This window comes from Micropterus salmoides, unplaced genomic scaffold (assembly GCF_014851395.1).
Source record: "Micropterus salmoides isolate LMB-PRFRI ecotype aquatic unplaced genomic scaffold, ASM1485139v1 Ms_hic_scaffold_6, whole genome shotgun sequence".
NCBI lineage: Eukaryota > Metazoa > Chordata > Actinopteri > Centrarchiformes > Centrarchidae > Micropterus > Micropterus salmoides.
The window spans coordinates 34964591-35108769 of NW_024044348.1; the positions used below are offsets into that span (position 1 = coordinate 34964591).

Below are 144179 nucleotides of genomic sequence, written 5' to 3' on the forward strand. Positions count from 1 at the left end.
TGATGGCTGCTCAATCTCTGCATCCCCTCAAGTACGCAACTTGGGCGTGATCATGGGCACCCTCTCCTTCCAACAGCACATCAAAAACTACTAAAACTGCCTTTTACCTTCTTAAGAACATCACCAGACTCCGACGGTGCCTGTCCAACTCTGTAGCTGAGACCCTCATCCAATCCTTCATCACCTCCCGACTTGACTACTGTAACGGTATCCTGTTCGGTCTGCCCAGCAAGGCTACTGACAGACTCCAGTATGTCCAGAACTCTGCGGCTAGGATGCTCACCCACACAAAACTTGTACTGCACATCACTCCCATCCTGAAGAAGCTTTACTTGCGGCCAGTTAAGTCCCGGATCAAATATAAAATCCTCCTCCTGACATACAAATCTCTCCATGGACTTACACCTCAGTACCTCACAGATCTACTCCATCCCTACACTCAGTCACGGTCCCTCCGGTCCTCTGACAAGGACCTGCTCGCTGTCCCTAATTCCAGGCTCCGGACATGTAGCGAAAGAGCCTTCTGTGTCGATGCATCACTCTGGTACAAGCTTCCTCTTGCCATCCGCTCTGCCTCCTCTCTAATAACCTTCAAAAACCATCTTAAAACATACCTCTTACACCTCTTATATAAAGTCTATGGTCAGGGCACCAGACCATATGTTGTTTAAGTCAGCTGTTAGCCAAAAAGCATTTCTTTACACAGCTGTAAGCAGCTACTGCCATTATTGTGTAACTGTCTAAGATGCATTGAACACTGTCCATTGTCATTGTGCGACCAGACTACTTTGTATGGGCAGTGTGGGGGAGGTTGTCCTCATTTTAAAGGTTTTGGCACATTATAAATTAATTTCCCCATCAATGGTTGTGCCTGGGTTTATAGCCTATGTAAAGGCATTTTCAGACAGCTTGGATCCGCGGGGTCGCTCTGCGCTCCTCATAACTCAACAGACAGGCAGACAAGCGCTCCACGAGTCAACTGCAGGCGCTCGGGTAACAGGGGGTAACGGCTATGTGTACTACTTTGCACGATCCCGTGAAACTGTTGCAGTCGTTCTCTGTCGATCTGCGTTTCCTGAATAATGCAACTGTTTCTTTAACAATTAGGCCACCAGGTCTTAAACAGGCAATGACCTTTGCTGCTGTCTCTTATTCATTAAAAATAATTATTAACTTGAACTGAACTAACTTGAAAGTTATGTTATTTAGTTCTAGACTCAATTATTACATGTTGCATGTTGCACATTTAGCAGTTGAAGTTTGGGGGGGAAATATATATATATATATACACACTTTATTGTCTCAGGTCCTGCTTTACCATCTATATGCTGTACTAGAGCCGCCGCCAGTTTGATCGTGGTGTGTGGGGGATCTCAGTATATTTTCCTGCTTTTTTGTCCAATCACATGTCTGAACATAATGGCACAGAACAACAACACAGAGGAAGAGCCATCCACTACAGAAAAGCTAACTTACTGCAGTCTAACTGTTATAAACTGTAGCAACAATCTCATTATATTCTGTCTAGCTCACTAACCGTTTCATTATCATCAAATACATTTAGCTGTGCTCACATTACTGAGCTTCCGGTCAAAGATACACAAATAGTAATATTAGTTACTGAAAAGCAGCAGGGGAGCTAACGCTGATGTATCACGTCGGCTAAATGCAGTAAATGTAACGGTAACAAGCATGAATTAGTCAGTGGCGTTTTCTGCCAGAAGCCAAGGGAAGCCAGGCTTCCCCTGTTTTTATCAGACTCTATTTATCATTTCAATAAATACGCAATGTTTATAGTTTTGATAAATCTTATAAGCTGTTGCGGTCATCTCTTCCCAATTTCTGACTATCTTACAATAAGTGAAACAGCACCCCTCTAAATGCTATGTGTTGGATGTGTGGTGAAACACTATATTGCACCACCGTAGACTGGCTGCTGCTGCTGTAAACTGGGACGCTCACACACTTTGGAATCCGGCTCGAGACAACCACTTTTCTTTTGAGATAATTACGGTAACATAAGCTAAGGTTTTGAGTGTTTCCTCTGTCACTCATTTGTGAGAATGCGAACAAGCTAGCCACTAAATTTGGAGTGCACACGTATTAGAGCCTTTATGGTAAATGCAGTTAAAAGGAGGCTATTAACTCTTAATTGTATGCAATAAGAACACAGCATACAAAGTAATTTATGAAATTACATCAGACTTGTTGAATGTAGTGCGAGGATGGAGGATACACATGTGACAATGTACGGTTTTCTAAAAAAGGTGTTACCACAACATATACAGTTTGGAAATAAGATTTATTGGATTATATTCACATGAAGTATAAAACATGTTACATGTGTCCAAAAGTAAAATAAAATGTTTTATTATTGCTGGACTTTTTTGCTGTTTCATCACGATTTATATCTGCACTGTCTTTGTTTACTAGGCCACAAAATTGTTAACAAGAGTGCAAAGTTCTTCATAGATTTAGCCTCTTTATTTTTCTTTTAAAGTGCATAAAATTAATGCACTTCACTTTAAAATGCACAAATTTTCCTCCTGGCTCCTAGAGGGTCGACACTGTGTCCATGGTCAGCCCACACTCCAGACAAAGCATTTGTCGCATGCTCTGGGTCTTTAGAGACCTTTACTTCTACGTTCTTAAGAATTTTATGCAACATCATGAATATTTTCAAAACTAACAGCTATCTAGCTCTCCTCAAGTAATCACCTCAGCTGAGCCCTTGAGTACAATAACTATTATAGTGTACATTAAAGGTCTAGTGGCTATCTTGACCATGTATCTGTGATTTAAATGTTAATAGATCATTGATCATAGATCGTGGATTGACTAAACTTTGAATCGACCAATTTGCTGGAGCAAGGCCAGACACAAGGAATAAAACGATGCGAATAATTTCTTTCTGCACCAAAAAATAGGTGAAATGACCAATACACAAACACTCAAGCTTGTAACTTGTTCATTTCTTTATTTATCGCTGCAGAAACTCACTGACTCACTGACTCACTTCACTTTGCTGATACAAGATGAATATAAAATGTATGGCACAACAGTAAACAGTAGTATGCACTGCTTTTAAAAGGAGGACACTTAGTATTATGATTAGGATACTATGTTAGTATACCAATAAAACACAACACTATTAGTAAAATATTAAAATGGTAGTATTTAATTAGTGCATATAACTGGGATGTTAATATACCTTTATTAGTATACTAACCATTAGGCAATGTAGGCAGCAGTCGTAACAGAATAATTGCAACTAGACAGTAGCTACAGCAGATTAAGAATTTATCATTTTAGAAGTTTTTGTTTCTTTAACCCAGAAAAAGATCTGGCATGTGGTTAGTCTTTATCTAATAAAAAAAGGTATCATATTAATGTCTCATTGATACCTGTGTAATTGTTAGCTACCTCATCTGCGACTGATACAATATTAGCTAGCCAAATAAGCCATCAATCTTGCCATATCACTGGTGCTTTGCCTCGGCTCTGAGGCCTGTGCTGGCTTTAACTCTGAATGCCCATCATTTTTTCATTTAGTAATTTATCTTTACAGATCATGTTGGATTTGCACACAAAAAACACAGATGTATACATTTGCCAATTAGCATTATATGTTTCTGTATTTTGTCTTTAACTGTGTTCTGCACAATATGCAACACTGAGTGTGTGATCATGTGGAAATTGGGTAGTAGAGTAGTAGACAGTAACGTGGTTGTTGTCTCAATAGACAGGGAATCATTAAAGTTATACAGTGACATTTTAATACTCTGAAAATGTACACCCACACACACTACAGTGCTCTCCATTCTCCATCCCCCTCTTCATCCTTCACCTCCCTCCATTTGATTTTGTCTGGGGTCAGCAAAGCTTCCTTTGCTCTCTTTCTCATGGATGCATTCCAAGCTGAGTTTTCACATATGCTAGGTGGTAGGGAAAGTTGCTGACGCTGGTGTAACAATGTGGAGCCCTGTAGAGCACATCTGTGATTTCAGCCCTCACTGAGACCATGCAGCGCAGCAGAAATTACCTCCTCTTGTACACACTGGTGGAAGAGTAAGAAGTCAATTTTTCAGAAATACCTCCAAGTTTTTAAGCTGCTTTTGTATGTAAGTCTTGTCTCATCATCCCTTCCTCCATAAAACTGCATGTGTGCAGTGCATAACTACGGTAAGTACAGGTCAAAACTGAGCCAAGCAGCAATGCACAATCATATAAAAATTCAAAGTGGACAGTGTGTTAACTTTAAATAATGCACAATATACACCAGTGATTGTGGAACGTTTGAAGCATCCCAAATCAATATTTTATTTAAAAAGTAATCAAATGACTGAGAGAGGGATCACTTGCAGTGATGAACCAACAGATTATTACCACCTGACTTTCCAGTTCCCCTCAGCTCTATAGCATGGGGCATCAGAGGCCGGCTTACGGGTACAAGCCCCTGATCTTAACTGTTCATCATTTCATTCAGCATGTTGTTCGTACTAAACCCATATCATAGCTGTTTTAAATGGAATATTTGGCGCAAAGCACAGATGCCATGGAAAATGGAAAAAATTGTTCAGAACTAGATGGAGCGGAAACATTTGGCAGATGGTAATTATGGTATTATTGTAGCGTGCACCTTGGTGGCTTTTTTAATTATATTGATTTTTCTCATTGAATTTATTCCATAAGAGATGAGGCATCCTGAAGTATTTGACTGAAGGAAAATTACAATTGACAATGACAATTCAGTCATATTACATGAGTTTCTTGTACATTGTTTAAAATATAGCTTTGTTTTTATTATACGTCATATACACACCTTATTAAGTTCAACATTTCAGTATAACACAGTCCAGTACAACACCACCACAATAATAAACATAATTTAATTAACACATCTCTGACAGCATCAGAACATTATAAGCGTCCTAAAGAATTTGTGGCAGATCTGTTATTTTGGATTGTATAGGTCTACCAAATAAATGGCCAGGGATGTTAGAGGAGACACAAGCTGTTTTTTGACAGTTAACAGTGTGTTTGAAGTAATACTACTACTACTACTACTACTACTACTACTACTACTACTACTACTAATAATAATAATAATAATAATAATAATACATTAACAATAAAACAACAAATTATTGTTAATTTAGAAACATTTATATTGCATGACCCAAAGCAAACCAGAGCTAAGTGTTTGTTTGCCAAAATCAAAGTAATTAATTAACAAGATGATAACATGTCAATTTTTACTTGTTGTTCTGATTCCCCCAAGAGGCCAAAAATATCAGTCAATATTTCTTTAGACTGATTAGTCTGATTGTTGTAAAACTGTGTCCAGTACAGTTGCATCATCCTCACGTGTAAGCAGTTAAGCAAACAGCTTTTCCAACTGTTAGGGCTATGATTCATGTCCACTTGATGACATGAAGTCCAATTTTCATTGTATTTTAGCTCTGTTGATGGTCTCATCTGCTTCTTCTTCCAGGGAAAATATCTGGCAATTCTGCTTACTGTGTTCAGGTAGTCACTAACTGTGTCTGTCTGCCGTTTGGTGCTGGGCAGGCAGTGTACATTGATTTATCAGTGCTTTTTTCTAAAAACTGCTTCTTGCTGAGACTAGAAACAGGGTCAATTAGAGCTGAGTTTGCAGGCCAAAAAATGTCCTAAATGTGCTAAAAGAAGCTAAAGTGCTTCATAGAGCTGTGAAAAGCATCAAAGTCAAACACATACATACACATACTCATCATTGATAGTCCAAAATATCGATTCATGCAGCTTTAAGAACAATTAGTAAAATAACAGACTAAATTAATTTGACATCGAGCACCTGTACACATGTGTTTCAGACTGGAAGTAAAAACAGCACCACACTATCTTTTCACCTGTGCCTCCTAACAGCAGCTTTGTGGCCACACATATTCAGATCAATAAGACAAATAGGGATGGTCGGTCTGAAAACAAAGAGTGTGCCGCCCAAGAACTCCATGAACCTATTTATAACTGAGGCTTTGTCCATCGGAATAATGATCCCACAGCAAGGCTGAGACATCTCCCCAGGCCGGGATCCATATCCCTGTTAAGGCTGCCACCTCTACAGCCAAACACATGCCAGGAGCAAGCAAAATAACCCCTGGCAGTGGCCTCTGTCATGTCTTACACATTATTCAAACATGCACTGTGGGCTTCATCAATCTTCTGAGTGATGGAAAGCTTGTTTGTTAGGTTGGAACCATCAAAACTTGACTTCTGTTAGGCCTGTTAACTTTGGGTAGAAACAACGAGATGTTGAGTAGAGACAGAAATTTGGTTATTATGGAAATAAATTCCAAATATCTAATTCATGCAGGACTAGTAAAGCAAAAAGGAAATACATTTTAGAGGAATGGCTCAATGCAAATGTTTCATTTATGCACAGAGTAATGTGGTTTTCAGGGAAGATGAGGCACTTAAATATTAGTAACTTCGATAGATGGTCTAATCCACTGTGGTCTCTATGAGAAACCAAACACAGAAAATGTAATTATATACTGTAGGTTTTTGTCTTTATTTCCTTAGTGTGGACCTTTAATGGAATTACTTCACTAAGAGCAAGATTTTCATTTATCATTTGAAATTCAGATGGTGCATTATGGGGAAACTTGCTGACAAAATTGAAACACATAAAAGTGAAACACAAGGCTGTTTCACCCCATTTAATTAGAGACAGCAGAGGAGAGCAGAAAGAGAGAGAAAGCATAAATACATTCAGAGTTTTCTTACAAAGAAATATTAATAATCACTGGGGTTTTTTTTAACCGTGCTGTGGAAAATTAAGACTAAATACTCTGCTTGATATCTGTCATGTCACATTTATGTTATGGCAAATACAAACTGCCAGACAAACCTATTGAAGTTGTAGTGTATCAAGCTAGCACAATGTAATTATTGAACATACAAAAACTATTCAGGGTTAATGTGTCAATTTTCCATCCATATATATACATATAGCTTATATAGATTTTTTTTAAATATAAATCTTTCCCCAGATTTGATTTTATATTTTTCTTGCAATATTTACAGAAAAAAAGTGTCATATGTACACTAGTGACATGTAAAATGGCTTTTGTGTGTGCCATGGACCATTAAGGTGCATTCTGACAAATAGAAAACAATCAATACAAAAAACAATAAACTATATAGTAATAGTATATTTGGATTTTTCTTTCTAAGTCAAAGCAAATATTATTAGCCCTGGGTAGGGTCTGGCTTTTTCCCCTTAAAGTCTTTATAAGGCAAAATAATAAATCCTAGAAAGAGAAGTGAGAATGTTGCATTTTTTCTTTGATCACCTGTGATGAAGTAATGACTACTGCTGATGCAAACTCATTAGAAACATGCTCCAAACTATCACTTTATGCCAATTCTAATAATAGTACTTGACAAAAAAAATCACACTAGACCTTTGAAATACATATATAAATTCTGCACAGGACAACATGAAAACTGATTCTGTTCTAAAAAGTAGTGTGGATAGAGAGTAGCACACTGCAGAGACAGAAGCACTTTGCACACTTAGCCAATCAGTGGTCGCTCACTTCAGTTCTGCTCTGCCGCCTGGCGCACACATTCATGGGACATTCTGCAGTCATCTAAGTAATCAGTTAGTACTTCCACCCGCCACATACTCCCAGAGCTGCATTTAGAGAGACTGTACCATTTAGACCTTGAAGAACACAATTAAAATTTAAATGTGAAGCTAAACTCGTTGTGCTTTCTTATGTGTCACTTACCCTTGTGCAGTGATCACAGTGATGAACATTGTAATTCAGTCTGAAATCAGCATTTGCTGGAGTTTGTCTTTTCTTCTCCAGCTTTGGACAAATCAAGGGATTCATCAGATTTCTTCTAAAGAGCAATTAAACTGCAATCATTACAGTTTTATGTCATGCTATTGGTGTCAGGGCACTGAAAGGTGCTAAAATCCACATCACTACAAACATGTTTATGTCTAAACGCTAGCTTCTAAATGTTGGGGAAATGTAAGGAAACATCCTGAACATTGAGGTAACAATTCCATCAACTAGTTTTATGCAAATGTTCTTTTAATGATATAATATACACAAAGAAACTTGGTACCTTTGTAGCATCGGTACCTGGTAATTAACAGTTTCTTCTATATTAGATGGCATTTATTTATTTCATCTGTCTACACACACTATGTGGTGTTTTTGTTGGCCGCCTTCTTATTCTTTATGTTTTTGTCTTTCTGGTGGAGCAAAGGAATGTAACGGCAGGGTGCAGTAGAAGAAACTGAAGCCGGCCCAGCAACATCATTGTTTATCTGGAAAAAAAAAGTTTTAATCAGCATTCACATTTTTACTGATTTTCTTTTCATTAGGTTATTTCTGCAATATCCCCACTGTACCCAACTAAACTAATGATTGCATTGTTAAAGTTATACTTCTTCTTAGTCACAAATGAACTGAATAAATGTAGTCATAAAGGAAGTTCTTTTGAGCTTCTGATGACACCGGAAGTCCGTATAGATACAAACCCATGGCTATTGCTGAAAATATTTTGAGATATAATGTTATAATTAAAATTGTAAGAATTAAAACCTGAAGGTGTACTCAAACCATAATGTGAGGTATAAGGTACAAAATGGTCATGAATAAATAATTAATAATCCTGACCAATACGATATTAATATAATAGTACAACATAAGATAGACCCCGCGACCCTGTACGCAGGATAAGCGGTTGACGATGGATGGATGGATGGAACATAAGATAGAATAGTAAAGCAAAGGATGCTGGTACTGAAGTTGACAAAACAGAAACCACACCGGAAAACATCTACTGTAGTCACCTATGAAGTTCACACAAATTTTTTGCATTGGCAATGAATGTTTGGCTGGCTGTTGGCCCAAAGCATAATCGCTGATGCAGAAGAGATGTGAATGTGACTTCTAAAAGATGAAGTGTTTTCTGAATGAGGCCACAGAAGCAGCTATCAAAAGCTGCATTTTGCTGTGGCATCATGTTAAGTGTTACATTTAATTAGGGCCCAAGCGTCAAACATGCAAGAACCCTTCAGAAATGCAAGAAGTTATTTTTCTCTCAAAGAAATCAGATTGTTTGGCGGCTGAAAGGTGCTGAAAAACTCACATGTCAGAACTAGCAAAAATGTCACGTGTCAAATGGGTCTTGCACATGGGCATAGCGAGTGCTTGAAGTGGGGCGGTACGCTCCGGTACGCAGTACCGGCACCTCAACATTTTACTCTTTAGCATACCGGGACATTTTCTTGTGTACCCGGACTTCTCCTAAGCTGCCGGTCCTCTCCTCTGCCCTCTCCATATCAGGTTCTCTGGACGCTATGTGACGCTCATCTGCCTGCTAATCTCTGTCGGCGGGGAGAGACGAGGGAGAAAAGAAGCTCGGGTACCTTTCAAGCAGCCGTGTGCTGAAAGTAGCTTGTCAATGTCATGTCGTGAACCAACCAATCACAGTCTGGACTGGGGACGCTGGGGACAGGTCAGAATTAGAATATCTCCATCGCTTTTTGAAAGCTTTTGTTAAAAATGTTCTGAAAAACAGCAACAAGAAATGTTAAATAAATGACACAATGCACAATAAGAAAACATGCAATGCAATTGAAATATAGAAGAAACAAATGTGCATGGTCCAAAAGTTGGTTAAAGCTGATTACTGCAATATATTCCATTATATTTTTATATTTTGAATTGTCACCTGTCACCTTAATTTTGTTTCCCTTTATAGAAATAAAGACATTTCCACCATAAATTGGTGCAGAGAATGTATCCAGAATGCAGGAAATGTAAGTGTTTAATGCTCAAAGTCGTTACTTGGGGGGGAGGGGTGGGGGGTCGTTAATTGTCATCGCAAGACACACAAAAAAGCCAAACCCTAAACCCAACATGAAGTGAGCCATTTTGATTTGAATCATATACAGGCTCCATTCTTTCCATGACTCACCATGAAAGAGGAAATTGTTGTAACTACCCCAAACTTCACATGCTTAATAACACTCCCGGCCTGAGGACATCTACATGCCAATTAGGAGGCATGGTCGTTGTGTCACCTACTGGCAACATGAAGTAAACCCTGTGGGACAATCTTTATTTCATTTACATGAAATTTTTATTTTCCACACTTGATGTATTGGGACATAACGTATATATAGTGGGAATGACACAGGAAGTAATGTTTAATTGCTTCTTTCAGCGCCCAAAGCATGTGAAAATTCAGAGCCACGTCAGCCAACCTCCAGCAGCCCGTTCAACGCTGCTTGCAGCTTTAATGTTAGATTTGTTTTCAAATAGTTTTTTAAAGCTGCTTCTTTTAAAGATTTTAAATCTGATGTCAAAAAACCTGGATGAGTCTTTTCAACTTTCAGAAACCAAGTTTATCACCAAAGAGGTGTCATGTTTATACTCCATGATCACTACCACACTTCTGTTACTCATAACAGCATGCCAAATAGGCATCTGTTGAGTGGGAACCCCACTTCTAGACGTTTAGAGGGGCCTGTGTGGCTTTATTGCAGCCTTGAACTGTAAAGCAGAGAGCATGTTTTATTCAGATTTCAGACTGAGGTGGAATCGGGTTCCCTTTATTTCCATCTGCAGCTGAGAGATAGCCAGGGATTGCTGCACAATCAAGGGAGGAGGGTTTCAATGTAGTGGAAATCATTTCTTTCTCTCTTCATGTCAACCTTTTCGTCTTTCTTTTTTCCTTTTCTTGTTTGCATATCCTTACCGCTCTTTTACTCTCTCTCACACACACAACACTGTGGACAGTTCAGAGTGACTCGGGTTACTTGTGGAAAAAGGTCTGTGAATGCTTGCTGCTCATGTTGAAAGAAAAGGGAATCTAGTGTCGATTACCTGAGAGAGAGAGAGAGAGAGAAAGAAAGATCCTGGAGGTGGGGGGATAGAGTAAGAAAGGAGGAGGAAAGGCACAGGAACAGAAATGAGACGAAAGAGTAGAGAAGAAGAACCGGTTTTGAACAAAGAGGAGGAGGAGTGTCGTTGTCCGCAGGGACATAATTAGGTCTAAGAAGGCTAATCATTGGACATAAAATACAACCTCTCTTCCTGTATTAACACATAACCTCTTCCCTTCACTGCCGGAGGGGATGGAGGACACCATAATCATTTATCCTGTGTCACATCACTTCCAAAGAGCCTGTGCGGAGGTGCTGGGACAAGACGCTTTGAGGCGAAAATCATCTGCATCAAAAGCTTCCAAGAATCAAACACTTTTCCATGGGAATGCGTAACTGAAGTGCTTTTTTTTTTTCTTTCTGGGTTCTAGCTGTTGGGGGGTGGGGGGGGGGACAAGAGGGGTGGAAGGAAACATGGAGAAAGTCTGAGAAAGAAAGGGAAGGAAGGAGAAAAAAAGGAAACCTATATGTCTGGTAAATTAGTATGGCTCATATGTTCTCTCTCCCTATGAATGAGTTATATATCTGGCTGCCATTTCAGTTCCTGTGCTCCCCTGCTGTTCTGTTGCTTGGTAGGTATCAACCATTTGCAGGCTCACCAGGGTGTCTTTAGATCTCTCTACCAATGGCCATATTGGAAAATAAATGATCCCGGGGTGAGAACATATTTGTAATGATTAAAACATGCAGTGGTTATAAAAGATTCAAGTAAAAATTTTGAACTTTCAATCTGTTTCATCAATTCAAGGATGTTTGAGGAAATTAACTGATTTTAATGATGCATGGCTCTGCTGGTGACCTGAATACTGTATCCTGTCAGGGTCAACATAGCAAGGAAAGATTTGAAAGACATTCAGCTCAACTAGCATTCAATGTCTCTGGACAGCTATTTGGCCTGAAAAACCTTTACCCCTATTCCTTTATATCCCCCTGCTATCCCTATGTGTTTCATTCATTCTATCCTTCTCTAAATACTGTACTTCTCTTTCTAGCTATCCTTCATGGTATCTCACCTCCGACTGACTCCACATCCCTCTGCCCTGTCGTGTCTTTCTCTCGCCTTCTCGTAAAATACAATATTTATCTCAGTCTGTTTGAGTTCACTCACCCTTATCATTGGGTGAGCTCCCCCTGACTCCGAGGTGGATTAGTCTAGGACTCATTGACATTACATTGGTCATGAAATATGTATATCACGATCAAAGGTGATGGCAGGAGAGATGGCATCTCTACAAGAGCTCGCAACCAGGAGTTGATCTGCTCCTTGAAACCATACAAACGTGGATTACATTACAAGCTGCAATGTTACAAGTAAATTACTTAAATAAAACATAATTTTAGTGGATGGATCTGTGATGGCTTTGTGTATGTGAAGGTGAACGACTGAAACAGAGAAAGAAACAATGAATTTATCATCTGCCCGTACACATGTGCATAGCCCTTTGGATTTGGAGACTTTGATTTGAATTTAATAGTATTGATTATTTTTAACATAACCCAGCTGGAGTTTATTTCCAGTCATCTCTTTTTTTCCCGAGGCTTTGGACAAAGAGGCCTGCCAACTCTTTCATTTCCCACATCAAAACATCTCACAGGATGAATAATACATTTGGGGGGAAAGACTATTAGGTTTAACCAACAGGATTACAACAGAGGGAAAGTCAATATATACATAAAGCCTGTGAAAATAGCTTCTACAATTTAGTATGTAAGATTTGACATGTAAAGAAAGATTTACTATGATAGTTCATAGTCCTTCTTAAACATTGTATGCATACAAAGAACATTTAGGTAAGAGTTTATTTATTAAAGAACAACACAAGTCAACTGTGGTTGTACTGAGGTACACTGGTGCTTTGAGCTTAATGCTTTGATCCCCAAAGTCATCCTCTAGGCACCAGGGATATCTGTACTACATTTCATGGCAATCCATCCAAAAGTTGTTGTCATTTCAATAAAAATGCAAAAATGTCAAAACAATGGTGGAGCTGGAGGAAAAGTCAGTAGAATTCATCCTCTGGTGACCACAATTACAAGATAATTCTTCTGGCAGCTGAGATATTTTGGTCTGGACCAAAGTGCTAAACCAGACCAACATCTCTAACATGAGGATGGATTGACTTGCTTTGGAGGCAGCCTCAAGTGTCCATTCGATGAACTGCTGTATTTGGAGCTTCCATGTTGGATTCATTTTTCAGCCCCAGAGTTTGGCGCATGATATTGACACTTTGTTGCATACACACATTAATGTAGATTGTATTTTTTTGTTCTTATTGTTCTGTAACTCTTGTTTAAATTCAATAAGTTCTCAATACTTCCTTATTAACCTATGTACAGGTGGGTCCCCTTAAAGTGGTGCATCATACTGTGCTATAGTGGAAAGCCTCACTACTTTATAAACATAGGTGTCATTTAGACTGGGGACGCTGGGGACATGTCCCCACCACTTTTTGAAATGGCTGATTTTGTGCCAACCAATTTTTGAAAGCATTTGCTAAAGGTTTTCTGAAAAGCTTGCAACAAAAATATAAATAGTTAAATAACAAATAAAGATTCTATGAGAAAGGTTTACTTGCACAACAAGAACACATGAAATGCAATGACAGAAGAAACAAATCTGCCTTGTCCAAAAAACATGCTGCTTATTATTGCATTCCATTCGACAAAATTTTTATATTCTGATTTGTCACCGGCCACACGAATGTTGTTACCCTTCATATAAACAAAGACATTTCCACCATAAATTGGTGCCGAAAATGTCTCTAGAATGCGGGAAATTACGAGTTTAATGCTCAAAATCTTCTGGGGCGGACCCCCAAACCCCCCAATTGAGTAGCCTATGTCATAAATGAGTATTTCTTCTAAATAGGATAGAAGTTTCTTGTTGTTTTGCTCTCGTGACTCCAATATTGTGCAAGTGTTTCATCTCACACCTAATCTGAGCCCTTAAATGCCCCAACCACTTTTCGACACAAAGTTGCTTTATAATTACCTTGTCAGTACTTAACGTTTTTACTTCCCGTCATGTAGAATGTCACCCACACTCGTTCCTTGTTAACTTAAGCTCTCTTTTCAGGAAAATAACATACCTAAAATGAATCAGGAATCTCCTCAACCATTAGGCCTAGATGCATTATTCTGGTCTCATTTGATAGGTCAGAAGCTAAGGAGCATAAATCAACTGTAAATGAACCTATTTATTTTGCTATTAAAGAGAAAATAGAGATACAATAAAGGAAAATGTGATATTTTCATCCTTGCCTGGTATAAAATCAATATTTTAATTGCAATATCACCATCAAATCCATCATCCTGTAGATTATAATGCAACTGAATATCTTCTAATGCACCCGGAATACAACTGTAACTGTAAATTTGATGAAAAGAAACTAATATACAACAGTTAATACACATTTTTTCAAAAACATGGCAAATGTCCATGTTTTTGCCATACTTACACATTCACTTTTATATCTATTTCTGTCCACACAACCATGTTCCGAATAACATAAAGCTTCCAAAACATTGAAATATTGATAAAAACAGTCAATATTGATCAAAATACTGAATAATAGGCTACCGTTCTTATAAATACATATGCAGAAAAAATGTAGCCTTGTTCAAAAGTAGGGATTTACTTGCTTTACTATATTTTTATTAAGAAACGTTATATGTTTTGTAAAAATCACACTCCTTGCTGCTGTTATGAAGATGATAAAGTCGGGAGAGACTGAAAGTAATATAGTAACGTAACGAGTAACGTAACTAGTGTCTTTTATCACCCAGTAATAACTAAAGTAATATTATTACTTTTTTAAGGAGAAATAAGTAACTAGTAATATATTACATTATATTACTAACTATGCAGGGGATATATATATATATATATATATATATATTACTAACTATGCAGGGGATATATATATATATATATATATATATATTATAATATATATATATATATATATATATATTACTAACTACGCAGGGGTAAATCTGAGTAAATGACCCAATGGAGGATCATGCATACCAAGCTGATGCTTCATCTTACAATGTCCGGCTTTTTTGTTAAAGCCTGTTGTGATGCAATCCCTGCCTCTATTAAACAGGTCAAATTGGATTCTCATTTCATAAGTAGCATACAGTGGGTTTTCACAGCATTTTGGCTAAAAACAATACCAGGAGAGCAGAGAGTGAACCAAAACAGTAAAGGTAACCGTGTCAAGTTCTTGTCAGTTTTTACAGAGGAGCAATAGAAAGCATCCTGTGACTGGAATCACAAACTGGCATGGGATGTTCATGGCCCAGGATTGGAGGGCTCTGCAGCGGGTGATTGAAACTGCTCACAAGATCATTGGTATCCATCTCTCGAGCATCAGTGATATCGGTGACGTGAGGTGCCTACGCAGAGCCCGAAGGATACTAAAGGACAGTACCCACCCAGCCACTGCCTGTTCACCCTGCTGCCTTCTGGGAAGAGATATAGCCGCGCCACCAGACTGCCAAGGTTATTCTCGTAAGATGAACAAAACGAAAACTAGACGTGAAAACATTGTTGTTAACTGAAATAAAAAATGAAAACGAGGCTTAACAAAAAAAACGATAACTAACTAAAACTTTATTTTAGGTTTGCAAAACTAACTAAAATAAACTAAAATGAAAGAGTAAATGTCCTTAGTTTTTGATTATTTATTTATTTATTTCATATACATGAAAAAGAGCAATATACATGAAAAACGCAAAGAGCTGGGACGCAGTGTGTTGTGTGGCTGTCCTGCCATGATTGCTTTATCCAAAAAAGCCTAGGGTCAGGGCGGCGTTTGGCCGCAGCGTAGCAGGAGAGCCTCATGTAAGGAGTAGGCTAGGAGACCCAGGTAGAGATCGGCTGCGTAGTTGGTGGGTTGGTGTTTGTTGGTGGGGATCTTTTATACATAACGTTACATGTGTACAAAATAATATGAATGCAACACCTGTAGTGAGTTGTGTTTGGTTTGGTTTGGGCTGCAGGTAGTGAGTCACTGTCTTGGTGGTTTTCTTTTCCTTATTTTGTTCTGTTCTGTTCTGATGGTCTGGCTTAGTGCTCATCCTGCGTGTGGGATAAACTTGCCCCTTGCCCACTGACTGTGAGCTCCCCTTGCGCTGGGTTAACCTGTCTGCTGGTCATTATATTTACTGCATGTCAGCTAGTGTGTGTTTTATGGGCTCACTGATATCTCAGCCAACCTGTCTCTTTGTGCTTCATATTGTTTTAATACCTATTTTTTTGATTACTAAAGGTTTAGATTTGAATATAACTGCTTTCCAGTAAATAAAAACTAAAACTAAACTAAACTTGCAAACCCATGTTAAAGACTAATTAAAACTAAACTGACATTGAAAGCAAATAGTTGAAACGAAATAAAAATTAAAACACTAATGAAAAATCCAAAACTATAAAACCTTGAAAAATGCAGAACAGCTTTTTCCCCCTAGCTATGAGGCTCTTAAACTCAAATTCATCCTCAGCACTGCTCCATTGATCATTGAATACTGTTTATTGCGGTTTACCTTTTTTATAATTGCTTCTGTATTAATGTATATTGTCTGCTATGTAGCAGAAGGGAGTTACAAAGCTGAATTCCATTATATAACCTGTTATATTGTGACAATAAATGTACTGCTACCTACCTATCTATCTAAATACCTACCTACCTAAAGTTGTGGGCTGGAACCCGAACACTGAGCTGTAATAAACTAAAAAGATTTTTTTAAGCATAGAGGTGTCAAGTGATAATTTTCATCACCATGAAAGACCCCTGTATGACATTAGACCCATTGTTAAAGTAAAAATTATTGATTATATCTGCTTTAAGGAGGTTTCTGGCCTCTATTGAACCAGACTTATGTATATACCATTAGACTGCAGTGTCTAGTCTTGTAAGATATTGGTGTCCATTGATAGAATTCTGGACATTTTTGTGCGTACAAAACAATTCAAGTAGAAATAACACAATGTAATCACATTACTGTATAAAGCATAATTTTCTCAGGGTGTTTCTATGAAAAAATAAATAAATATACCTCATAATATTGCTGTAAAGTAACCAGCTTTAATAATTTCCAACAGAGTAGTGTCAAACAAAGATTATCCAAACACAGTACCATGCATTTGCTCGTGAGAGTCGCTCTGTTGTCCAGCAGGGCCAAGCTTCCTTCATCCCATGAGCAGCTGTGAGGGTACCGGCTGGTTTAGGAGCTGATTAAGGTCCCAGCAGTTGTTTGGCTGATGCAGAGACAGCGGTGCACCGTAGAAACGGCAGGACAGTTATGGTGCAATTCTGCTGGCTGTGCTATCTACCAACAGAGGTGCTAATTAATGCTAATTGCTAGAGGGGGTCAATTATGCACTCCATGGTGCATGATTAGGACCACCGTGCTACCGCGACCAATGAATCAAAACAACAGCTATCCTCTCCTCCGCTGAAACTAGAACGCATAAACATATCTGTGGTGTTGCATTAAATGTAAAATCAGAGGGATTCTCTTCCCCTCTGAACAAAATGACCATAATATGTCTCCCAGTCTTAGGATAGAGTTGTAAAGCCAACAGTGAAGTTCCTATTTGCCCCACTTGCAATTCCACCTTCTTGGCAGGTGAGGATGCCGGGACAAAGATTCAGATTTTACTACTATTACTAGGCACTTCTTTTGGATTTCTGGTGTAGCTGGCTTATTTCCTCTTCTACATTATGAAAACATGACTTTATGTTGTTTTAACCCCAGGTTGCCATAGATCAAGCGAGGGATGTGAGAGAAGGACATTTCTAACTTTAGCTCAACTGGATGGCAAAGTTTGCTGAATTAGCTTTGGCCATGTAGTCCTTCATGTCAACCAAACTTTGAAAACTGCTAGCAGAAGGAATTAGACCAGCAGCTGCGACCATATGGTGTTTATGTGGTTTGGCGGTTCAGTGACCAATGGTAAAAACACAAGATTGGTTAGACCATTAGTGTGATTCTTTTCCAGTACAGACCAGTTAATGGGCCCCAAAATTCTTTGTCCACTTTGCAAACAAACTTTAAGACAGGCTGCCTTTAATCTTTGATGATTTTCATTATCCTTTGTTTAGACAAGTCCACTTACTCCACTACATATAGCTGCACCTGATCACTGTGTTTACTTTGATTTTCTTTTGTAGTGATGTTGTCGGACATTTTTTCGCAGCAAACTCACAAGATGAAAGTGGACTAAATTAGACATGTAAACACTGTTCGATGGGACTTAATTAAAAAGTTACAGTTAAGGTTATACTGCCTGAATAAGTTCAAACATAATGAGGGAATAAATTCATATAATAAAGAAATAAAAAGGTTTATTTGTGAATTCTGTTGGGACTTTGTTATTGAGATAGGGAAGGTAAGTAAACTATTTGTCTAAGAGAAATTGCACAGGGCTTTTTAATATAGTTATATGTACATGTTTGTTGAGGCTAATGAAATAGTTTTAACTGAAAACCTTTTTGAGAAGTGCTATGACTTTTATTAGACACACAAATATATGGGATATGTTGTAATATATTTCCCTATAGGCAAAAGAAGGACCCTAGACCCCCAGGGGTCCCAAGGACCCTAGACCCCCAGGGGTCCCAAGGTAGTATGTATGTATGTATGTTTATGTGTTCACTTGGTCATTGTTAGTGTTAGTGCAAAGTAGTTTGGGAATATGTATCGTGTATTCACAATTGCAACTAAAATGATAAGGGCCTTAGAGGGACAGTTAACACAAATCACAAAAGTGTATATTGTTCCACTCACCCAGCTTGAACTTCATTTATTGAGGTTTTGCGATTTTTACCATTGAGGTATTAAAAAAATTACACTGCTAACAATTTAAGTATTACTTTGGGAAGAAATATGTTGATTATTTTTACCACAGCCATTCTGGAAACATAACAACATTTTTCAGATACTTTATTCAGAGTCATATCTCATTCTTTGCAGTCATGTCAGGATCGCCACTGACCATCGAGGATAGAAATTATAAAAAGGGGCACCGTCATTAGATCTTCTGTCTTCGTCTGTGCACGGCAAATGATCCAGGTGCCAGAGCTCATTGGATGGATAATTTAAGTTCAATACTCAGACATTCAGCCACACACCTCCTCAGTAACCTCCTAAAGTGCATGCTAATGGCAAGTCAGATTTTTGCTTGCTTTCTCTTTTTTTTCATAGACATTTTAAAAAAAAACTTTATTTTCACTGCATGCACCTACTCCTTTTTCAAACATTATACAATGGGCCCCATGAGTTCTTATGGCCTGTTTTATGTCAATAAAAATTACTTTATCAACTGTACTGTACCATAACAATTAAGAAGGAGGTTGGTGAATTGTCCTGAGTAACTGCCACCTTGTTTCTGGATCAGACTTGCTATAGGTTAATTTAATGCTTTTATTAACAAATAAAATGAAAATGAAAAAACGAAAAATTAGAAAAATGGAACTGCTGGATACCATTGAAGGTAAGAACAAATTATACAAATACTGCAATATTACTAAACTCTGGGCTCTTACTTGTAGTTCAACATGTATTTTGAACAATGTACTTTCATGGTGCAATGAATTCTGTTTGATCAAATCTCCACAAACTAATTAGAACAAAGAAAACCTGAATCCAGGTAGATTTCCAGTACAGGAGAACTGATTTCTGGAGCTTTAGGCAGAATGTACTTAATCTGTCATGTCTGCTGTGTGCTTGATAGGAACTTAAGGGGTCTGGGTATACATAGAAGAGGTCCACTGCCTAATTTTGCCCAAGGGCCAAGGAAAGATGTTAAGGGGCCAAGGAAAGTGCAATGGTCAATATGAAAAAACAAGCAAACATGGGGTGCTGGATAGCAATCGAACCATATCTCAAAATCCAGAACAGAAAAAGACTTTAATTTGTATGCATCAAAGTTTGTTTGTAATTGAGGGCATCTCTGCCAGACAACAGTAATTACAGTTTCTACGCCACACGAGCCAGAGGCTGTCCTTATAAAATCTGGCTCATATCAGCTGGGAACAACAAGTGCAAGGTTGTCACCCGAGGGACACTCCCATTACGTGACAAAAGTAGGAAGATAATTTGATTTACCATTTAGTTAGGCAACCTCTGTCAGTCCTGCAGCCATACACAGTAGTGGGGGTGCATGAAGATTGACTACAAATGAGTCTGCTGACCTGCCGGGGTCGCACATTCCGGAAAACAATTTGTGCTATCATTTAGTGGGAGATATCAGTTGGTAAAATGTGTTCCATGGCTGATTTTGACTAATGGATCAGGCGCATAAAGATAGCAGCATCCAGGTTTAACATCACTTCCAATCCCAGAGGGCAAAGACATCTGAAACACCAACACCACTTTGGCAAGTTTGGAAAAGGCACGTGCAATGTGGAATCAGATGATAAGACATCTGATATTTCTGATTTCTGTTTCTATTTTTGACATCAATTATATCTAATCTTTGCGACCTCTACCCATATTGTTTTCATAACAAGAACATGATCAAGTAGAGCAGTTCCCTGTCTTAATTGTTTGTGTGTCTGTGTGTGTGTGTGTGTGTACTACAAGCTCTATATATAGGCATGTGTGCAAGTGGATTTGTGTGATTTTGTGCTTTTCAGTTCAGTGAGGCACAGCCGCTAATTGATACGATCAAAAACTTTTGTTATTTATGAGAAACCTCAATATCAGATAAAGCTGAACAAAAGTCTAATCTTTCAGCAAGATTAACAAAGAGGAGACAATGTTCAGAAAAAAAGAGATAAAAGGCAAGAAAACGGGCAAATGCATTGTATCTAATCTCCTTTGCTCATAAAAAAAATAAAATAAATTACAGGAACAGATGAGTATTACTGTAATACAACATCACCATTACACCACCATACATCCCAGACTAATTAATATAATGAATATGACGTGCAAAACTTTTATCTCCCTGGGTACATACCCTCTGAGCTGGGAATAACAATTCAGATCTTTATTTCTTTCCCTTTGATAAGACATTAATAATGATAGACAGCAGATTAGTTTGTATTATTCTAATTACACAGTATGTAAAAATACTGTTTAGAATGATATATACCGTCTTAGATGGTGACAAACTAAGTGAGAAGAATACACACCACATTCACAGTGCTTGTTGATTTTATCATTGATTTCCTTCATTGTGAACATATCTCAAAAGCGTTTAAATCAGTCTGACAGAGCCACGCATCGTTCAATCCTGCAAGTTATTTGAACAGCACTGTCATCTATATCATTCTAAAAGTTGAATTGTCCCAACTTCATAATGTCAAACTGATAAAGCACATTCTTAAGACAGTATATTTTCTGAACAAGCAAAATGGCAACTTTTAGGGATGAAAGGTTGCCTTTAACATCAGAGACATTTTCAAGCCAAGGGAAAGCTGCTGGAAGGGGGAAATGATAAGCATTTGACATTTTTCCCCTCCCTGTTGATGTGTTTTCCTATCTTGTTGCTGTTTTGGGGGAGCAGGTTCAGTCTAAAGCTGTAATAATAGAATGTTGAGTCAAGTGGGTTAAAAGTCCATTTTTGCTTTCCACAGCATTAGGAAAGATATTGAAACAGACTTTTATAGCATTCAAGTAGTGCAGGGCCAGAATATTCTAGGTGACTAAGTGAATAGCAGTTGGGGAAATATAATGCTACAGAGCTGCTCTTGTCTTTATCACACTGTTTGATGACATAAGTGCCAGAAGCATTTTGAAAGGTTCAGCACAGCCGTCCTGTTGTTTTGAGGATGGGTCCAGTTGTGCTTCCTGTTTTTTATTTTCTTTTGCTGATATTATTCATTGTTGTTCAAGGCTTTCCAGGAGCTATTTTGTGATAAAATGTTGCAAATTATTTGGCATAGCTACGTTCAGTACTTCTTTCTCTTTTCTAGACATAGAAACAGAAAATCAAACACCCAGATACACCTACAAATTAATTGCGTGGCACAGATAAAAAAGGTATTCAATATACAGTAACTTTTTACTTCCTTAAAGTTGAGGGAACCACAAGACACAATAAAAAAAATAGAATGGTTAATGGTATCATGACATTTTGTCCACAGTATGGGTCAAGCTCCAAAACACTCGATTCTTACATTTCCCATAATGTCAGAGAAATAGCATCATTTGTTTGTCCCTCTATGACTGTCTAATTCCACACCTTATGTTTGTAACACAGCCTTTCAGTTGTACATTTGTAGTCCAGAGAACCCTGACAACATCACCATGACATCATCTGAGTTATTTTCTCAAACTTTAGATCTCAAACTCCATTGACATTGTACAACCATTTTCTCAGGCTGAGAATAATGAGCAAAGTCTCTCATATGTAAAAATTTGTGGAGTGTGTGCCCCAGTGTTAATATTCTATGTCTGACTGTTGATTGTCAGTGACCGCTCATCTGCATAAGAAAATCACACCAATTCAGCAATATTTATAAAAATATATTTCACAAAGTAGGAAACAATACAGGGTATCTTAGATTACAGTACAGGGAGTAAATAATTGAACATACACATTTATAAGCATTAAAGCACAGTAGAAAATATGATCTGCATGTAGGACTATTCCATATATATTGTTTAGTCTACCGAGAACTGCCATAATACTGTATCAGTACAAACTGATGCACGCAGCTGTAGTGCCATTGAAATTCTCATTATGTGCAAGAGCTAACGTGCAGAGACAAAACCTACCACCTCATTGAAAGCTAATGACGTTAGCAGTAACTCTATGTACAGTACAAGTCTTTTTTATTGATATCATACAGTGTAAGCACAATATGCAATACGCACATGGTCTGGATTTGTGTCTTCATTTTTTCTTGGGCTAATGCAATCTGTGTTTCCTAAATGAGATCTGATGTTTGGGGGGAGTCACTTACTCAGGTATCAATTGGACTATTGTGCTCAGACGCTCACTGGCTGTACCTCAGAATATATTATGAGATATATTTTACATAGAATTAGCATGTGTCAGAAAGGTCCCATTCCTGCAGTCCCAATTAATTAGATCATCTATACTGTTAAAGTAACTTAGAGCTCTTGTTTGCCTGCTTACATCTAGTCTATATCATCAACGGCAATAAATTCATTTTATGGTTTGGCTGTGATGAAACAGTGTTCAGGTGGTTGAAAAAACAGCTGAATGTGAAATAATCTAAACACACTTCAAATTGTCAGCACAGAAAAAAATTATTTAGGAACAGAAATACAAAAACTCATAGAACAATAATGAATCAACACATCTCTTGTCAAAAAACAGTAGATTACAATTGTATTTAATGTTGCTTCTGTAAAAAGAAGGCCTCAGAGTTTCTACATTTCTCTTTTTTGTCTTCACTTCAGTCTTTTATAGGCTAGTAACACTTGCGACCCACACCTGTAGCGTGTAAATACAAAGAGTTGTATAAAGCAAGCCTTTCAGGGCTTTAGATAGTTTATAAATGTGGCCACCAGAGAAGATATCAAATGATAACAAATTCACCTTAAAGCCAATACTGGGTTGTATTTTTGCTTTTTTCAAATCATACATACATTCATCATTGTAATGTAGACCATATATTGCTTTTTCATTGTCATTTTCTTTCAGATCACCAATCAGCTTAGGGTGGCTTAAAACAAGAGTCCCTCTGCAGCTTGTGAGGTCCAGCTTGCTGTCCATGCGGCATGTAGAATGGTGTCCGCTCAAGCTTCAAAAAACCCAACGATATTCATTATTTCCTTTCATTGGGCAACTACCAGCAAATCCCAGGGTTTTTCTGCTACTGGCAGTCACAGCAAATGACTAACACCCAAAATACTGCTAGACACTCCACAACGGAATCTAAGTTATACTCCACAAGAATCATAGATCTCCTAATAAAGACATTGTTTGGCTCAACAATTACAATGCGCTTGACATAGTGGATGACGACTGCTATACCTCACTCTAAGAAGAATACAAAAAGGTGGCCTCTCTTGTTATTAACAGTTTTTTTTTTCTTTTTAAACACCTGTTTCTAAAAGCCAGCAAACCCCCTAGTGTTTGATACACAAGTATGTGGACAGAAAAGAAAATCAGAAAGGTCTTCTAACAAACCAAAGGTCAGGTCTCACGGTCGCTCTCACCCACAGAGTAGAGCTCCCCAAGTCTTCTGAAGCGTGGGCCCCACTCTCTGAGATAGTCATAGTTCTGGTCCGAGTCTGAGGACGCCGTCTCCAGTGAGCTGAGGGAGCCGGCGATGGATCCCCGACCCTCGTACCCATAGATCTGGATGGAGTCGTAAGGCGGCGCTGTGGGATCATTGTCTGCCTCATGGAGCCTTACGTTGATGAATTCGTCCACATCCACACCGTTTGGGCCAGAGTGCTGTCCCGCCCGGGGCATAAACTGCAGGTCAGGCTTGATGTCCTTGCGTGGCAGGTAACCATTGATGCCGTCCGGGTTCTGCAGTGTTGCGATGTCGAAAGCCTCCGTGTCCTCCTCGCCGCCGCCTTCATCATCGTAACGGATAATATTCTCCCTCACATCTTCGTCATCCTTTATAATCAGGGGCTCATTCTTGTGTCGCCTCAGGGTCACAAATAGTACTACTATTACTGTCAGAAAGAAAGACAGAAAGAAAGGAAGAAAGAAAGAAGAAGTCTAGGTCAAGCTTTGACAAGTGGATTTTCTGTCAGTGCAAGCAAATATTTTTTTGTGTTTTCAAGTTTGTGAAACAACTTTTTTAAATGAATGTCACTATGCGAAAAAGAAACACCTCACCTAACAGCAGTATAATGCACGCAAGGATGGCAATGAGAGCTCCCATGCTAAGGCCAATAGGTAAGACATAGGCCTCCACGTTGCAGGACTGGACAATGCCGTCTTTACTGCACCCACAGACTCGGATGGTCAGGGTGTTGGTGCTGCTCATCGGTGGATTCCCATTGTCCGTCACAATGATTGGCAGGAAGTACATCTCCTGTTTCTGTCGTCGGAAGGTATCATGCTTGGCTAGAACGCTGATTGAATTGTCTGTCAGAGAGAGGTAAAGCCAGAGATGAATTTTTGCAACGATGTGTGAAAAAGCCATTATTATTCATGGTGGCAACAGACTGAAGTTCTATTATTAAATTGTGTGAAGATCAGTACAGCATGAGGGTAAACTAATTCCACATCAATCGTCACTAGGCTTTCTAGCAACCTCACAATCCATTGCTGTAGATGAATTTTAGCCACCTTCCTTTTTCTGACAATTTGGGAATTCTAAAGGAAGGCAAGCCCGGGTGTGCAGTCCCCCTTTGAAAGCTGAAGAAATGAAGGGACCACGGTAGGCGACACTGACTTAGAAGATGGCACATGTCGACCCAGAAAGGTGCCAGCTGCTCTTTGATGACACTTCTGTGAAGCTGTCGGCTCATTAGCTGGCTCTCCTTACCCTGCTCACATTATCAAACACTTGCATTCCCATAAGAATCTACTCCTGCTGATCTTATGGAAAACATACAAGATTTCTGATAGTCTAACCTTTGCCTCTCTGCTTTAGAGTGCACTGAAGAGAGGGGCAAAATAGATCTGGTGATATGAGCTATAGAGAGACGGGCCATGTTGAAACATTCATGTTGACAGAGCAAACTTAATCAAAAGATGGAATGCTTCATGATAGAATTATTTGCTTTGCACAATCTGTAATTGATGTGAACATATGCTCAGATTTATTTTCTTATGAGTTCTGCCACAAAGTGGTACACTGTGCTTTGTGAGCACCAACATGTCCTATTTCATTTGGATCATTCAGCAGTGCATAGTGAGTATGCAAGTATCTAATATACTGTAGTAAACCATCAGGGCTTGTTCTCGTATACAGGTCATTTTCATTTTCTTGGCAACTATTGATGGTAAAAATAGAATTAAACATTTCCTGCCCGTCAGCCCATCCACAGAAAAAGTCTGCAACTCAAAGAGAAAGACAGCTGTGCAGATAACCATCAAACTGATTGAACTAGCTGGAGTTGCAAGCATATTTTTTTCCTTTTAGGGCACATTAAAGTATTGCAACTACCGTCTGTTAAAAAAAGGTGTACATTGAAATATTAATTGTCATTATTAATAATTAATATGGGAGGTTCCAGATGGCATCAGCGACAGCACAAGTGACACTAAAAGTCGGAAAACTTTCTGATCTTCTGAAGTCTCTTAAGATTATATTAGCAACTACACATGGCACATTCATGAATAATGGTAATGTTCTGTGTACACAGAAGTACTTGCTATTGTTAAGGTGACAGTTTGTATCATGCCTGTCCTACTGTTGGAGGAACTTTCCCACTACTTCCCACATTAAGTTTGTTTGATTTCTTCACACTACGTACTGAAAGTCAACAATCAAACAATAACGCACTTAAGTTACGTCTTAGGAAGTGTTTTTTGTGCATAAACCTAACCAAATCACGACAATTTCCATCATTAAACCAAGTAAAAGATTAATTTCTGCCTTTTTGATACAAAACATAAACCTATAGGATGTAACAGAAAAAATTAGTTTCAGTTAAAAATGAGCCTGTGAAACTTTTATTAAATAGCAACCACTGTGGCAATTATGGGAAAATGCTAAAGGCTAAATTATGGTGTAACATTAAGATCAGCAGAGAGGAGGCATAAAGTCACTGAACTGAGTCAGTAATGTCTGTTATAAAGCATTATTTATCAAAAGTTTGCTAACAGTAGCCACAACAAGGCACTGGTCAGACTGACACAGAGTGCTCTATATATTGTATACAGCTGGTCAGAACCTTAGACATTTTCCACAATGTGGACAACCCATAACCTCTTCACTGTTCAATCCCAACAATGAGACTCATCATCGCCAACAAAAGCAGCACACAGAGGCTCACGCCTGACACTCTTGACTGAAGTGTCTCCCACAGTTGGCGATTCAGATAGAAATAGTCACTGAAGTGCTGGGGGATATGGTGCAATGGGCTTCTTCTTCGCTGTTTGGAATTAGCAATATCACAGATAAGTGGCTAGTGTGGTGTGTACTATATAGAGCGGAGCCACAACACGCATTTACTTTGGTTGAAGACAAGTGAGAGAAATGCAGGCCATTGTGTTCTAAGGACTAACACACAGCTGTGCTTATAGAGGTGAAACATTTCCATTGGGGGTTTTATCTGTTGCATCATCTTAAGAAAGTATTAAATCTCCTCTTAACAAAAGGGCAAGGTTCAGGAACCTGCATGTTTCATACACTTTGAGGTTGATCCACAGTTAAGACTCAGTATTTTGCAGCGAGTCTGTGCCTGCCATTCATTTTTGACTTCCAATTTTTCTGCCAGGATTTTTGCACATATGTGACAGAAAATAATGTTTTTTTCCCCCTTTAGTTGTTGTTTAATGTGTCAAAAGAGGAATGAATATAGTCAGCCAAGGCTATTTTTCCATTGCTTGTGATTATTACACTGGCATATCCTGTCTCTGCCTGCTAATGTACCTGTTTCAAAAGTAAAAGGGTTTTATTTTTGTCAAAAGATGGCTAGTGCATTTGATGACCTGATTTTTATGGACTCTTTCCTCAGTCAGAAAGAGGTGGCAGTAAGTTAGCCTGCAGCCTCTGCACTGAAACAGAAGGCCAGTACCATATGAAGATTTTTTGCCCAAAGCTGAAAACATTACACAATGCCATCATGAACACAGCATGTTCAGAGCCAGTTATGGGATGAAGGCAGGAGAAGAGGAAGGAATAAAGACAGAGAAAAACAGAAAATTAACCAATCAGAGTATTTAGCAAATGAATTTAGTACCATCTGCCATGCGGCAACAGCTCCTAAGAAGTCACCCTACATTGAGCTGCAAGACTACTAGGAAAAGCCATTTGGATCCCATTCATTTAGTTTCTCTCAAAACGCACTGGGGAGTAAAAAGAAGCTGGTGTCCAGACAATTTCACATCTGCTAATTGTGAGCTACACTGATCCACAAGATTTCATCTCGAGTATGGCTAACATGCCGCGGGTTAGAGATTAGACGGGAAAGCCATTGGGGAAATTTACAGAAACTTCAGTCATTCTGCCACAAAAGAGTTACTCCTCTGTGATTTCTTTTGTTACTCACCTTGGTTGTTTTTAATGGTAAAATTGGGGTTGTTGAGCATCTCCGGGACGAGACGATAGTCAAAGTAGTGGCCCTGGATTGGGTCATCTTTGTCCACCGCGCTGACAGTCTGAATCACCTGTGTTGAGAACAGAGAGACAAGAAGATAAACAGAGGAGGTCTCAAAGCCATTAGAAGAGGCAGCCTATTCATTACTCTGTTTTTGCCACCACAGATTGCCTCAGTCTAATACTGGCTGGATCACACCTGATGAAATATAGGCCCTATTCATTCCTGGAGTTTGAGATTATTATCAATGAGGTCCTGTCTAGTCTGGCACACTTTCAGGCTCCTGGCTCTATCTGTTAATCTGTCATCATAGGTCTTATCATGCTGTATGTCTTTATGATTGATTGGAAATTAGAATTCAGGCCTTGCAGGACAGTTTCCCTTTTTTCAGTTCACCCTTTTTTTCTCTTCCTTTCAATAAAGCTCCCTATTGTATGTACGTAGGTCCCCTGAATGAGGTCGATTGATGAGAAGGAGAATACTAAGTACTTGTCCAGAATTTTTGGCTGGGAGAAGCATTGTGCCATCTGGAGGAGGACATGAAAGACAGTCTTGAATTATGATCCACTCTGATCAATCCTGACTGCTCTCATTTCCCCTTTGCTCCGCTCACACTGTTTCAAGGGAGGACAGAGGGAGAAGGGACCGCACTCCCACCTCTGTAGTTTCCCAGTGAAATAAATAGGCTATAATTCACTGTGGCCAATCATTACAGGGGAGGAGGGGGAGAGAGAGAGAGGGAGAGAGGGAGAGAGGGAGAGAGAGAGAGAGAGAGAGAGAGAGAGAGAGAAAGATAGATCACTGGTTTGATGAATGAGCCACTTCTTTCCTTACCTGTCCAGGTTTTCCATTTTCACACAGAAAGGCCTCGTATTCTGTGGCAAATTCAGGGGCATTGTCATTAATGTCCATAACTCTGATGGCCACAATTGCCCTCGATATCTGACTGTGGTTTCCTAATATACAGTGTGAAATAAGGATAGATAGATAGATAGATAGATAGATAGAGAGAGAGAGAGAGAGAGAGAGAGAGAGAGAGAGAGAGAGAGAGAGAGAAATAAGAAAGGACAATGAGCAAAAATTAAAACTGGGGTACAAAAAACAAGGTTACGTGTGAAATCCCAGGTAAATTCTGTGACCTAGTTTTAATTTCCTTTATTTTCCATCTTTATTTCTCCCTTCATTTCCTGAGCTGATGGGAGGACAGATGATAAGCCACATCAATCTACATTTCAGCTGGTATCAGCGATGCAAAACAGGATTCTAGGCAAAAGAAAAGAAAAAAAAACCATTCAACGTGCTTTTGAAAATCCCCTGTACACTGTAATGTTTAAAACATGAGGGTTAAAACATGCATATTAATGAGTCACTAGTAACTGAAGTCTAAGAAGACAATAAAAGGCAGTCTAATTAGATTAGATTTTGATTGGAATTATTCATCCCCAGTAATTGACAGCCCCTTTTGAGAGTCCCCGCAAATGGTTCTATTTATTAATCAGTAGTGCAAATGCCAACTTTTAAAGCAATTTTCTTTTAATGTGGGCCCAAGAGGGCTGTGACAGTGTGACCAGTGACGCTGGTGTGTTTATTTTTTTGATTAATTTATTTATTTGGAGCCATAATGTTCACCTTATAAGAATAATGATGCCATGTGAAGGACAACAAATGCATTGTCTTGATGTTTTGGATATAAACCTAAATTTCCTCAGCAGTGAGATTGTCTCTTTTGGCAGCCAATAGAAGTGAAGACTCTTAAATGTTCAGTGTATGTAAGTTTAAGTGGCATCTAGTGGTGGTGGTTACAAAGTGCAACCAGCGGCTCATGGCGCATACACATGCTCCTGGGATGCTCACATTTCCCGAGTTGCGAAGTCGCTCTTCCAACTTCAGTGTGTGTTCATTATGCTCGTAAGTCAGAATATGGAATCAACATGGACGCTACTACAAAGGTTTGTTGGATTAGCATTATCAGAGCATATAAACAACACGCAGACATCTAGTTCACACAGCAAATAAACCGTATTTTTTGCAAAATATATATAGGCAATACGTAATTTTGCATAAATAGAAGTTATGTCCCATTTACACTTTATATCTCTTTTTGCAATAAAGATTTAAAGAAGAAAAAAAAAGATTCTGATCATTCCGACACCACATAAGTGCAACATAAGTTACCGTTCACCCCTCCCTTCCAAGCGCACCGAAGAAGGCACGGTGGCCTACACTCTAATAAGCCAGTTGACTACTACTACAAACATTACTTTTTCTTTTTCATATGTATTCAACATTGTGATAAAATGTGCTCTGTAGAGCATTTGACCGTTTGGGCTACTGTAGAAACATGGTGGCGCAACATGGTGACATCCATGTAAGAGGACCTGTGGTCTATGTAGAAATGGCTCATTATGTAAGTTCTTTATACACCACTGAAAACATAGTTTTATTGTGGATATTATATTGCATTTCTGTCAAATATTACACACTGAAACTTAAAAGATGTATATTTTTCAAATATATTTTTCAAAGATGTTTCCAATCATATTCATCTGGAAATTGTGAACTGTTGAAATGTTTGTTTTAAAACCAAGGTTTAAAGTGAGACTAAGTAACTTTTGCTGAACAGTGGCCACTATAATTACAAAGTCATGGCAAATCAAATCTATTTCCCAAGAGTCTCTTGAGCCAGCTGCTTTAAAGACATCATCATGTTTATTTATGACATGGTAAAATGTAGTGTAGTAGGAACACAAGCAGATAAAGTCACTAAATGTACTCATTAGTCATGTCAGTTAGAAAGTGTAAATCTAAAGTTGGCAACAAACATTAGCTACCATAAGCTACTGGTGATACCACACCATATCAGCCTGTGGCAGCAAATTCTGAGTGCAATGAAGCTTGGCTGGATTTTATTGCTTATGAATTAAACTTTTCATTTGTAGAGGAAGGAAGATTGTTGTACTGTGTGTCTTCTTTAAGAGTTACTTAGTCTGACTTTAACTGGTATTATGAAATTGATCAATTGCCCGAGAAGAGTAACTAAAAATAAATGTATTTGGATGAAAATGTCATAGCACTTTCCCAGACAAATACTTTTATAAATTTATTTTAAATTATTTCAAAGAAAACCTAAACGTAGAGCAGTGAACAGGATGCTCCAGAAATTTAAGGCCACCAGACGGGCAAGGAGATGAGTTGAGAAAGAGGTAAGCAGTGAGGAGAGTGGAATTGACAGTCTGATAGACAGTGATAGATGGATTAGGGCAGAGGGAGAGAGGGAGACAGAGCCCACCACCCTACAAAAGTGACTTTCCTCCAGCAGCAGACAGGGAATAGAATCTGATTAGTCAGATGTCAACCGGTGCGAGGCGGCAGAACGCGCCTCCGTTTGGGTGGCAAATGGCATCAGTATAGGACTGGGAACACATCTATTCTTCTTCACGCCAGAGAAGACACCGGCTTCCCCTCCCCATCCGTGAAGACTAGCAAAACTGCCATATTTATTTTGGCAAATTCCTATTAGGTGTTTTCAGAGATGCCACTATCTCGAGCCACAGTTACTTTGCCAAGAGGCATGAAAGCGCACTTTAAATATATGGGTGCAAGAAAATGACAAGGCAACCAGCTTATCAAATGAGACACATTCAATTCCTCCAACGGGCTGTTAAGATGGTGGGATTTGTCTGTGCCGCGCGGCCAAAACATTATGACAGCGTTTGGGCTTTCATTTATTCTGACAATTAATGCGTGTTTCTTTTGATTAAAGAAAGAAAGGGCCAGATAGAGGATGAGACCGAGAGAGAAGAGAAGAGAGACAGAGTGGAAGACGACAGGAAAAAAAGTTACAAGCTGTGTAAATTTCTATTCCAATAGCTTTAAGGGGTACATTAAGCTTTATCACAACATACAGCCCCCCTGAAACAATCAGTATGCAAATAAAGCCTTACATATGGTTTGAGCTGTTTGCAGCTCTGCCGGCAAGATTTTCTACCTAGTCAGTGAGTTTTGCGGTTCGCAGATGTTCTTTAATCTGTAATGGATGCTGGCGTTGGAGCAATCCACTCTGGAGCATGTCTTTAAAACTGTTTATTTGATACGTCTTAATGTTCTTGCACTTCCACAAATTGACTAGTGAGCTGTTTAATTCAATCAAAACTCAGCAAATCAACGTATTTAATGCCTCTGTGGATTCAAATGCTAATTGTTTGTGCCATACTCTCAGAGCAATTAAAATTTCTGGTTTACAAATCACTATACTGTTGAACAGAGGATTGTGTGTAGCAGGTCAGTGATTCCTTTGACTGAGACCATGAAGTCGCTCAGAAGGAGACGATAGTGTACGTGTCTCCCTGCAATTCTCAGTTTGTAAAACTGCCACTGGAAGTCTAATGATATGGTGATTTTGAAAATAGAAAATTACAATTCACAAGGATCAATGATCATGGCAGGGGAGTCAGGAGAGGTTACTTACTGACTTCTGTGGCGGTTACTGTAATGTTGTGCCACATATCTGTCTCTCGGTCCAATGGTTTAGCCAGTGTGATCTTCCCATCGTCCACGTTGATGTTGAACTGCCTCTCCAGGTCAGTGTGCCGATCGATGAAGTACCTGCAAAGACAATCGATCATCAGAAATTTAGGCCAAAACTCTTTAACGACCCACCACTGCAGCATCTTTCGTAATCTATTGGGTGTTGTGGCTAACAGGGCCTTATACATCAAGAGAAACTTTTAGATTAATGCCCATTATAAACAGTAGGAAATCAATAATTATCTGAGGAATAATTATAGCCTTCACATGAGCAGCAGGGGGCATTAAAGCTCAATAAGGTCTGAGAAGCCCTCCTCCCAATCGCAGCCCACCCTCCTTCAAAAAAGACCATTAGTACATGTTATGTCAGGGTAAGAGATGGGGTGTTGTTAACCCCTGTTTGGGATCTGTCAACACTCAATGGCTCCCAAAGGCTTTGCATTAATGAGTTAGGACAGCATTGTGTCACACATGAGCTCTAACAGCAGAAGGGTGGGGGTGGGAGGGGATAATGGATGTAATGGAGATGAACCAACGACCGGCCTGTTGTGTGTGACCTTGTCTGATCTTCAGCAAAATTATGTTGTTTTCTTTTTAAACCACTAGCCACTTTTAGGTCCTTGCCAAAAAAAGCAGCACACTTTACACACTAAAACGACTCAGTTTCAAACGATACATTTTGTAAAACGTTCCTTTTCCTGATTCTGTTTCTCTGTGACCCTGCCTGTGACACACTGACTTTTTGAGACTTGTACAGTTTTAAAAATACAGTGGCAATACATTAAACTCCCCAGGAAAAAAATCTCCAGCAGCGGGTATGAAATTGGAATGCACATAAAAGAGAATTTTCCGATGCCACTTGAAGCTGTGAAATTGCTCTTTCAAGTAGCAACGCACGCGGTGCCAATTCTTAGGACGAGCCCACACAAAACTGACTGAAAAAGAATCATTATGGGTCATCTTTGGTTTCATGTGTTTCATTTCCCATTATGTGTGACTGTCATAAACATCCTGCTCACCCAAAACACAGGTCCGCAGTGATTCACGTGAGCTAATTACATCGTGTACTGCACTAGTGTTTCTATACCTCGAGGACAAAGGTCTGCCTTTCTCTCTCTGTCTCACAATCTCTCCCCCCTCTTACTCACTATTCTCAGTATTTTTATTTTCCATCAAGCTGGGTCTCGAAGGTTTTCCTAATCCAATCCCCCTATCCAATTCTTTGCAGACCCCTTCACCATACAGACATCCCTTGGCCACCAGGCTCACCCTCCCTTCCTTCCTAACCCTCGGTCTTGTACCATCTCGCAGTGGAACCGCTCATCCCTATCAGTCCAGACCTGTTGGCTGGAACCCTACAGTGTTTGTATGAGAGAGAGAGAAGAGAGAGGGAGGAAGGAAGGCATACAGAGGGATGGAAAGAGAAATAGAGAAAGTGCACCAGAAAAAGACAAAGACAAAGTCACAACAACAATTTATATGAAGGAGGATGCTGCTTATACAAGAATGGTGGGAAATGAAATAAATAAACCACTGGCCCAGATTCCAATTGTTGGGGAGATGTACCGAGCCGTGACATTTCCATTTTTGAGATGAAATGGTATAAAATCCTCTAGACGCCGGGCTGGGAGAGGTCCATGAGGACCCCCACCCCCCCACCCCTGTTTCTCTTTCTCTCTTGCCCTGCAGACGCAGAGCACTTTCAAGACAGGCAGACAGCAGCAAGCCACCTGGGAGCAGCCTCTCTCCTGCAGACTGAGTGGATCCCAGTCAAACTCTGACAGCCTCACGTGGAAGCGAGGAGACAGACCCTGAAATGTTCTGCCACCTGTCACTCAAACTGACAACGTGATGTGAAAAGAATTAAAAGCAAATAAAAAATGATATCCAGCGTTATGTGTCCGTGGTTTTCCTGAGTGTGATGTGAGAATGAGTGCAAACGCGTCGCGTGTGTCTGTGTATCCTCTGGTTTCAGCTTTGCTTTACTTTTCGCAGGCCTTTAAATGGCATTGGGCAGATCTGAGTCTAAAAGTTAAACATCACATAGAGGCAGTTTAAGCCAAATATTTTAAAGCTTTGAAGCATTCGTACAACTGACGCAACAGAGATCCAGATATAGTCATCCTAAATAAATAACATAATACACTTCTCACAATACGTCAGAGCGACAGAAGCTGCTCTATGTAGAAAAAAAAAACATAAGCTGTAATCAGTGAAAGCATTATTCTTTTTTTAAAAATTCCTTTAAGGTCCTTTGATGCATTGACGTTGTGTCTGCATTGCATTTGTCACAGATCACCTGTCTTCTCAGTCAGAGCTTCTGTTGGTGTCTGTCGTCTCTTCAGCCACCATTGCTCATTTTAACTACACAGTGCTTCTTTGCACTGTGCTGCATAAGCACAAGAGCTTTAACAACACAATTTCTTTTTAGGCGAATATTGATATTTGAGAGAATCAAATACTGCTATTTAAGACAATGATATAACAGCGAAATGTTTGTTTTTTAAAACAAACAATTACCCTCAAATGTGACACTGCAGTATGTACTTTGTGATCATTTTGAACATCAGCCACTGTGGCCACAAGTGGCAGTTAAATAAAATTAATGAATACTAAACATTGTGCAGAAGAGTTATGAAGCCAGGAAGTTGTATTCAATGTTTACTACAATACCTGACATTAGTCACCATAAGCTACTGGTCATACCAGAAATTATTAATTCAGAATTAATTAATTAATTTAATTGCTTATGATTTCAAAAAAAGTTACAAAGTTTTACTTAAAATTGGTTAATAAAGTATTGTGATCATCTGAGTTTATAGTATATTACAGTTGTAATGACACCACTGCATCTGAATGACCTCAAAAGTAGTTTTGGAACTTATGTACTATCTTGTTACAATTTACAATTCTACAAACCTTGTTATGTATCACCCAATACTAATATACAATATATGGCAAAAGTTAAATGACAGATATACTATACAGTATTGACCATGCCAATGTATCAGTCAGGCTCCAGTTAGCACTACTGCAAAGTCTGCATCATCACAAAATTAGAGGGCTAAAAGTGAAGCAGCCAAGGAAATGTTTCTGCGTATGTGTGTGTGTTGGTGCTTTTTCACACCTGTGTGTGCACAGTAGGTGCTGGGTTTTAACTGCTTTGGAGTCTGAGTGTGCGCATCTGAGTGACTGAGTGCCTCCAAGTTGGAAAGAGAAGGGGTTTCCGCAGAGAACAAAATGCAAAATGTAATATTCCTGCGTGTTATTAGGTCAGTAATTCAACTGGGAGGATCACAGATGTAGAGCAAATTTTTTGCTGTCCCCTGAATGCTGACCAGTTATGTTTTAACACTACATTTTATTCAGGATGAATCCCAGGCCCTTTTAACAGGAAGGTGATCCATGAGAGTCTAAAAATAAATCATAAATAAAAAAATATCAAAAGCAAAAATATCCGTACTGCAGAATGGGCCTTCCTGACATTAGATTTCCATTCATTTTAAAATCAACTCTACTTTACACAACTGCTTGTATTACCATATGCAGCATGTCAGCTGTCAGCTGTGCTAAAACAACATAAGGAAGCATGCAGTAGGAAACAAGCATTACAGAATTCCATTATGTTCCTGCAATCTCCCTCAACAGTAAAAGAAAAAAGAAAAGGGGAATGAAGACAAAAATGTTAATAAAACTTACTTAAAATCCAAAGCAGGTTTTGGCAATGCTTGTCACACTATCAGTACTTTGGAATAAAATTGAGGCACAGCCATTCTATGAAATCCAGCAGTTCGTGTCAGACAGCCATAGTGACTGCCAGATGTCACATTGCTTTTTATTTGTGATCAGTCAGGTAGAAAACAACAGAGCACAGGCTCCAGAGTGAAGCAATACTGAGGATTTTTTTCATGGAGTGCACCTGAAATGTTGTTGCTTGGATGCATTAAGTACAGCTAAGGGGTTGTTTGTCTCCTGAGTGCAGAGGACATGGCAGCCCACCAGAGCACTCGCCCCAAGTGGGTTAGATTCAGACTGGTTTAGTCTGGTCTGGCTGGAGGGGGGATTGAGACGGAGAGCGATTTTAATCAGAGGGGTTGACTTGAGAGCTCATTCAGATGGTGGTCCGCACGCCACACTTGTGCTGCTTTTACTGCTGCCACTTCTCCACTGATAGATCCACCTTCACTTACTACACCTTTCTTCTAGAGAGCTCCCTCTCACCAATTTTTGAAATAGAAAGTAGACAATGAATAAGAGACAAAGAGGGAGAGAAGAAGAGACAGGAGCGAGGAAGGAGGAAAACTGTGAATGTTATTTATTCGGGTAATTCTAGTGTAAAGACCAAAAATGGCATGTGCAATAGCCCTAGCCTCTGTTTCCTTCACCATTACGATTAGTTGATAAATCGATTAGTCAGTTGACAGAAAAATATTAAAAGCTATTTTGACAATTGATTAACCATTTAATTATATAATATTTAAATCTAAAAATCAAACAAATCTCTGCTTCTTGCTTCTCCAGAGTGAGGAATTACTGTTCAGGGCTGGTTGAAACCAAATTATTAATTGATTAATCAAAGCATTTACTGCCAAATTGATCAATAATGAAAACGATTGTTACAGGAAGCCCTGTGTGAAACAAACTAAGTTTCAAAGTCAAATTATTTGACTTATTGCATGGTGAGCCTTTCTCCAGATTTCCCATTATTAAGAACATACTTCTGATCTTGTAAGAGGCACTGTTGAGACTACAGACTTCTGTGAGCCAGTATATCTGGAAGGATTAAAATCATCCACACTGTAAGCATTCGATCAGCCCAAAGCTCAGAGTTACAGGCTAATACAAACCCTGGCTGGAAGGAAAATCAAATGGTCTTTGGTGAGGGTGGTGCATCATATTAAGTCCTCCATGACAATATAGTTTCTTTAATCTCATCTAAAAAAAAAACACATCTGTAACATCTGTGATAGACCATGCTCGTCTTGAAGATTTCCGGGGGGAAAAATATACATTTGGACATCAAAGAAAATCACATGTATAGGTAGGGCAATTTGTTGCAACAAAATACAAACTTGCAAGAAGAAGCATGGTCGTGTGTGTAATCTTTGAGCTATCCCCCCCTCCGGATGATCAGTGGCTTTACGGGAGTTGGCAGATGATTAATGCAGTATTCTATTAGCCACTTACTGCTTATTCTTCTTTCTCTCAGACAATAAAATTAAAAAAGTTTGAGAACGAGCCTTATTCAAAAATCTAACAGCTCTTGAGGACATTTTTTAAAAGGCTCGATTATGTTTCTCTGACTGCAGTGGATTTTTCTTTTTTTTTTTGGCCTGACAGTCGCACAAAGCCCTTGAGCAACAATCCATTCCGAAAATAACAACTTCTGCACGAAATTGTAAAATTGGTGATTAAAAGCATAATGAACACTGTGAGTGCAAGTGAATGACCTCAGGACAAATAAAAAAGAAAGACAGGGAGAAATAGACTGCAAAAAGACAAATGACCTGGTGCATAAAAATCGCAGCCTGTGACTCTGTTCTCACTACATCATGCTCAAAACATTTAACAAGTGCCAAGACAGGATGTTAATATCTGGACAGTACAGCAAATGTGTGAAGAGATAATGTCAGCAGGGTGCTGCCATTGGCATGCACACTCACTGATTATTTAGTCACTTTTTCTTTCAATAATGACTGAAGGGGGTGAATAACAGGAAAGTTGGATATCATAACTAGCTAATCATAATTCAGAAGAAAATACTATTTTGAGATTATTAAATTCAATGATACACTAGACTTCCATACACTTAAGATGTAAAATAAATCCCTAATTCACTAAACTGATCCTGTCTTTGTCCCTACCTCTAACAAACATAAAACACAAACTTGCTCAATGAACAGCACCATGACACAAAATTGGGACAGAGAGAGGCAGAAGATGTCATTATACATGAAAAATACTTCTCTTTTTACCAGGGGAGGGACATCATGCAACCTCAGGGCTCAATTCCTCCTGGCAATCTCATCACTAAACATGAGGATGCCACCAGAAAAGAAAAAGTAAAATGAACTGGCCCTGCTCTATAGCCTCAGCCAATCTATGAAACCCAGCCTGCTCATGCAATTACACACAACCTGTTGAGTGTTGTCCCGGGAATGCGGTCAGCAAGTCGCTGGAGAATTAATGAAATGCCAAGATGGAGGGAGAGAAATTGCGTGTATAACCTATCCTCAAGGTGCCCTTGTGGTATTTCCAAGAATAAGTCACACAAGAGGAGAATATAGCAAGGCTGGTCACACATTGAAAGAGAAAGTTGGGCTGTCTTCAACTCACAATCTACCTTTTTTTTGTCCATATGTGAAAATGAATCGCTTCCTCACTGCCAATGATGCTACCACAGCCTCCAAAGGTCACAGACATGAAAAGATTTAATTGCATGCCTCAGTGTCAACCCTTTTATTAAAACAACTCATTATAGCCAGAAAAGACTCATTTGTTAACCTGTACTCTTCACCACTTCTTGACATTACACTAAAAAGCTTTTTCGTTTTCAAGTTATGGTACTGTATTGCACTGGTCAGTCAATAGCAAATGGTGAAGCAGTAAAGGTTATGGTTTTCCCAGGAGCTCACTGATCACTGCATCCACTTTCTTACCTGACCAGGCTCCCAGTGACATCTGGATCCCTGGCGGTGACTGTCCCTATGACTGTGTTGATGGGGGCGTTCTCATTCACTTCCAGTAAGTACACTGGCTTGGAGAAAACGGGAGGTTCATCAGAGTCTTCAACCACAATCTTAACTGTAGCTGTATCCTTGAAGGGCCCACCACTGGTGGGCTCAGAGCGGATGTTGGTGGCTTCAACTTTCAGGCTGTAGGCTCGCTTGCTCTCGTGGTCTAAAGGCTGAAGGTGGACAAAGACAGACATGGTCAGGGACTGCTTCACTGCCAAGATAACAGAGGTGCTTTCCTGCTCTGTTACCTGTCCAAAACAGACATGAATAATCAGTGTTGGATAATATAGTTTCTCAAGCATTGTACTTTTTTTGCTACTTTATACTGTCTAATGCTACATTTCAGAGGGAAGTAATGCACTTGTGCTCAAAAAGCTCTTGACTGACAACTCCTTTTAGATTCAAATTTACATACAATGATGCATTGTTATAGATTAAAGGCACACACCACGAATTTTACACATCACATCCAGTTTACCCGTCACGAAAAGTCTGTCAAAACAGTCGTATAATGTATTCTGTGGCTCTGAAAGTGTGAAGTGTGAAAAAAAACCCTGATCCTGTCATGGCTGTTACCTCGACTTGGCTTAGAGAGTACAAAGCAGAAAGCCCGTGTTACAAATTGGTGTTTGAAAGACTCTAACATTGTGGGGAATGTACGATCCAGTGTTTTTGGAGCTTGCACCAAACGCGGGACTAAAGTAGAGATCTTAGCTTTCTGCTGCTTGCTGCTTAGATTTTGACCATTCTGTTTATAATCTGTGTATTTTTAGTCCTCTGACTTTATTAAAAAAATGCAATACTTTGCTGGAGTACCATCTACCCAACCATATAAAACAGTTACCACCACTTCATGGGGCGCAACATTACAATCAATACAGCAATCTTAAAATGGCCAATCCGATAATGAGTATAAATTTGCTTTCGGTACTTTGGTATATACTGCTGAAAATGCTTCTTTACTTTTATTTAAACTGATTGGGAACAGAGAACTTTACTTCAGAATTCTTTTTTTTCCCAAAGTCATGAAAGTATCTGAGTATTACTTTTACTACTATTAAAATCTTATTTCCTTTTTCTTAATTTAAACATTGAGCTCTGAGTGGAGGGAGCATCAGTACTGTTGAATGTTTTGTCATTGTTCTACTAAAAAGATTCATGTCATCATAATAATTTAAAAAAAGCTGTGATCACGAAATTACACACACAGGAGGCTTCAATCTGAAGAGCTGGAGTGAGTGGCTATGATAATGCCTATGGTATCTATGTATTGCACAAAAATCATTTTGATTTAAATCAATAGAAATGTAATTTTCAGGGTTCTACATCCTGAAGATATTTTCCAACCTTTAACAGCATGAAAGAACAAACATTTCCATGCTAATGCTCTCAGTGACTATTATTAGAGCTTACGTACTGCTATCCCAACCAGATCACATGAAATAAATGCTTATGGTGCTTATTCAAGACCATCTGGAAAAGGTGTAATTCCCCTAAAAGGAATAAAAACATTTTGTACAGGACATGTCATCATACAATTGACATTGACATGGGTTTTTTTTTTTCAATTGCTATACACTATTTCCTTTGCAGATGGCTCTTCATCAATATTTAAAAGAAAGAGGAGAGTCACAATTTTTACTCTCTTGGCATCTCTGAGGACACCCCAGACTGTCACAATTTCATTCTGAATCACCTCTGGTCGAATAATGGGATCAAGTCACTTCCACGCTCCATAACCAGGATTTATAGGGAAATAAAAACTAGGCCTTGCCGCTTGAGGGGATAGGAGCTGGCTTGGGGAGAGAGGAGGACTAAGAAGAGGGAAAGGAACAAATCGAGAAATGTATTCAGTTAGAGTAAGAGGGAGAGAGTTAGACGAACTGTCCCTGAGGTCAGACAGGGCCAGTGTTATAGAGCTCTGGGGGGAGGTGGGTGGTGGGGTGTCCGGGGGCCCAGCTGTGAGACAGTAACAGCAGCCGGGTGGACGGGGGAGGCGACCCTGGGCTTTGACTTCCACACTCCTACACTCCTGGCATCAGGGCACTAGTAGACAGACCGCAGCCCCTGTAGCCTCTCCAAGCCCCACTTCATGGGCAGAGAAGCTATTTGGAACACTTCCATTATTAACCTCCGCTTCTTTCTCCTCCACCTCACTCCTGATGCCCAAACCTGAAGCGAAATCTGTGTGGGTTGGTCACAGTAATATGATCACTTCTTAATATAAGAGTATATAGAATAATGCAGATTTAAGAGTACAAGCATATGGTGAGCTGCTCATCACCTTAAATAAGTAAGCATATGTGGTACACATTAAATTCACCCAGAAAATAGGCTCGTGTTTGCTTCTCCTTTATCAAAATATTTCAGTATTATTTCCACTTGACAGCATGTAGAAACAACTTATTGTATTTGTTTTCAGGTTCCTAACAAATAGGGGAAATGAGAGAGGGGGCTCTCACTGTTACTGGCATATTTAATTACACCAAATCCACTTTGAGTAAAACATAGTGGTAAACAGCCACACTTATTAGCCTAGTTAGCTTTGATTCAATATTTTCAATATCAATTACAAAATCAAAAAAAGCATTTATGCAAGCCGCTCTTTTAAATACTGTATAATATCATGCCCATACCTGAATCAGAATACAAATAATATTTTGACCCGTTCAAATTATTAATTCAATAAACGCACAGAGCGCTTTGACTGAGTAATCCAGGGAGAGCCACTGATTTTTATTAGTATGCATGGTGGTACTGTTGTACAGCTACTGTTGATTATTAAGAGATGTGTGAGTGCAAAAGGAAAACAGTAGAGCTAAGTACCAGACATTTTCGAGGTTGCATGGCCAGTTTACCTTCTTACATGGCTTACCTCAAAAAGGCTAAATTTTTAAATGGGGGACAGCAGACTTACCCTCAGCAACAAAGAAACACACTCGTTTCTCCTGTGTTAACACCCCCCTCACTGTCCCACCCCACAACCCTGCTGTGTCATTTTTTGGGTCTCTCTCAAGCGTTAGCATCAAATCAGTATGTACACACAGGCCATTTAGAGACTTCAAAGTTCAGCGTTGGCTGCAGGGGTGAAAGCTCAGCATCCCACTAACATCCCTCGACAGGCCTGGGGGCTGTTAGATAAAAAGCTTAAAACCCAAACAGCAAAGGATCTCTCCCCTGGTTTGTGCCTCTCCAGCCTCAGTTAGATCAATGTATTTTAACCTTGCCGCAAAGAATCTTAAAAAATTTGACTTCCACGTTAGATGTCAGTTTATAGACCCACACGTGTTGACGGGGACAGGGTGTGTTGGGGAAAGAGTTGCACTGAATCTTTTATTCGGTCACCCCGGTTGCAGGATAACACTGGAACAAAAGCGCAAAAGCATAACAATTGTTTCTTTTATCTCATCTCATCTTGAGACGCTGCCATCCAGAGGGAAGCAAAAACAGTAAGTGTGCAAATGCCTTGCTACTTTCTCAACACATTATCATCTATCTTGCTTCATTGATGAAGGCAACCAACTCAGGACCACAGAGAGAACGCTAAGCAGACATGGAAAGAGTGAAGCTCTCCGCGGGACACGGAGGTGGAGGTTGCCTAAAAGACTAACACATTTGACATTTGCTTTGTAAACAGTTGGAGATTTTACGACTTTTTGTCGAGTTTGTTCTCCAGCATTGATGTTTTCTTTAGTGGCAGTGAATTGTAGTCCCGGCAGATTGCCTTAGCTCTTATACATTCCACCCTACATGCAGTTCATTGTTCACACATGACAAAGTCACACCACGTGTCCTTGGGGTAATGCCATTTTACATCACAACACAATGGCATTCCACATTTGAGTGACCAACCACTACTCAAGACATAAGAACACCCATCCATCAATCATGTGAACAATTCAATATATGCAAACATCCTCTACCAAGCAGATCATCTAAAGACTTAAGACTGTAGAATATATACATATATAAATAGCATGTGCCTTGGTATCTTTGATAGCATGTGTTCAAATCTCTGTTAGATTTTCGACAGATGTCCTTGAGATACGACTGCTTCTAAACTTGCTTGCAGGTCACGGTGTTAATAAAATGCATTTTCAAGTGAAAATTTCACACATTCCATATCGAGCAAAAAAGGGGATTGGGTGCTCTAAATATCTACAGGCAAGAAATGATATCCAGGGTCAAACCTCTATCAGCTTCTATCCTGGAGGAAATATCCATACTGCATTTGTACTGAATATCAAGAAATGTATTACATTGTGTGAAAATCACTGACATCCTAGGATACCATCAGCAGCAAAGCATGTGTCAGTCTCTGCCATACTTCCAAGTTAGTTGATGATTACAATGCTATTGAGGAAAACACTTGCTTCACCAACATCACATTGTACCATGCCATGGAATACCAGAGTGTTTGCCAGCAACTGCTTCACTGAAATTGCTTTGGGGCCAGCAGTAGTAGGCTGCATGTGTGGATGTGTTAGCATTGCAAGCAACTTCATGTTTAGTTCATCTGCTCTTATGCTGATGAATGGTGATTTTTTAATAAATTAAAGAAAAAATGGGTTTTAGCAATAAAGTATGTACCAAAAAATCAAATGCTCCTTTAGCCTCTAAGACACAGAGAAGGCAGGCCCCAGTGTTAATATTCAAAGTCATGCTTGCGTGAAGCCTTCTCTTAAAACACCAAACGTTAAAAATAAATGCGGTATTTGCCCATATAGTTTGCATTCAATTGCAAAATAAATATATAAAATGTATTTTTGCTTTTGTCTGAATTTTAATTTAACATGTTGTGTGTGTTATAGGTTTGTTATTGTTATTAATATGATTGTGAAAAAGTCACACATTATTAAAATATTATTATCATATATATATATTGTAAGTGTAACTTTAGGTGTAACTCGCGATTGAGTTGCATTGCTTTCAGAGTGGTAATTCTGCAACAGCATACTGGCATGGCTGATGATGATCATGTGCAATCACAGTATACAGCTGTAATATATTGTGAAAATGGCACAGTAAGTTGTTGTGAAAGTAAAGCAACTAGTAATTTTCTGTAAACTTACAGTCAAATATTTGACAGTATAAGACACACGATTTTAACAGAAGTGGTAAGAAAGAAGCAGAGCAATATGGCCTTATTTTAGCATGCCATTAAGAATTAGTACTTTTTATACAGTTTCTTGCTTATGTCCTAGGATCAGTGGATCAGAATTCTTTAAATGATTCCAGGGTTGTATGTGATATGAGATATTGCAATATAAATAATAAATTATTAATTCAAACACACTGTTAACTGTTATAAAACACCCCATGACATTTGTTTGGAACACCTACAATTAAATGCAATGCAATATAACAGATCTGCCACAAATTCTTGTGAAGATTACAATGTTCTGATGCTGTCAGAGGGGTGTTAATTCAATTCTATGTTTATTATTGAGGTTGTTGTTAGTGGTGGTGATGTACTGGTCTGCGTTATACAGAAATGTGTTTCATACCTTCAATCAAAACTGAACATTTTCTCTGTAAAGGTAGAATTTATGGCTGGTTTCTAAATGCTCCATCCTGGTTTAAACAAATGTTTGAAATAACATGTGATTGAAATAAAAGGTAATAACTGAAAAGTTATTAATTCTTCTTCTTATTATTATTATTATTATTATTATCATTATTATTATTAGTAGTAGTAGTAGTAGATGTAGTAGCAGTGGTAGTGGTGTTAGTATTATAATTGTAGCATGGGGCAATTTCAACATCTTCAGGATCATCATCATTACCAGGGACAAAGCAGTGTCTGTTATGTCGTTCAGAGACATATTAAAGTTGAGGGCTTGCTTTCATATTATAATCAGTCTTCTATGCTCTCATGTAGACACACAATGTGCGCGCACACATTCACTGCCAGCTGAAACACTATGGTGAAGTCGACCAGGGGCGGATATTTCATGTCACTGCAGGTGAGGACAATAAAAATATTGCCTAGACTAGAGCAGGGGTCGGGGTCGAAACTATCTAGTGTCTAATTACTACTAAGTCTGCTGCTTATCTACCACCCCACCTTGTTCTCCTCCTCTGTTGTCCCAAAGTTTCACAGCGTCCCTGTAACCATGGTAACTTACTCTCACTCCTGCCTGCGAGAAGAGATGGAGAGACCCTGTGCGGCAGAAGAGCCACTGACTGAGATTACTCTGAGCAGCATGCAGGAGAATAAATTAGCCTACACTATAAGCAGACTTTTGTATATTTCTCACTTCCCCCCCGATGGTCTGAAAACTCTCTAAATTTGTCGCTAGTCGCTTTTTAGAAATAAAGTCGCAGAGGGTCTGAAAAAGGTAGGCAGTGGACCAATCTACTGTGGGGGAGGACATAATCTTTCAAAACTTAAAAACGCATTAGAGTTGAAGCAGAGAACCAGAGCTGGTAACCGTTTGTGTACCAAATACATTGACTCGACACTGATTGACCAGTTATATTTGAATTTTTGGATCAAAATAATTTCTAGGGACAATTAAGTAGTCGCTGGATATTGGTAGGGGCATGTCCCCTAAATTCTATGTCCTTAGAAGTTGTCAAATTGAGGGAAGGTTTTGTGTATACTTGACTTGCTTAATTTAGTGGCCTGATAGTCAGAGCATAAGAGCAGCAAGAAGACTACATATCATATACATGTTTAAGACATTAATTACATTGCAAAGGCAGTTGAAGCATCTTGTCTCATTGTGGAGGACGGAAGAACATTTCCAGATGTGTTGACAGCAGTGATGTTGACTTCAACAGAATGTTAACAAAAAGGTGTCAGACTCAGGACACGTTAGCTAACACTAGCTGTAGTGTGCAGTCCATGGCCCTGTTGTGTATGACTGTCAGTCAGAGACAGAAAGAGCATGAGGAACTGAAATTTGCCATTTCCAGTGGTTTTCTAGGTCTTACCCTTTTCAGTCGAAGAATCCCTTCTTGTGTCTGTGTGTCCGTAATAATCTCAAACATGCCATGGTCATCTCCCTCCACAATGTTATATGTTGACTTGGAATTCTCGCCGATGTCTCTATCATTTGCTTTCACCTTGCCACCCATTTTTCCCAACGGGAGGTCTTCAGGGATCACAAACTCATACAAACCTGGGGAGGGACAGACAGCTCTTTGGTTTCCAGAAATGTTGATCAAATGAAACAGAATTATGGAAGTATATTACAGCACTGCATCATCATTAGATATTACTGCAGTTGGAGAAATTAGTTTCTGAGCAGCCTGTTTGATGAAATCTACGAAATAACATTTATTTTTCCCAATTATGACCTATCAGAGAAATACAGCAGTAATTTGTTTCTCCTTGCAATTCGATTTCATGGTTGTAAAGTTACTCACTTTTAGAGAACTTTGGTGGATTGTCGTTGATGTCCGTTAGCGTGACGGTGACAGTCGTAGTTCCAGATAAGCCCCCCATGTGACCTCCCATGTCCTTAGCCTGAATGACCACCAGATACTCCTCTCTCATCTCCCGATCCATCCCATGGAGAGCAACTTTTATGGTCGCTGGAGGTGGAAACAGTTCATAACACATTAATGCAATTATAAACATGACTGATACTCTGCACATCATTTTAATGATGCTCATGCGAATATGCACCAGCAAGCACAAGAAAAAGCAAGGCATACTGTAACCTTCACGCCCACCTTACTCCCCAATTCGTAACGTGCATTATTTTAGACCATGACTTTACAAAACAAGGACTCCATACCAAGCAGAGGTAAAGAATTCCCTGCAGCTTTATTCTCTGAAAAAAAGCTGTGTGAGCATGGCAAGGTAGTCATGACTGAATCCAGCCCCAGCACTGTTTGTTTTTGAATGTGCTGTTCCGCCGTCTGCAGTCATTTGTATTCTGATTGAGTGTGAATTATGCTGTCTGTCTTGTATAATCTTGAATATTGTATGCAGAATGGACCTTATTGACTCTGCCACGGCGCTGAATATAAAAAGGGCTCAGCACCGGCATATAGGGATAATCCACTCAGGAAACAGAGGCCCGCAGGATCATCAAATGAATATAAAACCCCTCATAAAAGCCAGGCTTTGGCATGACACCCTGCCTTGGTCCTGAGCTGCCTCAGACAATGAGAATATGCTTTGCTATGATGAAAAATGTGGGAGGGGTTAGGATGTTGTCTGTGCCTGCATTTTCTATTCTTCAGATAGATTTTCCTTAGAGATGTAACACAATTTCAGGGTCAGTTTTGCTTTTGGAGGTCACCCTCAACACAAATGATCTAAAGATCTAGGGCATGTGAAGGAGAAAAGTTGGATGTTTTAAACAAAATAGCTACCTAACCTCATCATCAAAACTGCAGTTAACAAAGATACAATAACCTATTTGTTCAGATAATTTAATAAATAGGTATTATATTAAATACAACATGTTTTTTACACCTCCGCTTTAAGCATCGGGCTTTTTGTTGCTATTGTTTGGGGTCCCACAGGTCACACTGCTATATGTGTAAAAATAACAGGAATAATCGCAATATTAACCTTTTTTGTCCTTTATTTTTTGGTTTTCTACTTCAAATTATTAGAAACCAATATGTAGACACTTGTTGAAGTGGTAACCTTTTCATTTCCCTTCTTGGGCTTGTACTGAGTATAGAAAAAGTGAAGTTGTTTATGTGTGGGGTAAATTAGACAACAAAGAAACTGATCTAAATCTCCAATAACAGCAATCCAAATAGACTTGTTTTGGATTAGATAAGGGTAGTGCTGTGTAAAAGGTAATGTCATCACCAATAACAGCACAGTAGAAGAACATCCACTGTATTTAACCATAGTTTACAGGTCTCTGATACCCTAACAGAGCTAATGCGCTATTTTCTGCAATAGATTTGTCATTAGTTTGATATCAGGTATTTTAAGCAACTGTCACACATTTACAAAAGTAATTTAATACCAAGGTGATAAAATGTATGTTTTTTGACTGTCAATCTTTTCTTTGAAAATTATATACATGCATAGATGCTGTGAACACTGTAATATTGTGAATGCAGTCTTCGGTAAGTGATCCCACAACACATTGACCCATTTTAAATATTAAAAAATTAAAAGAATGCCCCTCGTTTAAAAAGTTGTTTTAAAGGGCAATGGAATGTTAACACAAGGACAGTTCAGTATATTTATATTTTATCTATTTTACTACTGATCCGACAGATAATAATAATATCATGGTAATGTTACTTAATAGAGCACTGCACCACAGAGCACCACTTGTCCTTGTAAATGTGCACGGGACACAGAAAAAGATGTCTGAAGGACAGAGTGAGCGCACATAAATATCATCACAACAAGAAAGAGGTCACCATTTAACATTAACCAAACAATTAACATGTCCAGGTAAATTAAGTATTTGAATATGACTATTCTCTTTCTTATTCAAATGTCTGCTCTGCTTACAAAAATAATCAAATTTATAGTGTGCATAAGAAACATACTCCTCTTGCTGTATTATGTCACAGGTCTAAGCAATAAAAATGCCTGATTTTAGTGCGAGCGCTGACTGTCATCAAAAAGGTAGGCCTACCTCTAGTCACGCTAACAAATGAATCAATAAATAAAAAGGGAAACACAAACAAGACACGCGTACTTCCTATTCCAAGCACACACACACCCACAAACATACTTCAGTCATCCTGCTAGAAGCAACACTCTCATCTCTGTTGATCATCGTTAATTATTCAAATTAATTCCTAATCACTGAAAAGGGAGGATAGACAAACACTCATTTCCATAGATATTTGCCTCAACTTTTTTTTTTTCACCAACCATTAACCAAGTGATGAATTGGGGCATGATGTTTATTTATTTACTGAATGCTTTTCATTTCCAATGTGGCGTTGCAAGTGTCAAACGCATTCTAATGGTTGTTTTCCCCTCACCTTTTATTTTTCATTAACATTCATTAAAACATCTGGCTCACTTGAATGAGCCATCTGCAGTCACAGAAAGCATGAATGCTAATCCTTAAATTGTCCGTTCAGTGCGTTTTCGTTTTCTATAGCCACGTTCCGCTGCAGATGCTTCGAGATGGTGACGCCTATAGCAGTGGGGACGAGCCCAATTTCTATGTGTTGAACTGAGTGTTCATCCTAATTATGTACATAAATTTTTGAGGCTCCCTTTCTTGAAGCTTGTTTATTGTGTGCTGTTTTCCAAATTGTGAGCAGTCGATTTCCATCTCATTTCTTATTAATGTAATTTCACCATTATTTAATCATATTGCTTACAGACACATGTTAAAAAGTCAGCTGAAAAAGCAATTAAAGATCCAATCTGGAATCTGTTTTGAGATAACTTTATGCATGATGACGCTGTCGAAGAGTTTGCCTTGTGAAAGGAAGAACTCATTATTATTATTATTATTATTGTTATTATTTTGAATTCATAATGCAATGATGTTACACAGCAGCATATGAGTACTGGCCCATTTAGCATTTAGGACGACCAACCAGCTAATGGAAACACACCACTCATTGATGCCCAGCTCTGCTCATATGAATCTTATAATTTTGTAGTTTTAATAATGCATTTCATGCAGCCCATTGTTGAACCACATAGTATAGCACTGACACCAGTTCAGCTAAACCAGGACAAACAGAGAAACTATTGCATTTGTCTTGATGCATTCCACTGACAGAGGAATACTTTTGTCCTCAATATAAGGGCCAGGGTGAAGTTATTTTGCAGACTGTAATCAGCTGTGAGTAATATTGTGTGTGCATATAACAATTTACATTTGAGAGGCCATTAACTGTTCTGATCTGACCGGCCCATTAAAGATCTCATCAAAAGATCTACCTTATTAAATGAGTCACTGTTACAGTGAGCGGACCTTATTTCTGTTTTACTCAGCAAATCAATGTGTGGGTGCTTTTTTTTTTTCTTATTTAACACACACACAAAACATACTTTCTTACCATGTTGCTGCATTATTTTGTGTTTTAATTAAAGCTATACACTCCTCACTTTAGTTCTGGTGCCCTCCCTAATACACATTTTGGCCCCAGCGTACTGTTCATGTTTTCAAACATAAGTGTGAAGCATGAGTGTGCAGCTGCAGAGGAAAGCGGTAGAGGATAGGAGGGAGCCTGGAGCCTGAGTGAACAGCAGCCTCATGTAGCGATACTCTACAAGCATTTCAAATAACAGATGGGCTGAGTTACCTGCAGTCCATTTTGTTGTTTTTAACAACTTTTTAAGCAATAACCAACATTGTCAGTTCCCTTTTAGCGTGCATTTGCTAATGTTGTCCCTTACAGGCTTGCTGAAAAGAGGTGAGGTTACATAATGATGTAGACATTTACACAGTGGTGAACACAACAACACACTCGTTAAAAAAGTTGCCATGCCAACTATAAATCGCTTTTTTGTCCTTTCAGAAACTGTATGCATTTTTAGCCTAGCACACAGCAGCAGAGTGAGATTACCTCAGGTGCGCCAGCAGGTGGGGAAGCTGTTGCATGTCCACCTGCTGGAACCTGTGCAACCTGTAGCACCTGCGGGCTGTGCACACGTACATGCCTTTCTTTTTCATTTAAATCCACAGTGTCGGCAGCACAGAGAGCCCAGCTGCCAAAACTCAGTCAAAATTATGACTGCTGATAATCTGATTTAAAACTAAACTATAAATATTAATTAATTATAATAGATATGTTGGCTGAATTCCTTAAAACAGATACTGCAAGAGGGGTGACCCTCCAGTCTAAATGCATGCTTAGAGGAGCTTCTGTAGATATACAGCAGAATGTGCATGTATATTCATACAGTCAGGATAGAGATGTACTGTTGATGTTTCATTTCATTTTTAGATGTCAGAGCTTGCTTACCAAGTAGCCTAGACTACACAGCCAAAAAGTGAAACTGATTTAAATATTCAAATATTTCTGTTATTCAGTGATCTCTACTAAATGTATTTATTGGTATTCATCTAATCCTTCATCATCTACACAACTGTCGATCACTCTGTTGCTTTTTTCATTCAGTTGGCATATTTCACTGGTAAAATGGAAACACGTAATATATGTGATAAAATTTGTGTGTTGTGTGTTGTCAGGATTATTTCTCCTCTTATGGAGAGTGATGCCGCCAAACCAAGGGGAGGGCACTGCTCACAACACCTATTGTGTTGCCAGTGACAGGCTACATTTTTGTGTTCCCTCTGTCCAATCTAGTCTTCCTCTCATGAAATATTTTTTAAAAAGTAGGCTGCAAATTGGGCGTCTAAAGCCTATCATTTCACGCTGACCATGGGTTTTTGACTGATGAATAAGTTTTTCACACGACTGAGGCTGCCATTGCATTCCATTCAATTTAATATCGTGTAAAATTACAAAAGTTATTTTTGAATCGTTGACCACTTAAGTGCAGATACATTTTATAAAACCGTGTTGCCTTCAGGTGAACGTGAAAATTTGGTCAGCACCTGTCAACATTTGTAATACTAGTATAATAACTACTGTGATATGGTTGTACTAATATAAGATATTGTTCGAGTGACTCTGAAAATATTTCATCTAAGTAATGCAAAACTTGTATTATAATTTTCCACTGCATACTGCTTGCTCTAAACTTGCTCAGTCTAAACACTTTTGTTTGTTAGGGTTTGATTCACAGTTGGGCTTAAAATAAGCCTCACAGTTGAGGCCTATCAATTAGACCTTTCTAGTACTTACTGTACCTAGAGCCTCGGTCAAATAGTGATAGCCCACTGATTGGCCTGAGGTGACTTTGTAAGCTCATTTATCTAAGTTGAAGCAGGTCCTGAAAAAGGACAATATTTAAATACTAAAGGGTTCTGACCTGGTGTGATTGGCCCTGTCTAGAAGAAAACGACTATTGGAATAATTCTTAGATGTAATCACTGTCTCACTATAAAGCCTAGTTCTTTCCTTTTTGTCCCTTTATGGGTGTGGCAGTCATTCATTACATTTTGTAATGCATTATGCTCTCCATTGGTTAGAAACAGACAAAGGATTTGCACACTGTATTAATAGCTCCCATTAAAATTAATGAAGCAACGTTTCGATCTCAGAGAGATCTTCGTCAGGCTTTGTCAGGCAAACAATGAATAACAGGACAAAGAGCTTTGCCTGCCTCACTGAGGTGTCCTCCATTTGTGTCTCCCCTTTTTAAAGACATAGTGATCACAACTGGACCTCTTTATTAATGCGTGTGTGTAGAATTTAGCAAGCTGGTTGTGGTAAGCAACTTGACATGGCCAACCTGCCAAGGTGAATCCAGTGTGCCAAACATGCTCAGAAATGGCCTCTAGTGTGTGCTGCTTTGTCTCCTAATTAAATGTCTGGTGGAAGAACACAACGCGTACAGCGCTTGTGCCCACAGAATAAAGATGCAGCTTAAAATTCTAAAACACCAACAAGCACAGAACTGCATTTACCTGAGTTGGGGTCTATGGAGAAATATGGTTGTCCCTCCAGTATGCTGTAGACTAGTTTTGCGCTGTTCCCGTACACTGGATCATCGGCATCGGTAGCTGTTACCCGGGTAACTGGGGTACCTGTGGGGCAGAAAGACAGAGTTATGAACTAGAACTCTAGGCAATCATCTCTACATAGCTCTGCACTGAAATGGTGAAGTGCTGAGCCAATCAGGATGAGACTATTCAACCCTATGTGTGGTTGATTTGTTCAAAAACCCAGTTCCATCTGTATCAGTCATGCTTGAACCTCCCTTGCAGGTTTGCACTATCCTCCCTTCAGCAAGCAGAAAAAAATACCCAACCCTTTACCCTTTATGACCCCCCCTGCACCCAATTATTTTCGTGCATTTCCTTGCCTCAGTGAAATAATAAACGAATTTAGTGTTTGAGTATTGTTTGGTCTGAACTGAAAACAACATGGCATTTGAACAAGCACGTGTACCCACAACCTCTTTTTTTTGTCTATTGCAACACAGCTTCCAATCATGTGTGTACAGTGCTGCCATCAAAGTGTCAATTACTTTCAGCAAATGTGACATGACTTCAGATGATATGTTATAATGGGTATTTGGCCTAACTGAGCAAACCTGAGCAAACCAGTCCTGTCAGTGTGGATTACTCATTTAGCCTCTTGTAATGCTAGCTGTTGCTGGATATGTTAGCTAGTGTGCAAATTAACATGCCAGTGATGGATGTGTCACATACTTATTGTAACAGCAGGGAATGTAACCGTGTACTTTTACATGCTTTTAACAGCTATTGGTCCTCAAGAACTGCAGCCCCCTAATACACAAGCCAAAAGGAGTGTTACCGCACCTGGAAACACTCTGGTGAAGGTTATAAGATAATCAAATGTATGTCTTTGAGCCTTATCACTTAAAGCAAACTTGTAGCCAAATAAACAGAGAAAACAGTTAACCTTGTCAGAAGAGTTTTTTCTATTAAAAGTTTGGCTATGTTACTATTGCTGTTGCCACATGTATTCTTAAAATGCTAAATGGATATCACTATTCCTTTTTCACTTGAACAATTAGCCATTACCTTCACACCAACAATGCTCAATGTAGCAAAAATTAGGTTTTCTTTTTTTAAATGAGGTTTGTAGAAAATGTACGCAAGGACTTTTATCAATGCACTCCGCTAAATGCTCAAGGCAAATCAGAAAATATATTAATGACAATCCACCATTCACAGCTCTATTACTAGGTATCAGTAAAAATGCACTGAAAATTAGAATATAAAGAGACTATTGACGCAATTAAACTCATCCAATTTAATTCACAGTGACCTAGCTCCTCATCAGTCTCGGTGTGAGGGAGAGTGTGTGTGAGCGGGCGAGGGAAGAGAGAATAGCGAGAAAAGAAGCTGACATGCTGACAGTGAGCAACATGCTGGCAGGAAGCTACAGATGGTATGGTAATTGTTTCTGTGAAAGATGTTTAGAGGTATTCTGACAACAAAGGGAGGCATCCCGCCACAGGCACCTAAGTTTGTCCACAGTGGACGAAAAGGCTTATAGGAAAGACTTGCACTAAGCACGAGGGGTTGGCTCCGACATTGTGATTCAGAGGTTTCACTCATGAATTAAAACACAGAAATAAAAAAAACAAAAGAAAAACAGATGTGTGGGAAACTCAGTCCCTGCAAAGTCTTCGGTATGTAACCCACAAATCAGACATCTGTATTCTGGTGGCATATTGTCTTTTGTTGGCACTACAAGCATAGCAAGAACCCTCAACTGACCTACTGACCAATGTGCAGCACAGTGATGACTTAACATCTAACCTACAAGAAGTTCAATACAAACTCAGCGAATATATATTTTTTCTCCACTGCAAAATAGAACTGGCCTTCGTAAATAGCTCTACACCAAAGATGTAACTGGTACAGTATTTGAACTTATTTTCTTCTTTATGACGTCAGCTACACGTGTCAACCATTGATTAATAGTCACCGCGGAGTCTGTGGTCTTGTAACAGCAAAACAAAGCAAAAGCCACCTTTGCACTCAGACTGGAGTAGGAGTTTCACTGTTGCAACCCAATTATTTTACAGTGAGAGAGCCTCAAGTGGTCCTCTGAGACAGAGGTGTTCTAGTAATTCATAGTCTTATGATGACCCATGCTGTTGTGTTGCCAAAGCTTGCCTTGTAAATTTCATACCGCTTGTTAGACCTTATGCCTTTTGCAGTGTTCAGATCGTAGCAGATCAATGAGCTCGATTTTTTCTGTGTTTCTGCTTGCTGCTATGGCACAAAACTGCACATTATAACTTGATGTCAGCTACTGATAGACTTGGGATTGTCTCTACTTGAATCCACTGAACTGGCGCTCCATTCTCTTTCTCCAAATTTCTTTACATGGAATTAACAGTGAGCGTGATATTCCACTTATCACATTTCGGTAGTTAATAACACTGATATATGATTATAACACTCATATGATTGCATTAACTATCTACAAGCTGCATGTGTGATGAAAATCTCAAGTAACTACAAATCTACACATCATGAAAGTTATTCACAGTTCTGCTTAAGGACCTGGCATTATGTTGAAATTTCCCACAGACATGTTAGATAAATAAATAAAACATCAAATAAATTAGTTGACAGAATGTAAGGAAACATTATTATATGAATTATATGTCACAGATGTGTGCAATAATCCAAATTGGTGCACTCACACAGTATTGCTGGGAAACAAATTATATCCTGTGTGTCATAGGTGTTTGCCAAATTGTCAAATGAATAAAATGAGAGACAGCTAAGGAAATTGCACCTCTTTTTTTCAGAGATACAGAGCCTTATCTGCCTTAAAGTTAAATTACTACTACTATAGAGGGAGAAGGCAGCCATCTCCGCATCCCTAATTATGAAAAGTACCTTCGCACGTCTAAAAGGTGTCTGACTATTGCAAACAGGTTTTATAAATTCAGTTACACTATGGATTGAAGTGGGGGAAGTGGAGGGTAGGAAAAAAAGAATCTTCATAAAAACAGTGGAACCGGTGAAGCATGAAATAGCTCCCTCTTTCTTTCCCTCCCACAGGGTAAAATGCTCCTCAACACCCCTGATAAAAAAATGAGGGATTAGGAAAGCCAGTGTTTTGGTCCTGTTTCAAATCAGTGCAGATTAGCTCGTCCTTCCCCTTGATAATGCACAGAAATTTCAGGGACATTGCAGAAAAGGATGCAGCAAGACCATTCAATGGGCACAGAAACTCATTTGTAGGAGGAATATTGTCTCTGGCTTTTATTTAAAGCCTGTAGCAATGTGGCGATTACAATAATAGCAACACAACACCTCTAAACTTCCAGGGATGAAAAAGCTGAATGGCTACTAAAAACAAAAACCATGCAGGGAGGAATCAGGTATGTAAAAAAGCCTACAATGGAAATGTTCACCCAGAATGCAACTGATGTCCTGTGCACTCTACTGCTGTGGCAACTTTTCTACCTAAAAATGTCACTTACACACGATTCTTTGTCAAACCTGTTAGAAATGTGCAAGTGGGTGCAATCATGCTATTTCCTGTCTAAATGGATTAGTCTCACTTTTCTCCTGCTGCCTAGCAGATGCCCAGACACTGAAAGATTGCATATAACCTTTTCCTGGGAAAGCAAATCTCCCTCTGTTGGTTTGGGCAGTAGCCCACAGAGTGACACGCATTAAGCATGTGTGAAAATACAGTCTGCATTAACAGTTGTTTTCCCACGCTAAGTGTAATCTCATTAATCACATCCTGAAGTTCACAGGATTTAATACAACACCAATACTTTAAACACACATCACTTCAAAGGATGCCATTACTGTTGTTTTTTTGGTTGATGGGCGTGCAGCTTCTAAAGGGGCCTCAGAATGAAGACATGGGGGTCTAGCCTCCTGTTTTATCAACAGACAGAAATAATAGGGCACCCACTTCCTATTTACTCTGTACACTGGCTCAGTGATAGGAAATCAATAGGAATCTTCCTTGAACCAGAGAGAGGATAAATTGGGGGATGCAGCCTGATGTGACACACAATGCCTGTGGAAGGACATTGCAGCTTATTTATGTAATACATTATCCCACAACACGGCTTCATCTGTATAGTTTGCTTATTTCCTTTAGAAGTATTGCAAAGATAATCAGACAGTGGAGGGTCATAAAGATGTAGCTTTGAGCCATCACAAGATGCTCATTTGCAGACACTTACTGTAGGCTGCAGGGTGGAAGGGACAGGAAATGAATTTTGAAAATTAAACACTACACATGTCTACAGCTTTATCTGCAAAACAGGATTTTCACAAATATTTTTTGACATACAGGTGAACATACAGTTAAAATATAAGATGCTCATTTACCCCAGCTAGGGTCAACAAAAAAGGCTGATGGAAGATGAAATAAAAATACAGAATATAGCGTTTGTCAAATTAACTCCATTGTTCTACCCTGTTTGATCAGGTCCTTCACAATTAGGTGTCTTGAAAAACTGGATGAAATAAAACATCAAATCATTGTAAAAAAATTTTTTTTAAAAATGCAAAAGTTACAGCTTACTTTATGAAGAACACTACATTACACAAACCGATTACCAGAACTAATGTTTATATGCACATAGGCTCTATTTTCCAGTTGATCTCACAAGAACATGAGTTGCTTTTTCCCCCCATTGCCCAGAATTCACCCTCAGCATGCTTAGTACAACTCAGCAAACCGCACCACAGGGAAGCACTCTGAGCTCAAGTACCATCATACCTATAATCACTCAAAAGAATGTGTCATTACAGTTCATTTACTATTGCTGGAATGCTAGACTTCTCCCCCATATTCCTCCATCCAACAAGCATGACAACTGTGTAACATCTCAGCTCTGCTCAGCTTGGACCAGCTCAGAAGCGTGAAGGGTAGAAGACAGGGGGCATTCATATGTATGCAGGCACTGAGCCATAGAGAAGGGATATCACTGAGGCATGGGGAGAGCTGCGGGCTGCATGAGGCGTGGGGCTAACAGTGCCCTGCTGTGAGCCCTACCCGGGTAAAACAATACTGTTTATGTTTGACTGGCTTTACACTGCAGGGGTCGAAAGAGAGAGGGAGAAACACAGGGATAAATAGAGAGAGGGGCAGCAGTGTGCAGAACACATGCACAAATCTAATATTAGATATTATAAAGTTTTCTTTAAAGATAAAGGCAGAGTTTTCAGCTAACACACAACTCCCTTTTATGAAAGCCATTTTAGAGGGCTATAGCTCTTAGTCAACACCAAGTGGGATGCTGAAAAAGTAAAATGCTGCTGTCTCAGAAGAACAGGACATGGCTGTTTGTTGATAATTTCTTTACAGACATGACTTATTTTGGTTTTATGTAACGTCAACTTGTTAGCTAAAAGCTACTTGCTGTGGACAAAATTACAAAAATGTTTGGGTTTTTATCCAGAAGTAAGAAAAGCTGATACAAATACCATTGACATTTGTAACAACACTTGCAACAACCTTGGAGTTGAGCCTTTCTCAACTGTATGTTGTGTGGTTTGGTTATTTCATGTCTGTAACAACAGCAAGACAGAGAGGACTGAACACTGAATATGTGTTTAGACAGCAGAAATTGCAGCCAAAAATGAATGGAAAATTGACTTTAGAGGAGAGTCTCAAAAATAAAAATCACAAAGGTTTCAATTTCTTGTAACAACTGCTGTAGTGGATGCCGATTTGTCTTATGGAAAGCAAACCCCAGGGACAGACAAACCATGCGTGATGCACCATACCTGTGTCCAATGTGATGTTAATGCTGCTGGGTTATTGGTATTGTTCATAAATGATATCTACTTACATATTCTAACATAGTCTAAAAGTCTGTTTATTTCACAGCATTCTGTTATGCTGTGTTGGCCCTCTACCCAACATTTCAAAACAGCTGAAAGACTGCTGAGCCTCTAACTGGCATTACAATGTTTCATGTACTCAGGTAAATTTAACAACACTCGAAAAAACCCAGTCGATTACATTTCTTTCCCCCACTTGCTGTCTGCCATAAATTGATGACTATCATCAAAAATAGACTTCTTGAGTGTAACAAAATCATTGTGAAATGTGAAAAAGTGGGTTGTTATTCAGAACTTGCAAACCTCAGAATACATTAATTGGCCAATTAGACAATTGTTCAACAAAGCCATGTAATAAATGATGTTATGTGCATGCTTACTGTAGCTGCTTCCCTTTCATTTAGATTTAGACAGTAGTCAGTCTATCGGTTGGCCAGTAGAAATGTTTCTAGTCTCCTAACTGTCACTTTTCTTACAACAGCGCTTTGCAGACTAATGTAATGAACCCAAGCATAGTGGAAATGTAATAATGCATCCCATGGCAATGACTGTTTAAATGAGTCCAACCTTCACTTAGCCACTGCTCATCCTCCCTCTTGCTTTTCTAGGTCAGAAAGATGGCGTGCCAAACCCTTTTTCTAAAATGGCTGGTCTGTCCCCTGATAGCGCCATTGCAGTGACAGGAAAGTGATTATGTATTGATCATGATCACATAGACACTGGTGTAGCTCTCTCTCCTGTCTGTGGGCAGAGAGGATAATAGCTCATGATCAGACAGGGAGACTGACAGCCCATCCCTCCCGGCAGTGCCACCAGCACTATTTTTGGACAGTACCACCTTTTTGATTGAAATGCATGTGCACGGATGGGATATAACGCAAGAATTAAGAGGCGATTAGCGCTGTGAGGCAGAGTATTGTCAAATACAAAGTGTAGCGCTGTGCTGTAGTGTGGCAGGCCAAAGCTCTTGATAACACAGAAACGGTTGTAACGAGGTGGAGAAAACAAGCGTGTCGAGGCATCCTTTCATCCATCCATCCATCCATCCCCGTCCGTTTATTCTCTCAGAGGAGAAGATGACATACTTGGAGCACCGCCAGTGGATTTTTCTACAGTAGTCAAAGCCAGTTTTAGATTCCCGGGCTGCAGATGGGCATTTATGGCAACATTGCAGATGGGCATTGAGGGAAACCCTTATAACAAATAAGCATGCTCATAAACAACTGGCATGTGTGAACTTTTTGTCATTTGCCAATACAACCTCAAACCTCCCACCCCTTCATTTGTCACCATTTCCACCAAACACTATGATCTACAGCCTGGGCTGTGACTAAAAGTGGTGGCTGTCCTCAACCATGATGTCTTATATTTATATCAGGAAGATATAAGTATTTCAGATTACAGGGAGGCACAGTAAATAATTTCCTGCAAGGCAGGATAAAACATGGTCTCCCCCTGCCCATCAGTCTTCATAACAGGACTAATGCATACTCATAGTAAACTGCATGTTTCAGCAGGGCTGCAGAATGCAGCTGAGGAACAGGGCAAATGAATGAGGAACACCCTGCGGAGGCTAAAAAGATCAGGATATATGTGTTTATTTCCAGCTGTAACACACTTTTCAAAATTGGACTTCGCCAAATACAACATGGGCCAGAGGAGGGCTTACAACAGGAAAAAATATCAAGATATGGTTGTCAGCATCCAAGAAATTGTTCCCTAGAGCCAATGATGGATAAGGGACACTGCACTTTTGAGGAGTAAGGGACCGTCACACTTAAGCACTTACATTGTCATTGTTGTACTACAATTACTAGTCTTTTATAAGACAGAGAGGGAGCCGTCACAGAGAAACTGGGGACAGTGTTTGTGTGTGTGTGTTCATGTGCTTGTCTATGTGTACAATATGTGTCTGTGTGTGTACATGACATCCCTATTTCAAGGAGTCGGCTACTGAGTCTGCTGCCTTGACAAGTCGCTTACAAGAACGGTAGGAACAAAATAATTAAGAGGGTCCTTTGTTCTCCACTGATGGCCGTGACATATGCCGCCATTTTAAAGGGTTGTGTCATTGATTCACTTTAATTAGTTCATAGGAAATGTGTGTAACATGCAGATAGAGTTCAGGACTGGAAGTTGAGGACGGAAAATTGGGCACTTCACATGTTTAATTGCTCCCAAGGCATTTACAATGGCAAGGTAATAACAAAGAATAAGGCAAAGTATATTGTCTAATGAACAACTTTATCATGGGTAAATGAACAAAATGTTGCTTAATTTAAGAACTCTGCCACAGGGCAAGGGTGTTTAATGTGAATTATGCCTCCTCAATGAAAAAAGGAAAAAATGAGGAATAAAAAAAATAACAAGTTTCAGCATAATGCAAAACTGTGGTGGGAAATGAACTTGCGGTTAATATTTTTGCCGCACAACATCAGCATTAGCTCCTGAGAGTGGTAAACCAGAGATCAAAGTTATTACTTAATACCAGAAATGAATTACTTATGTATACACTGTTGCGAAATGCCCTTAACGAGGCGTGTAGCGCAATATGGTTCCAGCTGAGCTGCTCAGTGGCCAAAAGTAGGCAACTCCCTGTGTGTGTGCTTAGATACAGTATTTCTGTGTGAATGGAGAGCTACTTTACACCATAGAATAAAACAACCAACAATAAAATAACATAAGGGAATCAGGAATGTATGTACTGATACCTGATGAAAAAAATACCATGCCATGCCCACTTAAATTTCCTATGTGATAATTCTTGTTTAACTACATGCTGTGCTGTTTTCCTGCTGGTCTATCAAGTTCAAGCTTCTCACAGCAAGATAGCAGCAAACATCCTCAGTGTCAAATCTTCCTGCAGACCATTAGGCCACATCAGTAGTGAGAAAAAAGCACACACGATATCTCAGCAAACTTCACTTGAAACACAGACAAGAAAAATAGACAGCGCTGTGCAGACAGGGAAGAAGCCTTGCTGATTCTAGATGGGGAGAGAACACCACCATATTCTCGGAAATCGATGGGCTTTTTAGTGTGTTTTGGGGTCCTAGATGAACATAAAATAATCTGTCAAGTGGTTTTTGTATTTTTGTGTGTCCTCTTATTAATGGTTTGAAATGGGTGGGACTCAATTATTTTAGAAAAAAAGGTGATGTCACATTTCCATACACCAATCAAAATGTAGAAATATTTGAATCTAATTCTGATCACTGTTGGTGCGTTGTTGCCTCATGTTACCAGGTACTGTCAATCAAATCTCATAGAAACACACCCTGACTAAGCCTGAGTATTTTAGTGTCACACTCTTAATAAATCTAACAAATCCAAAACCCTAACTTTAATTCTCTCTTATTTAGACACATATTTAATCTTATTGTGAAAAAACGGTAATACTGAATCACTAATATTATGTAATAGCATAAGATAATCTCAGATATGAGTAACATGACTTGTAGTGAGTATATGAAAAATGGGACTAAAATTACAAATACTGCTTTAGACAATAATTAAACTAAAATGAAATTGTTGAGGGACATACACTTAAACATTACAGCTTGTCTCAAAATGTAAATCCCTGGAAGATAAACAATATAATGATCCAAATAGATTGACTGTATAGGTAGTTTTTCAGCTATCACAGAAAAGTACATTTTTGTTAGGTGCCAGTGTGAACATTCACATTCTCTCGGAGTGTGCTATTTTCATATTCTGGGGGCAGCAGCAGCACTGAGGATGACGGTGCATTAAAAACAAAGGACAGAGTTGGAGGGAAGCGTTGCCATCCCTCCCTCACCAACGACTCCGCCAGGCTGCTGCAGTGCAAGAAGATGTTCTCAGTCAATTACATGTTTTTTTATTCTTACAGCCTGCAGAGGTAAAAAAAAAAAAAAAGCCACTCAATGGCAGTGGTAGCACACAATATGCAGCCCATAACCCCAGCAATTGGCCCATCAAAAGCAACGTGTGACAGAGGTCTTCCACCTGCCACACAACTGCATTAAGACGCTGAACTCCAATGAATCCAGCCATGTGGTTTGTTTTAGCACCGAACACCTTCTAAGTAATACACTCTGTCATCTGACAGCCGTCCTGGAGTGAGAGGGGTTAAAGCGTTTTCCCTGAGGAATGTCGAAATGTACTACGTGACTGGTGACTTAATATCTTCGTCAGCCGGTGAGAGCGGTGCTATGCTGCCGTCTGACAAGCAATCCATCACAGGGAACACACAGACAGAGAGCTGCACGCTGGCACATAAAGTGTCCACGCGACAGACATGCTAAAGAACACCGGCTACAGCGCGCACCTACCCACACGCACCGACACACACATGCAGGCACATCCACAATGGAGACAGACACACATTCATGCTCTTGTTAACAGGCTGACAGTCATAAAACACAGTCAGACAGACAGATGCACACACACACACACACACACTCCACATACTGAGCAAACACCTAAACTACCCCTAAACTCTCAAAGTAGGTGGACAAGAGAAAAAAAAGTAGGGGGAAAAATGACAGAAGAGGAGAGTGACAGAAATGGTGGAATGTGGATTTACACTCCTGGTAATCCCAAGGTTTGTTTACACTCCCAGAAGTGAAGTGAAATTTTAAAGGGCTATCTCTGTAGCGTGTTGGAGAGCAGATTCACCCAATTACACAGCAGCCCCCAGTGTGACATAGTAAACCTGCTGTAGGATTGACTGTGTGTGTGTTTGTACACGTGGCTTTTTTTGTGTGTGTGTGTGTGTGTTTGCGTGTGTATGTGTGGACACCAGACTGTGACTGCGGTAAAACCACAAACTGACTAAATCCATTCTGCAGTGTTGAGAGCAATACAGCTGCCAATGCTCCAATACACAAACAGCCAGAGCAGAAGAATGCTGTTTGATGCCACAAATCAGACGGCTTCATGACAGCAAGACAGGAGGGTAAAACACCCAGTAACCAGAAATGAATTTGGTATTGGTCTGCAATAAAATACAATCAAAACAGAACATGTAAAGTAATATCCGAACAAGAAAAGGTTAAAAAAACTAAATTACAAGCAGGGCCATATATTTTGGTAAAAGAAAAGCAGTAAAAGCATGGCAGGCGAGCTTCTTTTCTTTTTTTTCATGGTATCAGACAGCTGAGGCGTGGCAGTGACTATATAAGCCAGGCAAGGGCTTTAGTTAATGGGGACAGACATCAAGAGGAGGGCCTCGCCAGTACTGGAGATTTGATCCTTTCGTCTTATCAGCTTCTTTTTCAAATGACCTTGCTGTACGGACTTTTATGCCTCTCCCCTTTATTCTCCGCCGGTGATTGGATGAGCCTCTCTAGTCTCAAATCTCCGCCACCTTGATGAATGTGTTCCGCCGTCATTTATGTTGCATTGACCAATCCCCCTCCACTATACCAGCAACAGTAGGGCACATGAATCTTGGTTGTAGCCACTTGAAGAAGTACTCACACACGACCACATACAAAATGCAGCTAATAAAGAAATAAAGAGATTTTCTGTTCTTTTTTGTTTCTTTATGTCATATATGCTTTGTTTCTCTTGCAGTTAAATTAAGTCTACACAGTCTTTTGTGGGAACAAAATGTAACTTTAAAGAGTGTTATTATGTGTTTCAAATGGAATGCAATTGCTGCTTTTAATTTTAGGTACTGAGTGCCTGCAGCGTCCAAATAGCTATGGTTGGTACCTCAGACAATTAATAATGCAGACATGGAGGGATGAGAGAACAGGGTATCCTGTTCTTGCTGCTGAACACTGTAAAATCACCTGCAGCATGAAAAGGTAGCACAATCTCCAACATACACACATTGGTGTTGACTTTTGGCAGCAGAGCCACAGAGCAAAGGTTCTTGCTTTTTTGAAAAAAGCAAAGGGCAAGTGGGAGTGACGTCCTGCACAATACAAGATACAGCACGAAGGAGATACGGAGGAGCAAAGAGGGATAAATGCAGTGCAGGAAAAGTGCACTGAAAAAAAAGGCCCTACAACACAACATTAAATATCCACAACTCTCTTTTTGAATAATTAATAGGTGAGCCACGGCTGTGTACTGAAGAATGCGTATGAGAAAGCATCCTGGCATCCTAGCAGATATGAGTAAGCATTTGCCAAGTCGGCGGACTGGAGCCCTCCTCGTTTTGCCTGTTATAACGATGATGCAGAGAGGACCTCCCACTCACTAGCATGACTTCAAACAGTTCCTTGTCACTTCTGGTTGATATGTGACAGAGCTGATAAACACACACACACACAGAGACCCACACACAGGAAAGTTAGATTACTTCCACAAGCCTTTGAAATGGAACTTTCCTTGTGTCACACTGAAGGATTCACTAACAGAATTGCAAGTCCATAAATGTGTTCTGTCTTAATCAGCAGAAATGAATTCCCCCAGAAGTTATTAACTAAAGCTTTAAAATTACAGAGCTAGAGTTGTGTGCGCATAAATAAATAACAAAACATCAACAACAACATTTTTCAAGTCCTCTGTCAAACATTGTAAACACAAACACGTTGTTCAGTTCAGCAGTATAGCAGAGAGAAAGTGCATGAATGATCCCAGCTCAGTGTGTCATCTGTAGAAAAGGGGGACGATAGGCAATTAGTGAGTAAATGTGTGACTGAGTGAGCGAGAAAATGACTGTTTCAGCCGAGCTACAGCAGATCTTTCTCCAGTAAGATCTAATATGTACCCGGCCTAATGAATGCAGATGGTGGCAGTGGCAGCAAACCTCACTGATCTAACGTGTAGCTGAGGTGAGTTTGCAGTGGAGTGCTCTAATGACACATGGCTTTTAGTTTTTATTGATGTCAACCACACCTGTAGCTGTTTGTCAATATGTCTTTAGATATATATATGTCATATATATCAGGGATAATCAAAAAATATGTGCAACTTTGACTAGTAAGCTGTTATTATTGAGCAATGAATTATGTGAAGTGACATACAAAGAGCGAAATGGTGACACAAAGGTTCCTCATCTGTGACTATGAATTGTTGTATATTGTATAAAGCGATAACATACTCAAGGCCACGCTATACTGTGTGGTCCTGGTGTGCTGGGGGTCATAGGGTCACAGGCCGAAGGCCAGCTGCTTTTGATCAGTGCTAGCATAATAACTGTGTTACTGATATTTGTGCTGAGAGGCCTTGAGACTACACAAACAGAAAGAAAAAAATGAAAAGATGGATAAAAAATGTTCATGTTTTGGTCACGACAACTTCTTATTGTTTCTGCTCTGTGTCTATTTACATGTACACTCTTCATGGTGAGAACTACACAACCTGTGAAAATAGTTGTATAATGTCTTCTGTGGCTCTGGACAAGTTTGGCGAGCGTAAGAAAATGATCTGCCTATGGAGACTTGGAGACAAACATTTTTTTAAGAGAAGGCCTCATTACGAGGAGTGTGAGGTTCAAAAGATGTGGGCATTTACCAGGAAAGTGGGTGTAACAAAAGACTCCATCGAGTTGTATTATAAGAATTAGGAGCCACTGTTTTTTGAGCTGGATCCAAATTAGGGACTGAATGTCTCCCCTGCATTGCATCATTCTTTTGAAATCTTCTCTTGCAAGTCACCAATTTTACTTTTAAGTACATTGCAACTAACGAACATTTTCATTATTCCTTAATATGGTGTTTATTCTCTGAATTAACCCATTCATCACTAAATAATTTGGCCAATAAAAGGGCAGTGTGAAACACTGGTGAAACATGACCATTAAAATTTCCTAATGCACAATGTGACATATTTAAATAGTGTTTAAGACTGTTTGGGGAACAAAACAAGTAAAACAAGCAAACAGAATGAGAGAATCCTAATAGATGAGAAATTGGAACTAGGAGATGTATGGCATTTTTCCTTGAAAGATGACAGAAATAATATTATGTTAGTTTCTGATTAATTTTCTGTCAGTGGATATGTCAGTTGATCTGTTTCAGCTTTAGTTACAATGATATTAGCTTATACAAGTCCATCCTACATCCAGAGACAGTGTGAGACAGTCCGACTGCTTTGCATTTGGACTTCAAAAAGTAACTCCCGCAAATATTCATTCATTCACTCGCTCACAAACTAAGCCTATCTGCCCACTGGTGGCCATTAGAAGCATCTTCAGCTGACACATTGAACCAGGATCAGTCCCTCTCCTCCCCCGCAGTAGCCTACTGCTGTAGGGAGGATGCTGTGTGCTTCTTGTCGCTCTCAGATTGATTAACTGACCTTGATACAGTGATCAGCAGTGTGTAACACTATGACAGCAAAAGATGAGTCTTACATGCATTTCAGGATTGCAAAAACGTCCATTACAAACACTTAATTAGACAGGACAGTCACCTGGGATGGTCTTTCCATGTATTCATTTTTACGCTGCTGTCTTACAAATATATTTAAAAAATACATTTAGCCAAGTAAATGCCATCAATAATCTTTGCTTCCCTCATGTCCCATTGTACCAATGTTGACCCTGTTGCATGAAATCCATTTACTGTAATCACATCCACACAATGCAACAACTCACAGGGCAGCCTTGGCTAGCAGCATCTTTCTCCTCATCATTACAAAAACAGGCACACAACAGCTTGCACACATGCTCTGACACTCAAATACACAAACACACACTCTCATTTACCTTCCCTTTCCTGAACATTGTATGTAATTTATCTCTTTCCGTTTCATGTTTCTTCTCATTCTACTTTATGGGCACAGCAAAAAAATAAATAATAAAAGAGGTGACTTTGTTTGAGAAATGGCACTGTGGATGAGGAGAAGGCTGCTTTTTGTCCTTAGTCTCATTGAGAGTCTTTTGCTATTCATCGGGGCAAGGCAGCCAGGCCAGCAAGGGAGGCAATCTTATGCAGATCACATTGAAGGGCTTCATTACCTAGAAGCCAGCTACTTTTTGTTCTCCCTCAAGGGAAGAGAGAAAGAGAGCATTAGCTTAGCAAAAAAGAGTTATGGTGAGCAAAAGGGAAGGAGAGTGAGGGAGGGAGAGGTACAGAGAAAGCAAAAAAAAAGTGCGAGAGAAAGGGAGGGAGTGAGTTACAAAGAGAGTGCGTCTCTGCGGGCTACAGAGGGGAGCGGGGACAAATTACACCTGAACAACAGCATCTTTATGACTGCATGGTGGCTTTATGCTAACACGTATAAGATGTGTGTTTTAGTGTACGTGGACTTGTATATGCACATGCAGAGTGTGTTTGTGCATGTCTGCCTGCATGTTCTAGAAAAAAACAAATGCCCCAGGAGGCTCTAAAGGACTTATATTATTGTATCTGGACCAGTGACTGATGATGTTACATGCATAATTCAGAGGTACATTGGATAATAAATAACATTTGATGAATTAGTAATACACATTTGTATGTGATATTGAGCAGCTGTGACTGTGCGTGAGTATGTTTTGCTGTTCTCCTGTGCTAGCTAGGGAATATCTGACTTGCCCTTTTTTTCTTATAGAGGCTGTGTAATGGCTAAGTGTGAAACAAAGCAATGCTGAATTAACAATGACTCTCTATCAGCTGCTGGGTGTAGCTATAGGCAAGAGCAGTGAAGAAGAATGGAGAAATGGAAAAGTATCACGGACACAGACGTGAATAAAAACAAGACCGTGAATAAACCCACATACACAGGAACATACACACAGATGCACAAGTGCAGATGCTGTTGCCAAATGAGGTGAGATAGATAGGAGTAGCAGGTTATTTACAGAGAAACTCCAGCTTGTCAGTTAAATCCTTTCTGCCTCGGAGGTCTGTCCTATCCCCATTTAGCACGGCCACAGAAAAGGGCAGGCTGGCATGCACGTTGCCTGGCAGTTAGACAGGCCTAAGAGAGTCAGAGCCTTGGCCAGGTTCACTGCTCTGACCCCCTCTCACCCCAGCTCAGCTTGTGAGACGCCCACCACAATCACCACAGCCCCGGTCTGCCGCGTCAGCCCAGCCCAGGAGCCTGCTCGTCAGATGTGCCCCAGCCCAGCACTGGCCCAGCTCTGGCCCAGCTCTGGACCAACTCTGGCCCAGCTGCCCACTATGTTAAAGGGCCAGGGGCCCCCTGCCACTCAGTCCATCTGCCAAGCTGCAGACCAGAGTCTAGGATCAGAGAAGAGAGAGACACAAACACTAGACACCCTCGCTTTTAGCTCTCTGCTCAGAGAAATGCCAGATAAAAGATGCACTATAAATGTGCTTCTTTTACATATGTGGGTTGCTGTGACCCTGAAATACTGCTAGGGTTTATTCAAGTTAAACTGCATTTAATGCATTTAGACTTACACTTTTCAAGATCAATATATGTTCAATATTTACTGCAAGCATATTATATATTTACATGATCAGCATAGTACAATAATATTTTTAGGTATATCAAGGAAGGGGTTTTTTATAGAACATCTGGCCCAAGTGGAGCATGAAATGTTCTCAAAATAGCTCAGCTTCCCCTGTATTGATCTGAAAGATGCCAATGTGTAAAACAATAAGTGAAGATCAATATGAATCAGTAACAGTGGACAGCTAGATACTTAGATAGAGGGATATATTAGATGGATAGATAGATGGATAGATGGATAGATAGATGACAGAGACACGTGCTTTGATGAAACATACAGCTGTGTTTAACAATGTTATCCTTCATGTAGGATTATGCCTCATTGTAAAACTCCGTAGGTATTAAATCATCTGGGATCACAGTGAGCGCTCTGCTGTATGTTGGAAGCATGAGAAGATGAGCTCTGATAAAGGTCTGCATCTTACTCATTTCCATACGTCTCCCCTTGATCAAGTCTGCCCATTTATCGAACAAATCTGTGATGACAAGCCTTTACTTATTTTCCCAGCTGCCGGTGGTGATGAGAGCGTAATCAGAAACATCATTAAGGCTCTACATAGACGGCTGTGCCTGATAGTCCTGTTACCCATACCCATAATAACTCTGAAAATGCAAATCAACTCCAGGTAATCTATTAATGTCACTTCAATTTTATGTCTGCACTCCAATTTAGCAGATCTTGACACATTTGGCGAGGATATGTGCTTCCGCACAGGTACTCATTTTGCTGGGGTTTCAAAGAGCACGGCCCGTGCGAGGAGGAGACGGGCCATCTGTCTACACGCCCGTTTATTAATCGTCCTGATAATGAAGCACGCTCACAGCCTGACACTCCTGGGGCATCTCTCGCACAAGTTCCATCCGGCAAAACAACTTTCAGCAAGTTTGTTTCTCAGTGTAGCAATTATTGTCATTCGCACCCCCCTTAGTGCAGGGAGGATGGTCTAGCGACCTCCTCCTAATTACCTGAAGCATCACTTCAAGCAGACTTTGTAATTTCCAACTACATCACAACCCCCTTGTTAGCTGCCGAAGGGTAGCAGAGCCTCATAATTCCAGCATATGGTCGACAGACATACAGGGGAATTTGTCAGCTTGTACTGGCCTTAAAGTCGAAGACCCCATTAACAGGAAAAACAGGATCTACTAATCCTGTGAGATCTGTGAAATCCGTGCAAATGAATTAGAATTCTAATCATGGCCAGGCTTGCACAAATAAACAACAAACCCACTTTTAATTGAAATGACAGTGAAACGTAATTATTCGAAGAATATTAAAGAGATATGGATAGGTAGAGTATATCAAATATTAATCTGATTAAATGAATTGATAATGGTTTAAATTTTTGTCCTCCAATTAAAAGAAAAGATCACACAGTCTTTTACTTGCCTGAAGATCAGAAGCAGATGGAATTACTCAAAACACATCAAACTAAATCACTCAGATCATCCAAAAAAATACTGTATGTGGTTAAAAATGTGGTTATGTTAACAAGGAATGAAATGAGTATGTGTAATGTGGAAAGGGCCCCTGAACCAACAGAAATCCAACTCTGCTGTTCCCCACAAGACCACCCAACCCTGTCTCGCATTTCATTTACCAGAGCAAATACATGATGTAAAGGCTAATGCTAGTGTATAGCTAATATCTCAAAATTACATAATTGCAATTACAAAAGCAATCATCCATTCAATTTTCTGTTTTCCCATGATAACAGGATAATTCTCTCGTGATCTCAAAATAACAAACCATAGCTAAATACAGGGGTCAGCCAGTGCATTTCTTTAGGATAATTTATATCTCAGTGTGACTGGTTAGTTTAGTTGGTAGAGTGAAGGACTTGTAATTTAAGGATTGTGGATTTGAGTCCCCATTTTTTTTTCTTCTTTTGTGTGTTTTTTATTATCCTCTTCAACAAAATTGTTAGGAATAGATTCAGGGGAATCCAATCACATATTTCCAGACGGCTATTTCAAAGGTTCCAAAATAGCCATCAGGAAATGTGTAACGTTAAATGGATTCCCCTGAATAAGAAGCGCAGGAATTTCCTCTGCCTTACCCATTGCCCATTCCTCTACAATGATGGGGAAATTAAAAGTTCATAGGTTGATGAATGTGGACCAATCGCTGAGATGCACACAGTCCAGCACGTGTGAGCATGTGAAACTGTCTCTTCATAAGAACTTTGTTGAAGAGGATCATGAAAACAATTAAAGAAAAAAAGTTGGTTTTCAATGAGGATAGAACCCACAACTCCAAGAGTATGACTCTTGTGCTCTACCAACCAAGCTAACCAGCAACACTGCAAACTACACTGAAATTACCATTAAGAAAGGTTTCTGCCGACCCCTGTGTCAAACTACTGTTTTGTTATCTTGAGATCACAAGAAAATTAACCCGTTATAACGGGAAATTTGAATGTATGGCTGCTTAGGGCTAGTGTAAAAACTTACATAGTAGTCATATTTATCAATTGTTAGTGCCCTCCATCTATTTCCATTGTTTTGCGTTTATGTATTTGCAGCCCTTCCATAATATACCATGCATGTGTTTTCTAAAGTTGTGGTGTGTAGAGCTCACCAAGCCACTGATCTTGGTTTGGTGGCCCTTAACCTCAGTTCCAGCCAAGACATAGCACAGCATAGTGGAGCATTTAGCAGCAGAAGAGGAGATGGTGCATAGAGACTAAAACAGAGATAAAAAAGAAGAGTGAAAACTGGACTTTTATCCGTCTGTTGGCCAGAAAATTGACTGCGAATTGTTGCTATGTGTCTGCTAAGTATATACTGTAAAAACATGTTCACCATAGTAACTTCATAAGGTAATGTTTTGTTAGTTTGTTCCAGAGCCCCCATGAAAGTGGCCATACAAATTCAAGCACAGTGGTCACAAAATCTCTTTTGACAATAGACTAATCCTGGCTCTTTACACTAATGAGATCAAAGTCTCTTCTGGCTGGCGGTCTCTCCTCCAGCACCGCCATCACCTTCGCTCTCCAATTCCTCTCATTGTGCACTGTACTGTACGATCCGCTAAACAATTAAAATGGTAGTCACCTCCATTCGTCGCCATTCAGGAAAATGAAAGTCACAGAAAAGTCACAGAAAGCCACACATCTTATCCGACTGGCCCTTTTAAAGGAAGAACAAAAGGTCTTCCTCCTTCATTTCCCATTAACCTCTATGCTCCTCCGCACACAGGAAACATGACGACCTCAGCGGCCCATGTCACATATCTCATCCGACTGTGGGGACCGCTTCCTATGGGGGATGGTGACATTCAATGAAGGGGTTTTCTATCGAGCTGTAGTCCTTGACAGATAAAAGGTGGATGTTGATATTTGTCCCTGGACTCAGTGATACGGCGTGGATACACTCTTGATAAGCAAGGAACCGGTAAGACATTGATGAAGTCTGAAGTGGATCTGACAAGCTCTGTAAGTGGATAACATCGTCAGGAGAACTAACCCGTTATGGTCCGGATTAGATTTTTGATTTTTTGACTCAGGTGGCTCCTCGCTAAGCAGAATACATCAGCACACTCAGCATTTTCTGAACTCAATACCAGGCATAATGCGGAATCTCTTAGCATGTGCCATAATTAGATTTTAATGCTACGCAGTTTCACGTTGCAGCGAAGATTTGCTCATATGCAGCAGACTTCACCATTATCCGTTTATTTTCTACTCCCTTTCCTGTGGACTTTATTAGATATCCAGTGCTCAGCACACTTCCAGTAATCCACTGAGTCCTGCACAAATTCTCATTTCAGCGTGATAAAGATGAAACGCAACTGTAAAAAAAAAAAAAAAAAAGGTGATTTATGAATCTGAGGCGAGTGAGATGAATAACTTATTGTTTGTTTGTCCGGAGCGTCTGATTTTTCCCATAATGCCGCAGCACATGAAAACTTAACAAGAGGAAAACTAGTCGCTGGAAGAAAAGCCTTTCAAGCAAACAACTGAGCATTCGTGAATGTTTAATTAATCAGTAGTGACAAAAGGGAACAACAATCAACAAAGAGACGCCGATTTCCATTTCTTATGCATTATTCCCACTGGCAAATCACAGAGTGCTGTCAACTACCACTTTGCTCTCTACCCCATCACTATGGCTGTCCCTGCACTGCACTGACAAAACCCTTGGAGAGCTACAGTACATTTCAATTGAGATCCAAAACAATGAGCTGCAGGGATCAAGTAACAGAGTTCAGACAACAAGAGTTCACTGTTATTCTGTGTTTACATGGATTCTTTTGCATTCTGTTTTGTTCCTTTTTGCTTCCACCGCAGTAGCAGAAGCAGCTAATAAGAATCAAGAAGTTGAAGCTAAATCACCGTTTCCTCAAAGAACTGACGCAAAGGCTGCAACCTGCAGATGGGATTTACCAAACAGATTCCATTACATACCTAACGCCATCTGCCCTAGCATGTTATGTCAGCTTCGTGACAGGTAACAAGAGGAAGCTCAATGAGGAAACACAATAACAAGCGCATACCGCCCAACAACAGACCTCAGCACCCTCGCTGAACTCCTCCAATGTCAAAACGGCATAAAGACACACTCTGATCTCCTTTCCGCTACTGATGGAAACATTTTCTACAAGACTCCTACCGCTCTGGGGTCAGTGGTAAGGCTCCCCTGAAGAAAAAAAAACACAGTTTACTGATCCACTCACAGGCTTCTACCAATACTAGATGAGCAATACATTTGAAATATATGATCATCATGCAGTGGTCATTTAAATGCATGGATGGAATATGAATGTGAATATATGAATGTATTAGCATACAGTGAAATGGAAAGTGTTTGCAGTGGTATGTGCACCGGTTTGTGGGGGATTGAAGAATGGTAGCTTCTGGCAATTAGCATCAGTCACTGTTGTCAAGCTACGTGACAGTCTGCTACTAACAGTTTCTGAGTGTAAATGCAAACCCTTTCTGTTTTTATGTGGCTTCTTTTTCCTCCTCTGTGATGATACTAAAGCACTTGAATCTTGAATTAAAAACTATCCACAAACAGACATTTCTAATGTGAGGTCTGTTAAGCCTTACTGCTGTGTCAAATAACCAATTCTAAATGTCTCTGGTAAAACTTAAAGTAGTCCACATTGCTCTTAGTTCTTTCGCATAGTTTCCTAGAAAAGATTCAAATTAAAACAAAAATATTTCTGGTGTCTCTATTAATATTTGACTGTAGTGATCATTAGCTTGTATCACATAACTGCACACATGAAAATGTTAAATAATGCAATAATAATTCCACATATTCCCAAATGCCCCGCATCATAAGAAAACATGCTTCTTGACCTATACAAAGTGGAGAATAATATTTCTCTCTGTTTGTCAGGAGGGCAAGTGTTATATCTACATATGCTGATGTTGCTGTAGCATGTGTGGAATGTGCAAATGGTGCCTTTCCAGCTTCTGTAGAATTCAAATTGTGTGTGAAAGAGTGCGGCATTTCCTGCTTTCCTGATGTGGTGAGGGGTTCTACATTACAATATGAGACTGTTCACGCTTCTCGTTCACAGCTCAGGTTTTGCATTTTGTTAGTTGGACTTATTTGTGAGTGGGCTGTTTTAGTGGCGTGCAAGCGTGTGCATGTTGACACCGACATCTGTTTGTTCAGTTGCAGCACTGACCTATGGGTGAAGATGTAGTGATTTCATTTGATTTATCATTCTTGTATTTTCATTAGCCAACATAGTCATTGGAAGTGAGCACGTAAATAGGCATGTTCATTTGCTCTTGTTCTTATTCACTCATTATTTTTATCCAATAGCCCATTATGAGCTGTCTCAGATATCTCCCACACTGATTAGGCAGCTGTGTGCGGCAGCGACCGGAGAAGAAGTCTGTCTATTGTAACTCACCAACAGCAGACATTTCTGGAACAGAGGCTCGGTACGGGCCTTCAATGAACTGCGGTGGATTGTCATTAATGTCCTGGACTTTGATGATGAACTCGGATGGTGGCTCCAAGGGCTCGTCTGTGTCGGCATTAATGACCTGGGCTGTTAGTGTGTACTCGGCTTTCTCCTCACGGTCCAGCCTCTTCATGGCGTGGATGTCGCCTGTTAATTCGTTGATGGCAAAGATGGTGCCTGCCCCCTCACCTGCTAGGACGTACTTGATGTTCTTGCTGCCAACATCCAAGTCTGTGTGTAGCTGCAATCAGAAGGAGAAGAAAAATAAGAGATAAAGTTAAAAGGGGCAGGAGAGTCCTCAGTTTTATCCCACTGTGTAAACAGAGATGGGCTCGGTTTTAATGAATGCAAGTTGACATGTTCAGCTGATTCTAGAAGTTCTAGAGTAGTAAAGTAAAGTAAATGCAGATAAGTGTACAGTATAACTGTAATGTGTTGTTTTTGCTGCTCTGCTTTACAGCAAGTAGTGTAACACCATAGCCTACACTTTGCTAAATGAGGCCCGCTGGGGACAATAACTTTATAAGTAGCACAGGAAATGGAACTTAGCCTACATAGTTCCTTGTTATACCTCGCAAATACATCATACAAACACACATTGTGGGGATATTGCTCCCTCCAGTCTGAAGTTCACAGAACGAAGAAGTGCTTTAAGTACGCATTCCATAACACGGCAAGAACAGAAAAGTAACAGAATCCATAAAAAATTAAAGAGGAAACTCTGCACATGATGATTCATGCTCACAAATAACTAGCCCCAGAGTTACTGGACGATACGGCATGTTCCTCATTATTTTGGCAATTACAGTTTCATTAGTTCACTAAAGCTGCATTACTTGCTATGCTGAGTGGCTGGCTCCCACTCGTCGCACGGGCTGAGTATAACTAATGAGTCTGACAATGCTACATAAGTCCGTTGAAACATCTGTGGACAGAAGAACAGGCGAAACCTGCTGTTTCAAGTTAAAAAAAAGCAATTTGGAAGGGCAGGAGATACAACAGTGCTGAAAGAAGAGAGGTCAGAAAAAGAGAGACTTTGACACGAGGTAAGCAAAGACCTTTGCTTTTATTCACACTAACAGAAGGCACACTTCTTTTATTGTAAGTCACCTTTCATATAAGCCTCTTGATCCTCAAGGTGAGTGACTTTCAGAGGGTTGGAGAGAGGCACCGAGTAGAACATTTACAAATCCAACAATGCTCAGTGTTGCTGTGACACGGCTGGCAGCCCTCTTCTTTTCGGTTTGTATTTTTGTTAATATACATGCCTCTCCAAAACACGCAGCTGTACACACATGCACACACACACACAACAGAACACACAGGCATGCATCAAAACATCTGTATTCAGCAGCTTTAATTCCATTTCCTGCCACAGTGCTTCAACAGAGATCCCTGTGGGAGCGTGGTTAGGGTGCAGAATAGCAAGGTAAAAATCTGTCGGTGAAAATTCCGACCTCTAAACCCCCCGCAATGTTTTCATAAGCCGGCTTTTATGCATATACTGTCTCGGAGGTGTTGTTTGCAGACACTGACAAAGCACATTCACTTAAATTGTCACACCTTGCACTTTTGTTTTCCTAATTGTGCCATCATTTCACATGAATGATGTAGCTCATTAACACAAATGCCTCGCAACATCCTGCACACTGAGAAACTCTTTAAATGAGCTAAAATTAATGATGGTCTGTCATTATTTTTTTACCCTATGTGTGACTTCCTGTGTGTAGTGTTATGCCTGCAGCTCGGCATGTTTGACTGCATATGTTTCCCTCAAAGGAGTCTATTTTAGCTTCCATATTGGTTTAGGTTGTGCCATATAACGTAAATATTTTTAGCAACGTATCAACAATTTCATCTTAGTGTGCTTGGCACTGACACTTCTTCACTTGGCACTAATACTGTCACGTGAGGACACCCACATACAGATGTATGAACAATAATGTAGAAATTCCAGATGGTCAAAGGTCGACATGAACTGTTAAGCTCAGCTTATAAGTCAGTCAGGGAAAGTTAGAAAAGTTCCTTGGCAACTGTGCAAACTCATTCTGAGTTCTAACTGAAGACTAATGAACACTTAAAACTAGAAATGATGATGAAGTGAAGCAATACATCAAATAAAATAGATAACAGGCAATAAAGATTAAAATTAAAGAATCAAAATTCAGGCTAAAGAATTTAGCTTTATAGTTAGATACCAACAATTTCAGCTGCTCTCAGATCCTTGGGGAGGGTGTTCCAGCGCTCACCAAACGTTTTTGTCCTTAATTTTGGTATAACTACAGTAAAAGAGTTGTCAGACAGACAGAAGGACATGAAGTTCTTTATAAACTAGTGATATCCACTTGCCATGGTTTGAGTCACTTAGAGGCAGTGCCTTGTACAACTAAGAAACCAAGTGAGAATGCCATTTACAATTAAAGCACTGTGCATTGACAAAAAAGCAAACAATTGGCTACATGATTCAAAACAACGCACATCTACTGCGTAACAGGCTTACTGCTTCTTTAAGGGATTTGCTTTCTTTTCTTGTGGACAGTTGTAACATTTAACATTTTAATTAAGTTGCCACACTTTATAGCTGTCCAGGTAACACAAGCCATGGTGTATTCTGGCTGACAGCAAAAATTGCAGGTGGATGAATAAATCCTCTACTTCACATTAATGGCACACAGTGTGCTTCCTGTTGAAAAACGTAATGCAAGCAATCATCACTTTGCCACAAACTGTCACTTTAACTCTTCATTCCCTGAAAATGTAGCCATGCTGGCTTAAACCGGCTGCAGTTCTCAGCACTGACGTCTCCTCTAAATGCCCTGGTCGCCCACTTCTTAGACAGCCTTCACAGTGGAGTGCACAAATGATCAAGTACAATTACTGAATGGGGAGGGGGGGGGGGCTGTCACAGGTCCCTGTCATTAACTGAGTCACCTGGGCAACTAAAGCAGCACCAACAATCAGAGACATTGACTGTGGCATTCAGATAAGCAGATAATGGCTAAAAACACACTGTAGTCATGATGATGGGCTACAATGCCGACCGAACAAAACACCGATGCAGTATTCTGAGCACAGGGTGAAGGTTGTTTGCACACATACTGTAAATCATTGCCCTGCCTATGTTTCTATTGTATTTGACAAATAACAATGGTGATACAGTTGTTAGCCTATTTTCCCTGGCTATAAAGTCTAAGAAAAGATTTCCACTCCTTCAATGCACTAAAGCCGTCATGTGCAGCTCCAAGTAAACACTGTGACTGCACTTTTGTGTGAATGTAAACAGAACATATCATAAAGAGGAAATAATGCCACCAGTCAGTGCAGCGTATGTCTATAGATTTGGAAAGTTATTATCACTCTTGCCTTAGCTGCTGCACTCTGGCTGTTGAAAAGACAGACATCCATAGATTTTGAAGCTGCAGTTGACTGAAGAAATGATCCTGTGGCAGTACTTTGCAGTGTTCCCTGCAGTACTGTTCATTCACTTGCACGCTCATTCTCACTCACACACAAACGTGCACACCGCCATTTGCCAACCGCAACTCTCAATCAGGGGCTGCATGGGACTGCTTATCCTGTCAGCGGAGGAGGAAATATGTCAGTCCCTGCTGAAGATGAGCTTCTACGGCAATCACTTGAACAATCACTGTGTCCTAATGAGGAAGATTCTACAGATTCTACTCCCGCCCCCACCTCAGGCCTGGGTTCCACATTAAGTGTAGTCCTACAGAGGGAACTAATGATTTTGCTCCTTGTCAGTGCAAATGGTAGATGGGACATGTGCTCCTCCTATGTATGTACCAGCAGGACTGGAGAAGGAGAGGGAGACTTAAGCGAAGAGCAAGAGGGAGGAGATGCTGTCACTGTGATGCAGCTTGTCAGCTACAGTCTGCTGGAACAGACTGCACACAGTACGTCAGACTGCCGTCTTCAAATTCTACCTCAGTTAGTCCTCAGTAAGGGTCAGAGATTACTTCTTTTGCTAAATTTAATCTGAGAAAACACCATAACACATACAGTATGTATACTATTTATCAGTGGTGGCAGAAGAAGGGAAGACCCGGGATGGTTGTAACATTTTTGACATTTCTGTCTGAGTCGCTGAGCTTGTTTAAGCCAATGCGTTCAAAATGTGATACAAACTAGTTACATGAAAATACACTGAAAATAATGATAAAACAATTAAACATTAGTTAGTGTGTGCCAGACACATACTGACATTCAAAGAAAACATAAATACAATTACCACTTTCTTGGGATAGGTTGTAAAATTTTTATTGTTGTTACAACTAACCCAAACTCTTGAACTATCTTACCTTACAGCTTACAGCTAAAACATTAGCACTAACAACTTACATAGACACACAACACACTGGATTTAAGTTTGATGAGTTTAACTACAAAGCAGGCGATGCTATGACAAAAAGAAATGAAGTAAAGATCTTCTGGCTGTGCCTTTGGAACATGTGGAGTAAGGAATAAATAAATTGGAAGTGCTGACCCTTGTTACGACCATCCCCGGTCTCCCTTACTCAGATCATCATCATCAGCTTTTATCCAAAGTGACTTACAACTGCTATATATGCTCAGGGACACATTGGTGGATGTGTCACAGTGGGAATTGAACCCAGCATTAGTCTTATCCACTGCCCCATTCACGGGGGGCTGGAGCCAATCCCAGCTGACATCAGGGGAAAGGCGGGGTACACCCTGGACAGGTCGGGTGGACGGGGGGAGGAAGCCGGAGCGCCCGGAGAGAACCCGCACAGACACGAGGGAGAACAAACAAACTCCACACAGGAAAGCCTTGAACGACCAAGATTCGAACCCACAACTTTCTTGCAGTGAGGCGACAGTGCTAAGCACTGCACCACCACGCCGCCTATCAGACAGCTATTTGAATGAAAACATTTGAGAAGTTTGGAGGGGAAATGTCATTTTAGTGAAATTGACTAAACACTAAAACTAAAACACATCTAAAACACATCTGAAACATACTACTCACTGCTTCTTTGTAAGCGGTCACAAGCCAAAAAAGTTGGGAACAACTGGTTTAATCTAAAGCATATTATAGTGCTTGTTGTGTTTTTTTTTATTTATTATCTAAAAAGTAAATAGAATAACTATAGCAAAGATGTAGTGAAGCAATACATCAAATATCAATAATAATCACTGCGTTTACTCTTAAATGTCATGTTTGGTGCAATCCTGATGTGGTGAACATGGCAGACTTGTTTAACCAAGGCTGCAAGACCAGACCAGGTAATTATGCTGGAAGGGGGGAGGTCATGTTACCCATTAAATATGTAGTTCATTGCATGTTGTTATGTAAAATGTATAGGAACCCCAAGGCCATGCAGTGTGTGGACTAGTTAATACAGCACCTTGTAAAAGCCAGATGTTAACATATCTTTATTGAGTTCAGTTTTTATGGCCCAGTTCTCCTCATCTGGTCAATGTGACCCAGTCTCACAGAATGAATCCAAAGAATTCATTCAAGAGGGCTTCATACTGCAATGAGGGATCAACAGGGGGTAATTCATTGCCAAAACTGGTAAAATTAGAGCTATCATTTTTTCCCCCCATCTGTACAGCCTTAGGCGACTGTAGCCTAAATAGATACTCCAGATAGATTCTACTCAAACATGTCTGGAAATTAATTGTAGCTTCCTCCCATTTGTTGGATTTTGACTCTGTTAATTACACCTACATGAATAATCTGTAATTCTAAATATTGCAATAACATTTTGAATGTACGGAACAGATGGCGCAATGCATGATATATGATACACTTAGCTATTCTTGGGAACATTTTCCCTCCAGTCTGTCTCATGGCACGTAGCGTTTTATCAAATTGGACAGAAAAGTTCCCTTCTGGTGTGAACCACAACATACTTTATTGGAGAAATTCATAGAGTGAGCATCCATGGTGCCTAAATATTGGAAATGAAAAGTTTCATTCAGAAATATTGTAGCTTGAAAATTTAAAGGCTCCTCATTTTTTTTTTTATAATAAAATGAATCCAAATTCCAGGGGTTAAGTAAATGCTTAAATACACTAATTTTTAGGTCTCTTGTGAACAAATAGATTTTTCCCATAACTCAGAATAGAAATGGTAGGTTATCTATTTTTGTTCCCTTGCACTGGCCACAGAGGAATTAAATCCATGGGGACTGGTGAGCATCTGTTGCAACAGAACAATAATCAATATCACTCTTCTGAGACGTCAAGCACAGTATTCATGGAGGCTAAAAAGGGCAAAAAGTGCCTTGCATGTATTGCTGATCATTTATTGTCACTGCGGACACTCTTTCTTTATTGAGACAATGGGAAAGAGATGGTGTCATGACCCACATACAAGCAAAGGTGACGGTTTGTAACTGAAGCCAGGTCCACTCAGAAAAGCGACAGTAATTACAATCAATGCAGAGACTACCACTGTTACACTTTCTCCACACAGCCTTTTTTTCTTTTTTCTTTTATTGGACAGAGAACTGAATCATCTGCAAGCGTTCGCCCTCTGCCTTCATTCTGTTTTATTTTCCTCTTGGAGAATCCTGAATTAATGAGACAAACAAAAAAACAAGACAATTTGTGCTGGATTTGTGTGCAGTGTGTTCCGAGGTCAATCAGGGCTAATGTGCTCTATGTCCATTCCTGCACTGAGCAATGGCACATGTGTTGCATTCACTGCCACAGGCGGATTATTGCTTCTGAAGAATAAGTCAAAGTCAAAGCAGCTACCTTTGGTACAAGAGGGCAACACAATTAGATTTAGCCACCCATGAAAAGCCTTTTGTTTGTGAGTGTGTTTGCATGAGTGGATGCATTTTAATCATAGGGGGGTACAGTGTCACCACCAAGAGAGAATGGGAAATAAGAAAATAAAAACAATTCTGCATAATGATCCAGGCTGTCAGCTCTCACTTCCAGAGTGACCTATTGTATGCAAACAATCTTCAGTATAGATTTTTACCGCCTGCTCATTACATGCTGTTGTTACAACAAGAGAGCATTAGACAATCAGTCTATTCATTGGTGTGTGTGTGTGTGTGTGTGTGTGTGTGTGTGTGTGTGTGTGTGTGTGTGTGAGACACCAACCCTCAATGCCAGAAAACAAAGGTAAATAACAAACACAGCTTCTGGTATAAAGCATTGGTCCAATTCATGGCAACTCCACATGTGTCCTGTGAAGAGCTCTGCAGCCAGAATTAAGCCTGAAAGAAAACCTGTGATTTGAGCAAAACAAACAAATAGAAAAAAGAGAAAGAAATGTTCTAAACAATAAAGAGAGAGAGCCGTGAAAAAGTGTAAATGAGCTTGGCTACGGGGGCTGTGGCGCACACGCTGAGTGTTAAATAGAGGGAGATTTTTTTAGCATTAACCTCGACTACTGTCATTACCCTACCTGTGGGCCCAAAACTCATCGGTATACACAGCATGCCGAAGGTGGGTTTGTGTAGAGGGGTGCAAAGGAAAACAAGCTTAATCAAGGAGCACAACAGTTTTCTCTTTCTTCTGTGCGGCTGACCTAATCAAATCAAGGAATGAGATTGATTTCACGAGGTGCAGATGGATCCCGTAGCAAGTCTAATTCAATGTGCCGGCTCTCCACTATGATGTGTGTTTTCTCGGTCCAGATGGTGCTGCTCGGGTTTGTAATTCATATTTCAACATTTTACTCAACCCTCCCCTCCTCCCGCCCTCTTTCTTTCTCTCACAGGCTCTTTTTTTTTCTTTAACCGCTGAGTAAATGAGTGTGGATGTAGATCAGTATCACAAACTCATCTGTCAAACACGTGATCCTGTGATCTTGTTAAATGTCACAAACAACACATATGCCAACTGATGAGTTTCACAGTGGAGATGTTGTCGCTTATGTTTAGGAAAGTAAAGCAGAAAATGAGTCCAAGCTAGTGTAGACTGAAAATGTATATTACAATGTAAGTAACTGTACAAAAGTATTTTGACTGAAGGTAGGTGACTTTTTTGGGGCCAAAATCAGCGTGTACATCGGTGGGGCATATTAAAAGCTCCATTAGGATGTTAAGGTTTAAATGAAATCTGATTAAAAAAATAACACCTTCATATAATTTTGACATTTTTGTTGGAAGGGTGTTGGGGTTCATAGGAAACAATAAACCTGTAGCAGTCAGAAGCACAGAAACAATATCGAAAAATGTTCTTAAAGTATCAAAAGTAAAAGCACTCATCACACAGGATGATAAAAACATTTCAAAAGATTATGCTATATGTATTATACTATATATATTATATTTAAACTACTTTCAACTGTTAAAGTTGTTTAAATTATGAGCTGATCTTTGGTTTTGTATGTAAAATGTTATCTACAGTTATCTTTGCTCTAACTATGGTGGAGTTATAAAACAATTAAATAATAAATGGAAATACTAGAGAAGAAAAAAAGAGGTACCAGAAAACTGTTCTTCAGGAAAGTACTTCAATAAAAACATTACTTTCTACCTTTGAAAACTGGCCTTGTCTAATTGTGAGAACACATGACATTACATGTTGAATCGTGTACATACTGTACTATATGTGAGACACTATGGATTGGGTAGTGAATAAACCGGCAGAGAACAAGAGTCAGAATTCTGATTGTCTTTGCATTCTAATCAGCATGTTTCAAAAGGTGTTTCATATATAGTATATATAGACATGTGCAAATTTCCATAATTGGAAGACATGCAGTGCCAGAGCCATTCTTTGGGGCTTCCTGTGGAAAAATGCAGATATACTCCACAGTGCCTGTTCAAGCTGTCAAAGTCATTGTTCTCAACCTGAGAAGCCTTGCAAATTAGCCAGTTTCAATGCCAACTGCCAGTGCTGGAAAGGAATGCATTGCTGGTGTTCCTGTAGGTATACGGTAAGTTTTCTGTATGGGAACTGAAATAATGGGCTCTGACAGTTTTTGCTAAGCACTTTTGTTTGTCCTGTAGCAAGTCTCTACTGTAGGCCGGTTCTTAGAACAGCACTGCAGGCCAGAGCGTTATTATATCAATAGATAACGTCCAATTGATTGTGCAATAAATGCAGGTGATCTTTGTAACTTTGAAAGCCAAAATCTGCTCCATAATGTAAGGATGGCTATAAGATTTATGAGCAAGTTATGGAGCGAGACCAATTGCTGCCAAAAAAAGGATCACAACTTGAATGTGTAAGACATCTAAGAAGAGTAGTACTGATCTCATCTACCGGCTACATTATTTTGACAAAATATTTTTTTTGTACATCAGTAGCTCATGTCAGCGTCCAAACGTACAAAGGGAGACACACAAAGGCTTTGCACGTATCTGCTGTAATTTTTCCATATCCAAGCCAACATATCTCTCTATGGGATACTGCGTTTAAAAGGCAGGTATTGGAAGGCAGTGTTTGCTCAGGCCAAGAACAAAAGGCAGTATAAATGAGAGCTTCATTGGCTATATTAATAATCATCTGTGCCTTCTCCTTTGAGAGGCCTGTGATATCGAGTATCATTAGACATGCAAATAACAGCTCCATTTTCCCGTCCCTGGGATTAGGAAGGAAAGAGAGAAAAATGAAGAAGAGGCATGGCTGTGGCAGAAACAATTAAGCCATCCTCCTCGCGGAAGCACTTGGCAGCCGGCTTCAGACTGGTAAAGGGGGGGACAGGAGGGGTCCTTTGGCTAGGCAGCAACGTCAACACGCTTGTCTGAGTGAATGTGCAATTGCGCAGAGCATCGCTTTAAGATGTCAGATCACCTTGGAGTGGACGGCAGCTACAAGCACAAGCACTCCTTCTGTGTGTCATGATGCCACTATACATGTTTCACACTCTGTCTGGAACACAGACGGGGACGGGGGGGTGGGGAGGGAGGGAGAAAGGGAGAACAAAGAAGCAAGGAGCAGGGAAACAGACAAGAATGAGGAGACAGGGTAATCTCTGCTGTCTTATGTGGTGGACAGTGATGACATGTTCCTTTCATCCCTTCCGTCAACCCGCATGGGCGACCATCGAGTGCATTCCACATTAATCCTCCAGCCTTCCTTCGCCACATTAGACAAATATCCAAGCCCTCTCTCGCTTACATAATCATATCTTTTGGCTAAACAGGGACAACTTTTACATCCCGTTGCACCACTCCAATAGCACAAAACCAAGAGGTAGCAAGAGAAATGATACCAAAGCCCTCCTGGAATACTTCAGATGAAGTACAACTAAATATTTTCATACACTAAAGTAAAAGTCATTTTGTCTTCCCTTCGGTGCTTGGAGAGGGGGAGTGGGTATGGAAAGTCCCTCTCATAACCCATTTCCCTTGTTAGCTCCACTTCATTTCTGAGTTATGTTCATCTTTCCACCTCTTGCTATCACATCAGAAAGCTACCAGAGCTGGAAAAAATCTATCTCTGTCTGTTAAAAGGTTACCTAAAGAAAAGTAAGAAAACAGGTTAGGCCTAGAGGGTATTGTAGCTGTAAGATCCAGAGGCTGAATTAAAAGTGCTTTTTTAAGACCAGTAAAAACAGGTAGTTTCTCTGTGTCCGCCTATAAAAGAAAGGGGAAAAAAAATCATTAAAACATGCCAAATCTCAATGAGAGTCTGGGGATGAAAGTGTGCAGCCCACTGAGTTCAGTCCATCATCCTGGAGACGAAGACGAGACAGTGAGTGAAAAAGTAAGAAAGTCAAAAGTGACTCCCTGAAATGCTCACGTCTCCTCACATCTCTCTCTCTCTCTGTCTCTTTTGCTCCCTTTCCCTCTTTATCACTCACTCTTCCTCCTCTCCCGCTCTCGCTGTGTCTTTTTCTGGAATCGCCCGTCGGTAATGTCAACAGAGATTTCACGGCACAGTGCCAGTGCATCAGCCAGGCTCACATTTCCCTTACCTGTGATTTACATCAGAGAAGAGGCTCATGGGGGATTTTCCATGCCAGTGAAGGGACGGGAGCAGTGACGGTGATGGTGTTGGCTGAGCCGGTGGTGGGTGAATGTGCACATGTGTGTGTGTGTGTGTTGAGGGGGGGGTTAGTACCCTGGGGCTTGACGCAGTAAGGCACTCTAACAATGGTGGCATAGACCACCCAGCTGAGAGATGCTTTCACTGCAAAGACAACCTGCATGACTGCGTTTAGGCCCTGCTCCTTAAATGTCACCATCCTCCACCACCATCTCCTTATACAGCTTACAGGTCTGACTTACTTACTTACTACATATTTTGGAATAGGAGCACACACATTTGTGCTTGTCCACCTGTATGTTTGAAGCAAGATATCAGGTAAGGTGTGTAACATGTATTGAAGTTGCAATATGTTGTGTTTTTGAAGGCTTAAATGTTTTTCTTTGGCTTATGTTTTGACAGAACATCGGAAAAAGAAAGGTCAGTTATTTTGTGTTTTTTATTCATATTTTGGTTTGGTGCAAAAACTCTTTGAAGTGTCAGTTTTTTTTATTTGTCCCAATTCAAAATTGTCAAAATTCAAGGGTTATTTATGATTCGTAACTCCATATAGTTAAAAATTATCAAAACAAACATAACATAATAACATAATATGTATAGGAATCAATTATAGGGAACACATTCTTTGCTGTAATACTAATCGTCAAATTGTTTTAGTAAATTGCACATACAGTCACTTTGTTACACAATTTATTGATCCTGGTCCCATTTTAAAGCATTTATTGCAATAAATGCTGTAAAATTTTTCATTTTTCACCCTAAAAATTCTGTGAAAAATCTGACATTTATGTTTAAATACAAATAGGGGTGTCAAGTTGCTCTTTAAAAATATTACACAAGCTGTATCCATACACTGTTGTTAAAGGGCAGACTGGGCTTAATTTCAGCTCAGTGTATTAAATGCCATTCATACATTGTCACATACGTGTTCACGTGTTCTCAAGAGGTCCAGAGATCCAGACATTTTGTTGAGAAAGTGGCCACGCTCATTAGATATGATTTGGAGTCACCACACCTTCAATTGTATATGCTGTCTGAGTATTATTTCACATGATCAACCAAACTAAGACGACACAGTTAAATGAAAGATGTTGCGATGGTTGTCAAGTCAAGAGCTAACGAGTTGGGACACGGCGTTAGTGCAACATGCCATTTGTCTCCCATAATAGGACATGAGAGCTCGCAGACATTTGAGGGAAGTCAGCATCGCAAAACGAGTCCTTCCTGGAAAGATACACAGTGAAGCTTGCCAGGAAAATTCTTTCTTTTTTTTCCTTAGTCAGTGTGTATGTGTGTGCGCATAAATGAGTGTGTGCCTATTTGCCTCGTTTACTGACTTGAGTGTGTGTGTGTGTGTGTGTGTGTGTGTGTGTGTGTGACAGATATGTGTGTGCATCCTTGCCTGCTAAAATGTGTGCAAAACACAGGCTGTTGTGTGCCTTTCGCGCGTGTGTTTGTGTCCCTGTACAAATGCCCGCTCCCTATTACAGCTGACTAGTAGATGGATGCTGGCTGTCACACCTGCCTGACTTTGTTCCTGCCAGATGCGGTGGGGTCACAGGGAAAGCGCCCAAACACTCATCAATCTCAACCATTGTCCAACATTCTTTCGGCTCCAGGACCAGCTTCCAATATCCATTTAGTTGCTCCAGACGCGGGCAAAATTGCTTACATACACAGAAATGGGGTGGCCAAACCTATTGACCTACACTGTCGGTACAGGTGGATGAAAAAACAAAGGACGTCACGGGATCGGGAATAATCTCTTATGACAAATAAAAGTTTCGCTTTGCATTTACACTGTGAGGTCACTGTCGTCATTAGGCTGGCAGTAAAATAAATTGAATTTGGTGTGTTCCCAAATGCTGCCCTCGAGTTTGATGCTCCCTGCATCCTGAGGTCTTTTCATTTAATAACATCAAAGCCAAATGGAGGAGCTTGGGAGTCACTTTGGGGGTGGAGGGGGGACTCAGGTATAAAACAAAACCAATCGTATGACATTGCCAACTAGTTCCAGGCGAAATTTGGAAGGGGGTGAATATAGCTGTGCGAAAAGTTTGGCCCCGTATCCAAAAGCGAAATAATGTGCATCGTTTTGGTCACAAACACACAACGTTGCCTTTGTGAACGTACCAGAGTCAATTACATTTGAAATACACTCCTGGCCTTATACTGGCGCCACACAAAGAAGCCAGAAAAGTAATTTCCATCATTCTGGCTCATGCAGAGTTTTGCTGTTCCCTTGATGGGAAGCAGCACTTGAGCCAACCAATCCGCTAATGGGAGAGATGGGAAATGGAGATAGAAAGTATAAACCTGACAAATACATTTTATACTGCTGAAGTTTTTGCTTCCTAGTCCCCCCTCCCCCCAAAAAAAATGTGAGTGTGAAAAATATGTAATAGCAGAAAGACAGAAACAGAGGAAACTCTATTGCCACTGAGTAAACACCAGCTACTGTAATGTCTTTATGCATGAAAAATCATTCTAGTTGTGTTTATAGTTTGTTGGTCAACCACTATTGCTGTGGGTCACGCTGTCGTATTTGAGAAAGATGTTGTCATGCAGCAGCACATCACTTTTAGACATCGTGTAGTTACTCAGGGTGCTAAAAAGCTCTACAAACAGTAAGAGTGTGAAAATACAGCTCTTTCCCGCTGTCCACGCTCTGTCTTCCTCTCAGCAGCGTTTCTCTTACTGTCTTTTCTACATTTTCACTCCTCAGCTCTTTCTCTCCCTTTTTAATTCCCCTCTGGGCCTCCTGAGGGTTGGGAAATAATGTACATAAACAAAACAGGCGAACGGGATAAGCACTCGTGTTGTTTACGGGAGGAAAGAGGAGAAGGAGAGAGACAAAAAAAAGAGGAGGAAGGAATCATCACAGCGTGCGTTCCCGCTCATGCACCCACTTTAATTGTGAAGAAATCAGAAAGTTGGGAGAATTCCCCGCAGTATGCAGATGAACGTTCATTCTGTCACTCACACGGTGTGGGGCCTTTGATTAGGCCTTGTCTGTGCGCTGGAGGCTCATGACCACGCTTGGCAAGGAGGAGCCATTAAAATCTGAGCAACTCTGGCTCCCCCCTCAGTCTCTCTTTGTCTTTCTCCCTCTCCCAACTGGGTCACCCACTGCAAGAGACTTGATACTGAAGGTAACACCATTAATAACTAGTGCTTGTAACGCAGGAAAAGGGTGGTGGGTTCGGGTGGGGGTGAGTTTACATACCCTAACCCTACTCCACCACATTCTCATTTGTCATTTCACTACATTTACTGGACAGCAGCTACTTACTTTACAAATAACATATTTACACTGTAGTAGTACTGCTGTTACTAAAGTAAAGGATGTGCTTGCTTTTTCCACTAGAAAAAAATATCCTGTGTAACTTCAGATCTTGCCTCATAATCATCATATGGAGATTATATTCAGAATCAAAAATAATGTAGGTGACGCGGTTCTTTGCAACCAAGAAATTCGAGTAGTACGTGTTGGTTGCTGAGGTGAAGCCCGCAGCCTACTCACGGACTTCATGTGAACACTGAACTTGCTGTTTTCATCACCTAATGCATGATGGTTGTAAAAAAACAAACATATTTTTGCTCAAAATAAGGAAATAAGAAAATATAAAACTATAAGCCTGACAGAAAGTTATGATGTTTGTTTTGTTTTATTAGTATACTATTTGACAGTACTAATGTTCAGAATGTCCTTTCCACATGTTTTTTTACATCTCTGCCCTGTCTAGTCCTATATTGTAAAAAACTCTCTTCATCACACCCCTTCCATAAATGGTTCATGGAATTATTTTGTAGGCTTTTTTATGCCTCCCAAGGACTCACAATGACGTAGATCACCCCCTTCAAAATGTCTACTATTACATTAGAAGCAATGTTCTATTCATTGAAAATGTGAAACACTTTTACTTTCTAGCAGACGAAAAGCTAATTTGGACTCAAAACATTTTACTTTTTTTAAGTATTAAAGTAATGCAACAGAGTTGCCTTGGAAGGCAGTAATCACAATTATAGTTTTGGACAAGAGGGATGTGAGTGTATTTTGCACCCTGAATTTTTTGCGGTTTCACCACAGATAAAACTCAATGGCTGTGGTGTAGCTGTACACCACACAAACCGTTACCTACAAGACATAGTGACTGTGTGGAATTGTCCGTGTTTAGGCTTGGTCAGGTTTTGTCAAGTTTCATTTGTGCTACCATCACTTGGAATGGCAAAAGCTGGACATTTCACTTATTCCATTAGCTTTCCATTTTGTGTTTTCTTCTCATTTACAAATTTCCGCATCCTCTCATTCTCAACAATCGGTGTTAAGATTTTACAAGTGACATGCAGACTTGCTGTGACTATATATATGTATAGAAGAAGTGTAAAAGCAGCCCAGGGTTCAACCAGTTCGACAAAATGTAAAAAAATGCGTTTGTGTGGTCGCACATTTGGAAAGCGACAGTAAGTGCGGAGCAAAGATACAGCGTCCATGTGCGACAGACAGGGAACCAGAGACAGAGTGACACTTACAGAGAGGATGACACTTCCACTCTGCCGCCCACTCCTCAGCACGGCCACACTTCCTCTCTGCCTTGCCGAGTCCCAGGGACATCTTCCATGCATGCTGGGTGTCACAGCAGACGGATGACTAACTTCAGCAGCACCATGCCATTTCCCCTTCTCACACAAAACTGTCACACCCCCCTCCTCCATGCCTTCCCGGCCTGCCGGGCCTTACTGCTTCTTGGCCCGAACTGAGATTCTCACACACATACACACAGACAACAATGAGGGCACTCACATATTCATACATGCACACTCACACAAGTACAGTTCTTTCTGTGATTTACACTCAGTGGGAAACTGCGCGGCAAGTCACAATCATCCCACTAACCGGCTCCGGGAGCCTCTTCTCTCAGGCTGAGTGAGTAAGCCTACCAGATTGGATTCACACTGGAATGCTAAAGGTCACGCCTCTAGATCTTACCATACAGCCCTCATGGCTCAAAACAACAGCCGACTTTGGCCATCAATATTGGATTGTAAACTTTTTTGCTAAATGATAACAGAATATAATTTAAACCTCTGGCTTATTTTACAAAACACACTCTTGACCTCTGATGTGTTTATAACAGTTTCTGAGGTAATAAATGATAGATGTTTTAAATCATGATGACTGTTGTGAATTAATGCAACAACAAGACATTCTGTCCTGTATGCACACACACACCCTTGAGCTGTGTACCCAAGCAGATCCCCCTAACAGTAATTATTATTAGGACAGTTGCAAGTACTGCCAGAGAATTATCATAAGCAGCCTATTGCTGTTTCCTGTGCCCTCAAATGATTGGAGAATAAACTTGTGAAAAAAACAAAATCAGGCATAAAACAAATGCTACCCCCAAGACAGCACACAACAAACTGAATATTCAAGAGAGGAGAAAACTATGAAAAGGGATAAAAATGTCTCGCCCGCAGAATTCAAGATTTGCCAACATGAAAGCATGCTCTTACAAATCAAAATTTGCCACCAATTTGCTCTTGTTCAGATTTCTGGAGGGGACAGCAGCTTGTTTGTGTCCCCTGTCAGTGTCTGGAGGGCTCTGAAATTAAGCCTGTGACAAAACATGCTGTTACTGTACTGGAAAGAAGGGCTCTACCAGCACTGCAGAGCACAAGTTATTCTTATCAATACTCATGCATTAGAGTTCATTTACAAAACTGCATTAACGGCTCTGGTAAAATCTGCCCCTCCACTGTCTCCCGTTTAAATCTCTCATAAATCTCAAAGTATTCCTTCTTCCACCCGAGTCATCGCAGAGAGCCACACTTTTCAATTTCTGGAGTGAGAAAAGGACAGGGGGTAAAAAGCCTCTTCCAGTATTACATCTTTTCTACTTTATTACCAGTCTTCTGGGAAAATGGGGGCAGCTTTGCAGCCTAGCTATCTGTTTACATTTTCTTTACAAGACTATATTGGAATTATAATTGTGTTCTATGGCGCCTTCTTTTGGTGCCTTTCTCTGTTTAAAGGTCCTGTGGACCTGGGGAGATGAAGAAAAATGGACCCCTTTTGAGGGATTCGATTACTGAGGAAGAAAATGCAGCTCCACACCGGCCCTTTTTTCTTTTCCCTTCTGTTTTCCTCCAGGTGCCAATCTCTCGGGGTTGCTCGGTATTAGAGCCACAGAAGCAAACAATGGTGTCAACATGTTGGGAAATGATTTTTTTCTGCAATTAAGGTGAAAATAGATAAAAGTAAATATAAGTGTGAGATGCATCATTATGAATTACACAGTTTATTAAACAGAAGTCTAATGTTTCTGCTACTGACCACTGCTGGATGCTGTTGGAGTGATATTAATGGGTTGGAGTTATATTAATGGGTTTATTGACTTGAGTGACATGTTATTGGGCACGTGGGAGGTGGGGCATCCCTCAAGGTTACCAGAGGTCACAGTGTAGAAGTGCTGCTTCTTCTTGGTTGTTTTGATGTTGCCTTAAGGTTTTTGAACCAAGCCTTTGATTTATAATTCAACAGAGAGAATCTTGAGCACGTGTGCAACTTAAAACAGGATGTCGATCTAAATAAATAAACCTTTTCCATTTTGAGATATACACTGTCACTGTTGTTATAAACAAAACATTCTCCAGCTCTTCAGTTTCACCGTGTTAAGACCAGAAAAAGGCTTTATCACTGGTCACAAGACAATGTGACATGCAGGTTACACAAACACAGAATAAATATTCCATCACAGTATGGTTAATTACTGATATTCCTGCAGCTCAGCTACATTGCGCCGTGCAGTTGAGTGAGACAGTGAATTTGTATCCTTAATAATGTTTGGAATTAATTAAAATGCAAAGCCACAAGCCCAGAGTGCAACCACAGGTGGCAGTGAAGAGATCCCAGGGAGAACAGCCGTGATGAGTGCAAGCCTTCATAACTCATGTCCATTTAACTGATGATTTCTAATTTTATTATTGTTATTCTTATTATTTTTGCCGCCATTTCAATGAGATGAGTTTGCCATTTTATACAACAATTTCCTGTGTAATATCATTCTATCAATAAGTAATTACTTGCTTGGCAAATTGCTGTGCAAAATGTTCATCGGGGGGGAGAAGATCCATATCAATTGTTCATTTGCATAATGCAAATGAATCCATGGAGAGGAAAAAACAACTTTGCTGCCATCGCTGACAGTTGGATACCAGCACCGCTGCTGGAAAAGCACAAGTGCCTTTACCACAGAGCAGCACAAAGGTCTACAGCATTTTGTTGTTAGGAGCAGGAAACTCCGAGTCCCAAGCTGACGGAACAATTTTTTTTGTCATTTGTGTTTTTTACAGATACAATTTCAACTGGCGGGACAAAAAATCCTACCAATATTTGACAAGTGGAGCGGGGGCTTGTGAGCAGTTGTCCATTTGTTGGAGCTCAGGCATTAGCAGAGGATGAGCTCCCCGCTACTCCATTAGGCTTTCCCCTGATAGAGTAACACCATTTTAGCCCCCTGTTTACTTAATATGCAGGATCCGGCCCCGTCTATTTGCTCCTAATCAACTGATAAGACGAAAGGCCTTTTTTTTTTTTATGGCCCCTAGAGGATGAAAACCAAACTCCTAATGGTCATTAGTAGCAATTATGTTCCGTAACCGGCACACCCCTCTCTTCTTTTGCTGCGTTTGGCTGCTTAGGATGCATGTGGATCCGATATGGACGCAGAGAATCTCACAATACACTTTCACCATGCTGAGGCTGACCACAGCTCCTATTTGATGATGGATAAGTTTAGTTTCCTGTCTGATTGCCTGCTGCGATGGGGATATTTTGCTATTTACGCTCAAATGTAAACAATATTGAGTGTGTGTGTTTGCTTTTTTTGAAAGCACAGTTACAGGGCGTCAATTGCTGCATGACTCAAAACACCCGTCTACTTTCCTACACTCTGAAAGCATCATTAACACAGCACTCTGACTTTACTGTAATTGCAGCGTTGTCAAAGGCATCTTGAGGACAGTACATGAATCTACAGTCTGTCCATCCCAGCATGCAGCAGCACCTTCCAATTAGCTAACTCAGCTCCTTTTCTACAAGATTCGGGAGACTTGTGATTTTTATGCAAAACCACCAAGATCAAACGGTCTCTGCCCTAATCCCCGGAGTCGAACCTGGGGAGTGTGATCTTTATCGACAAACGCTGAGCCGGTGCAGAGTAGGATCCCATTACACATGCACAGAGACCTTTTTGACATGCATTTTCCCTGCACACCAGTGATGCAACAAAGGCTGGAATCCCACTCCTATTTCTTCTTTGTAAATGTTACATATTGTGTGCAAAACTCCTGCTCAAGACATCTGATGCAAATTCTACCTTGATCTGATGTGGTATTTGTTATTTGTTAAATAATACAGAGCACTCAGGTATCTGCTCAGTTAAATCGTTCCATCCCATTTTCACCTACGCGTCGGACAAGATGTGATCCATTAATGAATCCGCCGAGATAATTTATAAGAAGCTTCTGTAGATGAATAACTAGATAATAAATAGGATATTATGGCCATATTTAAGCTAAACTGACATATAAATAGAAGCAACATCACACACAATATACATTGTCTTTTTCAGGTGCGTGTGAGTAGCAGCATGTCCTATGAGGACTGCCAGTGTACTTTAGGATTCAGCTTTCTAAACAGGTCAACAGAACAGAGCCTCACACACACCAAAACACACACACAGAGCACTCAGCGGTGGCGAGGAAGGCCATTGTCAGAAAACTAATAAAGAGGCAGAGTGTTGCTGCGGTGCGGTAATTACACATCCCAGGATATCAGCACAGTATTTATAAAAACACCAAGCATCAACAAAGAAGAAAAGGTCATCAAGACAGATATGACATTAGCATTTTGACTGCACACACAATTGGTGCACACACAAACACACACACACACACACAATGACACAAACGCACTTGTGTGAATGCACAGGTACACAGACTTACCAAAAAGATAATGTCATGTTTTCTTATCTGGCCACTCAATGAGACACATAGACAATGTGTGTTTGTTTGCATGTGCATCTGTGTTTATGTGCCTGGGTGTTACTGTGTGCAGAGAGAGACACTGATAAACATGCCACATCTTGGCAAGTAGTGATTCAAGCAGGCGCCGACTTCTGTAAACACTGGGAGTGCTGCACAGATTGAGATGGAGGGAAATGAGGACCTGTGTGACTACTTCCATCCAGATGGAGGCTACAATGGTGTTGGGGTTGGCCCAGGTCGTTTCCCCCGATGACAAACCATTCAAGGATCTGTGGAGCCATTAAAATATTGCTGCCTCAGTACAGCTGCTCCTTGTCTTCATCAACTAACAGCAGCAACGTGGCTCCATGACGCAGATAAAGCACAGAAAGTAACATAAAAGGGCACTGTGCCATTTGGCAGAGTTCCTCTTCTTAGAGGAGAAGAAGCAGCAGAAGAATCATCTCATGAGACTCAGAGGGGGTTTCCCTCCAAGACACAGCTCCTAATTTTCGTGAAATAAAAAGTATCTTTACACTTCTTGTTTTCACTGCTCAGTACTTAAAGAGAATTATTTCTCAAAGGAGAATATTATTGACAGTGTTGTATTTTTGGAATTTCAATTCAGTGCATTACACAAATGGCATTCATAATCGCACAAGTGCATAACAAATCTCACTTTTCCTTTGTCATTCAGCTGCTTTTAGAATTTACATGAAGTATATTGGCAAAGACTTATCCAAAAAATAACATTAATTAATGAAGACGCCGCAGCGGTGCTGTGCATGGTCTTCCTATGTTTGCCCACAGACACGCAGGTTAACTGGTGAACTGGAAACTCTAAATTGCCTGTAGATGTGAATGTAAGTGTGAAAGTGTTGTCTCAATGTGTGATAGATTGGCAGCCTGTGAGGGTGTACCTCGCCTCTTGCCCACTCTCACACTGAGTTGAGTGTCAGCCCCCTGTGACCCTGAGCAGGGTTAAGCTTAGAAAATGGTAAGCCTTCTTTATACCAAATTCACTTGGATGCATGACATATGATTTATTGAAATCCTTTATAATTTTTAGCAGTTAATAAAAAAAGTAAGTAAAATGAATTTGTTATATCATATATTGTTAGCCGTTGCTTAGTCCCATCTGTTTGAGCACTCTGAATGGTCTTTTGCCATCACAACTAGACCCATGAAAAGGAAACAGCTAACACTAGCGAAACCCCCTCCTCTGCATAATGTGGGATGAGCACAACACTAGTTTATATTTCATTAAGCTCAACTTTACATTCCGTTAAGAATTGCCTCCTTGTTTGTAATTCTTAATAAAAGCACTCCACAGGATTTAATCTTGTATGATGTCATCATCAAGTCAATCAACCTACACAACCCTAAGACATTCACACTTTGACAGCTTAACTAAATGTTCACAATCCTCCAACATTACACGAGTCCAGTCTTTCATCAAACTCATCTGCGACGATGTTACACTAATTGGATGTTCTATTATTCATAATGGAAGAAGTTTTTCTTGGGACTCTTTCATTAAAACACAATAGAGAAGACCGGGTGTTAGCAAAGATTTGTTAATATTTCATCAGATAGACCATCGGTGCATGTCCAATCCACAAGCACAACAACAGGCAGTTGTGGCAAGGATAAAGGCAATTAGCCAGACTTCGAAAACAGACGGACTCTACCCCCTAAAAGCTTTTCACATGTTTCTGGCATCCTCTATTCAGAGTCCCTCAATACCTCATTTCGTTGCCATCGAGAGAAGAGAGAGCAGCTGAGAGAGGCAACGTAACACGCCGTGTCCCTCGTTGTGCACGATGCGCTGGCAGGCGACGCACATACGGGATTCTTTGAGAACAATTTCAACATCCTGCACGCTCAGCCCTGATTCCCATTAAGCATTCATGATTCATCTGGATTTTATATTATAACGTTTTGAATTTTTCATGCATCTACCACCCCCCCCATCCCCCCCTCCCCTCCACTCCACCCTCCCCTTCATCTGATCCGACGGAAAAAAAAGAAGAATTAGGCCTACTCAAACATTGGAGGGGAGAAAGAAAAAAAATGCGTCACTTTCACACACACACACACACAATGAAGCATGGGTTTCTGTCATCACCACCTGCTTGTTAGATCCGGTGTATTTTCTCTTGAAGTCAATTCATTTATAAGGTGTGTGTCTTCACAGGTAGAGCGTAAGTAAGGTCGGAGAATAAAGTATGGGGTGTGTGTGGGTGCTGCCCTTTTACGTTCTTGCCTCTCCTCCCTTGGCTATTATTTCAGCTATCTTTTTGTTCTTCTGCAGAAGGGATCATTAAACCAAAATAATTCATTTGTGAGAAAGGTCAAAGCCACAGTCTGTTGGCACCTAGATACCAGAGTTAGGAGTGGTTGCATTGACAGAGAGAAGAGAGCAAAGGACGGAGGCATTGATTCTTCTTGTGTGTTTTTTTTATTGTCAACTCAGTGATTGAGGTGAGCAACCCCCTGCCATCCTCTCAGCCGTGATGATAATCATCATCTTTAATACCTGTTATAGGTGAAGACACCGATCTCCAAGTAAATGTCACATCCACTGTTTACCGAAGCCGCTTTGTTGTTATTATGTTGTATGAGGCGGGTGAGGAAGGTAGAGAGGAGCTAGGGAAGGGCCGAGGAAGGAAAGTAAGGAGGCGGAGGAAGAGGGTTGAGGACTGTCATCTTTTAAGTGCCAGAAATAGGCACTCACTCCCCCCCCCTGATCCAGAACTCCCTCCCCATTGTCTCTCCTGCTCCAGCCCACGTGTGCTCCCAGCTAACCGTGAAGCCAAATGCACATCCACTCCCACAATAATAACATCCATTCTTAACAAGATTACTCCGGCAGTTCCAGTTTGGCTGATGGGACGTGTATGGGAGCAGAGGCACAGGGATAAGCCGCCTGCAGACGCCTGCAGCATTTCACATACACTGGGTTCTATCCATAGGAGAGGAGCTGCCTGGGGAGTTGAGCCAAACATCGAGCCCACAAGAGTACACTGGCACAGGGAGCAGGAATCTTTAGCTGCTACTGCTGCTGCTGCTGTGACTTATGCCCACAACTACTATGTCAGAGGCAAGGGCCAATTAGCGGGTTTCAGATAATCATAATCTTTTGATTTAAATAATCAGATTTGAATATTTGTAACCTCATTTACTGCTCCTGATGCTTGGCCAGCGTTTTCACTGGAAACCCATCCAGATTGATAAGTAAGCAGAATGTCCGACATCAGGCTCTTTAATGTTGCCTTAATTTAGTTGTCTATCCTTGCTTTTTGAAAATATGATTATCCACGGGCCTGTTTTTTCTCTAAGAAATCAACAATCGTTTAAATGTCAGCACGAGACAAAGACCAAGAGGCTTAAGACTGTTAAATTGCATGTGCATCTCTTGACGCTTTGAAAAAGATATAATCCAAACAAAGCAAAATCCCCTAGTTTGAAAATAAACTAGACTAATTTAGCCAAAGCAGCACACAAGCCAAACATCTGAGGTGAACCTCTTTAATTCCAATAAATTAGTTAGAGCAAAGTTCAAGGCAGAGTGCCAGATGATTTGGCCTGCTAAGCGCTCCACCTCCGCACAGCCAGCCCAGGCCAAGCCTTGTGAGCCCGGGAGTGTGAGGGAAGCAAGAGGAGATGAGAGAAGAGGGGAAGGAAAGCAGTTAAAGTGGGGGTTGGGGTGGGGGAGAGACTTTTCCGGATTTTAACTGGAAGAGTTTGACACAGCTGACTGACAAACCCTGACACGGGAGAGAGCTAATCGCAACAACGCAGTCCAAGGTGAAACCATAAAGGGGCCATTTGCTATGAATTAGCACTGATGTAGAGGCTCAGGAAAGTGGCCCCCACGTGAGCTACTCACTGTACAGCATGGATTTAATCACGCTGAGCCACAGATGTGAGTGATAGCAGCAAGCTTGTTATTTTGCTCAGGGACCCTGAAGCCGTGTGAATGGATGTGCTTTCCTGTTAATTTATAATTGCAGCTGATGCATGTACACAAGAGAGCTTCCAGGGATCGCGGACGAGGCGCGTCATGTGCCTCCTTGCGATACACTGAACTGAAACATGATTTCAGCTCCCTTATGAAAATACACAGGGAGAAAATACACTATGTGATTTAATGCAGAGCGGCCGCTAAGTACGTGAGGTATGTGAGAGGAAAGGCAGTGAGCGGTGTATGCTCCATGTTTATGTGTGTGGGTGTGTTTAGAAAGACGTAAAGAGGGAAACATTATGAGTGATATTTCAAAAATGACACATTTGCCGCTGGTAACATTTGAACAAAGTCTACAGTACTTCTATTAAATGACCACTGACAGGCTGGTAAAAACAAAATCTCTTGGCAATAACATTTAAGATTCAAGCAATGGTGATATGTTTGCCGGAAAAGTAATACAGCCAGCGAGGATGAGGTCACCTGTAAATCTGAAATACCACAGATTTCAGATTGCAATATCTGCTCAAAACACATATAGAGCAGTTTAGAGAGAAATATTTCATAAATATGACTGTGCTGACAGCCCAGCAAATGTTTACAAAGATACACCAGCTATAAAGCTTCATGGACACACTTTATTTACTGTTGCACACATAACGCTCATGTCTAAATATACTTCATCCAAGCCTGTGTCCACTCTCCTCATTTTAGTCTATAACACTCCCAAATGGACTACTGTACGACACACACATGCACATACACATACGCAGCCTGTTAATGGGAACCAGGACGACAACACAAAGCCATAGACAACCTGTCAAGCTCTTCGAGGGCAGCACTAATGTGATCCCACAGCTCTATCAGAGCCACCGCTGGGCCCAGTGTTTTATTACAGACCGGGAGGGACAGACAGAGGGAGAGATTGGAAAGGAAGAGGGAGACTGTGACCATGGCCCATTGATATAATGGCCCTGCTGGCATTAGTGATATACAGTACAGGTGATCCTCGGGGAAAAAGAGGAACAGAGCAGGGAAAGGAGGTAGAAGCACTGGACACAGGCATGTTAGCATGTTTTTTTATTTCTAAATTACACAAGAGGAGAGAATAGAGATCTAAGGGCTGGGAGACAGAGGAGCTGCCGCTAGACTGCAGCTCAATATGGATCTTTGTGGTGCTGCCTGAAGAGAGATTATGGAGCTGCATTCCAGGAGCTGTTGTGGGTGTGAGAAAGCAAATGGAATGAAATGAAGTCCAACAAACATTGATAGGCTTTCCTTTCCTGGGTTTAATGACAGCTATTTTGATTCAACCCTCTCACTATGGCACTGGAACCTGTGTCTAATTTGGGCTATATTTCGGAATTTATTATATCCGAGCCAATGCTTATAATTTATGTGTCAAATTGGCCATCAATCACTGGCAATAATTCGGCTAATATTCTCGTTAACTCCCACTCTTCATCCATCAATCAAAGGCAGTGCCAGATATCCGCTCAATTGTTGGAGCCCGGGTGAATGCATATTAAGGTGGGGGGATCCCCGCTAATCAGAGACCACATCGGTAGGGCAATGTCAAGAAGGGGGATCAAATTCTGATCTGTTGTAAACCAGAGCCAGATAGGCCTCTAGCAGGACCAGGGAGTCTCAGGCGGCTCTGGCGGCAGCATTCAGCTCTCAATCTTGCCTTAGCTTTGCCTCACATCACCAAAGCCAAACACTTGGAGAAAATTTAACAATGTCATTGTACCACACCCCATCTGCCCTGGAGGCAAGCTTACTTGGGCTCAAGAGTCACTCTCTCCATAATCACCCCGTCACAGAGAGAGAGGGAGGGGGGAGAGAGGGGTGGAGGTGGAGGTGGGGGACAGAGACGAGAGGCAATCCAGCCGAGCAGAAGTAGCTTGCATCAGTATTTATAGACTGATGTCCCACATCTTGTACTAGCAGTCCAAAGTGCAAAAAGCAACAAAAGCAACAACCAAAAAAGGTCTGAATTGAATTTGGGATACGATCCCAGCTAGAGATGGTTTGCTGGAGTACACCATTCGGTAAGCAAATAAATACATAAAAGGGCAGCAGCTTCTTCCAAGGAACAAACTGAACCAATGAATCCAAGCTGATATCTCTGACCAGTTTCACCTGAATGTACCACTAAACGGTAAAACAAGAAAGAAGGACTGAACCATTTTATACAAGTCAGTACTAGAATTCAATGATCAAAAATCAATTTTGGGCAGCAACATAGCAAACATCACTTTTATTATAGAATATCACTTCTGCTTCTAGCAAAACACCCTGTGGACTTAAATTACACCACCAATCTGACGCTACTGTGGCTCTTCTTGTTGGAAATCCTGTCAAACAGCTTGTTTGGAAGAATGAAGCTTGTGGTTCTTTCCCCCAGCACATACAAAGACAAAGCTATTTTGTTTTTCTACTGAACATATCCGCTTTCTTTGCCAAATCAATAATCAAAGCCTTTTTTTCTTTCTCTGCATCACTGTCAGTCCATTCAATCTTGCAGTTCAGCCTGAATTGATGAATATTAATGGGTGATTATCAATTCTCTTTGAGCAAAAACACATACAAAGCTGTGGTAAATAAAAGTGTTGGACAATGGGATGAGGGACCAGTCAATTTACCACATCTGCACTACAAACTACGACTGGAATCCATCATTATCAATCCTCACACACCATATGCTAAATGATCGCCATGAAGGAGTCCAGAAAAGTTACTTCTGAGGCTGTGAGATATTCCAGTGCTAAATGCCATCAATCTGCCTCACGCTACAAAGGGAACACAGTCTGGTTTCTCTTTGGAGCAAACACAGCAATTTGTTCACTGTTTGTCTTTTGTTCTAAGGCAATGTTTTGCCTTTAATGGCCTGATGTAAATGAGGTGCTTCTTTGTATGTTTGAATAATTGAAATAGCTTTGATTAAAGAGGCAAAATGTTGGGGAAACATGGCTGACATCGCAGAATGTTTGGATAGGCGTCATGCAGAAATGAAGAAAGATCTTCAACAAGATTAAGACAGAACTGTCTTCTTTTTTTATTTTTTTTTAAACCCAGGCTACACTTTTTCATTAGGCACAACGGTAAATCAAGAGATGCTTTGCCTAAAATTAGCCTCTGTTTGCCTTCCAGGGGTCTACATGAGAGTCTTTACGCGTTGAACTGGTATCTCCCACTCGTCGTCAACACTGAGCAAATGCGCGTCCCCTTGCTCAGTCCATGTGAGCGATACTTTCAAGCCTATCTACTTTCACACTCCATTTGCCTATTTCTATTCTTAATGATGGGTTATTTCTGAACAGTCCCTGGCTCATGATGAGTAATCCTAAAATCCCTTCCAACACCGTGTTCGTTTTAAGCTACAGCCGAGCAACAAGCTTTCACAGCTGTCTCCCCTGCTTCACTTTAACAGGTACTGCATGTCTGCCACCCTCGACGCCAACGGGACTGACGGGGGCTGACGAAAGCTCCGCTCAGTGAATCACAATGTCAAGAAACGATGCGCTGAAGAAGAACAGCAAAAGGGAAGGGTGCTGTCACGCCTTGTGGCCGTCCTTCTCACTCTTCCACACCTCCGCCTCTCCTAACCCTCCTCCCCCTGCTTTCCTGCATTTATGCAAATAGTCTCTGCTGAGAGAAAAAAACACAGAGAATGACACACAGTTAAAAATCGATGGCACAATCTCTCTCTGTCCCTCTCACAAACATTGTCTCTCACTCCCAATGTTGGTATAGTTGAGGCGAGCCCGGTCGCAGACAAAGATTGGGGATACACTTATAATTAAAGCTCTGAGTGCAACAATACAAAACTATGGGATGGAAAGAGTCCAATCTTTGCCTGGACTTCCTTGATAATAGGTCCACAACCACAGACATAGGAGGCCTGACACACAGCAGAGGAAATTGTGCAAAATACACAGAGAGCTGTGTGACCCATTTGAATCACACCTCCCACCCATTTGATTCATTTTTTAATTAAGTGTGAGAAACAGAGAAACGGGAAGAAAAGGAGACACAGGGACTGAAGGGGATAGAGATTTATAGTATTAAACCAATACAGTGCCATTTTGGTTTAACATAGGACTTATCTTAGCACTGCCAGGCATACTCATGAGCACTTAACCTTGCAGTGAACACAACCCATCATCATCGCCTCGCAAGGCAAGCTGAGTTCTTCTTCACCCAGAGATGCCCCCCTTCCCCATGCCCAATCCTTGCATGTCCTTCAAAAGGAAGATGCTTATACCTATGACTAACCTTCCCTAAAGTAAAGTTTGTTTCAAAGAATTATCTGAGGTGTTTAAAGCATCCTTCAGGACTGGCTAACACATCTTGATTGTGTGCCACCAATCTTCTGTTGACAAAAAAGGATTTCACTCTAAGGCCAGAGGAACACAGCACAATATTCTGAACAAGAGTGTGTGTGCGCTTTGAATTATGAATCACAACTGAGTTATCCACATTTTCTGTCATTAAGTGTTCATGCTTTGGCTATGACCCCCCCCCCCCCCTTTAAGAATTATTTTCAGCTTAAATATCTATAAATAGTTAGAGGGTTTGCCAAATGATATGTCAAATGTTTAATTCTCAACATCTCACAGCCCAACCTTTAGATTACAAGCTTACGTATGGTCACTGTGGCCCTGGTGACTGTTTGTTTGTTTCAGCATTCTGATGAGCAGCCATTGTCGAATCCAGCAGAGGCTGCCTAATTGACTCACTTGAAAAATTAATGCATCACTTAACAGCATTTTTGTGTTCATATGGTATTTAGAAAACACAGGTGCAAATCCCGCATGGTGGCAAATGTTTAATTGATGCAGCCATATGACAATGCTTGGGATGGAAAAAAACAAGAGGAAGTGAAAGTATTTACTTGGACTACAGGTCACTTATTTTTCTTGTGCAAAAAAATAAAAAATATGGAACCAGCTTTTTGTTTTAGTGCCATCAGGTGCCATGTCTGAGGGGTTAAAAAAAAAAAATCAATTCACTACAATGGCAATTTGTCATAAACAAGTAAGGCATACCCACCAATTATCAAATATGAGGCACCAAAACACTGTTTGCAAAAGCTATTACTGAACAAGATCAAATATTATGCTTGATGGCCTGCATTCCTGTCCATGCCAGAGTGGCTGGGGGAGGGAAGCGCGCATGGTTGCCAAGCTGACTCTCCCCAGGTGAGTCCCAGCAATGAGCTGTGAACAAGCTGCTTTGGCTGGGCTGGCCAGCAGCCTTCCCCTCCCTTGAAACCTGCCTGACACTTCAACATAGGCCAGGGAGCAGGTGGCCCTTAGCCGCAGGATTAGCCCACAGTTCTGTTCATTACAGAGCCGCAATGGAAAAACTAACCATAGCTAAAATAGCCCTTGCTTATCCATGTTATGCGCACTGTGTAAATCATGCCTTTACAGGAAGATGTGGGTGTATGTATAAATGGGGGATTAAATCAAATATAACAAAAAATAAAGGCTCCTACATCTGTATTTTGTATGGAAGAGGTATACATGTAACATAACGATCTGTGTGACTGCTACACAATATCTTGGATCTCAAGGACATCCAAGACAACAAAAAATGTTGCCACCATTATTTGATGGGAGTTTAATTATTTCCAAAAGCATTTTGTGATCCCCCCTTCGCCTCCCTCTCCCTCGTCCCCATATCTCTGCTTCCCCTTGACAACTAAAACCCTCCCACTGCCCATGGGAAGAAAAAAAAAATGGAGGGAGCATTCAAATGGCCGAATTAATGTTTCCACACGATAAGCGAGCTTAATATAATGCTGACAATCACAGCACTCACCCTGCCAACTAGAATTGGATCAGGTCCAGAAAATTCCTCCAGCACAAACATTTGATTCCAAACCCATCCTCTCTTGGCACGGCTCAGTAATCTTTGTCCTTCGCCAAGACCGCTCGCCACCGCTGCGGACCCACCAGTTTGTGTACTTTTGGACTGGCCTATGATAGGAGTCATAGACACGCATGGAGCACAAGTAATCCACACCAGCAGCAAGCACATCCACAGATCCATGAGCATCTCCTCGGACCGCTTTGGCATTCTGTCGTTGCGTGTTCAGTTTTTTTGTTTGTTTGTTTTACGAGACTCTTCTCTCTCTGTCTCCCGTTTCCAACTCCTCTCTTCAGATCAACAGCTCCTTCTTAGATAACAAGAAAAGGTTACTTGTGTCCTCTTTGAACGGCAGAGCTTGCATTCATGGTGTGATAAAGGTCACTTGCATGGCTTGGCATGCCTCCATAGCAGTTGGTGAGGGGGTGAGGCGCTCAGCACAGCATCCATTTGGTGTTATTCCGAGGGGGAGACCTATAAGGGAGCAATCAGAGTTTGTTAGTTGTCTTTTAGTCTTGTGAGGAGTTGTCAGGAGGTGGAGAACAAAGACGGAGGCAGGGATAAAAAAAAGTGGAGTCAAATAAACATTAGAACAAATGAGGTGAGACAGCCAGAATGAGAGCGAGAAGACAGAAAAATCTGTTTCTAAGGAAAGCAAAAAGATAAAAAAAAAGGGTTTAAAAAAACAGGATAGAAATTCTCATTTTAGTATTAGAAGTCAAAATGTCGCTTCATCATTACAAATGATCTATCTGGAGCTGCCTTGACCCTTTATTCCAATCTGGCTTTCATATTGAACAACAAATGGGTATGTCTGTACTCTGAGGCTATTCAGCCCACAACATCAGATTGCCTTGCTTTAATCTGTTGTTCTGGGGATTATCCTGGAAAGATTTTGAACAATTACATGTTCCGTATGATGAATGTTTAGACAATATATTTTGAGTGAAATATTGTTGCAGGCTGCAGTGAAATTCCTTCAACATCCATGTATGTGTGTCAGCTTTAGATGGAGAGGGAGGCTGCAGGTGAGCTCTACAAAGTCAACAGCGCTGCAGCTCACTGAAATAGTAATCCAGATGAGATAATTGTGAAGGTATTTAGAGACATGTTTAATCATTGAATCAAATATGGAATATTAAATTAGAAGTGCTGATTTCTGACACGCATGAAAATAAACTTTAATTTTTTCTTATCACACAAAGACTGTAATCTATAAAAACATAAATAACCAAATTAAATACAACAGAGTGATACAACTGTAAAATAAGATACTGTAGCATGTATGTAAATGTTGCCCTTTAATCAAAAACAGTTTTAGCTGTTAACAGTTTTAACACCCTTTTAACCAGCTCGGCCGTTTCACTGTACAAGTCCTGCATTGTTCACCAGAATGCAAAACCGGGGGCGAAAAAAAAGCACAGACACAAAGGGTTGGCTTTGAGTTGTCCTCAGCTAAAACTGATGCAGGTGGACATGCTATCACTGCACCGGATGGCTTGCCTTCAGCACAGTGTCAGTGTTAGTTCTGGTAACTTTTACTACACACAGGATGTCACAATGGTCATATGCTGTGTGGCTCCAGCATTGCAATTCCAAGGACAATAAACTGTAACGTATTCCACCTGAAGCCAACTGCAATATCATAAAATGTGAAATGATGCGAGTGACATTCTCCAACTATAGGCACTAACCCAGAGACTAAAAGATGCAGGACCAGGCTAATAAAAAAAGATTGGGGATGTGGGAGGGGGGTGGGGGGGACATAAACCTGTTAAAATACAAAATTATAGACTGTATCAATTTTACCCATGATTAACTGTCATGACATTGTGTTTTGCCTCTTTTTTTTTTTAGTGCATTTTAAGTCACTGCGGTGCGTGGCTATGCTGGCGGTTTCAGCACCACGGGGGTAGGACAGCTCCCCGCCAGAAAGCAGCCGGTCCAGACAGCTCAGCCGAAAAACCGTGCGCCGGCAGCGGAGGAGCTGTCCAAGGTAGACCCTACACAGGAGCTAGACATTTTTCAATTTCTATCACCTCTGCCACGCATTCTAACCCACAAACTTTAGCTAAACACCAGTCTAAACTGCTCCTTGCCTCTTAAGCCTCTGTAATAGTCTGCAGCAAATACCCCGATTACCCAAATTCGCCCTCTCTCTGAAGTTTTACCCTAGGAGGGGACGTTGTTTCCAATCAGTCCATCTCATGCGCATCAAATGTGGCACTAGAGCGCATAAGCGGTCCAATTCACTCAAAACAGACCATATACAGGCAGCATATGTGCGTCTTATACCGCAACAGAGGCAAGTGAAATGTGAATAAAGAAGGCAGCCTAAGTTGCAGACCTTTCTGTAGACTTGCTCTGTCGCCCCTTGCCATCTCGCTCCTGAAAATGTCCCTGGAAAAAAAAGATGCCGTATCCACGCGGAGGAGAAAGGGGCTTTGAGAAGTCTTGTTAAACTCCTCCACTAAACACCAGTCTAAATGAGTAATGCCTATTAGGTGTATATATCATGGTGGCGAGCTATACTTACTAGAGAGACTTCCATCCTTTCCCGCTGCTGCATCATTTCACCGCTTCTTTTCTCCTTCAAAATACGCCAAAGAAAGTCCGATGCGTTTCATTCGAGGCGGTGGGAAAATGAGCAAAACGCGGAGTGGCGGGAGGCTAGAAATCCTTCCTGCAGTTTGTCAAGGCGGAGTGACAGTGTTGGGGTTGTAGTTAAGAGCTCCGACAGGCTTGCTGGCCGACTGGAAAAGTGAGGAGGAGATGGAGGAGAGATGTACGGTGGCGGAGAGAGCCTCCCCTCCGCGGCGCTCATTGGGTTGATGAGGAGCCGGGTCAACAGGCGCACAAATGAACGCGCGCCGCTCTGCCCAGGAACGGACGCGCAAAGGTTATCGTCTCAGATTACCGGCTATAGCGATATGACATAGGTGTGAGCAGGTAAAATGCTCGCATTGCTGCTATCTCTACATTCTAACTCCTCTCTTTGTTGAGCATCAGTTGGCCCTCACTTCTCTTTAATAGTGAAATTAAATAGACGAAGCGATCAGGGGAACGAAACCCAAGGTGTACACTGTCATTTGATATAGGGTTAAGCAATGAACAGATGGGCACACACACTGTAGCCTTGTTGTCACGACAGAAAGTATTCATGTAGGTATGTATTTCCCTTACACTGGCAGTTCTGTGGTTCAGTTTATTTGTGTTCTTGACACACCAGTGTACATGGGGAGAAATTATGTGCAAAAAAAACGCCATACTATTAAAAGACAAGGGGCAGGGAGAGTGTGACACGGGTCTTATTATTAAGACGGCCACTGAAAAGGCCATGCTCATCATTGCATAGCTGAATGTAAGTGCGTTTGTGTGTGAGTGCAGCAGGGTGTTATGAGTGACAGCAGAGGGGGGCCATGCTGCTGTCCATGGAGAGAGCCCTCTAGTGTTTGTCCTGCTACTTGGCAGGAGCCAGGCAGGCCTTGGGGAAGCAGCCTTTATTAGCGCAGCAGGAGATGATGGTCAGTATACTGTCTGACTCACGTGGCTTTTTTTCCCAGCAAGTCTGATACCACCACCTGTCAAACACTGTATCCACTGATAACATATTCAGTCATAATAAGTCTTAGTTGAAGAGTCCATTAGTGTGTCTGTGAGCACATGTTATTGTACCTTAACCCCTTAACACAACAGAACTGTTTCCCCTAGGCTTTGCCTGGTGGAGGCCTTTTGACCCAAGTTTCAGAGATCCCAATTAGCAAAGACATCAAGTCTACCATTATTTATTTCTGTACCGTTTAATTTTCCTCCCACTCATGCTTTGATGTTGCAGCTGTGTTTCAGATGGGGATTCTCCAATCATCTTTTTAAAGCTCCTGCTGCATAATACATTAGCTTGGAAATGTTGAGCCATGTTTCTCTCTCTCAATATGAATAAAGATTTAATTGACGGACACTCAGAGCCTATCGGATATGTGTGGATAGAGTTAAATGTGTAAAAAGGACTGATTGGAGCGGCTGTTCATTTACAATCGCTGTCAATGTTTAAGTAAATAAACAGACAAAACAGCAGATGACTTTAACAGAACCTGTTGGCACGATGTATATATTTTAGATGCAGTCTATCCCCTCAACCCTCCTGTCTTTCAAATACATATGCACTGCCTAACACAACACAGTAAAAGTGTTAAACTTCAAAGCATAAGCCCGAATTCATGCTCAATGCAACCATATGTACTGCTCTCAAACAGTGCATTCGAGTTATTCATGCCACATTCTTGAAAAGGTAGGGTAAAGGCTCCATTGACATCAGGTGAATCTGAAACTAACTAATCACTCAAAATCTCCTTCTGTGACTGGAGTTCAGTGCAAATGAGAAGGTTCCAGTTTTAAATTAGTGATTAATTCCACTGACATGGCCCCTGCCAGTGATCAAAATATCAGATGGCTTTGAAAAAGGCAAAGTAAGTGAAGGGGAAATGGTCTTTAGAACCCAAGCATCCTCAATCGATCATTAGTTACTGCTTTGTCAGTGGTATTAATCACAGAGCTGTTGCAGTGTGCACCACAGACTTCCCCATCCGAAACTCTGCACAAGTCACCACCACAGGGACTGTTACTATATGGAGATGTTTTTCATGATTTTCTTGTAAGGTATTTGTTCACTGGCCATTCTTATGGATATTCACACCAGGGTATTCTCTGTTGCAAGTTTATGAGCCTGTTAAAGCAGGTGTAAATGTCATCAAAGACACATTTTAGCAAATAACTCACCCCGAGCGCTCCCTAATTTGCCCAATCCCAACTTTCCTACTCAAAACTTAATTTTGATGAGCAGTCTACCTTGAGATAACCATGATTTTACCTTGCTGTGCCTTCTTTACTTTTCCTTTATTGCTGTTGTTGATGATAGGCCAGCCACCCCCCCACCCCCACCCCTCTACCACTGTGTGACGACTACCACAATTGGCTCATGACCCAGCTCATCCGAGCAAAATCTGATAAATATTTTCCTCTGTGAAAAGATGCCTTCTTGGGAAAACTGTGAGAATGAGAAAAACAACTGCACGTTTAAGTTTTTTTTTTTTTTGACCATCAACCCCTTATGGTCATGCAACTAATGACTCTTCTCAGAAACCTCAGGAACCTTTGGCTCCTGGTTAAAAAGCATCTGAAGACGGTTATTCAGTCCTGTCATTTTTAGTTAAGAAACATTGTTAAGCTACACTCCTTTTTTATCTTTCAGACAGCTCAAATAAATCAAAATAGTTTTGTCTCGTCACATCTTAACTATTGTAATACAATGTGTTTTTATTTAGCCTATAAGCTGTAGAACACAACTAGTGTTCCCATATCACCCTGATGGTGGTTTTGTTACAATAGCTTCCTGTCAAATTCTAATCCTAATCCTTTTCATCATTATTAAGACATCACACAATTGGCTCCACCATATATCAGTGTGTAGCTGAAGCCATATTGATTAAAATATTTTTTCAAGTGCTTTTTAACGACTGTGAAGCTCTTTGTATCCCTTGCTTTAAAAAGCGTTTTACAAATGATGGCCTCACATAACGATTGTTTTTTTATTATTATTGATTATTCTGCTAGTTATTTTCTCAAATATTCAATCAATCCTTTTGTCTGAAGAACTGTCAGAAAATAGTGAAAAACGCAAATGACTATTTCACAGATCCCAAGGTGACATCTTTGAAGGCCTTGTTTTGTCTGACCAACAGTCTGAAACCCAACAATATTCATTTTACAATGATATAAAACAGACAAAGGCAGTAAGTCCTCACATTGGACAAACAAGACAAGAAAATGTCTGGTATTTTGCCAGAAAAAAGTTATCTGTCGATTAAATCAAATAATCTTTGCAGCTCTAACCAAAAATATAGTTTTATTACTCACTTTCTACAGAAAGTGCTGATGCTCATGTGAATGATCTTTGTAACGATCATGGGTTGTTTTGGAAGGCAAAGGCAAACATTTTGTTGTACAAGTTTAAAATCTTTTTGGTCTAGTTAGGCATTAATACATAGGGTCAGACACATTTGGTCTTGAGCTGTGCAATATATCTAACTTATGGTCCCACTTTATTGAAAAAAAAATCTCTCACTGCAGCTTTAAAGGAAGTGAGACCATTGGGACCAATTCTTATTCACTTCCTTATTTCCAGGATTTCCCAGGTGATCGAGAGAGTCAGACCACTGTAGTTTCCCCCCGTTATAAACGTGTCTCTCTAATGTTAGGGCTACTCCAACAAACATTAGGGCAAAAGAAAGGTTACAATGACAATATCAATAAGTTACACCATAATTCAGGTGTTAGGGTGGTGTGAGAGATGGATGTGGGGGAATAGCTCTGTGTCTAAATTGGCCAAATTGTCTTCTTTTTCCTCCTCTTGACCTAGTCAAGGTCTCCAAAACATTAAAATAGATGCATAAAAAAAGTGCTCTACTCGAAAGGCATGTGCTGGTGGACATGAAAGGCTTGGAAATACTCATTGTTCTTCATTGTCAAGTGTTGCCCTCTCCATTTGACAGTATAATATTAACAGTACAATTGACTACCCAGGCTGCTTCCTTCATTCAGCTGCTTCAAAACCGCTGTGGCTGATTTCAGGCAGGTTTTTAAAATCCTTTTTTTAGCTACTCTGAATTGTTTAAAATGTCAAAATATGCAAATCACTCCTGACCTCTTTTGAATCATAAAACGCAGCATAAAATCAAACTTATATTCGAGTTGAGTATGAGGAAAATATGAAAAAAAAGTACACCTCTTGCTTAAACACTTTGAGCATTCCTGTTCGCACAACTTGCAAAGCTCACAACCAATCTCCCACACTCAGTGTCGCTGAGAAATTTTGGGGGACGTCTGTGTTTGAGCAGGCCGAGATGTGAGATGCAGCATGTGGCACATTAGCATTCCTAAAAGTCACACTTTAATTGGTTGCAGATTGAAGTTAATTGATTTAGCTGATAGTTTTAAAGCTCCTGAAGATAATTAAGTGCAGTGTTGAGAATTCTGATATGTTGACATTTTGAGAATGAACAACCTGTAACGCGTGGGTACAACATAACGTTAACTAACATCTTAATCATGCAAATTGAAAAACCCGGCAGATTTAATTATCACCGGCCGAATCATTGGTCCTCATTAATTACATTGGGCTTATTTATTCACATTCACATATCTATCCCACTTACTTCCCAATTATGCAGGACAGTCCTCAGACCCCCGCTGATATAACAAACAGTAATTCCATTCCTGCTTCATTAGGGGATACTTGTAATAAGACGCTGAGAGGATGAAGGGACAAATGAGTATCCAAGGTTGAAGAGCTACAACAACAAGCATCCAGAACATCAGAAATTATTATTAGAAATATTATGCTTTATTAATGCTTACATATTTTTATATATTGAGTCTACTGTAGAGGTAATGAAATGTGTGGTGAGGAGCCTCCACTTCCTAGTGACGCACATGAATTACCAAAAGCAACCCACAGGAATAAAAAAAACAGCAACAAATTAATCTGCTGTTGTAAAATTGCAAGTTGACTCAACAAGTAGTGAATAGTTGTTGTTCACACACTGCAAAAAAACATACTCGCTGAACTTAATATAGCTAGGTTAATCAGCAGCTGTTAAAAAACTGAAGCATTAATTAACAGAACAGACAGCAGCTGCTCCAAGCTAAATGTTTTCTCATATTTGCGTGTAGGGGATTGCATGTTTGGGGTTCAGGTTGAAATTGGAATGTTACTTTACTTTTTACTTTACAGACAGTTTGAAAGTTGTTGTGTACTTGCTAGAGCAAATTAGGTCAGAAGACTCAAAAGGTGATGCAAAATGACGCACTTTGATATCACTGTATGAAACCTGAATTGTCATAACCTTCAGAGTAGTGTTGTAGTACTCGAGACCGGTCTTGGTCTTGAGACCGGTCTTTAGACCACATATTGATGGTCTTGGTCTTGTCTTGGACTTGACCGCGTTTGTACTCGGTCTTGTCTCGGTCTCAGACATTGAGGACTTTATTTCAAGACCAGTCAAGACCATAACTTTGGGAATATCAATAAATTGCTTTTGCACTTTCTGATTTATTTGTTAACATCCTAATTTTGAGTGGATGTAAAACATATTGCTTCAAATGCAACCAATAACCCTAATAAAAATGTGTTGTTCCCGTTGACGACTGTCACCTCTCCCCACGATGGTAAACATGGAAAAGGAGCGTTGAATAAAGATGCTTACGTTGATTTCAGCTCTTAGTGTTTGTATGTGGGTGTTTTTATGGGAATCTGGATCTTTCAGATCAATTTGAGAAGTACCTATGATCCCGTTTTACATTTTACTGTGTGTCATGTAATGTGGGGAACTGGTCTTGGTCTTGTCTCGGTCTCACCCTCCCTTGGGCTTGGTCTCGACTTGGTCTCATCCCCTAAAAGTCTTGGTCTTGTCTCGGTCTTGATAAACCCTGGTCTTGGTCTTGACTTGGTCTCGGTTTGGGCGGTCTTGACTACAACTACTTCAGGGGACTGTCAGGATGGCAAGAAAATGAAATATTGCAATGGACACAGTTTTTGTCACATTTAAAAGTTTTCTTTGACAATATTTCCAATTCTCTGTTATTATGATATGGCTCAACCAAAGTATGATTTCCCCATTGGAGCCTTTTACAAACTACAACCAACTCAAGATTCCAAGCTCTGAAGTAAATTTCCAGACAGCACCTGTAAGTTGAAATGGACAAACCCATTTGTATACATTGATTTGATTAAAGGCACGTTTGTTTCACTAAACACCATTGAGTTTTAAGGTAGTTCTTTATGGAAGACTTAAGAGAGAGCTACATCAAAACTTTACATTAACCAGCTCTATTAACATAAGGCTGTCTGTCCACGTCTGTCAGCCTCTCTGACAGTTGTGATGCTTTATGAGCATGCGGATACAATAGCAAAACTGAAAGGGGGCAAAAAGGAGGCAATATGACATTAATCTGGTGTAATGTGAGAGGGTGGGTATAGATGACGGCAAGTGCTAGCAGAAGAGTTCTATGATTAGATGAAGACAGACATCAGTAGACATAGATGGTTGTAATGAATAGACATAGTGTGGCGATAATGACACTTTATCGTTAATAGTGCTCATTAAGAAGACTAGCCACTTGGTTAACGATGATGAGAGATGAGATCTGACATTTGTCATCTGGCCAGAGACAGAGGACAGGTCGTGTGAATTTCCTTGCTGATAAGAGGTATAAATGTATAAGTCAGATGGTTACAAACCAGGCAGGTCTAGAAAAGTTTGAATGGGGTGTCAGTCTGGGGCGCGCACTCAAAGACGTATTCTCATTCTCAATTGAAATCATATCACTAAATAACAATGAGCAACCCAGATCTTGCGAATATTTTGTTGTTGTTTTTTTCTTCTTTATTGTGGGGTATAGGGCAATCAGACTGGCTGCTATTAATGGAATTAGAAACTAACTTCTAAGTGAGAAGTGAGAAGAAGCAACACAGGGGTTGTTTCCCATTTCTACAACTATCAATTAAGTTGTCATTTGAAAAGTTTTAATCTAACATTTTAATAAGGTCACAATTGAAAACTGATGATATCCTTGTTTGTGTGTAATAAATGCACATTGACAGCTGAATTTTTTTTGCACTAAACACAAATATGTATGACTCCAAACAGGTTATGTCTTTCTATGGACAGATAACTGTGCAATGAGGCAACTACAGAAACATTCAATTTAGAGTTTCTCTATGTGTCGTTACATTAAGTAATTAGAATAGAGTTGTTCAGTTAGTCCTTGACCACAATCATGCTCATGTACAATGATTGTAAGCAGTACAACTTAATATCCCTCTTGACAAAACTTACTTAGTTTACTTCAATTAAAAATGTCCTGACAGATCTGATGGTCCAGGATTCAGGAGGTTGGCTAAGACATTTTTTTTCTTCTGGATAAAAATGGCAAAACACAACGTAAATAAAAACATTTACTTTTGGAGAAGTGTGTGTGTGTGTGTGTGATAATAATGATAATAATGATAAATAATAATGATTTATATTGATTTGAAATTATTATTTTTTTTTTTTTTAAACTGACATTTGAAAATTGTACGTTGATGCAGTAACAGGCAGTTAAACAGAAGGTGACAGTGTATATACATACACTATATAATATGAGTGAAGATGTTTTTATTCATCTATCTATACATATCGTGTTGGTACTTGGCAGTACAATCTGCATTTGAAGACAGACTTGAAATGGCTTGCAGCTTGGCAACTATGGGACTACCTAATTCTTTTTTTCTCGCACCAAGACGAGATCTCAGAGGGGTTTCCAGTTTCTAATTAATAATTGGTATATGTGGCTGACACTCTTTGAGATTATTTGAAGTCATTAGAAAACACCCCCTTCCACTGAAAGAAGGCGACCAGCAATCCTGGAGGGATCGCACAGCCGCACCAAAAGTGTTTTGTTCAGGAAATTTAATTGCAGCATCTACAAACTTGTTCCTAAGAGTATTACAAAATAATGACTCTGTTCTAACATGAAATTAAAAGCAAAACTGTTTTTTTCTCCAGGCTGGAATAATCTTAATGGAAAAAATATTAATGCTAACACCCATAGTCCTGTTGTTCTCAGTGACTTACGTCATTGTTTGATGATAAATTGCCACTTGTCCCAACTCTCAATCAAATTCCCTCTGTGTTTGGTTCTCCATATCTTGTAGCTTCCACAGTCCAAAAAGGCTTCTCCCTTGGTGCTGCATACAGAAAGTTGCCTTTGTTCTCTATAAAATTAACCAAAACAGACAGCCAAGTGTGAGTTTGTTTGATGACAAACACTGGGAAATACTGTATCATGACAAATTAGCAGACGACACAATTTGCAACAACTTTTAGATCATGCCTAACAAATAAGCTTAAAAAATAAAATGTTAAAGAGGAACAAAGGGACATGGATATCAAAGACAACGTGTCGAGAGCAGCAAAAGGAAAGAAATATACTTCAAGACAGGGGCATAAGGAAAGGGCTTGAGGAGAATGGAAAGCACCAGGACAAACACATCTAGGCTATTGATTTATTGGAGGGTATAGTCTTAGAGACGGGTGCAAGATTGATCAAATGGAAGGTTATCCTTACTCACAGAGGCAAGCTGTTTGCCAATATCCATCACTGGAAACTCAAAATGGCTCAAAAGATCCTTGACATTCTCCAACTCTGCAGAAGCAGGAGCTGGCCGGAGGTTAGGAGATTCTCTGTGTAAGGCGGGGATTGTTTTGGACTCCACACACAATGAAAGGATAAACAGTCTCTTCCATGGAGGTAAAGCCAAGGCCAGTGTCACTGTATTCTTAGCATCAGAGCAAAAGTTAGGAGGAGATCTGATGTTTTCTTGTCTGGAAATATGTTAATTTGATATATATCCAGCTACATACCTATTGACCCACATATCCATCTTCTGTTCTATTCATCGACTAGGGCTGGGTGAAATGGTAACAATTGTTTATGTATACATTTTAATATGAGTTGATATCAACAATCATTCTGATATAAATTCACTCAATATATCTGTAGAGATTATTTGTGGTAGATTCAGAACATGTAAGTAAGTAAGTGTAAGTGCACAAGCACTGTGTGTGTTTTATTGTAGGGAAATTTTGAAGGTAATAAACGCAGTCTGTGTCTGCACAGATTTTCAGTAAAGTTAACAAAGCTTGTCCAAGTGGGGGCAGAGAAAACCTCTCTGACCTCTTTTCACTTTTTTAATTGCTTAGGCTAACTCATCAAGCAACTTGCAGACAGTTAGTCATGTACACATCAACCAGACATGGATCAATGTTAGCATTCATTTGGAGATGTGTTTTTGGGAACCTGATGAATGTAAGTCCAATATTCACTCTCCTTTTAGCTCTGTTTTGGTCTCAACCAACTCTTGAGGGCATGGTCTGAAATTAGCACCCACCAAATGTGGGTAAATTGTTGCTAGTGGCGGGTAAAATCTTTGGGCCATCCACCACAGGGAAAATGCACAATTGTATGACACATGTAGTACGGTTAGCGTATTGCACAGGTTTGCATCACACACAACACACACACCCACCAGTCAGTTCAGGGGATATCTATACCTTTGCTTCAAACCAAAATCCACAGTGGAAGAGGTCCAGTACGACCTGACTGACAGCCAGTGCGCTGCTTGCCAGCAGCACCGATCAGACTATGGGAGGGCACTGTGTTGTTGGAGAATCAGTAATCACTGAATGAGATAATTTTGGACTTGATACGGCTTAGTACTACATGCTACTACGTATAACGACTGTATAAAAGAAGTGGACGTACTCGTTGTGACATCGCCCGTTGGTTTGTGGACCACCGTTCTGAAGCCTCGAGTTTGGCAGTTGGACCGGCGCCATGTGGATTTTCTGCAACCGAACTTGACTATATTTGGCAGAGACTGTGGAGCCAACAGGTCTGTGTGGAGCTTGCTATCTTGGTTAGCTAGGTTAACTGTCATTTTAACAGGGCTGACAATTTTGTCTAGCGAACAACAGGCTTAAAACTAAATGTACTCACCAGAGAAAGTGAACAGCAAACTCTTAATAAGCTTTTTCAGCCGCGCTGGTTGAATTTACACAGTGCCGTGGGTACGAGACACACACACCTGATTGACATGTCACCATGGTAACGGCTTGTCAATCACAGATTATCCCGTCCTGAAGCATACTCTGCTTTATGGTCTATTTTCCTCTAAATGGGACCATAATTTATTAAATGAACATCATGCTGTATTGAAGAAGACATGAAACTAACTATTGAGACCATAAACTCATTAGGAAAGTGTTTACTGAGGTAATAAATCAGGTGAGAAGTAGGGTCATTTTACCATTGTTTCTAATGGAACTGGATTTTCTCTTTTGCAACCAGAGGAGTCGCCCCCTGGTGGCATTTCGAGAGGATGCAGGATTATTCCTTATTAGCCTCACTTTTTTAGAAGGAAACATTGGTACAACTGTCTCCTGGTACAACAATGACCTTTTTAAAATACTAATAGTAAGTTTTAATACTTCTATGTATGTATGTATGCATGTGTGTTTGTGGGCATGTATTTTTTGTGGGTAGGATTTGGATTTTGAGATTGCAATAAAAGTTTTTGTTTTGACCAAGCTTGTCTATGAGAAAGAGGCATTACTTGGTTTTATTTTCGTTAGCCAACTTTTGTATTGTAATGGAGTATTTTTTACTTTTCACTATTTCTCCACTCATGTGGAGATTTTAACTGAGACTCATTCATTGGTGGTGGAACTTTTGGGTTTTTTCATTGAGCACTGACTGTATAATACACTGTGATGTGGTTCTGTAGGTAGTTTTGAAATACCTGGTTGTTAAATAAGGTGGTGTGATTGTCATACTGAAATACATGGGATCCTTGTAAATGCAAACATGCATGTTATTCCTTCATTTAGTGCATTTATTTCAAAAATGGATGATAATATTTCTGAGTGGCAGACAAAGAATTCTTGCCTACCACAGTGGCAGACAGTTTCAGACCCTGCTTGAGGGATATACCTGGCTGTTTTGCTGCTAAATGCTCTGCTGTGTTCACTAGCACATCACATTTGGTACTGGGCAGGTAGAGTACAGTGGCTTTTAACACCTTTTTCACTGAAAATATGAGCTGTGAAGTCAAACCGCAATTAGCTGAGGGCAAACTGTTTACTCAGATTAGAATTATCTGTGGGTTTGTCACTACAACCCCTTTCACCTACACGTAGTTAGCACTTTACATTTAAGGTTGTTGAATCTTTCTGTGCTGTCACAGTTTCCTCTCCTGTCTTTCTGTCTGACTTTTGATACACAATAATAGCATGTGGTGTGTTTAGCTAGCTCAACCAACACTGCTGTGCCTGTTTTGAGATTGGAATGTGTGTTCCCAAAAGGTTGCCATATAGTTTGATTGGTTATATATAGCTTTGTGTCAAAGATGCGATTGATTGTTGGTACACTGTCATGGAATGCATCTAACAGCATATCAAAGCTTCCCATTTTATTATCGAGGAAAGTGTTTCAAATTGCAGTAAGTGTTAACATTGTTTACTATCTAGTGTTTCTATCAGATTGGCCAGTCGGAATGTAATATGGTGCTTGTCTAGTGTACTATTCTGAAATGACATTTTCACCAATGGATGCTTCATCACTAATGTGAATGAACAGAATAAAGTGAATGAGTTGTTTTGTAGAGGTTGCACTGTATGTAGAGACAATAAGCTGATGCATGCACTGTACACAACACGTTGACCCTAACTGTGAGAATAAGTGAAGGAGAAAACCAACAAAACAGTGTTTTACTGCTGTAACGCTGACAGGGCTTTGTGCATATCCGCCATACACTGAACCTGCCCAGACTGTTCTGGGAAGTTATGGCCTGTTGAGCAGCTATTAATTTGCATCTGCACCTGTGTTGACAAGAATCACCACCAGGTTTACTGCCCTGATTGTTTCATCTGTCGGGGCACGGGAGTAAAATGAGACACAATTAATTCCTGTGAACCAAAATCCACCCTGTCCATTAATCTTGTAATTGTAAAAGAACACAGCAGTGGAGGCAGAGGTGGCAGCTTGTCAAGTGGGGAATGTGAGGTGAAGGAGATCCAGTCATCCTACAGATTGACTGTGAAAGCTTTAACACATAGCTGATCTTTCTATAGACGTTATAGTTCATCACTGTGTTTTATAAGTTCCATGGAGCTGAATATGAAATCATTGGCCAGTATTACACAGACATTCACTTAATAAGATTCAAGAAAAGTTGAAAAAACTCATATTTGGTATTTTTATGCAGCATTTATTTCACAACACTTTAGTTTAACTCCCCTATTTAGAATTTAAATGGTGTTTGCTCAGGTGTCAAGTAGAGTGAAGAAGAAGAAGAAGCATTTAAAGATAAACTATTTAACCTATACATAGAAATGATTACAGCTGTGTTACATGATATTATCTAGCATGCATTAATTGTTTGTGCACCAGATTCAGATGCTTATGATCTGATCAGATCAGATGTTAAATCTTCTGACAAATACATTAAACATGAAGATAACTTGCAGTGACTTACAGACTATGAATAGCTGTTGCTAAATAGGGGGTAATGTAAATTGTTACTGATTAAGGGATTATTAAAATAGTTAAAATAGTTACCTAAATGATCAATCAATTTATTGATTTGGCAGTATTCAGTATTCATTTTCAATGCAATGCTTCCAGGAGTACATTTTTTGAAACTGTCCTACAATAGCTGTGTCCCAAATTTAGTGTTTGAACTGGAAAAGGGCCCAAATTAAGTACCCTAAAATGCCATTATGCATAGGCAACTAAAATCATTTGATTTTTGTTTGATTTATGAGATGATTAATGTCCCACAATACAATGCACAATTTACCTGTCTTGTACAGTCTGTTGATTTCTTGTAAACCAACTGCAAAAAACAGAATACTATAAAGATTATTATATAGTACATGCTGTATGCAATTAGTATGTGTTATACTGTGCTATATGGATAGCATGTATTCCATGTTTCCAATGAAAATAGGTCACTAATGCAAAGTTGCACATGAACATAGTTCATAGGCTCAATGAAGGTGCAAGGAACAGTTTCTTCAGGAAAAGGTAGCTCCAACTAAAATGGTTGACTGTATGCTCTTTGGATCACCTGGAGTAACTGGAACATTGTTTCTGGAAGGATAAAGTATTGTTGAGTCTTTCATATATAATTTTCCAATGGTTCGAGCACCACAAACAAAACTCACGTCACCTCCATTGTTTTGGGATAGAGGCACAAATCTGCATGGGTAGATAACCACAAAAGCTAAGTGGGGGTTTTTTTCAGATTGGTGTGAAGTGACCCTTAAAAGAGACAGTGTTGTTATGACATGATCTGCACATTATATTAACAGCTTACAACCAATGACACAAGGATTGAATTAGTCCCATGTGACAGTGCCATGTTCAGGAACAGTCAATGCATCACATGTGAGGTGTTATGAGTCTTATATAGTATTTATTCTATATTTTCAGATGTTACAGCATTTTCTAGTCTACAGTATAAACTAACATAAAGCTGCATGTCTGCTCTATCATTATCTTTAGTCATCTTTCATTTGTTATACTTACTTGACCTGTGTATGCTGTATTTGATTGAATTGTCTTTCCTCTGCATCCCGAATATCCTCTCAAAGAGAAGTGCCAGGTGTTTCAAGGATAGTGTCATTTGTCATCTGGTATGTTATGTTGTGGTCGCTATATCATAGGAAAAGCCCCACAGTTTCCACTGCAGGCGCTTGTGTCACGCTCATCACGTTTGACAGCTGTTCAAACTTCACCGCATCTGCTTATTTGGAGGAAAAGTCTGCTGCTATCATTACAACATTGCCATATTGCCTCTTTTTGCATCTGTTCTCAGAAGTAAACTGTAACTGATGGTATTATCTAAAACCGTGATTCAATAATCTGGCTAATCCTCTGGGCCTTCTTAGAACTGGATGTTGTAGGACTGAACACTTGCTGTGCTCTTGGAAAAGTAGGGAGCCTTAGAGTCAAGAGTTGATATTATGGTGTGCAGGATAAAACATTTTTGGGATTAAGAAAATTTCATTTGGGAAATTAATGAGCACACTCTGCAGAAATGGAGAAAACTTCAATGCTCGCTCACAGACGACGAACACAATATCAAAACTACGAATGATTAAGGAAGATAATTCCCATTAAACACAAACAGCAGTATAGCAGTGTGACAGCGATTAAAATGCATGCTTGTTTAGGGGATGCACTGGATTGGAAGGCCCCATTGTATGTGGTGCCGGGCTATGTTTAGACTGGAGGAACACTAAGGTCATAAGAAGCTTTGAGGTGAAAAAAAAAAAACACATACCACCTCCTACCCTCCATCCCTTATTCCTTCACACTTTACTGCAAACCCTGCCATTTCAGAGATTTATAAATAGTATTAAGCCTGTTCTTGGCTCTCTTGTCGTTATGGGCCGCTCAGTTTGAGTGGCGGTTGTCACAGACAATTTCTATCATACTTTTATGGAAAAAGGCTGTTCACCGAGGAGTAGAAAATTCCCTTTGAGGAGGCAAAGTCTTAGTTGGAAGAAAATTGAGCACAACAAATGCTGATCTATTTTGGCAAGTAATTGTAAAAGGCATACATATTCCAATCTGGTTTAAGGTCTCCGAAGCTTTCAGGTAAGCACTTTGACTTAAAGCAAATGATTTCAAGTGTTAAGACAACAGAGGAGTGTGATTTGATAACCAGCCATTCTAGCCTACTTTAGAATCCTTCACATCTCATGATTTTGTGGACTCCCACAAAGAAAGCAAAAAGACTTCCCTGGATTATATAAACTACAGCACATATACATCATTATCTGCACATCAGTCTAAATCATTTTTACATGATTTCACCTCTAATCGCGTGGAATTAGAGGTGTAGGTAGAGAAGTAAGTGGAATCAAGTCTGGCTGATGTATCAATAAAACATTGTGGCAAGACACATTGTGTGCCTAATTGCCAGGGAGGTAAAACAAATCCTAAACAAAGCTGTAATGTATATTTCAGTGTTCTGTTGGAAGAGTTTAGGCAGAGACTCAATGCACAATCTGACAGGCATCAGGGAATATCAGCAAAAAATGGCAAATCCCTTTTAGACTCAGAACTGGGAGAAATAAATGATGTAATTGGCAGAAAATGTCTCGGGTGTGAAGCCTTGTGTTTTGCAGAAGTTCTCCATTCGTTCTGAGAGAGGAGCAAAATTTACACGCATACTGCAATAACTAAGAAATAGCCCTGACTCTGGGAAGGTTGCATGGAGCTGTGCTCTGTTCATGAAGCTCTCTGCCCTCAGGTCCATGAGACAACCTGAGATCTACCATACACTAAAGACACCTACTCCGTTCCTACAGCATAAACTTTTTAACACTTTTTACTTGCTACCTCAGCAACAACACACACTGTTTCACTGCTTACATTATTCATCATCTCGACACTTATTGTAAATGCTATATGTCGCATAATTTAGGTCTGACATGATCACTGGGGAATCATTTAAAGCAGCAAGGTGTGTCCTTTCAATGTAATTGTTTTAAAAGAGTTTGAAGCATACTGTAGCATGCTGGCTTTGCACCACAGGCACCTTACATTTACCTGCTCCTGGCAGTTGTGAGGAAATGCCTGGTATTCTCAGGGCTGAAAATCATCCTCTTAATGCGCTCCCAGCAGAAAAGCACCCTGTGTAACTGTCATTATTTTCTATTGTTGTCAAAACTTATGAAAACAGAGGAGGGCCTTTCCGCTGATGGTAAACAAGAGAAACAGTGAATAGGTTTGATGCTTCATCAACAGAGTATGATGAAAAAAGTAGAATCGGGCTCTGATTGTCCGATGTCTGATGTTTTTGTTGTCTTTTGCTACTGTGGACAAATACTGACCATTTGCTCCACCCTGTCGCTCCACCTGTCAAGCTTTCATTCTGATATGGCATATATGCAGTTCACAATAACACTGTGGCAGATTTATCACTCGAAATTTGTGGTAATTGTTAAAACAAAGGGTCTGATTTCACACAAAATGATCAAAATCAGGCCAACTAGCTAATGAATGCCAACTCCCTGAGTTGGTTGCCATGTTTATGTATTACGGGGGGTACTCAGTACTACAATAACAGGTAGGCTTTGAGAATGAGGACTGACCACTGAGTTTGGGACATGTAATGTTGTTTTGGGTAAACAGTTTGGCTGGAGTTGCTGGAATGTAAACTTCCCAAATCCAAAAAAGAGATCGACAGGACTGCTCATGTTACACTCATTGTAGAGACCTTTAAAAAGCAGCTCAAGACCCATCTGTTTGTGACTTGATTTTGTTCAACATGTATTTGATTAGTTTTATTTTTCTTAATGTTATTAGCTGCATGTTAGCATTTAATGTTTGTTGCTCTATCTCTTATTGGCTGTTTGCTTTCTAATGTGAAGCACTTTGTGACATTTTGTCTTGAAAGGTGCTATATAAATATAATCAACTCTGATATAGTGGCATCCAGGAACGGCTTCAATACAGTTGATGTGTCATTGTTAAGGGTGTGACGACACTTAACCCATGAGACGAGACGAGATTCAATATTGGGTTCACGAGATCGAGATTTTTTCTGCACCAGTTTATGGTGATTTTTTATTTATACAAAGAGAAACACATAACACAGCTGGCAAGTGACGATTCAAAATCTATAGCCTAACTATAACAAAACATAAGTCAGTGCAGTTCTTAGTCTGTCAGGGTTGGCTGAGTGCAGAGGCAGGTTAGGACCCAAACGCAAGACACAATAGCAGGATGCAATGCAGGTGGTTTATTTAAACCAACAATAAACTAAACAGGCTCTCACAGGTACATGGCAAAGTCCAAACAAAAGTAAATCCAAACTGAGTTAAGCAAAGGCAGGCAAAAGCAGGGTAATCCAGAAACGCAGGGACAGGGCGGAACACTCATAAGACAAGGACCAGACCAGTGGCCTGTACTACGAAGCGGGGTAACTGGCTTATCCAGGTAACTTCATGAGTAACTTCGTGACGTCGGGTGTTACTTCCCGGTTAACCCGTACCACGAAAGGTGTATAGGTGTTACCCGAGGTCTGTTGCCACGGAAATTTACGCTGCATCTCTAAACTGCTCCGAGCAGGTTTTGTTCATGGTTAACTTGAGGTTACCCTTCCCGTGGACTAAACAGCACATCTGTACTCAGTGTTAATGAAGAGAAGTAGGATATTCATATACACCACTTCATAAAATATGTTAAGATTCCATCCTGATTTGTTCTATATTAGATTTAGCCGTTAACTTCTCTTTACATTCATAATTTCCTGACACTACCAACATGCATTCCTCTGGAGAAATAAGGAGCATGCGCCGTTGCGAAAAAACTCCACGGCCGAACACACCCCTTTTAGGCAACCATGCGCCAATTCCAATTCAGTTAACACAGACTCAACTAACCAACATCTTATCCACCTTCGTAGTACCAGAGTTGGCAGTCAGAGTTTCTTAACCCTGAGTTTGCCTGATAACCCCAAGTTTTACACATACGAGGAATTTGCTGTGGTGATAAGGTGCTACACGTAGACAAACATACAGTCAACATAAATAAATGTAGAAATATATAAATATGGAATGGAAGAACAACGTCACAGATATATACATGTGCATTATTCTGGGTCTGTGCCGTGCAGAAGTAACGCAACGGAAGAGAATATTGTGTACAATACATAAACTGACAACATAAAAATATACAACAACAAAGCTCAACAATCAGGGAACAAAGCCAGACAAGGACACATGAGAACTGAATACAGGAAGTAAGGCACACGGGAATACACAAGGTAAAGGACTAAATAAAGCTTACAGAACACAAAACCAAACCTATGAAAGCAGACTAAACAGGAAAACATGAATACAAAACCACATTCCTAACACAGTCCTTCTGTGCTGATCTGTTTCTCCTGTAGATCAACTTATTTAATATCATCCCTGCTGAGTCTAATTTAGTCTTCCCTCCTCTTTTGTGTCTTTGTTTGGGGAAGTAACCTCTTTAAATGTGACTGTGGCAACTTCAAGGATAAATAAAATTTTCATTTAGTTATAAACTCCTGGACTTGAGTAGCTCCTGTGTTTCAGCAGATTTCCTACTCATGGTCAAAGCTTTCTGCACATTCAGAATCTCTCCCATATAGACCATCTGTGTTCTCTGAGATGTCCAGAAAAAAGGCAGAATATTACCAGACTAACGTTATCATGTAATGAGAAGTCTACCTGTCCTTCACTCTGCTGTGCATTACATTTTTGATCTGCTGACAGTAACGTTATCACCTTCAGACCGTTTGACCGACGCAGTTGGGCGCTGCATGTTGCATGTGAAACTGAAAGTGAATGAAACACTACTGATCACGCAGAAATCTCACCACAAATCCACACGTGAACTTCAGCAGCTCTGATAAAGTGCAGCTCACAGTCCCAAACAGCAGGCTGTGCTTCAGTTTTTAGATGTTTATGTTGCAAAACTCTACCAGCTATGTTACCACTGGTCACAGCTGTCTGGACCATTGACTGTATAAAAAGGTCTGACTCACAACGCGAAAGGTTTCAGCTGATTACTATCACAGTGTACGCGGGTGTCAATCAGCTGGGCGGAGTTGATTCGCTCTGTGAGTCTATCTTGTAAGTTATACATTTGTATTTCACTGCCTGAGAAAATGAATTTGTGGCTTGACATCGTGTGCAAATGTCATTTGCGTGAGTCTCGCAAGACAGCTTTTTACCTGACGAGAATTCTTGTCATAATTTAATCTTGGGAGAGCTCAATGTGTGAGATCTCGTCACACCCCTAAGTCATTGTCATTGCAATAAGTGAAAAATCTGAAGTTTTTCTTAGTTCAGGTATTCAATGTGTTGTGTTATGCACCAGACATAACAAACCTCATTTGATTGCATCAGTTGTACAATTATTCAAATAGTGTTTTGCCCTTTTGACATAGATTTCCATGCACATCTGAAGTCAGAATCCCCTCCAAGCTACAAACCTCACACCAAATACAACAAACTGACAAATCAAGAAAATGTTATGTTCCGTTCCAAACAAGAATAACCATCTTTTCACGCAAAACAAAAGGCATTAAATGTGTGGAATTTAAATTTAGCAACAATAACATGGAATTTAATTGTCATTCAGATGAGCTATCATTAAATGGATTTGTTAGGTCTTGACATTTCACTGTTCTGCCCATATTGTTGGTGTTCAACAGGCAGTGACAAATCCAAGGCACCAGCTCTAAAAACTATTTGCAGCCATCTTTGCTCGGGTCTTCTTCCTACTGTGTCAAAACAACAAGACCAGGAAAATACTAAAAATATGTTGACAAGGGCAGACTGCCTACGCAGCCTTCTGACAAAAAAACAAAAACAGAAGAAAAATAAAGAGGAAAAAACTTGTCTTTACCTCCCACCAACCCTTTGGAGTACAACCCCCACCTCCCTCTCTTCCATTTGGATTACTTGCTCCTTGTTAAAAGGACCCAGCCCCGGACGGAGTGGGGGTGGTGATACCCCTAATGAAGATGAATATTCAGTTGCTTTAGAAAGGCTTCTGGAAGGCTGCCCAGCCTGCACTCGCTGTTCCAGTCAAATTGGCGGCACAATGAGGGAGGGAGGGGCCCGACGCAGTGGGCTGAAGTGGGGAAGTTGGGTGGAGGGGGCCAGTAGAGATGATTGGGGTGGTAGACAGGCAAGGGAGGCATGCGTGTCTGTGTGTTGTCAAGCACACAGACACACATGAGCAGAAAGTGATGCATAAACTGTTTGCTTAAATGTATTGTGGTAAGTAATAGAGGACAATTATATGTAGGGCTCATTGTTTTCGACCCTCACACCATCTCGTTCATAAATATTTAATATATATTATTTTAAATATTGTGCTATCTGATTACATTATTCTGATTAATCAGTTGATTTGTTAAATTAGGTATAAAGTTGCATTTTGGGGTCAAAACAATATTGAATATTTAACACTTAATTCAAGATAATTTGTTGGAAAAGAACAATTCATCTTTTTTTTGTAATTATAGCTTAAAGACATGTTTTATGATGACCATAGCCAATGTGTTTCCTTCCTATATTCACTTTGCAGCTGTGGATTGTGGCGCATATTATGGTGTAAGGGGTTGAAAAGAACCGGACTTAGTATGGCCTTTTCTCGCCTATATCGTACAGTGAGCTTGAGGACAGTGACAGTAATCAGGTTCGAGAGGCAGTTCTGTAGGTTTCCTCAGTCTAGAGCACATACCATAAAAATGCGTGGAATAATTATGACATTTCACCCATGTTCCACCCACTGTACACTATTTCACCATTTGTATAGGGTGAGGAAAAGGAGAGAACAGGCATTTATACAAAGAATTTTGTATTTCTTATTTTTCCTTTATAAACTTGTAGCTTTTGCAGGTTGCATGTGAGCGAACATACAGGTATGTTGTGTGCGTGTTTCTTTTATACTCTTGTATGCTATTATTGGAAGATTCTTACAAATCCATGCTAGCAAACAGTAATGTAAAGAAAACATGGAAGAAATGAAAATCTATTTTAAACACTTAATCCATGAAGCAAACGTTATAAAGAATTTGGATTTATCAATATAAAATGAAAAATGTAAATGACAAGATAGATAAATAGATCTTTACTGTCATTGCATGGGTTCATACATTGAAATTCTGTTGGAGCAATCTCATTTTAGCAGCTTAGAGTAGTTTTTGTTTCATGACACTGAAGAGACTGGTTCTGGATCGGCTGCTTACTTCAGGAGACTCATTTATCCAAGACAGCAGATAAACTAACCTCACCTCAGTTCCCTCACTTGTACTCAGCCTGTTATAACTCAGAACAAAGAGGTGTCACCATTATGATAAATAGAAAAACACACTTCAATCATAATAGCACTACTATAGATCCAGAGGGTTGATTTATTATTGTTAACATTTGTATTCAAAATACTCATTTATGCATCGCTAATATCTATGGCCCGGATGTTGACGACCCCTCCTTTTTTCATGCTTTCTTCACCTCACACTCTCAGACACAGCTCTTATAATAGGAGGGTACTTCAACCTGGTATGTAATCTAGCAATCGACAGGCTCAGTACAGTAGGCAGTCACTGTATTTGGCAATCAACAGACACCCTTAAACAATATATGAGCGATTTTGGTCTCTGCGATCTTTGGTGTTCTCACCTCCCCACTCTCAGAGAATATATCTTCTTTCCACCAGTCCACCATTCATATTCTCGCCTTGACTATTTTTTTGGTTAGCAGCTCAATTATGACAGACTTTTCAGACACTGTATTCTGTATTCTACACTGTACTTCGCTCTATCAGTGATGATGCACCAGTTTTTTATCACTCTTACTAAAAAAGGGTCACACGGTAAAGTAGAAGTTGGAGACTTAATGCATCATTGCTCAAAGACCTAAGTATATAAGTTTATAAGTTATTTCAGAAAGGTGTGGGCAATAGCTATGCAAACTAATGACCTGCCAGGAATTTCGCCATGTCTTCTTTGGGAGGCAGCAAAAGCAGTCATGAGGGGTAAAATAATTTCCTATTCACCATACAAAGAGAAAAAAAGAGAGATCTCGTGAATTAGAGCTATAAAAAAAAATATTAGAAGCTGCCCTTGCTGCCTCCCCACAGGAACAGGAATGATCTGAGAAAATTAAAACTTGAATTAAATGAAGTTAATGATAAAAAGACCCAATTTCAGTTGTAAAGACTTGGAGAACTTTGAACATGGCAATAAATCCAGCAGATTCTTAGCCAACCAACTGAAATTTAATAAAGAAAAAACTTATATACATCACAAATTTATCCATCTAGCTCTAACATTGATGCATTTCTGAACAATATAGATTTGCCAAGGTTAGATGATGAACAGATCAGGGCTCTGGATTCACCTGTTTCAATGGCTGAACTCCATGAAGCCCTCTTACATATGCCGAATAATAAAGCCCCTGGACCAGACGGTTTTCCTGCTGAATTCTACAAGGAATTCTGGGAAATATCTGCGCCCACATGCTATAGGATGGTAATTAAATTAAAGCAAATTAGGTGTACTTGCATGTTGCTTTATAGAACCACTAGTAACTGCTATCAGACAAAATAAAAATATTAAAGAAATTCAAACAGAAAATGTACACCACAAGATAAGCCTTTATGCAGATGATGTGTTACTTTTCCTAAACTCACAAACTTCTCTTTCTGAGACAATCACACTTATAGATAAATTCTCATCCATCTCAGACTACTCCATTAACTGGAGTAAATCCATAGTTTTACCTGTAATGTGTGATTTCCAGAGTATATCTACCACACCGCTAAAGTCTGGGAATATTAAATATCTGGGTGTCAATATTTCCTACAGGCTGTCAGAACTGACATGGCCAAACTACACGCCTTTACTTAAATCAATAGAGGATGACCTTGCACGATGGACATCATTGCCTATATAACTCATGGGAAGAGTCTCCACCATAAAAATGATGGTCCTACCTAAAATCAATTATCTGTTTTCAATGTTACCCACCCAACCCAATGCTGTCTGGTTTAGATCTATGGACTCAAACGTCTCTAAATTTTTGTGGAAAAATAAACCCCCATGAATCCGTTTAAAAAAGCAAAAGATTTTGGTGGTTTAAACTGCCAAATTTCATTACTTCCTGTCCAATAGACTACAATATATCTCAAAATGTATCAATCAAAGCCCCCTGGACCACTCATGGATGGACATAGAACAAACATTCTGTAAGGCAATGAAGATTTCCAATATGCCATTATCATACTGTTTGACTAGTTGGGCACAAGCTTCCTGTACAACACTCAAACCTGTGCAGTTAGTATACCACCAGGCTTCCAAGGTGCTTGATAGAAAGCCAAATACTCATCACCACTGTCACAGTCTAACCAATCATAATTTACTGAGCTGGGACAATTATATTAAATTTACAGATGCTTGTCTTATTTAAAGATTCTGCATGGCTTGGCTCCTCCCCCTCTTACTGCTTTTATAAAGCAGAAAACATCTGATAATAGACACACTCGGTCTGTAGCAAGAGAAGACTGTATAATACTTATGAGGAGGACTGCCTTTGGACAGCCAGCTTTTTCAGTGAGAGCAGCTCAAACATGGAATAGTCTGCCAATGGTTATTAGAGATTGTGAAACGTATTATTCATTTAAACTGAATTTAAAATCAAAAGACAATCAAGTGTGTGACCATAGTCTGTGAATTATTCAGAAACACCTGAAGAGTGCTTTGTTTTATGTTTTATGTTTTTTAAATTGTCGTCCTTGTTTTAAAGTATTTTACGTGTCCTTGTGAAAGGTATCTTGTTATATGTATAAGTACTGTTGTTCCTGTTTAAGTGTATTTTATGTAGTTGTAATAACACCTGCCCAGGGACTACAGTCGAACATTAGCCAAGCTGGCTAAACTGGCACATTTACAGAAATGTTTATCAATGTGCACTGTCTCTGTAAACTTAAACTCTATAAATAAAAAATCAGCAAAAACATCAGTTCCAGCATGAAACGTCATAGCTGCTTTAAAAGCATAAACATAAGCTCTTCCTTGGCAGGTTGGTGGGAATTTCTCAAAATATCTGGGTCTTCACCTATCCCATGCAGACTTACAATCCTGCTAAATAAGAAAACACTGAATTCCCCACTGTGGTATGACAAAGGGATAAGACATCTAGAGCATATGATACAGTGCAGTAACTTTATTCCATTCCAAGATCTAGTGGAACAATATGGAATTAGCAATAATAGATTTCTTGAATATCAACATTTTAAATCCATAATTCAGGCAAGATTTAAATACCTTTAGAATGACTACAAATCCCAATCTACGAAGTCATACAGTATAAATCTCTCCACAGAGCACACTATACAGGACAAAGGATGTTCAGAATGGGTCTTATGCAGTCAAACATCTGCCAGAACTGCTTAGATAACATATCTGATAGTTACATGCATGCTATGCGGGAATGTGCACCTGTTCAAAAGTGTTCAGAAGATATGTGAAGACCAATCTGCGTGCTGGGGGACCTGACATTAGTTTAGAGTTTGACACATCATACATGCTTCTCACCGCCTTACGCATCGCAAAGAAAACTATCCTCTACACCTGGAAGGCCGCATGGCAGGGGGTTGGGGGTGCGAGCTGGTCCTTTTGAGCTGGTTGGGGGGTGTTTTTATTTTGGTGCTTGGATTGGATGCTTGGTGACTGTCCGGAGATCCTGTGTGAGGGAGGATTGTGCGTTGGGTGGGTTGATGGTTGTTTTGTGGTTGTGTCTCGGCCCTCTGGATCGTGGTCGGGTTGAGGCCTCCTTGCTGTTCTCTTGCAGGTTTTGTTGCTTTCTGCAATTGGTGTTTCCCTCTGCTATTTCCTGTTTTCAAAGGAGGTTTTTTCCAGGTTTAAAAAAAACAAAAAAACAAAAGAATTTGAATTTATCAATGTAAATGGAAGCGATGCAGGTGGATGCCCCCCTTATGTCCTTGATTGTTGACTATCTGACTGGAAGACCACAGTATGTGTGCCCCCAAAACTGTGTGTCAGACAGTGTGGTCAGTAACACCGGGGCACCACAGGGGACGGTCCTCTGTCTCTTTCTCTTCACCATCTACACCACGGACTTCAACTATCACACTGTGTGAGCAAAACCATCTGCAGCTCACCGTGACAAAGACTAGGGAGCTGGTTGTGGATCTAAGGAGAGCCAAGGCACCAGTGAACCCTGTTCCAGGGGGTCAGTGTGGACATTGTGGAGGACTACAACTACCTGGGAGTGCACACCGACAATAAACGGGACTGGGTCAAGAACACTCAAGCCCTCTACAGGAAGGGCCAAAGCCGCCTCTATTTTCTGAGGAGGCTGAGGTCCTTCAACATCTGCCGGACAATGATGAGGATGTTTTACAAATCTGTGGTGGCCAGTGCTATCCTGTTTGCTGTGGTGTGCTGGGGCAGCAGGTTGAGGGTAGCAGACTCTAACAGACTCAAAAAGCTGATCCACAAGGCCAGTGACGTTGTGGGGGTGGAGCTGGACTCTCTGTCGGTGGTGTCAGAGAGGAGGATGCTGTCCAAGCTACACGTCATCTTGGACAATGTCTCCCACCCACTCCATGACGTGCTGCTCAAACACAGGAGCACTTTCAGTGTAAGACTGGTCCCCCCAAAATGCACCACAGAACACCACAGGAAGTCATTCCTGCCTGTGGCCATCAGAATCTTTAACTTCTCCCTCAAAGTGTCTGACACACAGATACTTAGTTAGTTATTAAACTGACATTGTAGTGCAATACTGTGCTTCTATTTACTCACTGTTCATCACAATTCTGTTAATAATGTAAATATTGTACAAATCCATACTCCTCATATACATATATTCTATTTTTTATATGTATATATATATACCAACTTCTATTATTATTTCTTACCTAGAAGTCTAATGTGTGCAACTGTAAAACAAGAATTTTCCCTTGGGGATCAATAAAGTATTTCTGATTTCTGATTACATGAAGACTATGTAAACTTCAGTAGAAATTCTTTAAAAAAATCTTGGAAAAAATCTAAAGGATAATTTCTAGGTGGATGTCGATGATGCTGTGTCTATAAGCCCAGTGCTGTGCAATGTGCTGTCACGGTTCAGGCTACCTTTGGCTGTGGCTGCGAGCATACTCCTTTTGCCAGGTGGAGAGGGGAGATGGAGAGAGCCCCCGGCCATTAGCAGTGTTGGCTATTGGAAGTGAAAAGAGAAGAAATGTGGGGCAGCTTTGCCACCCGTTTGAAGTAGGGACAGCTTGTTTGTGAAGTGGAGGCCGAGAGCTTGGCTTTCATGTCCTGCTCTCACGTGACCTGGGGAGACCTCAGCTTCATAAACCATATTGGCTATATCGCCTTAAAAAAAAACACACACACACACTAACACAATCTATTCCAGCACTTATGGGGCTCTGAAGCCTGGAGCTTTATGAAGTGAGATGAATGAGAGAGCGCCGGGAGTTTCAAAGCCAGCCCTTGACACGACAAACAGACAAACATCGAAATGTTCTCAAATATTGACTCATTACCTGAGTAATAAGTAAGAGTTTAAGGTAATGATGTGACAGTTAATTTTAGGCTGCATAACAATACCAACGCAGTGAGATTTGTTCACGATGCTTTTAACGATACTGTCACACTCCATCAGCACTCACTCTGTGATCCTGTAAACGATTGTGTGATTAAACATGAATTAAAAGTGAAACCATGAAATTGCAAGTCCTCCCACCATCCTCTCTAAAGTTGAAAATCTTGTGCTCTTAACGGGAGTTTTTGACACAACTGCTGATCCAGCTCTCAGGGATGAGGGCTTGAGAGACTTAGACCTTTTTTTGTCGTCTCTGCATTTCTTGGGAGGGAATTGGCAGATTATTTGGTCAACCTCGATCAGTTCCACCACAGCTTAGAGGGATACATGCTCGCTGACTAATATTGCCCGGAAATCCATCAAAGTCAGAGGACTTGTCCCCCTTTTAAAACTTGTGTATTCCAATCAAGCACTCAGCTAGTCAAAGCCATCACAAACAGAGGCCATACCCTGCCTGCAACTGACACTGACAGATCCCGATGAAAATAAATTATGCTGTCTCTGAGCATGAAAGTACCTACTGTAATGTCGAATGAGACGACAGTTAAGTTTAATCTTCAAAGCGCTCCTATAACATAATGCAGTTTTCTTTGCTGGTTTAATATACCCAAAATAAAAAAAAAAGTTTAGATGCTTTTTGCAATCTCAAGAGTTTTAATGTAAAAAATAAAAGTCTCTTTCTGTCAATTGTTATACATCATAGGTTGTATATCCCAGAACTGTAGGTTAAATTCTGTAGAGGTGATTGCACTGAGGAAATGCATTACATTGACAAGAGGGGTCACTCAGAAGAATAACAGAGACAAGCTTTCGGTTTCACATTAAAACCTTCATCAGGCATGCTAGTTGATTGCTCAGTTGCATCATTGATGATGTCACAGGCCTACATTCCTTCTAAACGTGACAGTAGCCTCATATGTTTTTTTTTAAAATTTCATATACATTTGTTTTCTTCAGTTCCTCTTTTGCTGTTTTGTTTTTATCGAATGTTAATTTGCTTTTCCATTTCACATTAACATGAATGTTTGATGTCGGATGTCAATCCAACTGCGACTTTGATTTGACCGCCAATTAAATTTCACAATGAGAAGACAAAATGAATACATCAGATCTGATCTGTATTTTTTAGTTTTCCTTGATCTTTCAGGAGCTGTCTCACCACAACCCACCCTCGGTTTAATTGGTGACACTTTACAATACGGTACCAAAAAATGTATATATAATAATATTAAAGCAAATAATGAGTAAAATAAACTTGTTATAGGGTAAAGTGGTGCATCATATTAAGTAATACTCAGTACTGAGTAATACTCGTTATGATACCACTGTACTTAAGGGTGCACAAAAATGAGATAATTTATTAATTATCAGGTTGTTACTGATTTGTTCCTCACTCATTCCTTAGTAAGATCTCACAGTTTTTATTAATTAACTATTTATTTATTTATTAATTTACTCAAAACTTGATGGCTTTTAGTATGCATACTGTGTAGTTTGAGTATACTTCATTTTGTATCTTTTTCAATGTGAATACACTAGATATTCCAAACCTGCTTAGTAGAATTAGTATGTGGTATGAACTTGTGACACAGCTTGTGAAGTGAAAACGCAAGAGGACCTAACTTTAACATCATGTAATGAATCCAAGCATCTAAATACTGTTATGAAACTTGTTAATAAAGTTCTGTTCTGTCAGCTGGCATACCAGGAATTTATTGCCTGTTTTTTTTTGGAGGGGGGGAGTAATTCTACTCAGATTTAATGTTATGTTTTCTCCCTCTAACAAGCAAAGAAAGAAAGCTCACTGGACTTTTATGTGAGCTTCAATTTAACATAATTATCCATTGTTACTATTTTGGGGGATAAAATCTAATAGGAAGGCTTTTTTCTATTTCTATTATGAGACACAAATAAAAGCAACTTTGAAACCAAATTGATGAGTCAAGATAAAAATACACTGTATTATAGTTCTTTGCCTTCCCTATGTATCAGATACATTAACTATCATCTTCTTACCTCAAGCCATTACAAATGTCAGCAGCTCTGCTTTGCTCAGCAGGCCGCCCAGCACACAAGCAAATGCATGCACAAAAACACACAAAATTTCACATTCCTTCTGGTCCTCAGCTGCAGCACGTGACAGAAAAGCAGTTATTCAGCACAGGTCCCACGGGTTAGCTGTCTGCTTGTTTGTTAATGACAAGCATTTGGGGTAACCATCGATTTCCTGTGGCACTAATTAAGAGTAGACTCATTAAAACGTTTGCAATACATCCTGTGTTAACTTTGCAGGTTGTTTTTCTCTCTCTCTTTTCATTCTACTTTGATCGTTGTTTGTCTTTTCTCTTGTTGAGGCCAGTGCTCATACATCTATGGAGATTCTGATTACAGAGAATAACGCGGATCCGCCACCCTCTCCCATCACCAATTTCTAATCAAACACAGAGGCAGTTGAATAAATAGAGGCAGATACGTAAATGGATCATAGATGTCTAATATGTTGATGGGGGCAGGACAGTGCTCAGGGTTTAATATGAGTGAGAGTGAAAGACAGAAAAATCTTGGCTCTGATTCCAACTAAGTTGACTAACACTGGGAGGTATTTGAGCAGACGTTCACATCCATTTAGCAGTGCAATCTGTATTAAAAGCCCAGTTCTTCTTATTCCGAGCAGCCATATTGATCCATCCAACTGTCCTCCCTGTGTGTGTTTACGTCTGGTGCCAGGTCGGATATCTTTTCCTGGTGCCTGCTGATGGCCATGTGCTGCTGTCTCATCACAGTTCACAAGGTAATTTTGTCATATTCTGGTTATTTAGTTTTGCAAATGGTTGTTTTTGCCAACCGTTGGTTAGCAATGCACTTTTGGTTCGATAGTTTTGCCTTAATGTAACAAGGTTTTGAGATATTTATCCACCTCTGAAATAGCTGCTGTGCCTAATAAAATAGAGGTGAAAGCAATTTTGTTTGTGGCACTCAAATGTAAATGTAAATGAAAGAACAGACAGTTACTCAGGATAATCGACAGGCATCACCAGCACTTTTCATTGGAACTACATTTTACCATAGATATAGCATCAAGCTGTGCGGATTATCCTGTGTAACCAGACAATGTTTTTGAAAGAGATGTTGCTTATAGTTTAGTCTTCTACTTGGTCTGTGTGTTAGCATGTTACAGATAAACCTGCTAACGCAGAATAAGTAAAGAATCAAAGACACCATACCTCACTAGAGACCACATTAATTTTTTTCCTTTTTGAGTATTCCTTTTTGATTAGTGGAAATCAATTGTCTCACTGTAAATATTGGATTTTATTGTATTGGTTTTGCAACCATTTTGCCACCAGTTTGTTGACACTTCTGTGGTTATTTGCTTCAAGTGGGAGATTTTGTAGCTGCCAGAATTTCTTGATATGGTAACTCTGACTGATAATTACAACCATGAGACAGATTTGCAAATATCCCCCACTTCTCTGCACATAGTTATGGTCTTTACAATAAAACATAGATGGTGGGCTACCTAATGATGACGTCATTAAAATTACCGATTTAAAGTGTTTGTGATTTAAGGTTTCGGTGTGTAAATTTTAGTGGCATCTAGTGGTGAGGATTACAAATTGCAACCAGCGGCTCACGGTGCATTCACATGCTCCTCGGATGGCACAATTTCCCAAGCGGTGAAGTCGTTCTTCCGACTTCAGTGTGTGAATGTGATGTGCTCTTGAGTCGGACTGTGGAATCAATGGACGAGAACATGTTAGAAACATGGCGGCACAACATGTTAAGGGGTGCAAGGGTTTATGTAGACTGAAATGGCTCATTCTAAGGTAATAAAAACACAACAGTTCATTAAGTAACATCTTTACTTGAAAACACAGTTTTGGCTATTATATTGCATTTCTGGCAATAGATACTCAGAAATATTACACACTGAACCTTTAAGAGAATCTTAGGCAATTAATTCTGTGATAATCCTGTAAATGCAGGCAATACCACATGACCACAGTGACTGCTCTTCAGGCAACCGTGCATAGACATGCTTTAAATGTATTATTATTCTGTCAATCTATTATATGTATGTTTTAAGAGCTCTTCTTTTCTGGAAAAATATCTGTCTTGCACCTTTTCTTTTCTGAGCACTTTAAACCAGAGCAACCAATCAGCCAAACAAAAGAAAAACATTCTTAATGACATACCCCCTTTTCACAGTCTGCATGATGAACTGTTCGCTCTGTTGGCACTTTGTGAACACAACATTTGTCCCATTATAATGGCAGGCACTTTCTTTCTCCAATTGAGATCTGCTAGTGGGCAGCACTTGGAAATGTGTGGAATGAAAAGCCTGCAACAATATCAAGTGTTAGCAGTCAACTCAACAGAAAGCTAATGAACCATAGCAAACAGCTTGTGGGGTGTAGCAAGAGAGAGCACTTGCATCAAAAGCCCTTCATCGGTGGCTTGAACACGCTTAAGTGAATAAACTATATCCTAAGGCTCTTGAAAAACAGACATAATCCAATGACGTGTATACAAGAAAAGTGGGAAAAAGTATCAAACAGTGTTGCACTAAAGAAAAGATGTCACACATAACAAAGATTCTACTGTGAAAAGGAATCACATTGACTACTGTACGGTGACTTTGCTTTTCATAATAGTATCGTGTTTTTAGGGTTATGTTTATTGTATAGGATTGAGTTGTCTGTCTTATTATTTCAAATGAACATGAACACCAACTATTTGATGATGATAGCACTGACTGGATATGCACTTGTTTTTGTCATCAGAACTAATACAATTTCAGCTGTTGTTAGAGTAATATGTTGGACAAATTCAACCACATTGGTTGAGGTAAGGGTAATAATATTGCTTCATCAACAGTACAAATCTTTTCTTCAACTCAAGAAATGAACCTAAGACCCCATCTACCATGCCAGTTAATTTCATTGCCATACCTTTTAGCAGTGGGGTGAAATAAAATGCTTTCATGGGGAAAAAAATTAATTTGTTTAACTTTATGTTAGAGCCTGACTGATTTTAAGACCAATACCGTAAGGAGAGCCAAGGTACCAGTGACCCCTGTTTCCATCCAGGGGGTCAGTGTGGACATTGTGGAGGACTACAAATACCTGGGAGTGCACTTTGACGATAAACTGGACTGGGTCAAGAACACTCAAGCCCTCTACAGGAAGGGCCAGAGCTGACTCTATTTTCTGAGGAGGCTGAGGTCCTTCAATATTTGCCGGACAATGCTGGGGATGTTTTATGAGTCTGTGGTGGCCAGTGCTATCCTTTTTGCTGTGGTGTGCTGGGGCAGCAGGTTGAGGGTAGCAGACTCTAACAGACTCAAAAAGCTGATCCACAAGGCCAGTGACGTTGTGGGGGTGGAGCTGGACTCTCTGTCGGTGGGGTCAGAGAGGAGGATGCTGTCCAAGCTACATGTCATGTTGGACAATGTCTCCCACCCACTCCATGACGTGCTGCTCAAACACAGGTGCACTTTCAGTGTCCCCCAAAATGCACCACAGAGCATTCCTGCCTGTGGCCATCAGACTCTTTAACTCCTCCCTCAAAGTGTCTGACACACAGATACTTATTTAGTTATTAAACTAGACATTGTAGTGCAATACTTCATATTCTGTGTAATTTCTCTCTTTTAATCAATGTGCAGTATTTTCTGCTGCATTTACTCACTGTTCATCTCAATTCTGTTAATAATTTAAATATTGTACATATCCATATATATATATATATATATATATATATATATATATATATATATATATATGTATGTATTTTTTTATATATATATTCTTTACCTACCAACTTCTATTATTATTTCTTTTCCTAGTTGTGTAACGTGTGCAACTGAAACACAAGAATTTCCAATATTTTTTTCCCCTTCTTTTCAGAAACACAAAACAAAGTAAAGATTATCCCTAATATTTGTTATGTTATGAGACCTGACCAATATAACATAACAGAATGCTGAACAAAAGTACAACAAAATATATTAAAGCTTTGATAAATAAGACTCAGATCTTTAAAACTACAAAAGTATTTAAAGAGCCATTATAAACTACAGAGTACTACTACTTATGAACAACAACGGAAATAGTGTATGTATTTTGTGTGTCTTCTAAACAGATAAATAAAAACTACTAGGCCTACTACTACTACTAACAATAATAATAATAATACCATATATTACTCGTTACTCATATCGTTATAATTATTATATTACATTACAATGATAAACAGGGCTCTCCTCATTGGCAAAAAATATACTATTTGTATATTATCATATATTTACAGTATATTACAGATACTTAGACTTAATCTGCTAAAATTACTAGTTCCAATGTAGCATATTTACAATTAGTTTATCCATTTGCCAGCACTCACTCACCATCTAAGATACAGTGACCCAGAGGAAACGCTGCTCTTGAATGGATCTAATATACTTTACATGACTGTCTACAACGAGGACCTGCAACTTTGAGATTTCTTACCAACACTGCACATTTGAAAGAGGAGCTAGATAACTGTCAGCTGTCAACCGTCAACTGTTGGCATGAAGCTTGTTCAGCTCATACTTGTTTCTTTGTATGTCCTCTCTGGTTTAATCATTTCTGAAGCAGTGACTGTAACTAAGTTACAGAAGAGCTGGTTGAAGATTTACCGTATTTAGAAAACGTTAAAGGCTATAGCTTAACCACTCATTACCTTTGGCACTCTTCCACTGATAAACAAAGCATTAGCTAGCTTTGTGGGGAATCTAATCTAGCGTTGGGCAGCGTTTGCTGCTGTGATATTAGAGAATATTTAGAAGTGATGATTTATTAAGAAATGATTTGAACGTTTGAACTGCTCACTGTTTCAAAAATAAATACACAATCAAGTCTGTCAACAGCGAACTTTAGCCTTCTCCACTAAACCACTGTAATGTTAAACATACTTTTGTGGCCCCGGGAGGAAACCTGAAGAAGGCAATGAAAAACGTGAGGTTTAGCAAGTATGGTCAGGAATGTTTTCATTAGAGGAGAAGTGATGAGGGCTATTTTTATTGTAAGTTATGTCATGTATTTCACGTGATAAATGACCAACTCACTGTGGACACAGATACTCTCCGTCATTGGTTCTGCAGGCTCTCTGGTTAACTGCAATTAGCTGATTGTTTTGTTTTGTGCTACATTCGTGGCGGTGACAGGGGAGTTGCAGGGCGCCCTCTGGTGGGCAAACTATACAATACATACTAACATACTAATGACATGAGTGAAGGATCCAACTCACCATTTCTTTTTTAATCGTCATATTTTTGCATAACTCCTCAGTTTTTATTTTAGATAATCTAATACAATGTTTATTAAGTAAAAAACAAAAACTAACGGTAAAAGGAATTTTTTTAGTAACATACTGTATTGTGACGTTTTAACAGTTATATACTGGCAACTCTAGTTGCCAGGTAATTTATGTCATTTGAACAGAATGTGAGATAGTGTTGTAAATTAGATTACATTTAATTGTTGTTATATTGTAAACACAAAAATAAATTGCTGTAATTTATATACAGCAAAAACCTGTAAAACATATTGTGTAATACAATTTCTTTTACAGTATTTAGCATCATTTTTACAGGACATTATTGGCTACTTTTTTGCCAGATATTAATTGTAAATTCTATAGTCAATTTGTTACAGTGAGCAAATGAAGAGAGCAGAACAGCACATATTCATGTGTTGGATATTGACTGGCTATGTCTGATCCACTCAAGGTCAGTATTTGGGCCAATACCAACCTGAGCCGTCAGATGATGCATCCCTAATAAAGACACATAGATTAACCCTTCTCTCTCTCTCTTTCTTGCTCTCTCTCTCTCTCTCTCTCTCTCAGCTCCAACTGGCACATGGCCGCCCACACTGAGCCATGGTTCTGCTTGAGGTTTCTGCCTCTTAAAAGGATGTTTTTCCTTGCCTGTGTCGACAAGTGCTTGCTCATGGTGGGGATTGTTTGGTCTCTGTAAATAATATCACACAGAGTACAGTCTAAACCTGCTCTATATGAAAAGTGCTATGAGATAACTGTTGTTTTGAATTGCTATATATACAGTAAATAAAATAGATTTATTGGCTGACATGTTTATTCGTTATGATGAACATGGGCACTGTAGGTTTTTTCTTGAGTCAACTCCACATAAACTGTCCTGCTCCCGGAAATGATCACTAAAGTACCAAATGTGTAGTAATCCACTGGTGAAAATAGTCCACAATTACTAATCTTGGAGTATTGTTTGCTAAAAATCACAGTATCCTGTCAGGGTTTTTAAATTACTAGTCTTTAAAAAAACTATGAAACAATATTTGTGACCCATCTTTAAAGATTTGCATCCTTAGTATAAAGAAATTTCCTTAGGGCTGAGTGCCCCAGGGATTTTGCAAAATAATATTTGTAGTATTTTTTTTTGTAAATTAGCACCCATGTTCTTAGGAATTTGACCCCTTCTCCTCCATCAACATTGTAGTATTCAGACAGTGGTATCATTGGAATTCATGTCCTATGACTCCTCACTCGGAAAAGTATCTGCCGTAGCGTTGTGATCCCCAGCTAGTCCTCCTCATCACAAATCCTGCCCCATTTCCCATGCAGGTGTTGGACTCTAGATGTGAATGGCAGCATGAATGCTAATAGGCCGTTGTAATAAGGTCTTTGAAGTATGCAATACACTGTTGCAGAATCATAATGTGAAAATCCCTCTTTGAATCAGGAGACTCGGCCCTGCTTGACACTTGCGGGCCCTCGCTCCCTCTCTCTCTCCCCCACCCCTGTCTTCCACATTGCACTTCTCCTGCCCTTCCCCCCAACTCTCCTTCCTCCCCACCTCCCCAACATCTTTTAATAATCACTTCTGACAGGAAGACTTGCCTTGCTCTGATAGGCCTTAGATGACAAGTAGGGTTTCCAAACACCAACATGTGGGATGTAGCGATCCGTGGGAAAAAAGTGAGGGATTGGACCCAACAGGGAGAGGATTGGATTATTGGTTTAGGAGAGAAATAGTGGGGATTTTGGAGGGGGCGGGATGGGGTGGGTTGGTTGGAGGGGGGCAGCTAAGGTGCATTACACCTGTAATGTTCCAGTTAAGGATGCAGTGGTCATACTGTAAGTAGACTTTTTTATTCACTTTTATCATTTTTATCCATAGTGGATTTAGAGAACCTTCCATCAGTTTAACTACGAATAGGGAAAAGTTTCATTTTCTAGAATTTGAGGCAGACATTTAAAGTACACCAACACATTGAAATGTTTGGTGGCTGTGCTATAAGAGACATTTAATCTGTTTGCATAGATTCAATCCATTGGCTTATTTTTCATGTCCTTGAACTGTTTTGAAAGCTTCACTAGAAGACTGTCTGATATTGTGTATGACCTCTGAAGTTGCCATGGCTATAAGAGGAGTATAAAATGACAGAGGGCTTCATTTTGATGAAAGAGAGCCTAAAGCAGCAACTCATCAAGCTACTGGAAGTCCTGTCTGTGATTCAGTCAAGAACACTTCAAATTTCAACGGGCATCTCCACCGGTTATTAACAGAATTATTGTGCCCCTGAAGTATTTGATAACTTTGTGAGTATTTTACCACTACCCACTGGAAATATAATATTTAATAAAACATACTCATAACCAAATAATTTTATTTAAAATAATACAATTGCACAATAGATTAAATATGTTCTTTTAAAATACAGAACAAGAAAATTAAGTTGTTGTAAGCCAGTAGTAAATCACAGTAACTTGTCAAAGTCAAAATAACTAAAAGCGTAAGACTGGCCCCTGACCTTGCTCACAGTTTGTCTGAACAGGGATGGTGAATATAATATGATATTCTTGTTTATTAAATTGCATATCTATATTTAACTGCCTTTAATGAATGCAATTTACTATAAACCCAAGAGCTGTGTGAGTTAAATGTCAGTATCTCAAGTGAGCAGCCAACAGCTAGTCCAGACATGGTTGTAACAATAGCAGATCGGGAGCCTAGTAGGTAGCAGATAACGTTTTAGACAAATACTGTTGGGAGAATGACATTTGAAGAGAATGTTGGTGAATGTCATAGATGAGAAAGAAACTTACACTTACGATTATAGTCAGTTGTTGTTTAAAAACCATGAAGAGTTCAAACATGTATTGCCAGTGCTGTGGAGGACATGCAAATCAAACCCAAAACGGTACTTGTGTAGTTGTACCATGCAGAATATTTTAAATAAAATTATAAAACAAAAGAAAAATGTTACATTTTATCAACATTTCAGTTTCTAATGATTAGGCTACTACATTACACATCACATCACCATGTACTACGAAGGGAGTTCAACCTACTCAGAGTTAACTCAGGGTCATCAGGCAAACTCAGGGTTGACAAACTCTGACTGCCTACACTGGTGTTAAGCGGTACTACGAAGGTGAATAAGATGTTGGTTAGCTGAGTCGGTGTTACCTGGTGTTAACCTGGCGTTAACTTAATTGGAGTTGGTGTGCGTTTGCATAAAAGGGGTGTGTTCAGCCGTGCAGTTTTTTCGCAATGGCGCATTCTCCGTATTTCTCCAGAAGAATGCATGTTGAATGTATCAGG

The 144179-nt window shown here is 40.0% G+C and overlaps 1 protein-coding gene across 2 annotated transcripts; it reads right to left on the reverse strand.

The window, feature by feature from the left end:
• Positions 1–22419: 22419 nt before the first annotated feature.
• On the reverse strand, positions 22420–107564 carry cdh8 (cadherin 8). 2 transcript variants are annotated; one of them, XM_038700482.1, is made up of 12 exons: positions 107296–107564; positions 104712–105233; positions 74887–75181; positions 52827–52946; positions 46756–46923; positions 46321–46508; positions 39304–39551; positions 32586–32722; positions 28952–29073; positions 28070–28187; positions 24741–24992; positions 22420–24568 (listed from the first exon to the last, which is right to left on the reverse strand). In XM_038700482.1, exons 2-12 carry the CDS (start codon positions 104967–104969, stop codon positions 24081–24083), a joined length of 2394 nt encoding a protein of 797 aa, XP_038556410.1. In that variant the 5' UTR covers positions 104970–105233; positions 107296–107564; the 3' UTR covers positions 22420–24080. The 2 variants fall into 2 exon arrangements, with proteins under 2 accessions (XP_038556410.1, XP_038556409.1); XM_038700481.1 differs by having other exon boundaries at positions 22420–24574.
• Positions 107565–144179: the final 36615 nt, after the last annotated feature.

Excerpts from the sequence above, each read along its gene's own strand:
- cdh8 (XM_038700481.1), bottom strand. The coding sequence starts at position 104,969 with ATGCCAAAGCGGTCCGAGGAGATGCTCATGGATCTGTGGATGTGCTTG. Across the intron at positions 75,182-104,711 it reads ATCCAATTCTAGTTGGCAGG|CTACACACAGACTTGGATGT; the intron begins GTGAGTGCTGTG and ends TTCTGATTGCAG. Across the intron at positions 52,947-74,886 it reads TCCAGAAATGTCTGCTGTTG|GTACCCCAGTTACCCGGGTA; the intron begins GTGAGTTACAAT and ends TCTGCCCCACAG.